We start from the raw sequence: 144,179 nt of genomic DNA, 5'->3' as shown, positions 1-144,179 counted from the left end.
TTGACTCAATTGAACTCTTCAATCCTAATCCAATTAGGAGTCTTATTGATTCATTAGATTAATAATTAATTGTGACTTAAGAAACCCTAATCCAAATTAGGACATATTTAATTTTAGTCCTAATCCAATTAGGACTCTATTTGAATCCGAAGTCCTAATCCGATTAGGACTCTAGGAGTCCTACTCCAAGTAGGAATCCAATTTTGATTCAAAACTCCTAATCTCATTAAGATTGCAGGAATCCTATTCCAAGTAGGAATTCCAGTCCTACTCCAACCAGGATTCCCAGTCCTAATCCAATTAGGACTCTAGGAATCCTACCCGAAGTAGGATTTGTATTTAAGTCCAATTAATTAATTCCCTTTGTTCCTTTTTCAACCGAATATCAATCGAATTGATTACTCGTGATTCATAATCACTATTCAACCATCGGATCGGTCAATACTTCTAGTGTGTGTGACCCCATAGGTTCTACTCTGACTGGTAGTGAGATATATTATGATCTCTATCACAATATCATTGAAAACTCCTTTCAATGGGTTGGAACGATTCCAACTCAACTCATTAGGGTTTATCGATCATCAAGATAATCCCTATGAGTCCCACCATCCACCAGTGACACCTAGCAGCATGTAGTGGCTACCCAGTAGAATAGAAAGATGAACCTCTAGGTGCAGTTAACGTGTGATACAGTCCTACTATCGTGGATCCCTACAGGACGGAGGTCATGGACAACTCGTCAAACCCCATCGTCTGTCATATGTCAAGATTTATTCGACTCGAGTTCGATAGTGGAAAAACTCTTTCTCCACTTTATATTACTGCCCTGGCCAAGGTCTTAGAACTCAGTCTAACAAATCACATAGGATCACTCCTCTTCTATCAAGGTCGATAGATTCCTTGTAGGTGCATACCCTACTCCTACAGTGAACCTACTGCAGCCAATCTACACTGCATGGACCCATATGGCTAGAGACCATGTATGTGTGCAGTCAAACTACAATAACCTCACTGTGAGTAGCCGAAGCACCGCAGGTCAAAGGACCAGTCACACTACTGCAACATCAAGCAAGTCACTGACGAGTGGATAGACATCCAAGTGACTTCTTGTCTTGGTCACACTCAGTACCCTTGTTCTCTAACAAGCACCTGCACTATCACTTCAGTGTCCCTACACTGTGGACTCAAGTCTCGTCCATCCAGAAGGAAAGTGATCTGTGCACTGATCGGATCGATCACCGTCCTCGTGATGATCCATTGATCAGGAGCATTTAGAAATTAATCACCAATGATACATAGCTCAAATTCTCAACTCTTGAGAATATGTATCATCATTTTATTAATTTCTTGGACGATTCATAGACACATAAATAATATGAATAAAAAAGATGCCTTTTATTTATTCAATAATAAACAGTCAAGTACAAAATTATGTCCCTAGAATCAACAATGTGTCAGCCAAATTGGCTTCTAGGGCATACATCTAACACTGTCCTATCTACATGAAAAACATAAAGAACAAGAAGGGTGACACGCCTTCTAAAGGTATGTGTAATATGCTCATCATTGAAACTAATCTAACGATTTCTTCTATTTCCAGTTGGGTTATAGACTCTAGTTCTAGTGTTCACTTGTGCACTACCATGCAGGATCTAAAGAAAAGTAGAAGGCTTACGGAAGGTGCGGTAACCCTACGGGTTGGCAATGGAGCAAGAGTTGTTGCAGTTGTTGTGGGCACATTCCATTTGCATTTACCGTCAGGATTTAGTTTGATACTTAGAGATTGTTATTTTGTACCTAGTGCTAGTAGAAATCTGATTTCTGTATCTTATCTAGCACAGGAATATTATGAATTCAATTTCAATAAAGACTACGTTTCCATTTATTTGCGAAATAAACTATTTGAACGTGGTTTTATGATTGACGGTCTCTATCACTTACATATGGATGTATCTGTGAACGTATCTGAGCATACAGCAAGTACCATCGGATCTAAAAGATCTAGAGATAAGATAAATCAAAAGTATTTATGGCACCTCAGACTTGGTCATATAGGAGAAGACAGAATTAACAAATTGGAGAAACATGAGCTTTTGAGTTCATTGACTTCTGAGTCATATCCGATTTGTGAATCCTGCCTTCAAGAAAAAATGGTCAAATTACCCTTTGTAGGACACGGGGAGAGGTCCACTGAAATACTTGCCCTAGTACATACTGATGTGTGTAGCTCATTCGATGTGCAGGCCAGGGGTCAATTTTTCTACTTTATTAATTTTACCGATGATTTCTCACGGTATGGTTATGTCTATCTTATGAGACATAAATCTGAAGCATTTGAAAGGTTCAAAGAATTCAGATTTGAAGTAGAAAAACAAACAGAAAAACTCATTAAGGTTCTTCGATCAGATCGAGGAGGAGAATACCTTAGTAGAGAGTTTCGCGATTATCTCAAACAAAATCGTATAGTTTCACAACGGACACCTTCTGGAACACTTCAACTCAACGGAGTGTCAGAAAGGAGGAATCGAACCCTATTGGATATGGTCAGGTCCATGATGAGCTTTACTAACTTACCCTTATTCTTATGGGGAGATGCCCTACATACAGCTATCTACATATTAAATAGAGTTCCCTCTAAGTCCGTTCCTACCACACCGTATGAGATATGGCATGGTAAGAAATCAAGTCTTGGTTATCTCAAGATTTAGGGATGTCCGGCCCAAGTCAAACGATAACAGGCAGACAAGTTAGAGGCTAGGACAATTGGTGCTCGTTTCATTGGATATCCTAAAGAATCATTAGGATATAATTTTTATATCCCAGAAGACCACAAAGTATTTGTGAACCGACATGCTATCTTCTTTGAAAAATAGTTTATCCTTGATAGAGGCAGTGGAAGAAAAATTGAGCTTGAAGAGAAAGTCTCTGAAGAGCAATAAGCAATTGAGCCTAGTGAACCTATTCACATTGAGCCAATACATGAAAAACCTCATCCACTTTGTAGATCCAGTAGGATCTCCCATCCTCCTGAAGATACTTAGATATGCTTATAGAGGAAATAGAGGAAGAGTTCCTCATGGGAGAAAGAGATCAAAGTAATGATCCCAAGACCTACAACGAAGCGATGTTAGACATCGACTCCGAAAAATGGATGGATGCGATGAAGTCAGAAATAGACTTCATGCATTCCAACCAAGTATGGACCTTAGTAGATCCGCCTGAAGGTATAGTACTTATTGGGTTGAAATGGATCTACAAAAGAAAAATGGGTTTGGATAGCAAGGTAGAGACGTATAAGGCAAGGTTGGTGGCAAAAGGTTATAGTCAGCACGAAGTCATTGACTATCAGGATACCTTTTCACCGATAGCCATGCTGAAGTCCATTCGAACGTTGCTTGTCATTGCAGCTTATCATGATTATGAGATATGACAGATGAATGTAAAAACTGCTTTTCTTAATGGATATCTTGAGAAAGATATCTATATGGAACAGGCTCAGGGTTTCACTTCCAGTGATGGTGATCACAAGGTCTGCAAGCTGCAAAGATCCATCTATGGACTAAAACAAGCATCTTGAAGTTGGAACACTCGTTTCAATGATGTCAAATCGTTTGATTTCATCAAGAACGAAGAGGAACCATGTGTGTACAAAAAGGTCAGTGGGAGGGCTATAGTATTCCTCGTATTGTACGTGGATGATATACTCCTGATTGGGAATGATATTTCCATGCTCACATCGGTCAAGTTATGGCTGTCTAAGAAATTCTCTATGAAAGATTTAGGTGAAGCATCTTATATTTTGGAAATTAAGATCTATAGAAATAGATCTAAGAGGATGCTTGGCCTATCACAGAAAATGTACATAGAGGAAGTGCTGAAGAGGTTCAGCATGGAAAACTCTAAGAGAGGATTGTTACCCCTAAGGCATGGGATAAATCTCTTCAAAAGGATGTGCCCCAAAATATCTGAAGAGATTCAACGCATGAGTAGGATCCCTTATGCTTCGGCAATAGGGAGCCTCATGTATGCCATGCTATGTACTCGACCTGATATAGCACATGCTGTGAGTGTCACGAGCAGATATCAGTCAAATCCAGGCGAGGAGCACTGGATAGCTGTGAAAAATATCTTTAAGTACTTGAGAAGGACTAAGGATATATTTTTGGTCTTTGGGGGAGGCATAGAGTTAAAGGTAGAAGGATATACTGATTCAGACTTCATGACTGACCCTTATGATAGAAAGTCTACATCAGGATATGTATTCTTATGCAATGAAGGATCGGTAAATTGGAAGAGTTCCAAGCAACCGATTATTGCAGACTCTACCATGGAAACAGAGTACATTCCTGCATCGGATGCTGCGAAGGAAGCATTCTGGTACAAGAAGTTTGTCGAAGAGCTAGGAGTCATGTCATCAGATGCCATAACCCTTTTCTACGACAACAACGGCGCCATAGCATTGGCTAAGAAGCTGAGGTTTCACCAGAAGTCCAAGCACATAGAGCGGCGATTTCATCTAATTCGCGACTACCTCGAAAAGGAATATGTAGAGGTGCAGAGAGTAGACTCCACTGATAACGTGGTGAACCCATTCACTAAGCAGCTGAGTCAGAAGAAATTAGAAGTCCATCTTGAGAAAATGGAACTTAAATACATGTCTGATTGACTTTAGTGCAAGTGGGAGATTATTAGAAATATGCTCTAGAAGCCAACGTGGCTGACGCATATTTGTAATCTAGGGCACAAATTTGTAATTTGACACTTATTAATAAATAAGATTAGATAATTTATTTTTTATTCATGTTTGTATGTGTCCATGAATCGTCCAAGAAATTAATAGATGATGACACATATTCTCAAGGAGTTGAGAATTTGAGGCATGTGTCATTAGGGATTAATTTTTAAATGCTCCTGATCGATGGATCCATCACGAGGGACGGTGATCGATCCGCTGAGATTAGTGCACAGATCACTTAGTCAGATGGACGAGTCTCGAGTCCATGGTGCAGAGACACTAGAGTGATTATGCAAGTACTTGTTAGAGAATAAAGTACTGAGCGTGACCAAAGATAGTAGTCACACGGATGTCTATCCACTCGTCAATGACCAATTATGCTGCAGTTGTATGATTGGTCCTTTGACCTGTGATGCCTCAGCTATTCACTATGAGGTTGCTGTAGTTTGACGAGCATGTGAACTTGGGCCCTAGCCATTCGGGTTCTTGTAGTGCGGATTGGCTACAGTAGGTTCATTTTGGAATAGGATTGCATCTAGATGGGATCTATCGACCTTGATAGATTAGGAGTGATCCTATATAATTTATGAGACTGAGTTTGATAAATTTCTGACCAGATATTTTGGAAAAAGAGTTTTTCATATCTCGATCGTATAAATTTGACATATGACGGACGATGGGGTTTGACGAGATATCCATAACCTCCGTCACGTCGGGATCCATGATAGAGGGACTGTATCATACGCTAACTGCACCTAAAGGTTCAGACATTTCATTCTGCTGGGTTCCACCACATACTGCTAGGTGTCACTAGTGGATTGTGAGACTCGAAGGCATTCACTTGGTGATCAGTGAACCCTGAGAGTAGAACTGAAATCATTTTAGTCCACTGAAAGGAGTTTCAGTGATATTGAGATAGAGATCTCAATATGTCTCACTACCAGTCAGAATAGAACCTACGGGGTCACACACATAGAGGATTTAATTAGTCAGACTATCATAATTGTGATTTAGAATCTCAATTGAAGTCAATTATCAATATGATTGGTGATTGAATTAACCCACTAAGTATTAGTGAGTTAATGGAAGAAGAATTAAGTGAAATTCATTGTAATTGGATTACAATTGGGCTGATTTAATGAACCAAATCAAATTGGATTCGACCCAAATTGATTTGGGTTCATGATTGGGTCAATTTGATTAAACCAAGGTTTGTGCGGATTTTAAAGACCACATGTCTGAAAGTGAATCCTAGGTTCTTCGGTGTTAAACATACTGAAATTTATTTTTTTTTAAAAAAAAACCATGGCTGAACCTGATCGGGTTGCCTACGTACCCCTTCATAAGGGGGATCAATCCATACATAGTTCTTTTTAAGTTTTAAAATGCAGCGGAAAAATCGAATCAAACAATTTAATTCATGCATGCTTACAAGATCAAATCTAGAAATCAGCACCTTAAGAACACATAGGATTATGCCGGAATCGTTTAAACAATTATGCTAAAATATTCATGCATGATTAACTATCAGATCTGAAAGGTAAACACTCTATTCTGATTAATCTCCGAATATCCATCGAATGGATTCTGAAGATAACTCCGTGAGGAGCCCCGAAGGAGGGTAAAACCTCGGGGAATCAGACATAGACCCTGACTCCAAAATAAAATATTGATGTGGGATTAATACCTTTTATGATAGAAGAAACTTGTGGATCTAATCCTTGACTTCGCAGCCACGCACACGAATGACCTCTATGAGAAGTACACACGAAGCCCTAGGTAGATCGTCTTCCGTGGGAGTGCTAGCTCGCGCAGGAACGTTGCAATGGCTAAAGCTTTCTCCTTCTAAACACTCAACCTTTGATTGTTCTTCAAGGAGATGGAGGATCGACGTGAGGAAGAAGGAGAAGAAGGGATGGAGGCCCTCAGAGAATTTTTTCAGAATTTTTTGAAACCTCTAAATATGGTATATCTTGAACCCAAGGCATGGGGTCTTTTATAGCCAAAAGACCACCCCACGCCTCACACCTAATTTAGCCAACTAATTTGGCTGATAAAATTCCCAAAAAATTTTGGTGGTTTGGAAGCTAAGAGTAGATAAATATATCCAAATTTCGTGCATTTTGGATCCCTAAAAGATAGAAATTTATGCGTCCAAAGTTCAGCCGCAGACCACCCTATTTCATGCACCATGCAATCCCTATAAATTAGAAAATTCATCTAAATCTTTTTAGAAAGATTTAAGACGGCATTTTTATAGGAAATATAGCCCCACGCCTCCTCTCTTCTCACGCCAATTTTTGGCCAAAAATAAAGAGGATAGATGTAGAAAATATTGGGAATAAATTAAGGTGTCATTCTTATCCAAGAAGATAAGGATGGGTTCCTAAAATTTAGGGATTCTTCTTCTTATCCAATTCTAATTATTTGGACTCATAATACTCATCAAATAAGGTCTTCTAATTGATTTGGATCAAGCCCAATCCAATTGGGTCAAGTTTCATCAATTGGGTCAAGCTCAATCTACTTGGGTTGAACCCAATCCAATTAGGTCAAACCCTGATGCAGCCCAAATTGAATCCTATTCAATTTGGCTCAACCTAAGCCCAATTACTCAATCAAATTGAGTTCATTAGCAATCTAATTGATAATTAATCCTCCAATAATTCAATAATTATTTTAATACAACTTTTGCTTTGGATAATTTGTCAATCGAATTGACCAAATTATCCCTGAATGATTTTTAATCATCAATCAACCATTTGATCAACCTAGAAACTTCTATGCGTGTGACCTCATAGGTTCGAACCTAAGCCGGTAGTATAGGAACGTCTTCCTATACTAATCGATATGACCATCTAGCAATAGTACCTGACATCCGGATAGGCCGAATATATGCGAAGCAAATATTCTGGAATCCTGGACTATGGTTACTGTATAATTCAATCCCTTTGACTCCTAATGCCAGGATGACTTAGAGCTCACTGTCAACCCTATAATTAGTACATCCATTATGTGATTAACTTTAGATATCCCGTGACTCCTCACTAGGATTATCCTGGCCAAGGTTTTGCTAAATTAATCACAAGACATTATCTCCTATTTTCAGGAGGGGTCAATTCCATCTCGACTCACAACTGACTACGCAAGTACTTGACTGCACCCAGTGACCTTCCATCACTGAATTAGAAATTCAGGTAGTCCGGTATCAAAGTACAGTGAGTTGCTTGCTAGTCACAGGTTGCGATCTCAGGTCAGAGGACCAAACTTATACCCATATCCACTCGGAACATCTTTTGACAGTAGAGCATTCTGGAATTGGTCACGTTCAGTGAAATGTACTCCTACACTTCACCTGTGTGGCATACCAGTGTCTCCACACTCCTTGGTTAAGAGGACAACCAACGTATATGTCACACAACGACCTAATCTCGATAATGCTGTCGTCCCAGTAACAACATATCATTTGGTCGCGAACCAATTTAAGGACTCAAAGATAAATCCTCCTTTATCATAACATAAGTCCTAAGGACTTCATCATATAAGAGTTCATTTGAAGATGAAATGATGAATAATGCCAAATAACACTTTATTAATTTATCAATTTATTTACAAAATTCAATCATCAATATGCTGACGATTGACATTTAGGATACAAATCCCAACAATATCGCCGTAGGATGAATATGACTTAAGTCATGTTCACACTATGCGGACTTTAAAGTCCACATGGCGTCGTAGGATGCATGCTCCCAAATCAATTAATTCTCCTAATGAGATTAGGAATCCTAATGTGATTAGAAAATTAATCAATTGATTAAGTGGACACATGTTATGCATCTATGAGCACAAGGATTGGATACTTGGCATTAATCCAAGGGTGGGTTATAGTCTCATACTCCTAATAAGATTAGGAAAGGCCCTAAACCCAATCTATAAATGGGTAGCAAGGGAGATATTATGAATCAATTCTCTCCTCTTCCTCTCCACGCCTCCTTTTCTCTTTTCTTCTCCCTTCCCATGGTAGCAAGAGGCTTCCCCTCTTCTTCCCACGGCAACAAGGGAGATCAAGTTTATCTTCTTCCAAGTGTTGGAAAGAAAGAAAGAAGAAGAACCTAGGAAGAGATCAATTCGCCCAAGGAAAGAAGGAGTTCTTTCCTCCACGCCCAAGTCCATTCTTCCTCCTTCTCCACGGTAGCAAGGGGGTCCTCTGCATCCTCTTCTTCCACGGCATCAAGGCAAGGAAGATCCACGCGCAAAGGTTCCTCCTTCCTCTTCCTCCATTGCGAGTAAGATCAAAGAAGAAAGGGTTCTTCTTCAAGAAGGTATGTTGCAGATTTCTTTCAATCTATTTGATAGTCATGAGAGGTCTTTCAAAGGAGCTAGCACTCCGGTAAGACCCTATCTCAGATGATTAGATCCTCGTGTGGATACCTGTAGAGGCCGGATACATATGCAGCTTAACCAGGAATCTAGAAAGATCATCAGGCTGCGGTGTTCTACACCTGCAGAATTTTTGAAGATGAGATTTTCAAATCTATAACTTCTGATTTTTGTTTCAGTTTTATGAATCTTAATCAACCTTCCTCAGTTTCTAATCTCCCCTCCCTAATAAGTTCAAAAATCTTCTGGATTTGGATCCATAAAAATTTTTGAATTCTACGATCTGAGGCATGTTCATACAATAAACGACGTTCCGTTCGAATTCCGCTGCGAACGTCGCATCGAACGGGATGTAACTCGAACCCTGTGCACAACTTATTGTCATGAATGAGAGTAAACCAAAACATGGATTCATATGCACAAGATAACATGGTGATCTCAGGTCAAAGGATCAGTTGCACAACTCCTACTAAGAGAATCATCTTTTGACATGTAAGTAAGACTTCATAAGATATTCTCTTGGCAGGTCAATTCAATGAACTCATTCCTCTAATGAGCACCCACATCTTTATATTAGTGTCTCCACACAAGTGATTGTGAGATCAATCACCCTCTGCATCGAACATACATAAGATGTGTCAGTCTTTCCGGTAGCATTGATCCCTGACTCAATGTACCAACGACTGGGAATACTTAAGATTAGGATTTTAGGTCTCACTAGTATGATCTCATCATAGCCCTAAAAATATTGTCCTAATCTAAGGGGTTCATCATAAATATAAGAAATAGCATATGATGAAATACAATGCCTTTATTTATAATCAAATGTTATATATATGATTTGAAAAATCAAAAGAAATTTCTTCGCAATACAAATTGCAGTTGGCTTTTAGGGCACTATTCTTTCAAATATATATGATATTATATGATATGATATGACAGAATATTATATCAAGTACATATTTGCTTATGGGTATTTTGGTCACCATGAAAATTTCATAAAAGCTAAAACAACTTTCTGACATATGTTAGAAAACACTTTTGGAAAGAAGCTTCAAAATGAGAATTCTCTTAAGTAGACCTTTTCAGCTTTTTAGCTAAGCCAAAATAACTTTTAGGTTTTTTGTTAAACACCATTATAGCATCCAAAAATGTTTCTAGAGGGCTAAAAATTGCTTTTTGTCTCTTCAAAGGCTTTGCCAAATAGGGCATAAAAGGCCCATCAAACCCATATGACTAACATACTATGCATATAAACCTAAAGATAGAGGCTTTGTCAATGGATCTGCAACCATAAACATAATGCTAGTATACTAGAGTCTTAACATTATTTTTCTAATAGTCGCTTTATGACTTTGATATATGTTCTAGGGTCTATCATTTGCATGACATTGGATTATATAAAAATCAAAACAACTAAATATTTAAATAATTACTTAGAAAAAACAACTTAATTTGAATAAGTCATAAAAGTTGATAAAAACAATAATAATAAGGTTCTTTTGGAGCTTCATAGGCTTGAAAAGGGAAGTAGTCAATTGGATATGATACAAAGTATCAGTTATCTATCCAAGTTCTGCCCATAGTTAATTAGAAATCTAATCAAGTCAAGTTGGTATGAGGCATAAATTTTTCTACTGAAACTCCAACCACCTAATTAGAATCTCAATCTAGTTAAGTGATACAAATTACTTCTTGCATTTTAAATTTTCTGAAGCTTGGTTGAAATCTAGCTAACTAAACCAATTCAAAGTATCCCTTAACTACTTAGAAACCTAGACAAGAGTATCCTTTAACCTTTTATTAGTCTCAACCAATAAGGAGAATCCATTTACCTTGACAGAGTATCTAGTAAGTGATATAAATTAAAGTAATATAGAGTATCGAATAACTTTTTATTAGTCTAAATGCCTAATATTATCTCTAACATGTTTCAAATATTGGATTAGAAACCTAGAAATATCATATGGATAGAAGGTCTTAGCTTTTCTTCAAGAATCCAACTACTTAATTAGAATACTAATCAAGTCATACTAGTCCAGAGCATCAATTACCTATTAGAATTTTAACACAATAAAATGATACAGATTTTTCAGGTTGAGATCTCAGCTTTCAATTACTTTAACAGAAAATCCAATGAAGCCAAATAAATCCAGAGGATAGGCAGATATTTACATACCAGAACACAATTTGAAGTCCTTGAGATTTCAAACTCTTGATAAGATATATAATCAAGTAACACAAGCCATCATCCAATCTTTTACAAAACATGCAAAAAAATTCCCCTAATAGAGATTAGGTTAGGTATGTTATCCATCTTATAAGAGATTAGCTATTCTTAGTCAAAAGAAGCATTTTATGCTTCCAACCTAGTTAAATATAGTAATTGCATGATGCATAAGTTTTAGAAAATGCTACATTATGAGAATCTGTGCGGGCATGTGTTTAGTCCCATATCGATTATTTACTGGATAGATCTTGGGTACTTATATAGAATCAAGAGACCTAAATAATACCTTCTAGTTAGCTTTTTTTGGGTAGGTCTTGGATTGTTACAAAAGGTATTAGAACGCACCCGCCCCATAACCTATTTAGACTAGGGAATACTGCAGTACAGATCTATTGAGGCCGATCGTGGTGCTTGTTATTAAATTTGAATGGATTTGAACCTTTTGTCTGACGAGGACTTCAGAGCTTAAATTGGAGGAGTATATAAGGATCCATGCGGACGCGTTTAATCCCACATCGGTTATTCGCTAGCTAGATCTTAGGTACTTACACAAAATTAAGGAACCCAAATAATACTTTTCAGCTAGCTTTTTTTGGGATGAGGTTCTAGGTTGTTATATATATTTGGACAAAGAGTGACCAATTAGTTGATGGACGGAAGTGACTAATTCAAAGTGAAATCCTAGTTGCTTTTAGTTGAGAGAATTCTATTAATGTCATTTCTTCCAAGTATATGTTAGAAAACATGCACAAAAATCTTTTCTTTAGCCAAAATTTTTTGCAATTTGGGAATCTGTGATAGGTTAGGGATGCATCTAGCTTGAGAGGGGTTGAGGGCAAAGAAATCTGATTAGCAGCAATGAACTTATAAATTGAGTGCTCACCAAGGAAGGAGCCATTAATGGCACTGTCACGGCGAGGGTGTTAGGGAGCAACTATTCTCAATTTAGCAAATATTAGCGGAAAGATGGTAAAGTAGGAGAAAGATTACATCCGCGACCCTATATAAGGATAACCACGTAAAATTTTCTACATCAAATTATCATAATCATCGATTGACTGCAGTTAATTGCTGGGACATAACTTTAATGAAAGGAGTTGAATTCAGTAAGGCGTGAGGTTATTTGGGGTGACTTTTGAATATGAGTAATGTGGAAAAGCTGTTATTATAGGGACCATTAATGACTGTTATTATAGTGATTATCTTAAATCTAGGTAGAGAAAAGCTGTTAGTTTTGCAACAATTATTCATATCTTGTTCTAGACCCAAAAGTAACTCTCCAAAGGAGGAGGTATCAAGCCTAAACTAAAGATGAATTGAATTGCCAATTGGTCTAATTGTCCTCTACGTTGCAGTCATTGTCTGGGTGAGCTTTCTAGTGCCATTAGAAAGTAAACTTCCCTTTAGAAGGAAGTAATTGCTTTAAAGCTCAACAAAATACCAAAGAAATAAACCTTATGCCACATAGTACAAATGGATCGGTACAATTCACACCATCTTGATCGAGTGGGAGAATTCGCCCATAATGTGTCACAACAGAATTTGTCTTTTTTTTTGGGCTCTTGGGTTCGACTCTAATTTATAATTTTTGAAAAAACACGGCATTGATTGCTTCTCTTTTTTTTTTTTTGCTTGAAACGGATATTTCATACAATACGTATACGAATACACCCAAGAAAGTCAAAATACAACAACTCACGGAGTGCTAGTGGTAGCTCTCCTGACGAGAGGGTGTACCTTGAGTGGTGGGCCGCCACCCAGTCGGCCGCCCCATTGGCCTCTCTGAATACATGCTTGGCCTGAAAGGCCCTTCCATCTCTCATCATCATCCCTATGTCACGGACCAAGGGGTGGTCTGTGCCGTCACCCCGTGGCCCCCCCTGAATCCATCGGATAACCATGGCCGAGTCGCCCTCCAGAATGATCGAACTAGCCTGCAGCACCACCCGCGCATGACGCAGACCCGCCCAAACAGCTCGCAGCTCTACCCCTGGTACCGACGTGTCGAAAAGCTGGCAGCCACCTGCTGCCACTACCCTGGAGTGCGGGCCCCGTATGATAAAGCTTGCACCACCCCGCGCACCGCCATCCAGTACCGACCCGTCAAAATTGACCTTAAGGAAACTCGGGGGTAGGGGCTCCCAGGTGAAAAACACCATCTGAGGAGCTGCCGTAGCAGAGAGGGAACCCCAGGTGTCCCAAGCTGTCAAAGGTCTATGTGAAAAAAGGGTAGGCCTGATCTCCGTGGCCTGTGCTCGGGCAAGCTCCGCAGCAAACCTCGGTGACACCCTGCGCTTCCGAGAGTACGAGCGTTCCTTGCCAGCCAAATCTGATGTGCTGTGCAAGTCGCTCATAAGGCCACCGGCCGAGTCCTCGGACTGGCAAGCCACTGCCGCATCACCTGGAGAAACTGTAACCTCGTGCTCCGAGCCTCCTGCGGGACCTCGGTCCACTGCCATGTCGACCTCGCCCATGTACACTGGAAAAGCATATGGTCCACCGACTCCTCAGCTCCACACGTCCCACACTCTACAGGGATCCCCCAGCCACGCCTGCTCAGCACTGCTCTCGTCGGAAGGTGGTCCCAAAACACCTTCCATAAGAAGAGGGCTACACGCGGGTGGAGTCTAGATCTCCAAATCCAAGTACAATCCGGCTCCCGCTCATACTCTAGCTGGATAACATGGGAAAGGTCTCCCAGCCTGACACTGGTCCGGCTCGAGGTACCCCAAACCCTAACATCCGGCCCTGCACATCCTGGTAATGGAAGGGATCAGATCCTCGCAGCTAGGTGCACCCCGAACAGCCGTCGAAGACTGGTCTCATCCCACTCTGCTCCATCTGCAGCTAGGAGGTCACAAACCCGCAATCCCTCTACTGCCTCTGTATCAACCATGGTCGGCCAACACCGTAGAGGAAGGGTGTCTACCCACGGATGCTGGTCACATCAATGCTCTTGCCGTCACCTATTAACCACCTGGTGTTTGCCGATGCGGTCGGCAGGTACCTCCCAATCTCGTGCCACATGAAGGAAACCCGGCGACCCCTCCGTGCCACCTCTAGGACCCCTGGACCATATCTGGCTGCCATCACCTGACTCCAGAGACTATGCGGCTCAAGCACAAACTGAACTGCGTGCCGAGCGATGAAGGCCTCGCGCCTCTCCAGAAGGGACTACACCCCCAAACCACCCTCGCTGGTAGGACGGCAAATCTGCTCCCAAGCCACCAGATGCACGCCGTGGCCCCCACTGTGGGACCCTCATAAGAAGCTCCGAAGAAGACGCTCGATCCTCAACAAAGTCGTCTTCGGCACCATAGAGTTGGCCATGAGATACATCGGCATGGATCCCAACACTGATCTGATCAAAGTCAGTCTCCCCATCATGGATAGGGAAGACGCCCTCCATCCCTCCAACCTACTCTGGACCCGCTGTACTAAGCCCGAACACTCTGCCATTCGTAGCCGCCGGCCAATGATGGGAACTCCCAGATAGGCCAACATCCCCTCCTGCTCTAGTATCTGCAGTATCTCCCGGATCTCCTGCCGGACTCTAGTCTCCGTGCTGGGGCTGAAAGTGATAGCTGACTTCATGAAGTTCACTCTCTAGCCAGACGCCGTGCAGTAGTCCGCCACCACCCTGCGAAGAACCCGTGCCTCAGCAACTCGTGCCCTGATCAGGAGAAGACAATCATCAACAAAAAATAAGTGGGTGTTAGAAAACCCGCCCATGCCGCAGAAAATTAAAAAATTTTCAGATGCAGCGGAAGAGGCATGCACGGGGTCATACGTTCATCTCATGAACGTTACTTCAAAAACCGTTCGTAGATGGATTAGGATTAAAACTTTTTAAACAATTAGGAAGATCAGATCTTCACCTTGTGCGGGTAGATGATCACCGCAAACTGAAGTTCGTGGTTTAGGATGAAAGTTCGCTTGAAGCCGTTCAAGTGCCCGGCCTCTACGGGTATCCACACGAAGCAGAGGACCAATCCAAGCTTTCTATCTCCCCGGGGTGCTAGCTCCCTTGCAGAGATAACTTTTGATGGCTGATCTCCTCTCTTTCTTTCAACTCATGAATGTACTTGAGAGGAGGAAGAAGAAGGAAGAAGAAGAGGAAGAAGCAAAGCCCCTGCAGCCTACTTTCTTTTCCCTGCGTTGGAAGGAGGAAAGGAGGAAGAGGAGGGCGCCATGGCTTCTTTTTCCCTTCTTCTTGTTGGCGGCTGAACCAAGGGAGGGAGAGGGTGGCCACGGCTGCAAAGAGGAGAGCAACATCTCATTAGGGCGTCAGCCCCTTTTCTCCTCCTTTTAAAGCATCTAGGGCTCCTACAAGTTAGGAGCCCTAGACTTTTTTCCAAGAGGGGCGCCGGCCCCTCTTGTGTTGCCGCATCAATGAAGCAAAGGAGGAGGGGCTTGAGCCCCTCCTTCTTGTGTTGCCCTAATCCTCATCTAATAAGGATTGGGAGCCCCTAATGTGGTTTAGCCCTAATCCAATTAGGCTTAGCCCAAGGGTGAACCAATTTGGATCCAATCTAGGTAAGTCCTAATCCAATTAGAACTTAAATCAATTTTGACTCAATTGAACTCTTCAATCCTAATCCAATTAGGAGTCTTATTGATTCATTTGATTAATAATTAATTGTGACTTAAGAAACCCTAATCCAAATTAGGACATATTTAATTTTAGTCCTAATCCAATTAGGACTCTAATTTGAATCCGAAGTCCTAATCTGATTAGGACTCTAGGAATCCTACTCCAAGTAGGAATCTAATTTTAATTCAAAACTCCTAATCTAATTAGGATTGTAGAAATCCTATTCCAAGTAGGAATCCTAGTCCTACTCCAACTAGGATTCCCAGTCCTAATCCAATTAGGACTCTAGAAATCCTACTCGAAGTAAGATTTGTGTTTAAGTCCAATTAATTAATTCCCTTTGTTCCTTCTTCAACTTAATATCAATCTAATTGATTACTTGTGATTCCTAATCACGATTCAACCATCGGATCGGTCAATACTTCTAGTGTGTGTGACCCCATAGGTTCTACTCTGACTGGTAGTGAGATATATTATGATCTCTATCATAATATCATTGAAAACTCCTTTCAATGGATTGGAACGATTCCAACTCTACTCATTAGGGTTTATCGATCATCGAGATAATTCCTGTGAGTCCCACCATCCACCAGTGACACCTAGCAGCATGTAGTGACTACCCAGTAGAATAGAATGATGAACCTCTAGGTGCAGTTATCGTGTGATACAGTCCTACTATCGTGGATCCCTACAGGACGGAGGTCATGGATAACTCGTCAAACCCCGTCGTCTGTCATATGTCTAGATTTATTTGACTTGAGTTCGATAGTGAAAAACTCTTTCTCCACTTTATATTTCTGCCATGGCCAAGGTCTTAGAACTCAGTCTAACAAATCATGTAGGATCACTCCTCTTCTATCAAGGTCGATAGATTCCATATAAGTGCATATCCTACTCCTACAGTGAACTTACTGCAGCCAATCTACACTACAAGGACCCATATGACTAGAGACCATGTATATGTGCAGTCAAACTACAATAACCTCACTATGAGTAGCCGAAGCACCGCAGGTCAAAGGACCAGTCACACTACTGCAACATCAAGTAAGTCACTGACGAGTGGATAGACATCCAAGTGACTTCTTGTCTTGGTCACGCTCAGTACCCTTGTTCTCTAACAAGCACCTGCACTCTCACTTCAGTGTCCCTATACTGTGGACTCGAGTCTCGTCCATCCATAAGGAAAGCGATCTGTGCACTGATCGGATCGATCACCGTCCTCGTGATGATCCATTGATCAGGAGCATTTAGAAATTAATCACCAATGATACATGGCTCAAATTCTCAACTCTTGAGAATATGTATCATCATCTTATTAATTTCTTGGACGATTCATAGACACATAAATAATATGAATGAAAAGATGCCCATTTATTATTCAATAATAATAAAGTCAAGTACAAATTTATGTCCCAGAATAAATAATATGTCTGCCAGATTGGCTTTTAGGGCATACATCTAACAATCTCCCACTTGCACTAAAGCCAATCAACCATATATCTAAGTCCCATCTTCTCAAGGTGGGCTTCAGTCTTCTGCTAACTTAGCTGTTTAGTAAGCGGGTCTGCCACGTTGTCCGCGGAGTCTACTTTCTGTACCTCGACATATTTCTTCTCGAGATAGTCGCGTATGAGGTGGAAACGCCGCTCTATATGCTTGGACTTCTGATGAGACCTTGGCTCCTTAGCGAGAGCTATGGCGCTATTATTATCGCAGTAGAGTGTGATGGCATCTGATGGCATTACATCTAGCTCTGCAATGAATTTCTTGAACCAGAAGGCTTCCTTTGCAGCTTCAGAGGCGGCGATATACTCAGCTTCTATGGTAGAATCAGCAATGATCGGTTGTTTGGAACTCTTCCAATTTATCGTACCACCATTGCACAAGAACACATATCCAGACGTAGACTTTCTATCATCAATATCAGTCATAAAGTCTGAATCTGTGTATCCTTCTACCTTTAACTCCGATGCTCCTCCAAAGACCAAGAACAAATCTTTAGTTCTTCTTAAGTACTTAAGAATGTTCTTTACAGCTGTCCAGTGCTCTTCGCCTGGATTCGACTGATATCTGCTAGTGACACTCACAGCAAGGGCTATATCAGGTCGTGTACATAGCATGGCATACATGAGGCTCCCTATTGCAGAAGCATAAGGAATCCTGCTCATGCGTTGAATCTCTTCATATGTGTTGGGGCACATCTTTTTGGAGAGATGAATCCCATGCCTAAGGGGTAAGAGACCCCTCTTGGAGTTTTCCATACTGAACCTCTTCAGTACCTCCTCTATGTACATCTTCTGTGATAGGCCAAGCAACCTCTTAGTTCTATCTCTATAGACCTTAATCCCCAAAATGTAGGATGCTTCCCCAAGGTCTTTCATGGAGAACTCTTTTGACAACCATACCTTGACCGAGGTTAGCATGGGAACATCATTCCCAATCAAGAGGATGTCATCCACGTACAGTACGAGGAACACGACAGCACTCCCACTAACCTTCTTGTAAACACACGGTTCCTCTTCGTTCTTGATGAAATCAAACGATTTGATTGCATCATTGAAACGAGTATTCCAGCTCCGAGATGCTTGCTTTAGTCCATAAATGGACCTTTGCAGCTTGCAGACCTTGTGATCTCTATCACTGGAAGTGAAACCCAAAGGCTGCTCCATATAGATATCTTCATCAAGATATCCATTCAGAAAAGCAGTTTTCACATCCATCTGCCATATTTCATAATCATGAAATGCTGCAATGGCAAGCAATGTTCGAATGGATTTCAGCATGGCTACTGGTGAAAAGGTCTCCTGATAGTCAATGCCTTCGCGCTGACTATACCCTTTCGTCACTAGTCTTGCCTTATGGGCTCGTTTGGTTCGCGGGAAGTATTTTTCCTCCTAGGAATATGATTCCTGGGAATCAGATTCCTAGGAAGAGGATACCTAGGAAAGTACTTTTGACATGTTTGGTTAACCATGGGAAAGTGACTAATTTCTAAAGTGCTTATGTTTGGTTGACCATCCACTTTCCTAGGAAAGTTATGTATAATTCCTATTATGCCCTTAATAAAAATTAGGTCTTTAATGCCTCTTTAATGCTTCTTTAATGCTGAAGGGTCTTTTTGGGAAAAAATAAAAAAGGAGTGATTCCCACCTCATGGGAAAGTAACTTTCCTATGTTTCTCATGGGAAAGACTTTTCCATGAAATGTGGGAATCATATTCCCATGGGAATACCACTTTCCCATCTCTCTCCTTTGAAAACTCCAACCAAACAAGAGGCATTTCATTATTTTCCCGTTGACCACACTTTCCCCCCTCGTTTTCCTGCGAACCAAACGAGCCCTATAGGTCTCTACCTTCCCATCCGAACCTATTTTTCTTTTGTAGATCCATTTACATCCAATAGGTACTATACCTTCTGGTGGATGTACTAAGGTCCAGACTTGGTTGGAATACAAGGAGTCTATCTCTGACTTCATGGCTTCCAGCCATTTCTCGAAATCGATATCAGATATCGCCTCGTTGTAGGTATTGGGATCCTGTATATGTTCCCTATCTCCCATGAGGAACATTTCCTCGATGTCCTCTACTAGTATACCTAAGTATCTATCGGGAGGATGGGAGACCCTACTAGATCTACGAGGTGGTTGAGGGACATCGTGTACTGGCTCTGTATGAATGGGTTCAATAGGATCCATGACTCGTTGCTTTTCAGAGACTTTCTCTTCAAGCTCAATTTTTCTTCCACTGCCTCTATCAAGGATGAACTGTTTTTCCAAGAAGATGGTATGATGGCTCACAAACACATTGTGATCCTCTGAGACGAAAAATTGTATCCTAATGACTCTTTAGGATATCATATAAAACGAGCACTTATGGTCCTAGCCTCTAGCTTGTCCGCCTGTAGTCTCTTGACGTGGGCCGGACATCCCCAAATCTTGAGATGACCAAGACTTGGTTTCTTACCATGTCATATCTCATATGGTGCGGTAGGAATGGACTTTAGAGGAAACTCTATTCAACAAGTAAATAGCTGAAAATAGGGCATCTATCTAAAGAAATAAGGGTAAATCAGTGAAGCTTATCATGGATCGGACCATATCCAATAGAGTCCGATTCCTCCCCTCCGACACTCCGTTGAACTGAGGTATACCAGGAGGAGTCCATTATAAAACTATACCATTCTCCTTGAGATAATCACGGAACTCTCCACTAAGGTATTTACCTCTTCGATCTGATCGAAGAACCTTAGTGAGTTTTTCTGTATGTTTTTCTACTTCATATTTAAACTCTTTGAACCTTTCAAAAGTTTCAGATTTGTGTATCATACACATACATATCCATATCGTGAGTAATCATCGGTAAAATGAAGTAAAAATTATAACCCCTAGCCTGCACATCGAATGGGCCATACACATCAGTGTGTACTAGGATAAGTATTTCAGTGGACCTCCCTGTGTCCTACAAAGGATAACTTGGCCATCTTTCCTTGAAGGCAGAATTCACAAATCAAATATGACTCGAAAGTCAATGAGCCCAAAAGCTCATGTTTCTCCAATTTGTTTATTCTGTTTTCTCCTATATGGCCAAGCCTGAGGTGCCACAAATACTTTAGTTTTATCTCATTTTTGGATCTATTAGATCCTATGGTATTCACTGTTTGCTCAGATATATTCACAGATACATCCATATGTATGTGATAGAGACTGTCAATCATAAAACCACATTGAACCTAATTTATTTCTCAAATAAATGGAATAGTAGTCTTAAAAAGATCTTTCTGTGCTAAGATATAGAAATCAAATTTCTGCTAGCAATAAGTAACAGTCCCTAAGTATCCTGAGCATATCTGACATACCTTCTGAAGGTCTGTCACCCTTCATGTTCTTTATGCTTTTCCATGTATATAGGACAGTTCCTCTTCCAATGGCCGTCCATGATGCAATGGAAACATTTTTTCTTGCAATTGGCCTTTTCTTGGAACTTCCTTATTTGGCATTTTCTCTGTCTTCTGTTTCTTCGCAGGCTTTTTCTTCTTCCAAATAGACTCTCTCTTGGAAGTAGAAACCAACTCAACAGTGAGAACGATGCCCCTTGAACTCTTCAACGTCCCTAAGGTAGTTACCAATTTTTTTAACAATTCTGTTTTGGTGCATACAATCTTGTTCATATGGTAATTTACTATAAATTGTTCATATGAAGCTAGAAGGGATTACGGGATCAAATCCGTTTGCAGTTCCTTGTGCATGGTCATGCCGAGCTTCTCAAGCTTCTTTAAGTCCTTTATCATGGTCAAACCATGAACATGGACAGACTGTCCATCGCGCATCTTTGCCTTGAAGAGCCTCTTGGACACTTCAAAACATGCTGCACGAGTCTGATCGCCATACAACTCTTGCAGGTGACTTAATATGTCCCTGGCAGTCTTCATGTTCTCATGCTGGCATTGTAATTCATTGGACATGAATGCCATTGTGCAGCACCTAACCTCATTGTCATTGTTCGTCCACTTTAGCATGTGTCTTATGCTGATCAGTGATCGGATAGATTGGTAACACGGGGATTCCATGGTCTAGCACATAGCCTAATTTCTCATAATTCAAAATTATTTTTGAAATTTGCTGAGCCAGTCTTTATAATTGGGTTTGGTCAAACGGTTGTTTTATAGGATATGAGTTAAAAGTCTAGAAGCTGACTTTATAATCCTCAGAGAGTAAAGATTCTAGTTAGAATTTTGTACTTGATCCTAATTTGTTCTAGGGTCTTTTAGAACAAATGTACCTCCCACTATTTTCTCGAATCCCTCATACTCTCCTGGTAGGGAAACGGAAATCCTACGCGACTAGGGTTTCTAGTGGGTACTGCGGTCCCACCGATTTACATGCCACCTCACCTAACAGTTATTGGTGACACATAAATTGATGAATGTATAACTCTTGTACAATGCTTCTCAAGCATGTTGCAGTGCTACTTGGTCTCTAAGCCATGAAGACCTCATCTAACAGTTATTGGTCCCATTTCTTAGTTAAGTCAGACCCACCGTATAACCGTAGAAATAAAGTCGTCATTGGGTCCTCACCTAACAGTTATTGGCGCCCAACCCCACCTTTACCCTACAACATCTCATGTCTATAGAGAGGTCCAGCCCTCCGATGCAACTTGCCCACTGTATCCAGCCGAGACAAATCAACATCAGAAAGATCTTAGCAGCTCTACTACAGTGGAAGACCTATTGACTTAATATCGGTTAATCAGGTCTTAGTATTTGCAACTTGAGTTCTTCATAAGAGGTAATCGAACAATTAGCCAGATAAGCAGGTGGAAGGCTCCCCTTACTCTGAGAGTAAGGTCCTAATTAAGTAACCACCTTTCATGCTTTCCCAGACACCAATTAGATCAATTAATCTAATATGACCCGCTCATGTTGGTTCACTCTCGACTTGATTGAGGAGGTTTTAGTTTAGGTCTCTTTCGATTGGCAACTCGCATCTTATGCACACTTCCATCTACCCGCTATGCATAGGCATAAACTTTAAACATCCAGGCATATGTATAAGAAAATAAATGTAACTGGTGATGATCATGGATCTAGGATGGGTCATAGTACAATCACATGCACGTTAATTGGTTTGATCGTCTTCAACTCTTGACTCGATCTTGATCCCTTAGGTTCAATTGTAATCAACTCCTTGATCCATCTTCAATCAACCTATGATCTCAATCCGCGCAAGGCTTGCTTGTAGGAGGCATACATCGATCAACCATCGACGTGCAACATACATCACAGATTACATCCCAGATAAAATTCAAAATAAAAGAATAATTACAACCCTTTTTCAATGAGACACGCAGGTCTCTAATACATGAATTTAAGATGCTCGCAGGCAACTGGAAAAATGATTTACATGTTATCACATAACATCACAGAACATTTCAGGCATTGCAGAACATTTCAGCACATTCACAAAAGGGTCATCCATGATCATCACCATTCGCATCACATGCATAATTTTAATTTACAGATCTGAAACTTAATTGATTACCTCATCTCATGAGTCGCTGATCATGCAAGGGATGATTCTTAAATAATTGTAATCATATTAATTACATAACAGAATCATTAATCAATGCATACCAAAATTCAGCATGCAGAAAAATTCTGCAACCTGAAATTCTGCATGCATAAAAATCAGCAGGCATAATCCATTAATTTTCAGATCTAATATGCCTTGATCCTTTTAATCCTAATCGTAATCTACGAAGCCTAGGCTCTGATACCACTGTTAGAAAACCCGCCCATGCTGCAGAAAATTAAAAAATTTTCAGATGCAGTGGAAGAGGCATGCACGGGGTCATATGTTCATCTCATGAACGTTACTTCAAAAACCGTTCGTAGATGGATTAGGATTAAAACTTTTTAAACAATTAGGAAGATCAGATCTTCACCTTGTGCGGGTAGATGATCACCGCAAACTGAAGTTCGTGGTTTAGGATGAAGGTTCGCTTGAAGCCGTTCAAGTGCCCGGCCTCTACGGGTATCCACACGAAGTAGAGGACTAATCCAAGCTTTCTATCTCCCCGGGGTGCTAGCTCCCTTGCAGAGATAACTTTTGATGGCTGATCTCCTCTCTTTCTTTCAACTCATGAATGTACTTAAGAGGAGGAAGAAGAAGGAAGAAGAAGAGGAAGAAGCAAAGCCCCTGCAGCCTACTTTCTTTTCCCTGCGTTGGAAGGAGGAAAGGAGGAAGAGGAGGGCGCCATGGCTTCTTTTTCCCTTCTTCTTGCTGGCGGCTGAACCAAGGGAGGGAGAGGGTGGCCACGGCTGCAAAGAGGAGAGCAACATCTCATTAGGGCGTCAGCCCCTTTTCTCCTCCTTTTAAAGCATCTAGGGCTCCTACAAGTTAGGAGCCCTAGACTTTTTTCCAAGAGGGGCGCCGGCCCCTCTTGTGTTGCCGCATCAATGAAGCAAAGGAGGAGGGGCTTGAGCCCCTCCTTCTTGTGTTGCCCTAATCCTCATCTAATAAGGATTGGGAGCCCCTAATGTGGTTTAGCCCTAATCCAATTAGGCTTAGCCCAAGGGTGAACCAATTTGGATCCAATCTAGGTAAGTCCTAATCCAATTAGAACTTAAATCAATTTTGACTCAATTGAACTCTTCAATCCTAATCCGATTAGGAGTCTTATTGATTCATTTGATTCATAATTAATTGTGACTTAAGAAACCCTAATCCAAATTAGGACATATTTAATTTTAGTCCTAATCCAATTAGGACTCTAATTTGAATCCGAAGTCCTAATCTGATTAGGACTCTAGGAATCCTACTCCAAGTAGGAATCCAATTTTAATTCAAAACTCCTAATCTAATTAGGATTGTAGGAATCCTATTCCAAGTAGGAATTCCAGTCCTACTCCAACTAGGATTTCCAGTCCTAATCCAATTAGGACTCTAGGAATCCTACTCGAAGTAGGATTTGTGTTTAAGTCCAATTAATTAATTCCCTTTGTTCCTTCTTCAACTTAATATCAATCTAATTGATTACTTGTGATTCCTAATCACGATTCAACCATCGGATCGGTCAATACTTCTAGTATGTGTGACTCCATAGGTTCTACTCTGACTGGTAGTGAGATATATTATGATCTCTATCATAATATCATTGAAAACTCCTTTCAATGGATTGGAACGATTCCAACTCTACTCATTAGGGTTTATCGATCATCGAGATAATTCCTGTGAGTCCCACCATCCACCAGTGACACCTAGCAGCATGTAGTGGCTATCCAGTAGAATAGAATGATGAACCTCTAGGTGCAGTTATCGTGTGATACAGTCCTACTATCGTGGATCCCTACAGGACGGAGGTCATGGATAACTCGTCAAACCCCGTCATCTGTCATATGTCTAGATTTATTTGACTTGAGTTCGATAGTGAAAAACTCTTTCTCCACTTTATATTTCTGCCCTGGCCAAGGTCTTAGAACTCAGTCTAACAAATCACATAGGATCACTCCTCTTCTATCAAGGTCGATAGATTCCATATAAGTGCATACCCTACTCCTACAGTGAACTTACTGCAGCCAATCTACACTACAAGGACCCATATGACTAGAGACCATGTATATGTGCAGTCAAACTACAATAACCTCACTATGAGTAGCCGAAGCACCGCAGGTCAAAGGACCAGTCACACTACTCCAACATCAAGTAAGTCACTGACGAGTGGATAGACATCCAAGTGACTTCTTGTCTTGGTCACGCTCAGTACCATTGTTCTCTAACAAGCACCTGCACTCTCACTTCAGTGTCCCTACACTGTGGACTCGAGTCTCGTCCATCCATAAGGAAAGCGATCTGTGCACTGATCGGATCGATCACCATCCTCGTGATGATCCATTGATCAGGAGCATTTAGAAATTAATCACCAATGATACATGGCTCAAATTCTCAACTCTTGAGAATATGTATCATCATCTTATTAATTTCTTGGACGATTCATAGACACATAAACAATATGAATGAAAAGATGCCCATTTATTATTCAATAATAATAAAGTCAAGTACAAATTTATGTCTCAGAATAAATAATGTGTCTGCCAGATTAGCTTCTAGGGCATACATCTAACAGTGGGAGAGCGGTCGAGCCCCCGGTGCTGGAGTAAAGGCCTCCATCTCCCGACTGACGCAGACTCGCTGCAAAGCACGTGACAAAATATCAGCACAGATAATGAACAAATATAAGGATAAGGGACATCCCCGCCGCAACCCCATGATGGACTCGAAGAAAGATGGTGGTGTGCCGTTGACCAAAATAGAGAACTTTGGCCCCCGGACACACCCCATGACCCATCCAATCCACCGCCTATGGAAGCCATACGCCTCTAGTGCCCGCTGGAGAAAGCTCCACCTGATCTTGTCGTAAGCTCTCTCCATATCCAGCTTGACTGCCATCAGGCCACGCCGCTTCGGTGCTCTTTGAAGATCCCACATCATTTCCCGGGCCAACAAAATATTGTGTGAGATATTTCTACCAGCTACAAAAGCCCCTTGCTCAGGGCTAATGATGCCAAGCAATAGGGGCTTCATCCGGCCCACCATTCTTCTTGCCACAACTTTATATAAGGTTGTGCACAAGCTAATGGGCCTGAAATGACTCGGCTCAGCAACATCCTGACGCTTAGGTATAAGCGTGATGAAAGTAGCATTCCAATCCTCAGGCATCGCTGCTTGGGTAAAGAAACACTCGATAGCCTCCACCACAGCTCGCCGAATAATACCCCAATACTGCCGAAAGAAGAAGGGAGGGAAACCGTCAGGTCCCGAGGCCTTGTCCGCTGCCAAGAACCAAACTGCCTCCTAGACCTCCTGTATCAATATTGTCGATCTCCTGTTTACCTAAAAATACGCTAAACAGATCGTTGTTAGAACCGACAAACAAAGTTTAATTTAATTATGCTCTTACCTTTTCTACTCGAAGAATAGTGGTCGTAAGAGGTCGATCCACAGAGAGGCTGTTGGAGTTGCATAAAAATCAAAACGTTCACTCGAATTCGAAATCGATTTTTGAATAATAAAAGAAAAAATATTACTTCGGGGGATTTTGACTGATTTTCTGGTTTACTAGAGAATCTTCTTTATTAAAAATAATGAAAAGACAAGTACTTCGAAATCTTCTTTTGTTGAATGAGAGATGAGGCTTGTGCAGCCATAATAGCTTGCCTAGGAATGCTGGTTTTTCTTTTGACCGTGGTGAGATCTTTCAAGAATTTTATATAGGAGGAAATTTGTCTTATGGCATCGAGAAAAGGTATATTTATTTGAATAGTTTTAAAGACTTTCATTATTTCATCATACTGAGATTTTTTCTTTGAGTCTTGTAGTCTTCTAGAAAAGAAAGCCTTGGTGTTATATATATATAAAAAGGGATAGAATAGTCCTTTAAAATTGATATAAGAGATAAAATTGGAAGGAATCAAAAGATAATGGCATAGTTGTAGATGCGTTGAAGTGGCAAGGGTAAAATGGGAAGGAATCAAAAGTTAATGGCATAACAGTAGATATTTTGAAGTGTTAGGGGCAAAATAGAAATTTAATAATATTAAACAAAGGGTGAATAGTGCTTGATGTGACTTAATTCATGGATTTGGTGCTGTGTCCGAGGAGTGAAATAGAGAAGAAACGGGGAGGAGTCTCAGGCGGTGACAGAGAGAAGGAAAAGAAGAAGAAGAAAAGAAAGGAAGAAAAGAAGAGGAAGAAGAAGAAGAAAGAAAGAAGGGAAGGGAGCCCTGGTTGCGCTGCCAACTGAAGGAAAAAGCGTAGATCTCCTTCCCCTCTACGCAAAGACCCCGATTTTCCGAAGAGAAAAAGGTAAATATCCATCCCTACCTAGTCTTTTAATGAAATTAGACTATACAAAGGGTGGATGTAGTCTAGAGGGGTCGGATAAGGGTTGTAGATGTGGTTAAAAGAGGAAGAATTGAATTTCGACAAGTTTTTCCGGCACTGCGGAAAAACTATGTCGAAGTTCTAACTTCGGTGAATTATTTTGGGGTCAATCGGCCTCCGATGGTGATGCATGTTACCTCTCTGGAAATCTCTATAAGTGTAGAATATTAAGTATAAATTTTATAAAATTTAAAGTTTGGAAAGTGGATCAAAATCGGGATGAAGTAACCCGCTGTCAGTTCGGGTTACTGTTCACCCGAGATGAAAAAAAGTAAGAAAATGGTGGGAGTCGCCTCAAAACGCGCCGGAGTCGACTCGAGGTCAACTGGAGTCGACTCGGGGCAGATTGGGGTCGACTCATGCCTCAGAGGGGTTGACTCACGAGGTTGGGGGTCGACTCTCTCTGAGAGTCCAGAAAATGAAGTTTTGCAGCTCTGTGGTCGAGGTCGACTCATGAGGTTGGGGTCGACTCACGCTTCAGTGAAATTTTTAGTGAAGGAGGATTTTGACTCTTTCTCGCACTTTGACCCTATAGTAGTGGCCTAAGGTGTGTGTGTGTGATGCTTTTACATCATAATACGTATAAGGGGAAGATTAATTGATAGGAAAAAGGAAAAAAGGAAAGGATCTAGAAAGGGGGGAGTTAAATCAATTAAAGTTTCCTATATTTATGATTGGCACGTAGATTATGGCCCTTGATACAAGATTAAATGTATTGTAAATGCATGTCACAGTTGGGCAAGAAACTAGAAAACTAGAGGAAGAAGTTTCCTACTGCCTACTGTAGATTTTTGGAGGTGTATCAAGGCTGTGCCGGATTGACAGGTGAGTGGAAGTTTGTACTTTGCACCATGAGCACATTTCTTATTCATTTTCATGAATGTTGCCAAGTGTGACTTGATTCTACCTGAGCTTATTGATTAATTGTTGTGGTAGATTCCTCTATATTTTGTTCTCCATGCTTGATTATTCTGTACATGCATTTAAGGAAACATTGAGAGGAATTACGAGGGGTAGATGAGTAATTAAATTGGTTCCGAATTATAAAATGACTTCTTTTGTAAATTGATTTCATTTCCTCTATTTCAAAGACTTGTAGAACCCTTTTTAGTAGTATATTGAATTGCATTGTACTTCCATGATTCCTCACTCCCAACCCTAATGTTAGTTATGATTGGGTCGTGGTCGAGTGAATGGTAGTCTTGATTATGCTCCTTTTTAGTAAAGTATTAGGAGGGTGCATTATGGCATTATGCATGGCTTGGCAGTATTTACAGGACACCTATAGTCGATGGGGTTGGATATCAGCCTGTGTGCACATAGTAGCCTTCTGGGTGGGCGGAGCCCAGTTCCTTCTTAGGAGGGACACGGCCCTAGGCGTAGGATCGGCCGGTCCTACGACTTATATTCTGCTTGCCGCCGGGCATAGTAAGACCTCGCGAGGTGCAGTATAGCTTTCTGCGGATGTAGAATTTCCGCGATGTGCTATTTAGTATTTAGATGTGAGATAAGTCTCACGGATTTTCTATGAATTTCTGTTATGGATACTGGCCGGCATTTACATGATCAGTGTGGTGTCTTATTCTGCATATGCATGTGACAGTAGGAAGTTGTTGTGGTTCGCCTGGGGCGTAAGACCCACCTTCCGACAGCTATCTAGTGATGACTTCGCATATTGACACCCTGATTTACATATTGGTGTGGTGTCATATTCTATGCATGCATATAGCAATAGGGAGTTGTTGTGGTTCGCCTGGGGCGTAAGACCCACCTTCCGATAGCTATTTATCGATGTTTCAGCATATTGACACCCGATTTGTATGTTCCAGCATTATGATCTGTCGAGCATATTCATGAGTAGCATATATGTTTACTTGATTATTCCATATGTGCTCTAGATGAGTTGATTGTGATTGTGGTGATATTGATGATTTACTCCATATTCTCTATGTTGAGTTCATGTTTATCTTGTTATTGATCTTGAGATTTCATCTCGAGCCATGATTATATCTTGTCTCATGTGCATAGTACTCTCTACTCCACTCACTGAGTATTTATATACTCAATCCCCAATTTGGTGTTTTTGATTGCAGGGCAGGTATTGTATAGAGAGGAGCAGGATTAGTGGTTGCCTGCTAGCTGTGCCGCTCCATAGTATAGTATAATGTAAATAGAGGTTTATATATTTTGGTGTATTATAAACCTTCTGTTGTATATAGTGTATAGTTATAGACATAGATCCTGTTGTGGATATGGGTTTGACCATGGATGGAATGGAAATCAGATTTTTATACAGATGAGTTATATGCCTGTGATAATGTATTGATATATTGTCCAGGTTTATTATGGGATAGATTATGTGATTGCTGCTCTGACAGGTAGTGTTGTATGTATTGAGATAATCCTGACATGTCAATATAGGAAAGGTGATCATTTTGTGCATGTATCATGCCAAAATTTTCAGAATTTATTGATGATTGATAGGTAGTAGGGTTCTACATGGTGGCTGCAGGCCTTATGCCTACCCGCACCCTAGGACCGTCGCGGCGGCCCGCCGGAAACGGGGCGGGGGTCGTGACACTTGGGTGTGTATGTCTCTATTGGTTTCTCCTCTATTCCTTGTGTTCCCTGTTCTTGTGCCTTTTTCTGAGTGGGGTTCGGTTCATGCTTTTCTTCTTTTTCTTCTACAGGAAGTTGGACCTTGTTGTCCCACTTGCTTGCCAGACCGTAAAGTGGTAATTGCCTGGACTTCATGGGTAGGGTTTCCATTAGAATCAATCTGAATCTGGCCTCTCGGCCCTTGATTCTGTTGCCTACTCGGATTAGGCACTAGCTGACTGGGCAATTCACCTCTCTTCCTATCTCCTAGAGGGTTAGCTATTTGGCTCAGACTAACCTCAAGTTTTGCAATCGCTTGCGCATGGAATTGGTTAGTCTAGGTTTGAGCCATGTTGGTCTGTTGTTGCTGTTGGATGAAGTCTTGTTGCTGCTTCATCATGTTAGCCATCATGGCTTCCAATGATGTCGTTTGCTGAGGGATAGGGGCATTATAAGTAGAAATAGGTGGAGCCAATGATTAGTTTATTTGTGATGGACCTATCCTGAGAAAATTCTTCTGAAAATCTGGTGGACCACCTTGATGCTGAATAGGTTCATTTTGCTTGTATGAGAAATTTGGATGGAACCTATTATCAGGATGGTAGACTAGGCTGAATGAATTGGGAGTGGACTTCTTGAAGGCACTATATGAGTTTAGAGCATTTGCCTGCTCAGCCTTAATATTGGGTAAACTAGGACAACACTCCACTAGATGCTCAGAACTGTTACACAAGATACATAAGCCCTGTGGCTCGTGTTCCACTTTCATGATGGGATTTGACTCCTTGTGTGAGTTCGAATTAGTGGAAACAATAAAAGCATCCAACTTTTTGCTCAGATTGTTCACCCCATTCACCAGATTGAACATAACATTCTTGGGTTCTGGGTCTGTTTTTATTCCGTAGGTACTTGGTTCTCTAGACCCATAATCATCTCTATCTACCTCCTGATTGTAGCTACTCCAATTTTGAGCATTTTCAGCTAAGTCCACAAGGAACTCATAAGCTTGATCAGGGGTTTGGTTCATGAACCTACCCTTATGCATGGATTCAATCATGTTCCTATGTGCTGGAGGTAATCCTTTGTAAAAAAAATGTACTAGATCGGCCTTGTCCAGCCCATGGTGCGGGCACTTGACCAAAAGATCATGAAATCTTTCCCAAAGTTGGGAAAATTCCTCCTCAAATTTTCCTCTAAAAGTTCTTATGGCATCCTTAATTTTTTCAGTTTTTACCATGGGATAGAATTTAGCCATGAACTTCCTAGATAGTTGTTCCCATGATGTGATGGAATTAGAAGCAAGAGAATACAGCCATGCAGCAGCACGATCCTCTAAAGTCATGGGAAACAACCTTAATTTAATACCATCTTCATCTAAATTTTGATTTCTAAACGTTTGACAGATTGTCAAAAATTTGTTTAGATGAATATACGGTTGTTCACTCTCAAATCCATGAAATTTGGGTAACATGTTTATTGTTGCAGTCCGAATCTCGAATTGGGCTGCATTATTAATTGATAATACTATGCAAGTAGGGGGACTAGCAGATGCGGGTGCGAACAACTCATTCAAAGTTCTAATATGTTCACCCATTGTAGAGATTGATGGTTGGCTTACAATTCGCCGATTGTGATGAAAAGTTCTGTCAATCTCAGGATCAAATGATGTTAATTTACCCCTTAATGATCTTTTATCATGCATACATTATCCACAACTAACTAGACTCGACTACTAAACGAAATCCTAAAAGAAAAGAAGGTTTAGACATAGATGACCACAACCAACACCACACAACAATTTGACCCTATTAGTCTTAGAATTAAGTGAGGTTTAGTAGCTTCTTAAATCTAGTTGCATAGAGATTTATCAGGTTAAAAAGTTCCTAAAATTCTTTCTAGATTAGACAGCTCCTAATCTCCCTTTCAGATTAAGCTTGAGCTTACCAGTTAAGCGATCCAGTAACCAGTGACCAAGAAAGTTCCGGGGTGTGTGGTGGTGCCAGAAGGGATACACCGATACCACAATACCTGTAACAGTTCTCACTGTTGTAAAACTTTCATAGGCATCACCAATTACTAAATTCTTACTGGAGTGGCTTTCAGCCGCTTCTTTCCAAGAGCCTAATTGAGCTCGAAAACCCTAGGGCCAACGTCTAATTGATTTTAATTTAATTTGGCTTAGGATATGTATGCAAGGTGGTGATTTTTGGGTTAAGGACAGGTAATGACTTTCCGACCTTATCTTTTTAATGAGTTTTGCCCTTAAATTATTTTATGCAAATGCTTAATATTAAATGCAGTAAATATTCAATGATTTTTTTAAAGTTTATGCAATGTCATTAGGTTGTACTGATTAAATGAGCAAGCAAATTTTTTTTATATTTATTTTTCTTCAATTTTTTTTTAATTTTATCTTTTTTTAAAAAATTAATATAGGAATAACTTGAATGTAAACTAAAAACTAATCCTTATGCGTCAGTCAATCTCCGAATGCCCGTGGAATAAGCTCTGGAGATTACTCCGTGAGGAGCTCCAATAGATGTATGATAACCTCGGAGGATTGCACCCTATCAATTACTAGCAAAATTTTTTTTTCTTTTTTTTTTAAATTTCAAATTTTGAATTCCAGAATTCAAATTTTGAATTTAAATTTTTAAATTTTAGAATTTTGATTTTTTTTTATTTTTTTTGAATTTTAAATAAATTTTTTTTTCAAAATTTTAAATTCCGAATTTCAAATTTCAGAATTTAATAACTACGAAATTATCAACTAAAAATAATCAAAACAAGAAAAATTAACAGAAATAAAAAAAAACTTACTACTGGAATGCGTTCACTCCGGGCATCCAAAATTCGATTTGATCTTCGTGATAGTTCTTGCTTCTCGATTTGCCTCCCCGGCAACGGCGCCAAAATTTTGTTATTGATCTCCTGTTTACCTAAAAATATGCTAAACATATCGTTATTAGAACCGACAAATAAAGTTTAATTTAATTATGCTCTTACCTTTTCTACTCAAAGAATAGTGGTCGTAAGAGGTTGATCCACAGGGAGGCGGTTGGAGTTGCATAAAAATCAAAATGTTCGCTCGGATTCGAAATCGATTTTTGAATGATAAAAGAAAAAACATTACTTCGGGGGATTTTGACTGATTTTCTGGTTTACTAGAGAATCTTCTTTATTTAAAAATAATGAAAAGACAAGTACTTAGAAATCGAAGAGCATTTACAAATTTCATGAAATATTTAACTATTCAAAGGAAAACTTTGGCATGGATGAAAACAGTGCTTAAGAAGATTGAAGCCTGGAACCTAGATTGTATGAGAGAGAATTTCATATAAAAATTACAGAATGTGAAAAACATAAATTAAGATTGCAAATCTAAACTCTTAAAATAAAACTCTCCAGTAAAATTGCAACAGAAAGAGCTACAAATAAGACTCTTAATTAAAATTAAAAATAACACTGCTCTTAATTAAACTAAAACTAAAAAAAATAAAATAAAAAGAAAAAGAAGAACAAGTAACGTGCTCTATTTGAAAACAGAGCACGAACTTGTCCTCTCTCGTCTTCTTCCCCGGACCAGCCGACCACCCTCTTCTCCCCTATTCTTTGGCCCAACCGAGCTCACCCTTCCTCCCTTGCCGATGGCTCCCTTATATAGATCCCTAGCAAGCACGTGGATGGCTGGATTACGGGAAGGAGGCTGGGATTTGGGGGAGAATCACAAATTCGGAAGAGCTTGGATCATGGGAGGAAGGAGAGGGCGGTGATGCACTGTGGACGGCTGGAGCGGCTGCTGGGATCACGGAAGAGGGGAGAACGTGGATCCGTTGGATGGGGGGGTGATTCACGGATTACGGGATGAGCTCCATCGTGAAGATGCTGGCTTGACTTGAGCTCGGACATGTGTTTGCTCGAAACGGCTGGAAGGAACGGAGACGAGATAGACATGGGGACTGCATGGCTTCGGATGGGACCTTCATCGCGTGAAGCTTGGAATGGGCTGATACGCTGAGGCATGGCACGCTGGGATGAGCTGAGCTCAAACCCAATGTTATTGGATCTCTTGGATTACTTACACTCAAACACAAATACAACGTTAATTAGTAAATTTTATCATTAATGATTAGCTAAAATACTAATTAAGATAGTATGACGATTGCACTTTTGTGCTCTCATCAGCCAACACCGGTCGGATCAGGGATGCCCTCTCAGCATCACCAATGCCCACCTCCACCCTCAGAGGGGGGTCTCCATCACTAGCCACCTCATCCTCCATCCATCTGGCACGAAAAAAGTCAAGTAAAGTCTGTCGGACAGCAAGCTCGCCCACCACCCGATGGCCGGGCCCATCTCGCATAGAGTGGATTATACTCTGCTGCCTCCGAATGACCGTCGACCGATGGAAAAAACTGGTATTACGATCGCCCTCAATCACCCATTGCACACGGAATTTCTGTCGCCAGAAAATCTCATGCTGTCGTAGCAGCGAATGGTGAGTCACTAGAAGCCCCCGAAGGTCGGCCATATCGTCCTCCGGAAGCACGCCTCCTAAGTCTTCCTTCCTTTGCAACTCGACGATCGAGGACTCTACCCCCTCCAAACGTCGAAAAATATTACCCACCACCTCGCGGTTCCAACGGCGAAGCCGCCTCTTGATCAACTCAAGACTACGCAAGACCCGCTGCATGGCATCCCCGCGTATCGGAATGCACCACGCGTCATGAACGATATCCCACGACTGGGGGTACGATAGCCAGACCTTCTCAAAGCGGAAGGGGCTATGGTGGACAGGACCTGAAGAGGTGGAAAGAAGCAAAGGACAGTGGTCTGAGGCAATCTGGGACAGATGACTGACCCGACAGGTAGGGAATCGGAGAATCCAATCTGGAGATGCAAAGGCCCTATCTAGTCGCTCCCAAACCCTAGCACTACCTAGCTGATTATTGCACCAGATGAACCATAGTCCGGAGAACCCTAAGTCTACCAGGCTGTTCCACGATGCAAAATCGCAAAACTCCCTCCTATCCACTCTGTCCGTGAAGGCAGCACCTCCCCGTTTCTCACTCGCCTCCTGAATACAATTGAAGTCACCTACCATCACCGTCGGAATACCCAGGGCGGTAAGGTTGGTGATCTCTTGCTAAAGGACTCTCCTAACCCTGTGATCGTGCTCACGTACACACCACATTGGACCCACGGAGCGGCATCAGGTTCGACACAACCATGACTACCTGTTGGGGGCAGTTGTGGAAGACATCGACTGTCGCCACTCCTCACCTCCACAGGACCACAATGCCTCCCGACAGCCCCCGGGACTCAACTGCGTAGGTCTCCCAATCCCGCTCCAAGCGTCGCCTCAGTCGTCTAAGCCCCTCTTCAGATAGTCGAGTCTCACAGAGGAAACAGATCTCCGGACAGTGGACCTGCACTAACCGCTTAAAGGAGGATATGAAGGACGGCTTGGCCGCCCCTCTACAATTCCAAGCTAGAATCATCATGGATCACAGTCCACATAGTCGGCCTCGGACTCATCCTCCCCTAGAGTTGCGGGAGCAGCCTCAGGCTCAATGCCCCGACTACCCCGCTCCTCCTCCCCACCGCATGCAGTGATAGCAGCACTCATAACTGCCGCCCTGACACGCTGCACGACAGTGGTGGGTCTGTGCCCCCTCCTGGCAATAGTGGCTCGGCCTCCAAGTACGGAGCGGGGTGATCCCCCGCCTCGTACCCGCCTAAAGACGAGGAGCCAAACCGGAAGACCCCATCCGAGCTACTCCCTGAGCCACCAGGGGCGTCCCACAGCCGCGGGCCCTGCAAGACCCCACCAAAATCCACGTGTGCCCCCTAGATGCTGGGCCTGAGGGCCCTTGGCTCACGGGCCGTCCTCAGATCCCGCGTCCAGACCTCCCTGGCCCAACGCATCCCGATCCCGCTCCCCTATCGCGGGGGAGGTCCGTAGATCGGGTGCAGACCGCGTGCGGGGCGCGTCCGCGGCGCGGGACGCAGCGCAGGCCGGCCCGCGGCCCCGGCGCCCAGTCTTCTGGGCCCGGGCGTGTTGGGCTAGCTCAGTGCCGGCCCGCTGGCCCACCGCAGCAGGCGCGCGGGCCGGCTGGGCCACACTCCTTGGGCCCCCTTGCGAGCCGGGGCCTGCGGGCGGCCTGGGCCTTTTCTATTTTGGGCCCGGGCCGAGGACACGCTACTGGGCCCCGGGTCAGCCCGTATAGGGGCGAGTCCCTGACTCGGCCTCGGGTCAGCCCGCGGAAGGGCGATCCCTCGGCTCGGCCACGCCATCTCCGAGCTCGCCGGCCGAGTCAACCTGGAGAGGGCCGAAAGGGGGCACCGCGTGCTGCCCGTCCCCCTCACCCCCCAGCGGTGATCGGCGGCGCGCGACTTTTGCTGGCTTTTGCCAGCCGTCCGTGTCCGCCGGGGACACCGGTGTGGTCGACTGAGCTGCCGGGGTGGTGGCCGAGTCGAGGACGACCCAGATCCGAGATCGGGTCCAGTCGTCTCTCTCGGCCACGGCGGCCGACCCTCCCGTGGTGGTTTCTGCCGTGTCGCCACCATCCAAGGGCCATAGACTGGCCCTTGGACCTCCTCCCCGACGCTCGGGGGCGGTGGATTAGGCTCATCCCCCATTTCCACTACCACCGGGGGCAGATCCCCATCGGTGCGAGTAGCCGTCGGAAGACGACATGCCGCTTCCAAGTGCCCCATCCGCCCACAGCGGGGGCAGAGGACAGAGATGCTTTCGAAGATGAAGGGCTGCCACCGCACCTTCGTCTTCCCCTGTATCAGGATTCCCGGCCGAAGAGGTTGGGTGGTGTCGATCTCCACTTTCACCCGAGCAAAGCCCATCGCTAGCTGCTGCTCGGTGACCCCGTCCACCGCCACTGGCTGGCCCGCCCGAGCCGCGATGTGGAGGATGGTCGACGTCGACCAGTACTCTAGCAGCAGGCGAGGCAAACGAAGCCACACCATCGCCATCTTCACCGAGTCGTCCCCCGACTCAAAATCTAGAACCCACGGGCTCATGGCGAGGAGCTGCCCCGCCACCACCCATAGGCCCTCACCGAGAGCCCGGTCCCGGTCCTCCGTCGACCGAAACCTCAGAGCGAGGTGGTCGTCCGCGAGCGGGGCGGCCACCACGTCCTTCAACTTCGCACTGGCGGCCACATCCTTGGCCACCCATTCCGCCGGTATCCGGCGGCCAAAACTGCGAGCGACCACCGCCCGCCCCTCCCTCTGCAGCCGAGCCGCCTCTATTGGTTCCTCCGGAAGTCGAAGGACATCCAGGAAGCGGCGGCTCAGGCGCTTCACTACGGCCGTGGGCTATTGGGTAACCCATGGCCCCAGCCTCGACCACGCCGCAGGGCGCTCCCCACGTCCAGATGCCTTACCTTGGCCTTTCGCCGCTCCCTCCGCCGCCTTTGCCGTCGGCTGTTTCCCTTTCCGGTCCATGGTGTCGTGGCCGCTACCCTGGGAGGAACAAGTAAGCAGAAAAACCGAAAACAGAGTATACCAGACTGCCCCTGCCGGCAGGTTCAGCCACTGGGATCTGCGCCCTCATCCGGAAGCTTTGGCCGAAGGCTGCCGCAGGCCCGATCACCCCGGGCTCGGTCAGACGACCTCCTTCGAAACTCCCTCCCCGAAGGCCGATGCCGTTGCCGTCCCAGGCTCTTCGGTCTAAAACCAGCAGAGTTGAGGACACTCAGAGGGTGAGCACCAGTACTTTCACGCAGCCTCGGCCACCGTGAGTGCCACGCCGACCAGCCGGAGCACCAATTGCCCGACCGAATGCCTCTCGGCCACCGCCTCTGAAACTAGCCGTTAGGCTTTGCTTTCTCTCACTACGCCAAAGCTTCTCTCACTATGCCAGAGCTTCTAGCTTTGCATGACGCCAAAGCTTCTCTCACTACGCTTGCTTCTCTTCCCAAATACTTTTGAGCCTTCACTTTTTCTTAAAAGGGATCATGACAGGACAAATGGACCACTCTCTAGATGTGTCTTCAAAAATAGCTTATATTATATTTATATCTTACCAATACACTGTCAGTTATCTTTCTAAAAATAATATTTAAATATTTTTGGAACTCATCTCTTACAATAATTCAGATAATTTTTTTTTAAAGCCAGGTGTATTTCTCTATTCAGTGGAACTAGACCTTACTTCCATTTCTGTAGTTCCGAGTTTGAAATGCACGGGCATCAATTAAATTGTGGAGACCTTATGCTCCCTGCTAGACACGTGGTTGGAAGGGCTTATCGGTTTTCTGGTAGTCTTAGTGGTGTCGGGTGTGAAGTACTCATACGGAATTCGAGCCGGAGCCTAAAGGGGTAACCGAGCCGGATCATGGGTGGAAAGGATATGAGTAAAACAGGACGGAATACCCAACACACGGTCATTTCTATCCGCATCGAACATTCTTGAGGCGGGATGGGGGCCAGTGAAAACTGCTACGCGGTCCCACCCCCTCTTTCCCTTCTTGCTCAAGCAAAAAAAAAAAAAAATGATTTTTTTTTAAAAAACAATTAGTTGGTTTCGGTTCTTCAATCAATCTGCTCTGTGCTTCTGGCTGTTGGAAGAACCTTCCGATGCCATCATGAACATAATTTTTTTGTTTTAAATTTAGGGCACTAAAAAGAAAACGCACCAGTCACCAACTTTTGTCTTTCTCTCAGGCGCAATCCCTTTGGGCCTGCTGTTGGGTCTTCACGAGGATCCCGCTTCCTTCCCCTTCTCTCCGCCTCTCCCCTCCACCTCGCACGCCGCCAAGCGATCTGCTCCGGTACGCATCCTCTCCTTGCCGTCTATTTCTCTCTCGGTTCGACGGGAATTTTGCTTTCTTTTTGATTCTTTGCGCCTTCTTTGATCTTTAATGCTGCTAGGATTGCTGGCTTTTTGGGTCAAAATTTGATTTTAACTGTGGAGAAGGGAGGTTTCGAGATTATCAGTAGGATTTCGATTTGATTTTTGTTCAATTTTGTTGATGGGTTCTGTTAGAAGCCAAAAGCTGTTTTTGAGGTATTTTGTAGAAGGGATGCCAAATTTATGTGCTTATTGTAGAATTGCAGGCTTCTTTTATCAATCTTTTGTTATTATCCTCGCTGGAATGAAGCTTTTAGTTCGTAAGAAGACTTGAGCAATTCATTGGGAGAAACTTCTCATTGGTACAAGATTGTAAAATATATGGGATGGAAGCACAAGAATACTTGTTCAGAGTGCTTCCATGTGTTGAGACCATATTAAAAGATAACGAACACCAGAATTTGTTGAATTGGTAGGAGAAAAAAATCACATTGCACATGATGATCTTTCTTTTCCTTTTTTTTTTTATTTTGATATAGACCATTTTGGATCCTAGAAATTCCAATACTAGACCACTTATAAAATAAGAGATCCAATGACAAAAAGCTCCGAACCGTTTCATTGGAAAAAATTGTCAAGCTTTGATTCTCAACAGTATTTATACTTTTCCTGTTTATGGTTGTTTATTAACCAGGTTTTTGTATTATCTCTTGGACATTTACAACTCATTGTGTTGCTTGTTTGGGCGAAAGGTGGATTTACATTATCTTATTCTACTTATTAAGTTTTGAAGATATTGATCTGATATATTATTCGCTTTATTAAATTTATGATTTACTCTGTCTTATCATGAAGTTGAAGTTTTTTGCTTTTTAAGAGTTTTGCATGGCAACGTCTATGTCAGGACCATTTTTAAATTTGTTACTGTTACGTAATGTGTTCTCCTACCACCAGAAATACCCCTAAGATTTGAAAACTTTGGGACATCATCTTTGTCATGCATTTCTTTGATATTTCTAATCTCAAGCTAATGTCTCTACAATTATCACATGCAGCATAGCAGATGGAAGCATCAAATTCAAAATCTTCTCGTATCTCTTTCCTCCAATTATGCCCAAAGTGATTGGGAGAAATTTCTTGTCATGTTAGATCCACAAGACAAGTTTATCAGTCCAAGAAGTATATGTATGATCAATGCAGGTGGCAAATCCTACTAATTTATTCAGTTCTGGATTCAACAAATAGTATCTGGTAGACTCTATGGTCAAATTCGGAAAAATCTGATTTTAGATGTATATGAAAGCAAATCTCAGAAGTTGATTTATAACTGATGCAATGCCATCTTCATCTCTCCTGTTATGTTCCCTAATATTGAGATCCTTTCTCCATATTCTTTCTTAATCACCACCCTCTCTCTTTCACTATTTATGTTATTCAACCCTTCTTTTTCCTTATTCCTTTGTCTGATTCCCTTGTGCTGTTTCGTTGCCAAACCCTAGCCCTCCCCATCCCTGAGCACCAAACCCACCTTCTCCCCCTTCTTAAATTAGCCGTGCATGATGGCAGCATCAGATGGTGAAGATGAGGAAGTCTTGATTGTTGATAAACAAAAGAACAGGGAGGGGACAGAAGATTGTAAACTGTACCATCACAGAACAAAGAGATGGCACCACTTTGGCTAATGATGGTTGATCAGGTGGACAGGGGAAGGGGATGGAGGTGAAGGTTGGGAAGGAGGTGATGAGGAGTGTGTGTCAATCTCTTGTCTTCTCATCTCGTTCTCTCTGTTTGTTCTTTCCTCCTCCTCCTCCTTTCTAGATACTTGAACTTGGATCGAATCCAATGGAGTTAGTTTTGAGTTCAGATCAATCAAATTTTATAAAACCTATTTGCATGTGGATTCAATTTCATGTAGGTTTTGCGTAAACTTTCGTATTGCCACCTCTAATTATTGTGGCTTGGAAATATCATTTGGCTAAACTATTTCAGTTTTTTAGGCAAATATGAGCTCAAATAGGATGCAAAAAGATGTATGCTTGATAGTAACAATGGCAGTCTAGTCTTAGCTAAAACTCATGATTCCAGGCGTGGCTATATAGAATTTATTCTAAATGTAAAATAAGAATCCACAGTTACAGGTGTCACTCACGATTGCTAATTCTGTTGTATCTCCATCCATAGATTAAAATTTTCATCTTATGGGATGCATTTGTATAAATATATGTGTTCGCATATGAGCTTATCTATCTTTTCATGTGAATATTTATCTTTTACTTTATGGTGTGAAACTTTTGAATAACTGATTGTTGGAAAGGTTTCTTTGTTATAGGCTTGTAGCCTATGACTTGCATGTTTGTTGAATGCGTTTAGTAATGCTAAAACATTATTTTATGAAATTTAATGTCCATAATCTCTACTTGCTGTCAAAAAGTAATTGATGAAAGGAGTATCATTCAATTATTGAGAACATGCATTTTGAACTCTAAATAGCACTAACATATAAAGTCCAATGGTTTGGTTTTTGATCAAATGATTGGTTAAAGCAAGGCCTGCAATCTTGGTACCAATTACCATACCAGTCTATTACCGGAGTACTGACAGTTATTTCTTGGTTCACTATTTTTCTTTTGTCTTTTTCAATTTTTTCATTGTTATTTCAAGATTAGGGATTTTAGAAAAAAAGAATTTTAAGGTTGTTTTAATGTTATTTTATTTTATATTGGTCTTGGGGATTGTATTGGAGACTGTACAATTGCCTGATGAATGCAATTGTAATAAATAAAAATAGAGAATTCATAGTTTTTATCTTGAAAGTACATATATTAAATCGATTTAAATTAGAAAATACATACCGATATCTAGTCTCTCTGGAGTCTCTATTGTCGTTCATAGACATGGAGATCTCATTCCTGGTCAGGGCTTTGGACTTGACTCCAACCTAGATGTTGTGCCCACCCTTGTATATGACAATTTGGGACTCATCGATAGCCATCTTAATATTGATCATATATCTGATATTAGGCTAGCCATCCAACCTAAGGGAAGATCGTGATAACAAAATCTGACCTGTAATCTAGCTGAGGCTGTGGAGGATAATAGCCATTTGAATATGATGCCTTAGATGAAGGTATGCATATAGATCCTATGCTAGCTATGCATAATAAGATCCGTTGTACATTGAGGATGTAGAGACAAATAGGGATCCTATTCCTCATGCTATATCATCAACTGCAATAGAGATCCTAAACCAGCTCAAGGGGCTCATCTCTTGGATGTAGGATACAAGAAGAAAGAGAGAGAAGAAGAAGAAGAAGAAGAGGGGAGAGAAGAGGAGGATGAGAAGAAGGCAGAGGGCGAAGCAACTCAATACTCCATGTATTCTAAATAATGCAAATTATCTTCTTAATAACATAGCAATAAGTTTATATAGGCATCCTAAAACCCTAATAATGTAAACTCTGGAGTTCACATAAAAATAAAATTCTAGATTCCAAATAAAATTCTAGAATCCAAATAAAAACAAAATTTTCTAATTTCTATATTTGTGCTTAACATAAGTGCGTCTAAATTCCTTATTTATGGACTGCCCTCTGTCACTCTTGTATTATCATATCCTTGCAGGCTTTATGTCGTGCAGGTGTGGTCCATATCCTAGATGGCATGAGTGAAACGAGATACCAGTAATTGGACTTAGACTATGTGGCTATGAGTCGTTTGCACCCTGCCATATCCACTACTACCTCCTTAGATATCATATGTATCATAGTATGAACTGTCATTAGCACCATTGCTTATATTGCAAAATGATCTAGGCATCTGATCATCCAAGAGCTCAATAATCTCAGAATCTGAGTGAACGAACTTCTATTAACCCTCTTTAATGGACCTACAACTTTCTTTTCCTTGCCCTTTCTTGCTATTCTGATGAACTGCTTTCTTTTCTTGACTCCCTTTGCCTGACTAGCTCTATTGGATGACTCGTTTAGGAGCGCCACCCTCATTGGCCCTACCTCTATGACCGGACTAGGTGCTACTGTGACTTCTCCACATCCCCCTATAATATCTTTGGGTGAAGTTTTTACACATAGAGCCTTGTGATCTCGGTCAGCTTTCCCTCAACCTCTATGGTTGCTCTTGCTATTTGTCACTGGCTAGTTGTGAGCATGGCATGAGTTGCTCTATATGTTCCCCTTGCCCTCCCAAAAGTCATGAAAGTGCATTCTACCCTCTTCACTCTGTATTGCACCACTTGCACCTCCAATTGTGCCAACTGAGATCATTACACCATACTTCCAACCATGGTATGCTGTACCAATCGGTACAGGTCGGTACCGGGCGTATCGTACCCGTACCGATGGATACCGGTATCGGTACGCCAGTGTCGGTACGCCTGACGTACCACGTACCGTACCGTACCGACATTCGGTACGCTTATGCTAGTGCGGCACCGGTACGGGGTTCGGTACCGGTACGGCGAACCTTGCTTCCAACCAATATCAACATCTGTATCCTTCTTCTTTCTTCTTGAATCCATTTTTACAAGTTTGATGATTACACGTCATAAATCACCTCATTCATTATCACGATGTACATAAAGTGGATATACTTTTCTAAAAATAAACAATATTATATATTTTTAAATATATTAGTGATTTATAATTTAGTTTCACAATACATGTGGTAGGTTATGAAATAATATAAAATCTATGCTTGTTGCCCTAGAAAATATGTCTCAATTACTTATACACATTTTTATTTATATTAATAATTTTTAAATTAAAAAAATTCAATAATTTATATTGCAATGCTAAAAAGGTAAAAATACTTAAAAAATAATTTCAAATGATTTATACAAAATACTAATTTTAATATTTCTATTTTTAAATACTTAGTCAATTTTCAATTAAAGATTAATATTTAATTATCAAATATTTGAAAATTTATTTTAGATCGGATTAATGTAGAATCCTACTAGGATTGCTACATATATTTTCAGCCTATGTGGTATGCCTTTAACACTGCTTATTTTTGAATGTTTTTGAATTTGAGCTTACATTCAGATACCTATAATAATGCCTAAATTTAACAAACTGTTTCCAGAAAAAAGCAAGTAGCACGTAGCCCTCAAAGCATATTACGAGTTTTTCTAAATGAAATCTGACCATTATTTTTTATTATTATTTTAACCCAAAAATATTTTTATTAGAAAAATTATATTAACTACGAAAATTCATGATTTTGGGATCAATGCATGGATGCTCTTAGATATACAGCATATAACGAAATCATGCCAAAAGAAAAAATTTTGGCTTGACCTCCCTTTGTTTTAGCAATTTTTGGCATATGTTAGGCTTAAAAGAAAAAAAAAAGGAGAGGACAAGAGAGAGAAGAATTTACCTGTCCTTTATTTGATCCGAACTACTGGCCTGCAAAACCCCTCTTTCCCCTTCTTTTCCAGACTCCCTGCACTCCCAAGCCTTCTGAAGTTCAAAAGAAGAGGAGAAGTGGTTGGAAAGGCCCTTTCTCGGATACTATATGGACTCGGTTCCATTCCTATGCGATACTATATGCCTCGATCTGTGTGATTGGGTTGGTTTGAGAATCTCGGATTAAAGTAATATGTATTGCCTATAATGCATATTTTACTATATTGTGCCCGTACTTATACATATTGGAAGAGAAAGAAGCTCCGGTCTATGGAAACATTTGCAACTAGCTCCCTAGGTTAGCTACTTCATTCATTTTTTTAACAAATTGATTTTAGTTTCTCTATACTAATGTTGGGGTATCATTTAAGGAAATAGGGTTAGCTTCTTATTAATGATATTTGTGGTGGTTATAGTTTAATTTGTCTATTACATATCTTAAGTAATATGTCACACAACATAACTTTATGTGACTATTTTACATTTTAAATATACAAATAATGTTCAAAATACATGAGAACAAAATGGGGGTGGGTGGAGGGGGGCATGTAACTATGTCTACACATCCAAAGAATATTTTAAGTGTTTAACACATATAAGGCCTATTTGGATGCACTGGATTTCCATGGTGTTCCATGGGATTAAGATTTTCCAAGGTGATTCTGAATGTCCAAGGAATCTAATTCTCAAGCATGTCTAATAAGATTTTAAAATTTGAAATGCTTCGTGGAAAAAATAAGGCTCTATTTGGTCTTGTTTTTTCCTTTTTTAAAATAGAAATAAGGAATTCAATGTAGAAAACATGTTTGGTTACCCTATTTCTATTTTTTTAAACAACTTTCATATTTGTGGAAAAAGTGAAAGTGAAAAGTTTTCACTTCCACTTTTTTCAAAAGTGGGTTTTCACCCCTTCCCTCTTGACCCCTCTTCTTCCACCCGATCTTGCCCAGCCGCGGTGGCCCCGACAATCACGCCGATTCTCCAGGTCTTGTCGGCCACCTCTCCGCTCAAAGCTGAGCTATCCCTATCTCTGGCCACATCGTTGGCCTCATCCTCCCTCCCTCTCCCTCGGCTTCTCCCTCGACTGCCTCTCTGCTTGACATTGAGCTTTCCCTCATCCCCGGCCATGTTGCCGACCCCATCCCCCTTCCTTCTCCCTCTACCACTCCCTCGGCCGCCTCTCTGCCATTGCTGAGTTCTCCCTCTCTAAGGAATCTCGTTGTTCAAAAAAAAGGGAGTGAAACAAACATGTTTTCTGTTGTCGAAAATCTGGATAAAAATGCAAAAAGAATTCCTGTTGTTTTTTTTTGAAAAAAAGAAAAGTGACAATGGTGCCAAATGCGGCCTAATCTACTTGTTTTGGTTTTTATTTTTCCCTTGTTTTGTGAGTGAAACAGCACATTCTTGGAAAGAAATTAATGCCCTTCTTTCTAACACCTTCTTGTAGCTCATCCTTATCTAACATGTCTTACATGCATAGTCAAATGACCCCCCTCCAGCCTCAAGTCCATCAAGTCATGGCATCTGCCGCTATTATAGTTGTATCTGCCACTATTATAGTTACAACTGCTATGGTTAAAACTACCTGTCCTTTGCTCTAAGTTCTCTCTTTGCTTCGGTTAGGATGCACATTGGAATAGGATGGAGAAGTAAGATTTTTGAGATGAAATAATGGTTCGAAATAGTACTGAAAAATGAAGGCAGCAGGCTATCCTTCTTAAGTTTTCCAGACATGAAGCAAAGCTGACCTTTCCTTCCCTGTCAAACACTGTTGAGGAACCTATGGATAGCTGCTTATCTATTGTGGGTTGCCCCTGGTGCGATCTTGGTCTGTGAACTTTTTGGATTTTGTGAACGTTTGATGGATCAATGCATCTTGTTGTTGTTTAGTAGTTTTGAGGTCTTTTGACACCTTATTTATTTTGTAATCCTCCATCTTGTCCTGCCTGACAGAAAATATATTATTTCCCCTTGAATAGGATTATGCAACTACCACAAAGTGTTGGTATTTGTGGAGAGAAGAGAAACCTAATGTTCATTGATAAGCATTCTCATGCTTCTACTATCCTTAGTTCCATCACTATACATCCTTATGGTCAGATCTGCAAAGGACCAAGAAGATAGCTCAACAAAGAAGATATTTATAATGGATAATCTACTCTAGATGGAAAATTTTCTAAATAATACAAGGGTACAATAATTTTTTTTTTGATATCCAACTGCAATTTAAAAGTATGGTTTCTTGTTTGGAGGTAGACCTTTATCTAATCCACTAATATATTGTTAGTCACCTCAAGATAGATGAAATATTATCTCAAGCATGGTATGCTGAACCGGCCCGTACCGGCCGGTTCAGCACGTATCGGACTGGTCTGGTCCCTGATTAGTCTGGTTCAAGCGTGGAAAACTGGGGCCGGAACCGATCGGTATGGTAGTGTACCAGTGCGAATCGGACTGGTTTGCACCGGTACGAACCCGGTACCATATTGTACTGGTGCGAATCGGACTGGTTCGCATGTTCGGACCGGTAATCGTGCCCGCGCGCCCGCATGCGTTGCTCAGCGCCGCGTGTGGTTCCCCGCGCTGGGCAGTGCGGGGTGCATGTTGAGAATCGTGCTCGCACACGGTTCTCCGTGCTGGGAACCGCGCGGGCGCGCGCTCCTGCGTCAGACCGGTTCGGAACCGGTATAAACCGATCTGAACTGGTACTGTACCGGTCTGGTAGGTGACCGATATGCCTATCGGTACCGGTATGACATTCCTTGATCTCAAGATTGGTTAACCGGTATGCCTACCGGCACCGGTATGGCATACTTTGATCTCAAGATTTGTTTGTTGTTCATGTTATATAGACAGAATTAAACAATTGCAAGTATGGCTTGCACTAAAATGACTCTTATGATTTTTGAAGAGGATTTATTTATAATATTATAGTACATAATGCCACCATGTCATGAAACTTTATTTTCAATCTATTGCTTGTTTGCATTTTTGAAATCCATGTGAAACGACAGATTTGCTATCAATAACTTATATGCTAACTATAGTGAAAATTTTTTACATTAAATTCTCACTCTCTTTTTTTTTGGGGGCAGGGAGGGGTGTGTGTGGTGCGGATAGAACACTCTGTTAAACTTGTGCAAAACTTAGAAAAATAGTCATTTTTGAATGGTTACAGAGATGAGTATATGTATTCCAAGATGGTTACAGAGACTGCAAGTGAATTGGATCAAAATCTTAAGACTCAAAGACTAGTGATGTGGGCAGGCCTAAGTCAAAACTAGCTTGTAATCCTATAATCAGCTTGTTCAGATGATATTTAGTTTTTTCTGTATTTTTCCAGTAATTAGCTGAACACCTAATACCAAAATATACCATGATTAATGTTTCTTGGTTTCCTGTTTGAACTTTTACAATTCTTTGGTAATTTCAGCCCACACACCCAACAGGCCCTAGCTCCCTAAATTATGCTACTTTATTCATTTTTTTCATTAATTTAGGCTAATTTTAATTTCTGTATTGCTAAATGTTAGGTATGCTTTAAGGAAATGTAAATTGCTTCTTACTACTGATAGCATATTTTAAGTAATATGTTATATAGCACTACATAACTATTTTACATATTAACTATACCAATTATGTTCAAAATACAAGAAAAAAAGACTTAATTTTCTTTGTTTTTGGTGGGGGGCATGTAACTATAATCTGTACACTTTTCGAAGCTAACATGCTAATAATGCTGTTAGAAGTTTATATACTATGATTTTAACCTTGACAGTGCTCCTAAAAGTTATAAGTTGTCTGGCAAACACCCAACAAGATGTAGTGCCATCAAAAAGGAAACTATAACCCAAGGTTTGCAATCTCAGTAATAGATCTGGTACTGGTATCATGCTGGTACAATATCAGTATACCCCATACGGAGGTCGGTTTGGTGTATGAAGACTTAGTATGCCCCCCATACCATGTTTTGGTTTAGTATTGGTATGGTAAGGTACCCACCGGTATGGGTAACCTTGCTATAACCTATTATAGGTTTGGTATCTTGAGAACCACCAATTGAAATGAAAAGTATACTATGTTGCATCATGAGAAAAAAAAAATACCATTGTGTTAATTTGCGACTTTTGGACTTTTATAGGATTATGATTTCTTGTTGTTATGTTTTATCTATAATGGATCTGCATTTCTTTTGACTTTTTGGCTTATATGCCTTGGAGATGAAACCAAGATATACCATACCGTACGAAACTAGGCGGTACATGGTTTACTGTATCGTACCGGTTTAGTATTGGTATACAATATAGGGATGTACCGACACAGTGACAGGGTGGCATCAATACGGGGTGCAGTACCGAGATGGGATACCTTGGATGAAACTATTCCCATATCCAATGTTATCAATGTATTCCTTCATCCATATCCTCTATAAATTCAAGGGAATTTTTCAGAGGGTTGCTCCTTGATTATATGAGCGTATCCAATTTATAGATCAGATCATCAGACTGTTAAATCCTTATGTCAAAGGCATTTAAAAAACAAATTTAATGGTGGATAGCATGGTTGGAGTGTGACACCAGTACAGGATCCGTTACCGAGATGGCGAACCTTGGTGGAAAGTTTTGGATGAAGTAGAATAGAAACAAAGCTTGTTAGGATGGTAATGAGGGCCAGTTCAAAATAGCCAAACACAGTATAAGCTCATACCGCCACTTATTTACTTTTGACATTTATATGGAGATAGCATTGTCTCAATACTACACATCATTGCAAGTTGTCACATGATAGAGAGGGATATGTATGTTTAGTGTGGCTATACTTGCTAGCATAATTAGGGGTGCAAATGAGTTGGATCGGGTTGGATCATGAGTGACCCTGATCCAACCCAACTTCTTGTTCGGGTCCGAATTTTGGATCTAGACCCAACCCAATAGAAGATTGGGTCGGGTCGGGTCTAGCGCTACAATTTTTGCCCCAACGGATTATTCGGGTCGAGTCGGGCCCATGTATAATTCGGATCCAACCCAAAAATTTGGGTTTGATTTGGGTCAACCCATACATGGTTTCAGAACTTGTTGCACCCTCGCAGGTTTCAGTCCGCGGGCCCGAATAATTTTACAGATTCGGGTCGTAGGATTGAAAACAGAAAATTACCCAAATTTTAAATAGGTCGGGTCGAGTGGGGTCTTCAGTAAACCCAGACCTGACCTGAAAAATGGAACGGATCTAATTTTAGGACCCGACCTGGCCCCATGGGTCCTCCAAAACGGGTCAGGTTGGGTCGGGTCACGGGTCAACCCGACCCATTTGCAGCCTTAGGCATAATGTGTATCACTTTAATAGAGGGCAGCTTAGTGCATGAGGCTCCCACCATCGAAGGATCTAGGGAGGGTTAGATGGGTGCAAGCTTACTTCCATGTGCAGAGAGGTGCTTCTGTATTTCAAATTAGTGACCTCCAAGTCATGATGGAGTTTCTTTACGATTGCACCAAGGTTCACCCTCGTGATACATATCGCTTCAATCCTTGGTTTATTAGGAATCCAAATTTGAACTTGAGTTTTGCTCCTTACGTAACTAAAATTTATCAATGCAAGCGAGTGTATAACTTTGCTGTTTTTTTTTCTGCTCAAATTTTTATATAAAAATTTAGTTTGAATTCATCATTTTCTTTGCATACAACAAATATGCATTCACTATATTATATATTTTGACCATATTCATATGCATTTTATTGAAACATACCCCACGTTGTGACATCTGAACTCAAATCTCATTTGTTCATACTTCATAGCTCATTTTATGTTTATAATGTCTTGCCGAATAGACATGATAAAAATAATTTAAAAGACTTACTTTCAGGTTTCTGTAGAACTCCATAATCCCATATCCAAGGTACATGGTTCGGGAGGCGTATCGACACTCGATACGCTGAATCGGTATGCGGTATGGGAGGCGTACTGACACTATAATAGGATGGTACCAGTACCGTGTTCGGTATTGAGATGGCGAACCTCGGCCATTTCATTTTTTTTAGAGGAAATATTCCCATATCTTACCATTTTATCTGTTCTTTGAACTTTTGGTATAAAATAATCCAGGTGAGCACATTTTGTTAAAACTCGGAAATTTCCGGAATTAAAAAGAGCATCTGAAAAATGTAAGCCTAGCTGTTTCGAAATGCAATCTTTGAGTTGCGTTTTTGACCTTGCATCTGATCTGCATCAAATTGGCAATGATTCTTAATGTTATCTCCAACTATGTGTACATGTAGAAAACTACTTAGATGTATGTTGTTTGAGTTAGATTTGGATAATAGTTGTTTTTGTGGATTTTATCAATGGAAGTGTATTAATAAAAGAATTTCATTCTGGAAGGGGATGATCCAATACAAGGATGCAAAAAATTTGGGGATTGGGGTGGAAGGTTATAAAGCAGGACAGTGGCTTAAAAACAGCAGTGATCACTAGATAATGCACTGACATATAGAGGCTTATTGTCTATCATTTGTTGGAGTCAGTGATCGCTAGATAATGCAAATGCTTTGCCAGGATTACTAGCAATGGAATGCCACTTTTTTCATATTACAAGTTTTTACCTAGGAAAGCAGTCAAGAAGGAGAAATATTTCCAGGAGATCTGTTAACTACTTTTTAACAGAAAATCCTTCATTCTATATAAGGTCTCTAAACAATTGCTAACAGGAAATCATTCCTCACTGCTTTCTTTACTAATGCTGGTATTTTTAGAATTTAAATTTGCAGATATTTTGGCATGCTTTATCGAAAATATTATATCTATGAATGATAAGACCATTCTGATATTTTATGATATTCTTGTGTTGTTCAACTTTGTTATGGTTGTGTTTAGTCTTTACTGAATGGACATACTGGTAAAATGTATGTTTAGATGCAGGTTTGAAGACTTCAGTAATGTCACTCCAATCCTACCGATACCAGGCAGAGGCCATAGTTAAGGACTACTTATTGTCAGATCCAGCCGTCCCATATACTTCTGTGCTTGGTGGCATTTTCATGTGCAAGTTGGTGCGTATGATACTTTTTGGCATAATTTTGTTACAGAGTACTACTATCCATACATGTGGAAAAAGAAGATGGAAATGAGTGGTTTCTATTTCAGATGAACATATGGGGGCATGGGGCTATTTCTAAAGATAGTGGTTTCATCTCAAGGTTGCTTCCTGAAACCTATCATTATGACCATAAATCACTGTGATGCTCCATGTTTTACAAGTCTCTAGATAGCATATGGCTAGCCTGGGAATCCCTTGGTAGCAGGGCACCAGGCAGGTGGACAGTCAGGTGCCCAAAATATCAAGGTGGACAAAAAATTCAGAAATTAAGAACAGTAGATAATAAAAGTAATTGTAATCCAAAACATGAAGCATATCATATCAGCTAATTTGTGGAAGTCAAGGAGAACTAACAGCATCTAATACCGATTCGTAGATCAATCTCATCATGCTCGAATATGATACAAAACAATAAGGCAGGTCCATAGGCAGCCATTTGTTCTGTCCTTCAAACACCGGGGAAGTTAATTGCCAGATAACTATTTAAAGCTTTGTTTTATTTGAAGCAGTCTTGAATAAAGTTGTAGTTCAAGCATTTCATATTCATTTGTTTCCTGTACATACATACATGCATGCCTAACTATACGTATATGAATAGGCAAACAAAAAGAAATTTATCTTACAACTTCTCTATGATCTTCCCTGGACAAAGGACACAAAGAGGGACCATATCTCATTATCCATGCCCTTGGTTGCTCATTAACTCCTTTTCCATTTCCATAATTCTATCTGCAACTACTTGTTTATAAAAGGATTATGTTCTGTTGTTGCATGGGTTCAGTGAAGTAGGATGGGCAACTTAGCAATAATAGGGAGCTTACCATGTTTTTTCTTCTATTTTTTTTTCAAAAAATCACTTTATTATGTTGGGCATGGCACTTTTGCTGGAGGGACTGATGCAACAACATAGATAAATAGGAAAATGTCTGGAAATTCTAGGATTTTGGGTTTCCATGTTTGTAAATTTAACCATGTATATTTGAAAAATTGATATAGTAAAAATGATCTGTTTATATTGTTGATTGATGTGATAATTGAGTCTCCTGCATTTTCCATGCTGATTAGATTTTTTGAAAACTATCTTATCCATTTGATCCTGATAACCGTTAGATGCTCTTAATTATATTAACTTTTCAGTTTGTTATGTTGCAAAATATTAATCAGTTCATTTTTTTCAAAAAAAAAAGACATGGAATATTTGTGGTGGTTTTTTGTAACTTGTTCATAAGTCTACAATATGGAATCATATACTTATGTTATTTTTCATTGTTAAATTATGTCCGAGCAAATTGAAGATAAACTTCCATCAATTAGGTTGAACTATATTGATCCCTAGGTATGAAATATATGAAATCCTGGTTCTCTGTTCTTGCTCAGACTGGAAAATGTTGGCAGCTTGACTAGTTCCAGCTTTGGTGATTTATATTTTGGAACTAAAGAAAAGTTATAAAATAGAAATAGAAAAACATGACATTTTAAAAGGAACTTTACAATTTATTGTTTGACTGTATAGTTTCAGTTCTTTTTCTCCTTAATTATTTAAGAAATTTTAGAGATTATATAAGAACAAGAAAAATAAAAGAAACAAATACAAATTAGAAAATAATATGAAGTTGAAACATAACACAAGTTAACAAGATATCAAATGCCATTGTAGAGTATATTATAGTGCCTGGAAACAATCTTATACATGTTGACATTTATGCATTATGAAAACATTGAAAAAAGAAGAGAAGAAAACAAGCTTTTTTTTAACCTTCTGTTTTTCCAAAAGCTAAGGATTTCATTGATGGTAAGATCTTGCTTGTGTACGTAATGAAAATGAAGACAAGATTTTGTGCAATGATTCAAAAATAATGAATGAGGTTTTCTGTTCTAGGCTTTCAATATTTTAATATTTGATTTTGGAGTATTTCATGAATCATGCCCAAGATTTTGCATGATCTTATTAGATGGTTATGAGATCCCCACTAAAGTAGAGAAATATTTTAATATCAAAGCCTCTTCATTCCCCTACATTTCTTAGAACATAATTTTAATTTTTGCAAGCCAAGTCTAGAATCGCTAGATATATACGTACTACATATTTATGTTTGTATGTGTATATATGTATTGGTGGGGGTGGGAGGAGTGGGTAGGGGAAGGGGGATGGGGAGGTGGAGAAAATGCTTGCCCACTGTTGTATTTGTGACAAATTGATGTGATCTCCTCTTGTTCAATCTAGAAGGAAATTACAAAGATGACCTAAAAGTCGACCAAAAAGCAACAAATGTGTTAATTTATATGCTATTTCTATTTGCAGCTTTGAAGTACCAAAACCAATTGAAATTGAGTGGACACTGGTTGGTTTTTCTGAAATAAACCAAAGAAACGGAGCAAAAGGGTTGATTTTAGTTGAAACAGATTGAAACTCCAAAATCAGGATTTTGGTTCACATTGTTGCATAAACCAATATGTTTTGGTAAAAACTATTCAGCTTTAATTTAAACTTAAAACAATGATGAATCCTATTTCACGATATACTTTTATCCTATTTGCTTCTTCTAGTTATCACTAGCTACTTCCATTCAAATATTTTTTTTGGTCTTGCAGCTATTGTTTCTTGTGCTTTTTGACTATGTTAAATTACTCCTCCCTCAGTTTTCAAACTCTTGGTCCTAAGCTCAAGGTTTCCTAACAAATTCTGCTGCTATGCATACTGATACACCTTGGAATTGACCTTTATTGACAAGGCAAACGGACCAATGAAAGCTCGCCACCTACCTGTGGGCTGACCATTCAAAGCTTGCCATATAGCCAACCCAAGAAGATGCATGTAGAGTCCTCTATATTTTAAACTCTTTTGAGCCAGTAATAATTCGGTTGTGATCGCTAACTGTATCTTAACAAATGCGATACCTCAATAAATCCCTGTGATCGAGAAGTGCGAGCATGATGTACGAGCGATATACATGGTTTGTTACTTTATCAACCAGCATATAACCTTGAACTACTTGGTGATGGGCTCCAGCCCTCGCCTATATATTGCATTCTTGGGAGCCTTCTAGGTAGGTTCTTTTTCGACTCTCTTATGCTTTCTCTCTACCCCTCTCAAGCCTTCTCCTATTTTTTGAGAGTCGTGTCTAACTTGGGCATCGAAGAGTCTCTTTCCAGACATGCTTTGGTGGGTGGATTTCTTTGAATTTGCTGTTTCAAGTCGGAGCCAGTATCAGAGCGCTTGCCAAAGCCATTCCTCTGTCGTTCAATGCGAACTCGAGGGTGCTCGGCATTGGGTTCATTGCCGATCAAGCGCAGCGGCCACTAGACCATCGCTCCAGAGGCATGTAGTGACTCCATTCGATCTCTTCGATTCGGACGGTAGACGATCTGAGATATCCAATTATCCCACCAACTCGACATTTGGGTCGGGCTAGTTCCTAGCGGCAACAGATTGGCGCTAGAGGAAGGATCCTAACTTCATCTTTTGATGTTTGATCGATCAAGCAGGCGACATGCAGCCATGAAGTCGAGAACACAGGCGATGACCGTAGCCATCCAACAAGATGCAAGCTTGGAGTCCGACGGCTCTTTACAGAGCTCTCAGAGGGCTCCTCCGTAGGAGCTACAACCTAACCTGCAGCAGTTTTGTCTGCTTATGCAACAGGTTTAGACATTGACCACTGCCATCCAGAACTTGCAACGGTCATCCATTAACCACAACCACCAGTAGCAACAACAATCGCAGTTACAACAACTGCCGCAGTAGACTTGTGCCTTCGGAGATCAAGAGGATTCGGTGTAGCTGAGTTACCATTCCCATCCCCAGAGTCCAGAATGGGCCCGACATAGTCACTATTCTTGCCTATAGAGCATATGGCAAGGGAGGTGACGTTGATCCCCGAGATCGTAGTCTTGGAAGGGATCGATGCTAGGGCATTCATCCCACCTTGTAGTCTTAGAAGGGATCGATGCTAGGGCATTCATCCCACCACTGATTGGAGGGGATCTCCAAGAGGGAGGTCGACCTCGACTATGGGTTCAAGGAAATAGATTGGTGCCTCGGGGCTTTAAGAGGCCGCAACGTTGAGCTCGAGGATGACGTCGACTTCACAACCGACCCTCCATTCTTGATGAAGATCATGTAGGAACTCCTTCCTCGATTTTAAAAGCTCCAATTGGAGACCTATAACGGGACTACCGACCTCTTGGACCACTTGAAAAGTTTTAGGACCCTCATGATGCTCCAGAGGGCCACCTATGCAGTACTTTGTCTAGCCTTTCCAGCCACTCGAGAAGGCAGCTTGGTTGTGGTACACTTAGCTGTAGCTGAACTTGATCCATTCCTTTGAGCAGTTTGGCTAACTATTTGAGGCACACTTCATCAGCAGTTGTCGACGGAGGAAAGGTTCAGAATACCTATTTGCTATCAAGCAACCGGATAGAGAGTCCCTCCTGGATTATGTCAACCGTTTTAGTGTGGTGACCTTGGAGGTGTTCGACCTGAGTCATTCGGTCGCGGTGCCGCATTGCAATGTGGGTTGAGGACCTTTCAATTCCTTTTCTCCCTCGAGAAGAGGTAGAAGCTATTTGAAGCTCCTCGCCCGAGTTGAGAAGTACATAAATGCAGAAGCCATGACAGCTCGGTAAGAGTCGGACGAGAATAAGTCTAGCAAGAAAAAGAATAAACAGGCTCGGAAGGACAAAAGCAAACCTAAGAAGAAACAAAGGATGGGTAATCAAAGTTCCCATCGACCAAGGAGTCCAATCTAACAATTGGAGAGGTAAACACCTTTTCATACCTTGGAACGCAAATCCTAACAAAGATTGAGAACTGAGGCTACATGAAATGGCCTCGGAATGAAGCTGCGAAAAAGGATAAAAACAAATTTTGCAAATTCCACCAGGACTTCGACCATGACACCGAAGACTGCTAGCAGTTCAAGAATGAGATTGAGGCCCTCATCTACCTAAGATACCTTAGATGCTTTATCGACCACCCGCAAGATCGGAACAATATTAGGAGAGAGCTACTTTCTTCTAGGTAGCAAATTGACAACCATCCTACTGTGGGCATCATCAACAATATATGGAATGACCTCGCCTGCGCGAAGGAACTACACGCGCTCTGGCCAAGCAAGAAGCTCAGATTCGAAGAGGCAGAGGATGGGCAAGGTGATTTTCTTCTCATATGCTAATATTGAGGGTGTACAAACTCTGCATGATGATACTATTGTAGTTTCCTTAACCGTCGGTAATTATGATGTAAAGAATATATTAGTGGATAATGGAAGCTTGGCGGATGTATTATTTTATGAGGCTTTTTGTAAGATGAAGCTGCCTACTGACCAATTAAAGAGGATAAACTTTTCTTTGGTCGGATTTTCAGGAGATCCTATCTCCGTAGAATGGGGGTTTATCTCCCTCCCGGTCACATTTGGCCGAGCCTCAAAGTAAATTTGGAGAAAGGAAAAATCTTTCACAGATGACATGGAAGCAGGTGTGAATGATCCACCTATTTGCTTTACTTCTATGTCATGCTGCTGCCTGCCTGAGTGTGTGGACAGTAGTGACTGTCATGTGCATGGGGGGTGGATGGTTGTTGGTGAATCCCTGCTTTCACAACCTTCAATAAAATAGAATATTTCTTTCTGATGTGACTATTTTGCTCTTTACAAATGGCCCTCATAAGTTAAGATATTATAATGGACATTGTAATGGTTCTTGAGGGCCCATGCTTCAACAATGTCACTATTTTACATTACAATGTGTATGTACATGATGGATGTTTCAACAACTATTGTTTTATTTCCAGAAAATCTAATCTAGGGGTGAACTAGGAACTATAACAACTGTTGTTATCATTATAAAGACAAATAACAGCTTCAAGGAGCTTCATTGTTAGTGAATATTGCTGTTATCAAAACCTTCCTATTGTATTATAAAGTTCTTCAGTTTTTAAATCTAAAAGCAACTCATAGTGCATGGGGAATGCTATATTTTTCATGGTTACTAAATTTCAAGACAGATATAAGTTATAACTCCCATTTGGCAGTTATTGCCTACCACGAGCCTATCATAAAAATGGATGAGTATTTGATGTAACATAGTCATGATGATGCCTGATCCTACTCTGTGGCCTTCCTAATAAGGAGGACCCTATTTGGATTTTGACCCAAAGTGCATCTAGTGTTTGGTGGATGGTCATGATTAGTATCTTTTTGGCAATAAAAACATAAATAATTCATGCTTAATTAAGGTGCATGTACATTTCGGTGCAATAAAATCACATAACTGATATGATCAACCAATAAAATTACATGACTGATATAGTCAACCACTATCATCACTTTCTTATATCATTTGCATGCCTTCTATTTAAGTTGGTGTTTATTTATTTATGCTTTTATTTATTGATTACTGTTATGTATTTATGTTCTTTAGTTTACTTATTTTTGGGAATAGGATGCCTTTTTCATTCATTATTTTTTGCAAGATTGTCTCATACCATGCCATTAGTTTCTTGCTGATAAAGTTGATGAGGAACCGATTCTAAATGTTGGAGCTGAAGTTTCTGTTTACCACATCAGTCTAACCATGGAATGCTTTTTTCTTTGGACGGGTTTAGGCATATGATCTTACCCAGTTAATCAGTTCCTTTTACTTCAAGGGATACAGTTCCCTTACAAAGATTCAACGGATCGAATGGAACAATAGGTGAGTAATAAACGGCTGTTACCACCCATAATTCTTCTTATAAGTTGTTTTTTCCTTAAATTCTATTTGAACTTTGTTTCCTTTTTTCAGGGGTATGTCTAGTGTTCATGCCGTTTTTATCACAATTCTGTCATTACACCTAGTGTTTTTCTCAGATTTATTCTCTGATTATCACCTTGAGGGTTTTGTCACATTTCGAAGTTCACATCTTTCTACTTTTGGATTGGGGGTAACAAGTCTATTTTCCCATTGTATCATACATTCTTGTGCTTGGTCTTACTTTTGAAGCACAATCTTGGTTGTTCGTGTATATTATAGCTGGAATCTTGCATGCAGCAGGTTTCCGTTGGATATTTTATCACAGATCTTGCAATGATATTTTGTTTATATCCTTCCCTTGGTGGAATGGAGTATGTAAGTTGCCTATCTTGAAGCTTCATTCATTATTTTGCTTGAATAGGACCCATTCAGCTTGATATCAGATTGGCTGGAAATTGTGTTTTTACTCCTATTATATGATCTCTCTATTCTAGAAAAATATCTTTATTTGAGTTTTAGAAGTACTCTGCTTCTATGAGGACGGATTTCTTTGCAGGTTCTTCATCATCTACTTTCAGTAAGTGCTGTAGCATATGCCATGATATATGGGGAAGGGCAATTATATACATACATGGTCCTCATTTCTGAGACAACCACACCAGCAATTAATTTACGATGGTAACTTTGAAAATTGTGGATGTATTTCTTTGTAGATGCAATAATTTTTCGAAGTATCTAATTGCTGACCTCTTCATCTTTTCTTTTGCCAAGGTTTCTTGACACTGCAGGATTGAAGAGATCCAATGCATATCTAGTTAATGGGATTGTGATGTTCCTTGCATGGCTGGTAAGTGGAAGCTTGAGTCTTTTATATAACTGCTGTATCAGCTTAGGAATCTCTCTCCTGATTGTACACAACTTTTAAAAATCTTTAATTCTTTAATTCTTATTATGTTGCAGGCTTCTAGCCATATTTTATTTTATACTTGTTTAAGTGGTGATACAAACTTTTGCATCCTTTCTCCCTCATATTTCTATATTTCCATTATATATTGGGTTACTAACAATCTTACTACAACCTGGAAAAGAAAAATTTCTGTACATTCCCTACTGAAGTGAATTATAATTTCTGAAGTTTTTTAGACTAAATTATGCTAAAGAAACTGCATTTTTTTTACCTTTAACCATTCTATTTTGATAAACAACAGGAAAACATAAAAGAGAAATAATTGAAGAAGGAAAAGGAGGCAAAAGATAGCTTTCTAATTTCTTAAGAAGATAATGACGAAACTAGAAGATTCTAAAAGGAAGGGAAAATACCAAGAAATGTGAAACCGTCCTGAACCACCCGGTTCGGAGTGTACCGAGCCATGCTGGCGGCGGACCAAGACGGTTCTGGTATTTAAAATGAGAAATTGGTAGAAGGGAGAGAGGGAGAAGGAAAGAAAGGAAAAGAGAGAAGGGAGGAAGGGAGAGGGAGGGAGGGCCGCTGGAAGGCTGCAGAGGGTCGAAGCAGGGCTCCGCCCTCTGGACCTCTGTTTGCCAACTTTTCTTAAAATTTTCAAAATAAAAAAAGGGGCCCCGATGGACCCCTCGGGAGCTTGTACTCTCTCCCTCCCTTCTTCCCTCTCCCTTTGTCTTGTCTCTCTTTTCCTTGTTCTCCCTCTTTCTCTCCCTTGCCTTGTCTGCTGTGTCGGTACGAGCCCAACATGGAACGGCATGGGGGCATACTGAACCGTGCCACCGGCCGACAGGTACGGGCTTTGGTACTAGCACGGTGAACCTTAGAAAATATAATAGTTTTCTTATAGTAACCAATTTCAAAAGGGTATATCATGGACGACAGAATCGTCCATACCAGTGGTCGATCGAGATGGTTCTAGTAAACAAAACAAAAAACCAGCGATAGAGGAGGAGAGGGAGAAGGAAGAGAGAAAAAGAGAGGGGGGGAGGGAGAGGGGGAAGGAAGAGAAAGGGAGGGTGGCGGCTGGCCGGCGGAGGGACGGAGAGCCACACGAAGGGGCGGAGGAGCAGCTCCGCCTCTGATTCCCCTATTTCATTCGAAACAGGGATCCTAAAGGGAGCTCATTTTTCTTTTTGAAGTTTTTAAATAAAAAAGGGCCCCTTCGCCCCTCCACACGCTCCTTGGCCCTCTGCCGGCCTTCATTGGCCACCCTCCTCTGTCCCTCCCTCTCCCTCGCTCCCCACTCTCTTTTTCTTTCCCATTCTCCCTCTCTAGCATGTCGGGATGTGCTTCGCTGACCTCCGCCGATCTTCTCCTCTCTCCCTTCCTCTCCCCCTTCTCTCTTTTTCTCTCTTCTGTTCTCCCTCTCGCCAACCTCCTCTACTATATCGGTACGGGCCCGGCATGGAACGGCACGAGGATGTACCGAACCTTGCAGCCAGGCAACCGGTTCGGGCCCTAGTACCAGCACAGCAATCCTTGGGGAATATGCCTCCTTGATTAACTAGAAAATGAATTTGGTGTTTCTTAGTTTGTTGTTGCAAAATATATGTGATATTTGAAAAATTTCATCTCATGATCCGATCGGAACAAAGAAAGATTTTTCTCAGCTTGCTCAGCTCGAATCTCTCCAAAAAAAATTAGAATAAGATAAGAATTGCGAAAGTAGGGTCTAAGACTCTAAGTCCTCTTTTCTTTTGTTGATGATCTAAAACCAAGATACATAGCCTTTATTAATAATGCTGAGGTCTGTCTTGCGCAGTTCGGATAGGATTTCTTTTCCTAGTTCTAATAGGAATCTCTTTTCTAAAAGACATGACTAGTAGAAATAAACTTGAAAAAACTAAAATTCTTCAGGAAGTAGATCTTGACTTTTACATGAATTTTTTTTAATATCACTCCACCTAATTCTTCTTGGATTGGGAGATACATCCGGTCAAAGTCTTATCCGAAAAGAAAACTTTCGGTTTGACCGGCTTGTTTTAGGCCCCAAATGATGAAATTTTGACTCCATCACTATGGGCATTCTCCTATTAAGGATGTGGCGTCATGTCGTAGATCTCGAATAGTTAGCCATTTTTTTTTAAAAAAAGATTATCTCAATTGGTCATCGTACGACCAAGTTATGACCTCCGGAAGTTTTACTTGCGACTCGGCTTTCCGATGTGCTGGATCTTGCTCTTGGACTCTATGCAGCTTATCTGTAGTGGTCAAAGTGGTCCACATTGCATCTGGGGATCCTCTTGGATCACCTCGACTGCCATAGTATTGCATGAGATATTAACTTCCACATGTTTACGAGTCTTGTTACCTTTTTGGAGCTTAGCCGTAGTATCTTTCTTTGTAAGACTATATTGAAACTCCAGTACCTTTACATCTAGGTCTCTAATATGGGAGAACTCAATGTGCAGAAAATCTTGTCAACTCATATTCCACCTAGTAGGCATACTTTCCAGTAAGCCTATCTTTTATCATAACTGTCTGTCATAATCTCTATCTCAGTTGTCTATCAAAAAGCAAAGGTGATACTTCACATACACACTAAGAAAAAGCTTAGGTGATATAGGACCACCAGCTAGTTCCAATGTATATCTACCGATAGATATACAGGTCTTACAAAGAAAATGAAAAAGAGCTAAATGAAAAAAAGAAAATGTGCCTATGGCTATCTATCTTCATTCTTTGAAGTCATCTGTGTCTCTATTAGTATTTTCATACAGGTCTTGATATCAATAGTATGGGGCTTTTCACTTATTTTACTTACTAGTATAGGGCATGACTTATCACTTAAGGCCTGTTTGGATATTTCTACAGTATTGGGCTGAAAATTATATAGGAATCGGATCTGTTGGCCCTTCTAGCTTGCATTTTCTAAGAACCTGCCCAAACCGAGCCCTGATCCTAGCTTTTGGGCTGCAAGAAAAAAGAAAGACCCATGGAGGTATTTTTTTTTCTCCTTCCCTCAAGATTTGGGCTGAGTGGTATTTTGTTGATATAGGGCCGTACTTAAATAGATGGCCCAATCCATGAATCCTACAGGATTTTCAGCCCAATCATGTAGGAATATCTAAATAGGTCCTTACAATTATAATGAACCTCTACTCTAATATCGGAAGCAAACCTTAAGAGCTTCAGGAAACATAGGAAGCAAAAGCCAGCACACCGCCTAAATTGGATTTTGATACCTTTTCCTAACCCATATCTGACCCCTATAAAGAAACTATTTGTTTTTTGTAATAATGGTCCTTCCAATCAGACACTCCACTTCCAAAATCTATCCTGTAGTTCCTAGCTTTTATAACTCCCACTGTCTGTACCTGATTATCTATGCAGAATTTTGAAGCCTCTTATCATTTTTCTAGTATTAGGGTTTTATTATTTCTTATAAGCTTTAGCGTGTATTTTGATTGTATGGTGAAGATTAAATTTTTATATAAGCATGTTTAGGCTTGACTCTTAGGTCTATGTGATGATGATTTACTTGCCACATAAGCAACAAATTAAGTAGTCAAGGCCCACATTGATGGTTGGAAATATTGGAAGCTCCTTCTCACAGGGCTTCATGGGTCTTTAAGTCCCTCCATTTGTGTCTCCTTGCCTTTTCTCCATAAGTTGGCCCTTTCTAAGCGTACTTTGCTTTTTTTTTTTTCATGGTGTTGTATTAGAGGGAATCTGCATGCTATTAGTTGAGAGTTATAAAGATAAAATATTGGAGAAAAGGAAAAGCTTATTTTCTTCTTTTTGGAATCTCCAGTGATCTTTTTTAGTTTTCTTTCTCTGAATCCCCTTCTCCTTTTTCATCTCTCTTTTCATACCTTATTCTTTCCATGGTCAGCAGAACATCCCAAACTGCCTGATTCGGGGCGTACCAAGCTATATTGGCGGCGGACCGGGATGGTTCCGGCAACCAAAATGAAAAACCGGGACAGAGGGAGAGAAGTAGAAGGAAAAAGAGGTAGAGAGAGAGAGAGCAGGGGAGGGAGGGAGAGGAAGAAAAAGAGAGGGAGGGTGGCGGTTGGCTGGCGGAGGGCCGCAGAGGGGCGGAGGGTCTCCGCCTCCGAGACGGAGCCTGTCCTTCGCCCCTTCACATGGCTCCTTGGCCCTCCACCGGCCTCCGCCGAATGTCTGCTACCCTTCTATCTCCCTCCCACTCTCCCCCTTCTCTCTCTCTTTTCTTCTCTTCGGTTCTCCCTCTCTCCTGCCTCTACTGTGTCGGTATGGGCCTGGTAGGAACAGCAGGGGGGCATACCGACCTATGCTACCGCGTGACCGGTCTAGGTTCCGATTCTGGTATAGCAATCCTTGATTCTTTTTTTACTCTTCTTCTTTTGCCAAATACTTGCTAAACTTTTTTCTGAAATTTAACCTCATATAACAATTCAGCCAAACACATAAATCGGGCCTAAATCTACAAGTCGCTACATCACCTATCCTCTTAGCCATTATGAAACAGAGATTCGTTCAGCCTTCAAACTTGTTTCTTCTTATTCACCTTGAGTCTTTATTCTAGACACAAAATCTTGTTCAACCAGGTGGTACCTCCTAAAAAAGATTGCTCATACGGTCATACCACTTTTCCTGAAAGAAACATTCTATGACTACCGCTACCAATTAACATTGGGAAGCAAGTGTGGGAATGCATAATGAACAATCTTATCAGTTCTGTACCCCCTATTTCTATATGAATAAACTATTGTCACCTGTATGGTGAGAATAGCAATGTGAATATGCTGCCAAGTAGAGAGAGTATGAAGATGAAGCAATAAGATATGTATACACAATAACACAATCCTCTCTGATTCCCTATCTGGTAAGAAGAATGGGGTGGTTGCACCTACCAGATGCTCGACATCTATCTCTCTTATAGTATGCATCAATATTGCTGGGTAGGTTGGTTATTGGTTAATGTCACTCTAGAGTCTAGATGATATTTAACTTTGGTCAAATTAAAATAACAAGCTGGAAAATTAGACATTCATATGTCAATAAGCTGTTAGGGGCTACTTGGCTGCCAGAATATATAATCCAAGAATAATTCGGAGTGAAGGGCAAGTGGCTTTTTTGAGTGAGAAGTTAGAGGGGCCGATTATATTTTCTAGTGGAAATTTAGAGGGGTGCAGCAAGGACCCATGATCATTTGCTGATCCCTACTTTTGGGGGAAGGCATAAATCACCTCCCTGGTGGATTCTGTTATCCCTTACCATTATCCTGACCCACATATGAAGTTTTCTCTCATCACCTATTTTCCATTTTTCCAACTTTTAGCGAGCCATAATCAAGGATAATGGATGCAAAGCACCCAAACAGGCCCTTAATCACATCCTTGAGAAGTAATCATACTCCCTAAGACAAAGGCAAGCAACCTCCTACCAATCCGAAAATCTATATGTTCTAATTGTAGCATGAAATGGTCTTCTTCAAGTCTTTCTAGTTCCAGCAATTTACCCTGATGAAGATTCTATCCTTTTTTGGACTGGTTGCTAAGTTTTTTGTCGAAGTTTACCACAAAACTTGCAACTACGGACCACTTGAAACAAATTGAAAGGAAACTAGAGATTACCAAGTGATCCAAATTATTATGGATGAGTCATATTGCAAATGAAAAAGAAAATGTGCATCATTACGATCAGTCCTTTTATAAGCCCTTAGTATAAAGGCATCCTATTGAGATTATCGGTTAATGAGATAAATGGAAGAGGAAAGGGGGCTGTTTGGATAGATAAGTTAGGTCATCAAGAATTACTAACGAGCTAGCCTATCATGAGAGAATTTTTTATGTCCCCAACTGCTTTGATGATGGTTGATAGGAACCAGGGACATCTCCATTTAGCATCATGGTGTGCCTTTTCTCCTACGTGTTAATTTAGCATTTTCTGCTCTTACTATAGGCTTTTTCTATGTGTGTGTGAGAAAGCTGTTGACATTGCACCTGAGATGTGTGCTCTTTGGTACCTCAATTAATTAATAAAGTTTCTAGCTCTTTTCATCCGGATCCTAATTCATCTAGCAAAAAGAGGAGGGTGGTGGGAAAGAAGTCATATAAGAACCTTCAAAACATGGTCCTCAACTTGCTCAACAGAATAGTTTAGAGCAAATATCTTCCTCTACAGAGTAAATGTATTGACCAAGGTCTGCCGAACCGCTCGGTTCAAGCAGTACCGAGCCGACCCGGTGCGAAATTAGGTCGGTTCGCCATTTCAATTCGGTTCCGACCTCTACAGGCCAGAACCGGTCCATTTGGGACCGGAACCGGCCAGAACCGTCCAGTTCGATGCCGACTCGGTGCATAGAAACACCAAAAAAATCAAAAAATATCAAGAAAACACAAAAAAAAAATCAAAATACACTTAAAATTATTGAAAAACTTCAAAAAGATTGATTACTAATTAAATATTCTTGAAAAGTAAAAAAAATGGGCGTGCCGGTATGGAACTGGAACTCCCTAGCCGTACTAGTTCCGGTTCGGTACCGAACCGGTACGGAACCCTACCGACTGCCAACCAGTACGGGTCCCGGTAGCGGTTCGGCGGTCCTTACTATTGACTATTAAACATGATTCCTTCATGGATGAAGTTACTACTTCATGTGAAAATCCCTTCTACCCTTTCAGTTTATCAACTTGTCTTAACAAGCCAATCAAAAGATTTTTCCTGCTTTATTGCTAGTCCACAGTCCAAACCATATTAGCAATTTTATTATCATTGGTTTTGAATTAATTTGAGTTTATTACACAGGCCTAGCAGAAAATGCTTCGCTGAAGTCATCTGATTTATGCAAAAGGTTTCATCATATTTGACTTCAGATGGACAAATTGACATTAGTTACAAAATAGCATGTTTTGTCAAAAGTAGCTTTCCTTTCGTGGTCCCTTCCCAGACTTATTTTTGTTCATCCTCTGCTAAGACCCCTCAATATGGCTTTTGTTTGTCTTGTCCCTCATCTGTGCCCACAATCTCCTCAATTTTCTCCCTTTTCTCAATTCTCATATTCCCCCCAAACCTCTTCAAAAATTCCAAATACAAGTTTTGAGACGTGCTAGAAGCTGGATTACGCAAAGGGTATTTGAGAGCACTTTAGGATATTCTAGGTGATTTACCTCTAAAGGTGTTCAATTGGGCTCAGGCTGCCCAACTCATGGAAGCACAGATTTAACGATGAATATAGTCAAATGGAAATAATATATGAAGCGCAATCAAGTTGTTGTTATGTATCATTGGAGGCGTGCCAGCAAATTTTGGATTCTTGATAATTTCACTGGACATTAATTCTTTAGTTGAAAATGTTTTGGAAAGTTCTGTAGATGAAAAATCATAAGTAGAAATAGGTTGAACAATATTGGAAGAATCTTAATTTATAAGCAAAGATTCAAGGATTATTCATAAGTAATACATGAATCACAGAAACTTACAGAAACTAGTTATCATGCACGTGTAGCTGCACATGGCTGCAAAGAATTTTTAGATTATAAATAATTTAATTAAAATCTAGATTCAAAAATATCTGCAAATAATTAATTCATAATTTTTTAAAATCTAATGCATTTGAATCTCACTGTAGGTTCTTAGAGTCAATATATACTAGTATATCCTTTTCAGGAGTTTTTGGTGTCTCTTCTTTTACGTAAAACATGTTTAAACATTTTAAAAGAGAGATCTAATGAGGGTCATCTCTGGAGTAGAAAATGTTGGGAATTAAGCCACTTTTATATAGTTTAAGGATGTACTTCTTTTAAAGTCAGAAGAATAACAGGCAAATGAAACATTGAGAATAATTCGAATATTATTTTTTCACAAGGAAAACTTTCATTTTCAAAAAAAATGTTAAGATGCTATGGAGAGGCAAAAGAAACAGAATGTAATTGATAAATGATGTTAGGCATGATAGGGATCTGATCTACAACTTAATATATTCCCGACAAAAGTGCTTGTTTATCATAAAAGATGAAAACAATTTTCATGTTACTTGTTCTAGGTCTTTTATGAGAAGGAATACATAGTCTGATTTTTTTTTCCAACTAAAAAAGGATTCCACAATAAACAAAAGAAAATAGGAAGGAACGAAAAAGCCAAGAGAGACTTGACGCCGGGGAGGTGTTGAACTTGGTCTGAAAACTCAAAAGAGGAAGGGTATGTCGGTGCAACCGATTGTGGTAAAGTAGAAACCCCACTACTGACCCAACAGCCTGATCTTGTTTTTCAGCAAGATGTAGGTAGTATTCATCGTCTAATATGCCCAACACTACTGACCCAAGATCTACACCATGATCAGCAAGCGATAACCTAATGCTACAAGTAAACATGCTTAAGGTACCTAGGACGTCAAAGTTTGATGGACTCCTCTATCTTGCCATGTGAAGTGGATTTAGTGTGGAAGATGTTATGGCATAACCAGTCTTCTTCAGCAGCTACCATGGTTGTATTCAGGTTGCGGCGGACCACCAAAGCTTCACCTTGATCGGCATGCACTAGCTCTTCCTCGTTCGGGCCTTTGTTGTCAACTTAACTGGCTGATATTTTTCCTCTTCTACACATGATTCTTCTTCCGGCAAAGAGACGAGCTTTCTACTTGGGTAGTTGCCTGTAATATGCCCAAGCCCTTGGTATGTGAAACACTTGCGAGGGTTGGAGGCGACAGTTTTGGAATGGTCGTGGTTGTTGAGGATGCCCTTGTTCTTCTTTTAAGGTGATTGGGAGGTGCTGGCTTTGGAAGATGCTGACATCTTTGACACAAAACTCCTCTGGTTAGTCTATCCATTTCTACACCTCAAAAAGCATGCATTATCTTCTTTTAGTTGTTGCTTCTTGATTTTTTTTGCCAATCGTATCACATCAATCAGTGTCCAAAAGGATTGAAGTTACATGACTTCATTTTAGGCTTCAATCCTCCAAGATATGGTGCTATAGTTTGCTCTTTGGGGTCCTTTATGTCACACATTACGAGGACTTATTCGAATTTCATTGTATACTCTTCTACGGTCATATCACGCTGCCTAAGATTGTGAAAGCTTAAGATATTTATTCTGATGATAATCTTCATGTAGGAACTTAGTTTGAGTTCGCAACTCTTGTCCTACGTTTGGATCTTGCCGCACCCTTCATGCTCAAGTCGCTTCAAATTTCCACCAAATTGATGCATACTTTTTGAGCTTGATGGTGACTAGCTTGACATAAGAAACTTCGTTAAGCTCGAAAACTTGCTCAACAATGTGGACTCAATCAACGAACTCATCAGGTTGCAAGCGTCCTTCAAAGTTAGGGTTGTCTATTTTAATACTGAAGTCACGATTTTGCGATGTGGTCTTCGTTCATGTTGGTTCTAGGTATCCTCTCTACTTGATGAAGGTGCTTTTCTATTATAGAACGGATTGAAATCTTCCGTTCCTCATTGGAACGCTCGCTTTCACCATCAAAGGGATCTTTATCAGTGTAGTGATTAAAACTTTGGTAATATCGGCGGTCGTGTTGCTTTTGTTGTTGACAATGTTGCCCAAGGTGACAATCCAAGAAGGGGGGTGAATTGGGTTTTCTAAATTTTCAATTCTTTAATTAAATTGATAGATAAATAAGTAGTTTAGTTAAGGTTAATTAAGTGCGTGTAGTGAAGTTAAAAGAACACACAATGCAAACACACAAGAAGTATAATAGTTCGGTGCTCTCTTAAGCACCTACGTCCACTTCCCAAGCGTCCCCTTGGAAATTCACTATAATCCCGCGGATTACAGTTGGATTGTTTTTCGGGCTCACAATCCAAAAACCTTTACATCTTGGTTTTTCGGAATCACCAATAACCTATGTTGGTTTTGCGGGCTCACCAACAACCTACAACGTTGGTTTTACGGGCTCACCAACAAACCTTACAAGAAAATTGAAAAAGGAAGAATTTGAAACTCCTAAATGAGCAAATATAACAATTATACATTAAGAGAAGAGATGAGAAATAGTTATCGCTTTGAGGATGCTCTTCTCTTCTTTGCTGAGGTTACTTCACTTCACAATGGGTTGGTGGAGCTGTTGAATGCACTCTCAGATTGCTCAACCATCTCCTTTTTGGGATTTCAATGAAGAACTTTGTTGAAGAGCACTAGAGCTTGCTTTCTCTTGAATATGCTATTGATTTTTGCAAAAGATTCTTTCCTCTGATGAATAGCGTCTCTTAAATACTTCCCAACCTCTATTGGTCACTCCCTATTCGTTAGATTTGAAAAACTAGCCGTTACTAGCCGTTGGAAGCTCAAAAAGTGCTTCTGCAGAACTAGCTGTTATGCCCTTACCCATGCTGGGGTCGACCCAAGCTTTTCTGGGGTCGACTCAAGTTACTATTCCTTAGCCTTGGGGTTGACTCAAAGTTCTCTGGGGTCGACTCAAACTTCTCTGGGGTCGACCCCTGCTACAGTGGGGTCGGCCTTCTCAGGAACCACAGAAACTTGTTTTTCGGCTGTTTTTACTGGGGTCGACTCATGCTTTCTTGGGGTCGACCCGTGCTACAGTGGGGTCGACTCGAGCTTCATTGGGGTCAGCCTTCTCAGGGATTCCAGAGACATGGTTTTTGACTACTTATCCTGGAGTCGGCTCATGTTCTCTTGGGGTCGGCTCCACTAGGGTCGGCTCAAGTCTTCCTGGGGTCGGCTCCATCTGGGGTCGGCTCAAGGAATCTTGGGGTCGGCCTTCTCAGTAAATTTCAGAAAGTTGTTTTCTTGAGGCTTTGAGTTGGGGTCGGCTCATGGTTCTTTAGGGTCGGCTCCTCTCCTGGGGTCGGCTCAAGGATACTTGGGGTCGACTCCACTTACTGTTCATCTGTGTCATTTTTCAAAGGATGTGCCTGGAGGTTCCAAAATGTGCCAGGGTCGACTCCACTTCTTCTGGGGTCGACTCATACACTGTCCCAAGTATGTTGCTCCGTGCCAGTGCGTGCTATCTGTATCAGGGTCGACTCCAAACTTCTTTGGGGTCGACTCAACTCACAATTTTCTGTATCTTAAGGTTAGACTAATTTATATAATCAATAGAACATATTTCAAGTAATTTTGAGTGTATGCCCCGATAGAATTTCATACCCTTAACAATGAAAATTACTGTTTTGCCCTTAAGAGTAGATTTTACTTGAAACTTTGCTGAATTAGATTTGAAGGCTCTCTATCATTTTTCTACTACAAATTTTATATCGTCGTTAATCATTGGAAGTCGTCTTGATCTCATTCTCTTAATATATTATGAATGTATCGAGGATGTCGTATACATAGTGATGTATCACGTCAAACTGTATTATTAAATTGATATTCGCTCAATTGTTGTGTTAATCATCGAAATATCACTATCATCCTCAATCTTTCCCTTTTTGATGATTACAAAACATTGAGTATGGGCAAATTGACGCTTGTATAAAACTAAGGGTTTTGTTTTAGAAAATGCTTAAGTTGCTGAATTTCAGCTTTTCTAAATTTGAAAGTGAAAGCTCCCTCTCTTTCATTCAGATATTGCTAATTTGAACTTTTGATTTTCTTCCCCTTACTCTTGTATTTTTTTAAGGATGAAACATCAAAAATTTGAGATAAAGCAAGAGTTTCAGGTTATGTATCGAGGCATGAGGAGTATGTGTCAAATTCAGAAATTTTAATTGATAATTCAGATTTTCTTGTTTGAAATTTGGAAGTTTAAAGTGTAGAAGATTTTCATTGTTGCACATTGCTCCCCCTTAAGTAAATATTTTTTTCCTATTTATTTTTCAACTTCTCTTGCTTCTTTCCTATATTGCAACTTCTCTCTTTTCTTACTTCTCCCTCTTTTTGTCATCATCAAAAGAATATATAATGCATGAGTTTTCAATGACAAAGATCATAAAACATAATTAAACATTGCATTTCATAAGAGTCAAAATTACAATGTTCTAATAAGCCAGAAAATATAACATCGTTTTCAAATAATAGAAAGCAAGATACATAGATAGCTAGAGTATCTCTAGGCACTAATCTAGATGAGTCCCTGCAGTGCTATCAGTAGGCCTAGCGGCATCCAAGGGCTGGGATCTGGCTCTAGATCTCCTAGTATAGGTAGCGAGAGGAGGTCTGGGCTGATATGACTGTGAAGGTCTGTGAGCCCTATGAGCTGGCTGGCTCTGTGCCGAGACCTCTGACTCAGCTGCTCGAGCTCCCAGAGGACCATGAAACTCTCTCTCTAAAGCTGTCATCCGGTCCGTGAGGCCTGTCAGCTGAGCAGATAATCCTCTAATCTCTGCTGTCATACTGTCCATCCTGCTCATCATGCTATCAGAGAGGCCCCTCACCTGAATTGATACTAGTTCAGTCATCCTACTCCAATATTCCTCTGTATATCCCGTAGGTGTGGAGGATGAAGGTCCTGCCTCTACATGTGCCGTAGGGTGATCAGCAGGTATCTCAGGCTCAGGGATAGTCTCCAGGCTCTAGTGCATCAGCCTCTGGTGCATGTGCCTCTGCACCTCCATGCACCCACTGACCGTCCACTTTCTCATAACCCATGCGCACTAGGGATCGTGCAGTGTAGGTGTCGGTAAATAACAAGTCCCTGGATATCTCTTCCTCAACACATGTCATGATGACTGAATATCAAGGTGAGTACCATACCGTAAGGCAAGGATGCTCTCGATCTGGATACGACCTCACGCATCTGCCTGATCATCATGGCTGGAAGATTCAGGAGAATACTCTGAATAACATGCTCCATAATGGCCAAATCGCGCTCAGATACATGATCAAATCTTCCGCTCTTCGGAAACAGTATCCGACCTATGAAGTTATGCAATAACCTCATCTCAGCTGATAAAGAGCTAGCTATTAAATTTTCCGAATAATCAAAGTCATCTCTCTAAAACCAGCTGTAGAGCTCTAATCCTGTGCTCTGGTTTGTCTGGTGTGGCACCTTCGCAGAAGCAACTCACTCACTCTCCTCAGAGATACGAACTCGTACTTCTCGGACTTCAGACACAAGCCCTCCCAGACCGACCCGTAGAAAAGCATAGAACTCACGAACTAAATCCGGGTAGGTCTTTAAATCTAGGGAGTAAAGATACTCCCATCCTTGCCGTCGAATCCAACCACCCAACCGGAACCCTTCTTGATCCAAAAATTCGAAATGAATCCTTCTACCCATGGTAACCGGTCTCCCCACATACTTAGCAAGTTAGACTGAAGGGAAAGGAGGTGGAGGAGGCTCTGCACGTGTCTCACCTTGTGGAGGCACTGTAGAAGATTCTCTAGGACGTCCCTCTACAATGGTTGGGCGTGATACTCTCCCGGCTCTCTTGGCCACGGCTCGCTTGAGTCCCATTTTTCACCAAATTCTTTTTTAGATCTTGATCTAACGGCTTGGGGAAGTAATCTACCACTATTTCGAAGTGATTGAAGGGGATTGGAGAGCAAGAAATTTGGTTTGAGAGAGGAAACAAAGAGTGGAGATGCCCTAATTTCGCTCACGGGTCCCCTTTAAAAACGGGGGTCCCGCTGTTAGGTCGACCCCAGCTTTTGCTTGGGTTGACTCAAGGAGGGGTCGACCCCATTCTGGGCTCGGGTCGGCCCCGTTTCAGACTTCCAAAAAAAAAATTTTTTTTTTTTAAATTCTTCTTTCATATCCTTACCAAATCTTTTGAAACATTGATATATGTGTAAGGAAACCATAAATGAACAACTTTACCAATGTTTCATGGGATTTACAAAATGGGAGGAGCGTATCATGAAACTTTTTCCCCTTTTTTTATTCAAAAGGATCACATATGCCTAATTCTCTCCTAAGCATGCAAAATCTATCTTCACTTAAAGGTTTTGTAAATATATCAGCTAATTGTTTCTCGGTACACACATGCTCAATACATATATTTCCGTTTTGCACATGATCTCTAATGAAATGATACTTAATTTTAATGTGTTTTGCCTTAGAATGCTGAACCAGATTTTTAGTGAGATTGATGGCACTGGTATTATCACATTTTATAGGAATTTTGTCAAGTTTGATTCCATAGTCCTCTAGTTGTTGCTTGAGCCATAGTACTTGGGCACAACTCCCGGCAGCGATGTATTCGGCCTCAGCCGTTGATAACGCTACTGAATTCTGCTTTTTACTAAATCATGATATTAAGTTGTTTCCTAGGAATTGGCATGTCCCACTAGTACTCTTCCTATCTAATTTATATCCAGCAAAATCCGCATCAAAATATGCAACTAAATCAAAATAGGAGTCTCTAGAGTACCATAACCTTATATTTGTAGTTTCTCTTAGATATCTAAGGATTCTTTTGACAGCACTTAGATGTAATTCCTTAGGGTCTGACTGGTATCTAGCACATATTTCTATACTAAACACTATGTCAGGCCTACTAGCAGTAAGGTAAAGCAAAGATCCAATTAATCCTCTATATAGTTTCATATCTACATTTTTTCCTTTTTCATCTTTGTCTAGCACTGGTGGGATTCATTGGAGTGTCGATTCCCATGTGATTTTTATTTCCAAACTTCTTTAGTATTTTCTTTGTATACTTAGTTTGATGAATAAAAATTTCTTTCTTAGTTTGCTTGATTTGTAATCCGAGAAAGAAATTTAATTCTCCCATCATGCTCATCTCGAATTCTCCTTGCATTAATTTAGCAAATTCTTTACAAAGACTATCATTTGTGGCACCGAATATTATGTCATCTATATATATTTGTACTACTAGCAGATTTTTGTCTTTTCTCTTAAGGAAAAGTGTTTTATCTACATTTTTTCTACTAAAATCATTATTTAACAGAAATTTGCTTAATCGATCATACCATGCCCTAAGTGCTTGTTTCAATCCGTATAGTGCATTATGTAATCTAAACACATGATCAGGAAATTCATGACTCTCAAAAAATAGGGGTTGCCTATATATACTTCCTCTTCTATATAACCTTTTTTTTTTTTTTTTGGTAATGCGGATGAATCATACTCGGCGGGTACGGATACACCCAATACAGTCAAAAAATAGGATACCTCGGAGTGCCAAAGGCAGCTCCCCATCTCCAGACCACAAAGTGCCTCCGGAATGACTAGCTACATACGCAGCCACCCAATCTGCCGCACCATTGGCTTCACGGTAAATATGCTTGGCCTGAACGGCCCCTCCATCTCTCACCATAGCCCAAATGTCTCGGAGCAAGGGATGGTCGCTACTGCCACCCCGAGGTCCCCCCTGGATCCAACTTATAACGGTGGCAGAATCACCCTCCAGGATGATAGACCTGGCCTGTAACACGCACCGGGCGTGGCAAAGGCCCGCCCAGGCAGCTATCAGCTCCGCACTCGGTACCGAGGTATCAAATAACTATCCCCGGCAGCCACGACCCTCGCAGACGGGTCCCGAATAACGAAACCCGCGCCTCTCCTAGTGCCACCGTCCAAGACTGACCCATCAAAGTTGACCTTGAGGAAACTCGGGGGTGGGGGCTCCCAGGTGAAAAACACCGTGCGGGAAGCTGCCGAAGCAGAGTGGGAGCTCCAGATGTCCCGAGCTATCAAGGTCCCTCCAACGGGGGTGATGTGACACAACTCTGCCGCCTGACAGCGGGCACTCTCGACCACAAATCTCGGCGACATATGTCGCTCGCCGAATGTACGAGCGTTCCTGGCCAACCAGATCTGGTAGGCAGTACAGCTCGCTCGAACCACCACCTGACTAAGCGTCGGGGACTCCGAGCCCTGATGCATGGACTGTAAGAACTGGTCCCTGCAGCTCCAAACCAACTGTGGGACCCCTGCCAGGCGCCAAGTATCCCTCGCCCATGTGCACCGAAACAGGGCATGGTCTACCGTCTCGACCGCACCGCACACCCCACACTCCAATGGGATCCTCAATCCTCGTCCACCAAGTACAGCTCTCGTAGGGAGCCGGTCCCAAACCACCTTCCAGAGAAACAGCGCGACCCTCGGGAGGAGGCCCAATCGCCAAATCCAGGCGCAATCAAGACCAGGCTCATACTCCTGCCTAAGAAAGCGAGAAAGATCACTCATCCGGACTCTAGGACTGGTCGAGGAACCCCACACTCGCACATCTGGTCCACCACTCCGAGGTAAGGAGAGAGAACGGACCCTCTCCGCCAGATGCTCCCGAAAGAGGCGGGCCAATCGAATCTCATCCCAACCGGCCACCCCGGGGGACATGAGATCACAGACATGTAGACCCTCCTCAGCATCGACACTAACTGTAGTTGGCCAAAGGCGCAGGGAAAGGCCGTCAACCCATGGGTCACCGGTCACATCGATACTGCGCCCGTCGCCTATCAACCATCGGGTATGATCCGACACCATGGGTACATACCTCGCTATCTCACGCCATAGAAAGGAGCAACTCCGCCCTCCTCGGGCCCAGCCCTCCGGGCCTGCCCTCCCATAACGGGCAATCATGATCCGGCTCCAAAACCCATGCGGCTCCAGGACGAAACGGGAGGCATGCCGGGCGAGGAGCAGCTCACGACTCTCCAGGAGAGACAACACCCCTAGACCACCCTCCCTAAGAGGGCGGCAGATACTCTCCCATGCCACTAGATGCACCCCACGACCCCCGCCAAGCGAGCCCCATAGGAAGCCCCGAAGAAGACGCTCGATCTTCAAAAGAACTGATCTTGGCACCACCGTGTTCGCCATGAGATAGATGGGCATAGAGCCCAGAACAGACCTAATCAGCGTTACTCTACCCATCATAGATAGGGACACTGCCCTCCAACCCTCTAGCCTACTCTGGACCCGTTGCACCATCCCGGTGCACTCGGATACACGCAGTCTCCTACCTGTGATCGGAACACCCAGATAGGTCCAGGTCCCATCCTGCTCGGGCATCTCCAGAATCCTCCGAACCCCCCGTCGAATCCCGGGTGGCGTACTCGGGCTGAAGGAGATGGTGGATTTCTGGGCGTTCACTCTTTGACCCGATGCATGGCAATAGGTGGCCAAAATCTGCCTGATAGCCTGAGCATCCGCTATGCAAGCCCGCGTCAGGAGGAGGCAGTCATCGGCAAAGAGTAAATGTGATATCGGCTGGGCCCCTGGAGCTGGGACGTAAGCCCCCAGCTCTCTGGCAGTGCACGCAGCCTGCAGTGACCGAAACAGGACATCAGAACAGATGATGAACAGGTACGGGGATAACGGGCATCCCTGCCGAAGCCCCATAGTAGATCTAAAGAAAGGGGATGGTGAGCCGTTGACCAAGATAGCAAACCTCGGACCCCGGACACACCCCATAACCCAACCAATCCAGGTGTCATGGAAGCCCAGACTCGCCAAGGCTAGCCTGAGAAAACTCCACCTGATTCTATCATACGCTCGCTCCATATCCAGTTTGATAGCCATCAGGCTCCGTCGCTTCGAAGCCCGTCGGAGATCCCACATCATCTCTTGGGCCACCATAACATTATCAGAAATACTCCTGCCTCCCACAAAAGCACCTTGCTCATGACAGATAATGCCCGGGAGCAAAGGCTTCATGCGATCCATCAGGATTCTTGCCACAACTTTGTATAAAGTAGTGCACAAACTAATCGGTCTAAAGTGACTCGGCTCGGACGCGTCCTGGCGCTTTGGTATCAGCGTGACAAATGTGGCCTTCCAGTCGTCAGGCATCCCCGCTCGACTGAAGAAACACAAAGCTGCTTCCACCACAGCAGTCCGGACAATATCCCAGTATCTCCGAAAAAAGAAAGGAGGGAATCCATCTGGACCCGGGGCCCTATTCTCGCCCAGAGCCCAGATCGCCGCTCGCACCTCCCCCTCCGTCACTGGTCGGACCAACAGGGCATTCTCGGCCGGCCCGATTTGGGAATCAGCTCGCGGGAGCTGGCCAACTGCGGCGGGCCCACCATCCTCCGTCCAACGAGAGCGAAAGAAGTCGAATAGGATATGGCTGATCGCCGAATCATCCTCAGTCCTGTGGCCTAGCTCATCCCGTAAGGAACGAATCATGTTCCTCTGTCTTCTGATAACCATGGATCGGTGAAAGAAACTAGTGTTCCGATCACCCTCTCTGATCCACTGAATTCTAGATTTCTGGTCTCCAGAATATCTCATGTTGCCGCAGGATCGAGTGGTGGGTGGCGAGAAGACCCCGGAGGCACACCATATCGGCCTCAGGAAGTGCGCCCACCTGATCTTCTCTTCTTTGGAGGTCAACAATCGCGACCTCCACTTCCTCCAGCTTCTGGAAGATGTTGCCCACTACCTCATGGTTCCAACGGCGTAGCCGTCGCTTAGTCAACTCCAATTTACGTGAAACCCTTTGCATGGCGTCACCGCGAACCGGCATACCCCAAGCTCCTCGGACAATGTCCCAGGATTGAGGGAAAGACAGCCATACCTTCTCGAAACGGAATGGGCTTTGGTGACTCGAGCCCGATACCGCCGAAATCAGCAAAGGACAATGATCCGAAGCAATCCGGGGAAGATGACTGACCCTATAGGAGGGAAATCTGATAAGCCAGTCGGTGGAAGCAACAGCCCTATCCAGTCGCTCCCACACCCTAGCTTGGCCGGACTGGTTGTTACATCAAGTGAACTGCGGACCGGAAAAGCCCAGATCGACTAGGCCATTACGCAAGAGGAAATCGCGGAACTCCCTTTTATCTGCAGTGTCTGTGAAGGCCCTACCCCCTCGTTTCTCACTACCCGCCAAAATACAATTGAAATCCCCCACCATTGCAGTTGGAAGACCCTGAGCAATTAAGTGGGTGAGCTCATCCCACAGAACTCTCCTAGTCCGATAGTCGGTACTAGCGTACACACCGCTCAAAACCCACGGAGCAGCATTAGGTTCCGAAATGATCATGAGGACCTGTTGGGAGCAGTTATGGAATACGTCGACTGTAGCCACACCCCGCTTCCACAGAGCCACGATGCCCCCGGACAACCCCTGGGAATCCACAGCATATGACTCCCAGTCAACCTCAAACCGTCGTATAGCACGACCAAGACCTCGACCAGAAAGGCGAGTTTCATAGAGTAGGCAGATCTCTGGACTATGGATCTGGACCAACCTCCTAAATGATGACATGAATGCCGGCTTAGCCGCCCCCCTGCAATTCCACGCAAGAATCCTCATGGGGAAAAGTCCGAGAGGTCGGCCACAGGAACATCAACCCTCTGGGCCATAGGGTCCAACACCACCTCATGGATGGGGTCAATCCACTGACCCTCATCCGCACTCACCCCAGAGACAACTCGCAGCACTGCCGCCTTCACCCATTGTACGACCGTCGAGTGATCCGCGGACCTGCAAGCAGCCCCCTCGGGGCCACTCGAGTCACCTACCCCTAGCTCCATAGGTGCAGGCATATCCCGCTCTGCCAAGAAATCACTCATAGGGCAGACAGCGCAGGCAGAAACCCCACTAGTCCTAGGTACATCGACCGGATCAGGCCTGCCCGAGACACCATCCCCCTGCCCCACATCCCCCTCTAGAGGGCCTAGAGTGGAGAGCATCGCAGCTGGCGGATCCACTCCCAGGGTCTGGGCCCCAAACTGGAAGTCGTTGGGCCCCGTGAACTGGGCCAGTGGATCAGGCCTGGTCTCAGGCCCCATATGGCCCAGTTGGGCCGTGAACAGTGGAAGGCCCCCGCCCACAGGGGCCTTCCCAGGGAATCCCGTGCGTGGCCCAGCCGATTTGGGCCACGCACCAAGCTCCGCGCGACGGGCCTGGGGGACCGTCGCGCGGTTCACCGTACGAAACACGCGGGGCACGCGTGCCCCGCGTGCCACTGTCCCGGCCGAGCCACCCCTGTGGCCCGCCCGCCCCCGGCCCAGGGAGCGGCCCAGATCCGTTAGCAGCCCAGTATTTCTGGGCCGCTTCTTAGGCTTGACAGTGGCCTGGCCCGCCGCTCCAGTCGGCCCGCCCTGATCCGACGAGTCAGCCCGGGACTCAGACGGCCCGGACTCGTCAGCCACAGGCACCGGGTCGACGCGTCCCACGGGCGGGGCCGTGTCGACTCGGGAACCCTCCACGCGCCCGTCGGAGGCCAGGACCGCCACCCCCGGCGGGGAGTGGTGACGGGCCACCTTGACGGGCTTTTGCCAGCCCTCGAGATCCGGTGGGGACACCGGAGGGCTAGGCGAAGCAATCGGCGGATCCGGCTGAGAAAGGGGCAACCCAGCGGAGGGCTCGGTCGTCTTCCCCAGCTCCGGCGGCCCTTTTCCCCGCGGCCGTCTGGCACGGGAGGTCACCAACCACGGGCCATAGATCGGGCCAGGGACCTCCTCTTCAGGTGAACTAACGCCGGTCGGAGCCGGAGCCCCAAACCGGCACACGGGCCCGAGATGCCCGATTCTTCCACACCGAACGCAGAGGTCCGGGATGCTCTCGAAGACGAAAGGCTGCCAAATAGCCTTCGTCCTCCCGAGTATCCGTATCCCTGGGAGAAGAGGCGCGGATGCGTCGATGGCCACCTTGACACGAGCGAAGCCCATAGCTCGTCGGCCCTCGGTGACACCGTCCACCGCCATTGGCCTTCCTACCTTGGCCGCAATCTCTAGAATGGTCGAAGTCGACCAATATTCCGGGAGGAGCCCAGGTAGCCGGAGCCAGACCACTACGGTCTTGACCGGAGTCTCCCTAGGTAGGAAGTCCGGCGCCCACGGCTCCAAGGCAACCAGTTGCCCTGCCACCACCCAGGGCCTCTCCGCTAGGGCGCGATCCCGGACCTCCGGCGACCGGAATCGCAGAGCGAAGTGGTCTTCGGCAAGGGTCATCGCCACCACCTCCCCTGTTTTCTTCAGCCGGGCAGCCACGTCCTTGGCCACCCACTCGACCGGCACCCGCCGGCCGAGGCTCCGGTCGACAAGTGCTAGCCCCTCCCACTCCCGGCGGGCAGCCTCAATGGGCTCCTCCGGGAGCTCGAAGACCGATGGGAAGTGAAGGCTCAAGCGAGCCACCTCCTCCTCCGTCAGTCGATGGGTGACCCAGGGCCCGGGCCGCGTCCAACCACCCGGTCGGTCCCCTTTTCCCCCCTTACCCTTAGACGTACCTGGTCCTTGAGCTACCACCTCCGCCCAAGACCTCGTCGACGACGATGCCGCAGTCTGCTTCGTCGAGGCAGCTTCCGCCGTCGCCCCCGACCCCGGCTCCCCGACTGAGCCCGCCGACCCCTCCATCGGCATCTTCCCCTTCATTGGATCCCGTTGGCACCCTGCAGAACAAAGGAACTGGGTTCACGGGATGGCCCGGACACAGCAGAGCTCCCCCACCACCGCTCAACGCCGGCGAAGGAGACCGTTAGCACAGCAATCCTTTCTCTCTCCTCAGAGTTTCTCACTCTAAAGAGCCGTTGATGCTTTTTCTCTCTCTTTCTCTTCTTCGCCGAGTTCTACGCCGTAGCATGAGCGCGATACAATCTCCGCGGGTGGGCTTAGAAGGCACTTTTTACATCCATTTGATATAGTTTAAAGTCCATAAAGCATGCAAATGCTAGAAGTAGTCTAATAGCCTCTAATCTAGCTACGGGAGCAAATGTTTCTTCAAAATCTATCCCTTCTTCTTGATTGTATCCCTTAGCTACAAGCCTAGCTTTATTTCTTATAACTACTCCATTTTCATCTAACTTATTTCTGAAGATCCATTTTGTTCCAATTACAGAATTATGCTTTGGTCTTTCAGTTAATGTCCATACATTGCTCCTTTTAAATTGATTTAATTCTTCTTGCATAGCATTAATCCAATTTATGTCATGCTCAGCTTCTTCATAAGTTTTAGGTTCTACTTGTGAAACAAAAGCAAGATAATCATTTAAATTTCTTAGAGAGGATCGAGTTCTTACCCCTTGTGATGGATCACCAATAATCAAGTCTTTGGGATGTCCATGTGCGTACCTTCATTCCTTTGGCAAGTCTTGAGATTGTGGTGGAACATGATCATCTTTCTTTTCCTTTTCATCTTCCTTTTCTTGATTTGGCACGTTATTAAGATTCAGCTTTTCAAACTCAATAATTCCTGCATCATCATCAAGAATACTTTCTCTCCTAAGGGACTCACTATCAGACTCATCAAAGATAACATTTATTGACTCTTCAACTACAAGAGTTCTCTTGTTGAACACTCTGTATGCCCTGCTAGAAGTAGAGTATCCTAGAAAGATACCCTCATCTGACTTGGCATCAAATTTGCTTAGATCCTCCTTGCCATTGTTTAAAATAAAACATCGACATCCAAATACTCTAAAATATTTAGCAGTTGGTTTCTTATTTTTTCAAAGTTCATAAGGAGTTTTTTTTGTTATCGGACGTATTAAAACACGATTTAAAATATAGCAAGCAGTGTTTATAGCTTCAGCCTAGAAGTACTTTGGGAGATTTGACCACATAACATAGTGCGAGCCATTTCTGCTAAAGTCCTATTTTTTCTTTCAATAACCCCATTTTGTTGGGGCGTTCTACGTACTGAAAATTGATGTGAAATACCGTTTTCATTGCAAAATTCTTCAAAGTGTTGATTTTCAAATTCAGTTCCATGATCACTTCGAATTGCAATTAAGGTAAAATTGTTTTCAGTGTAATGTTTTTATAATATTTCAGAAATGCTGAAAATGCTTTATTCTTATGTGCAAGAAATGAAATCCATGTATATCTTGAGAAATCATCCACTATTACTAGTCCATACTTTTTTCCTCCTAAACTTGTGGTTCTAGTAGGTCCAAATAGATCCATGTGAATGATTTCAAAAGGCCTAGTGGTTGACACTACATTTTTCGATTTAAAAGATGATTTTGTTTGCTTTCCTAATGTACATGGTCCACAGATTTTGTCTTTTTCAAAAATCAATTTTGGCACATCTTTTATCAAATCCTTTTTGACTAGTTTTGATATTAAGTCCATACTAGCATGTCCTAGTCCACGATGCCATAGCCAACTTGTTTCATTTTTCTTTTATTCATTAGTGATTAAGCATAACCCATTTTGCTTGGCTAAGTCATGAAAATCTACCATATAAATGTTTCCATGCCTATGTCCCATCAGTACAATGCTATTATCTTTAGGATTTGTGATTATGCATACTGAAGCTTCAAATGAAACTTTAAGACCTTTATCACAAAATTGACTTATGCTAAGTAAATTATGTTTCAAACCATTAACCAATAAAATATTTTCTATAAAAGTGGATGGAGTGATACGAATTTTACCCTTTCCAATGATGAGTCCTTTTCTATTGTCTCCATAGGTTACCGCTTTACCCTCCTTAGATTCCAAGGTGACAAATTATTCAATATCACCTGTCATGTGTCTTGAACACCCGCTATCTAGATACCATCGTCTATCCTTCTTATTGGCTATAAGACACACCTGCAATCAAGATCAAGGATGTACTTTAGGTATCCAAACTATGTTGGATCCTTTAGGGTTAGTGTTTGATGTTCCTTTTGGAACCCAAATTTTCTTGTATTTTAGCTTACTCTTTTCATTCAATTTGTTATTGCTGAACTTTCTAAAATTACATTCGTATGCTTTGTGTCCTATTTTATTGCAGCAATGACAAGTTGTATTTTCATTTTTGGCTTTAACAAATATGTTCTTTAAGTATTTTTTCTTCTATTTGTTTTATATCATAATCCTGCTTTATGATATACAGCTTTTTGACTATCAAGAATCATATTTAATTTAGTTGAGCTAAGTGTAAACTTGTCCACTAAGGATTTATATTTTTCTGCATCTTCTTTTAGTTTGAAATTTTAAGTAATTAGACTTTTAGTTTAATTAGTGAACTTCCTACTTAATGTTTCATAGTCATTAGATAGTTTCAGCTTTCTTTCAAAAGACATTGATTTTCATATTTTAGAACTTTATTTTTATTGATTAGTTTCTTGTGCTCTTCCATAAGATCTAAAAATGCATCATGTAATTTTTCTACTGTAAAATCACACTCAAGTTTAGAATCTACCTCATCGTCATTGGCCATGTAGCAGATTTGGGCCGTCTCTTGTTGATCTTCCTCTTTCGAACTTGATTCCTCACTTTTACTCCATTCAGCCATGAGGATCTTCTTTTTAAGTTTTCTTGCCATCCATTTCAGTTTCGGGCAATCTATCTTGAAATGCCCGGGCTTGTTACACTCATAGCAAATCGGCACTTCTTTTTCTTTCTCTTTTTCCTTTCCCTTTTCCTTGCTTGAGCTGCCTTTGAGGAAGGGCTTCCTTTTATGAAATTTCTTCTTCCCTCTCATGAATTTTTTGAATTTCCTCGCGAGCAAAGCCATTCCTTCCTCATCATATTCCTCCTCATCATCAGACTCCTCTGATTCAATGTCTTGTTTCGGAGTCGTGGACTTCAAGGCAATGTTCTTCCTTTTCTTAACCTCTTCTTCTGAATTTTGCTTCATGGTCAACTCATGGGTCATGAGTGATCCTAGAAGCTCTTACAATTGTAGTGTATTGAGGTCCTTTGCCTCTTGAACAACGGTAACATTGGCCTCCCAAACTCTTGGTAGAGATCTGAGAATTTTTCGCACCAATTCCGAGTTAGTATAAGATTTGCCTAAACTTTTTAGTCCATTTATGATTTTCGTGAATCTAGTGAATATTTCAATTATGGACTCTGTGGACTCCATTTTAAATAATTCATACCTATGTACTAACATATTTATTTTTGACTCTTTAATCTGATTAGTTCCTTCATGTGTGACTTCTAGTTTATCCCAAATTTCTTTGGCGGAGGTGCATGTAGATATTCTATTGAATTCATTTACATCTAGTGAGCAGTAAAGTACATTAATTGCTTTAGCGTTTAGTTGCGTTAGTCTTTTATCACTATCATTCCAATCTATTTCAGGTTTAGGAATGATTGTGCCCTCTGATACTACTTGTTGCCCAAGGTGACAATCCAAGAGGGGGGTGAATTGGATTTTCTAAATTTTCAATCCCTTAATTAAATTGATAGATAAATAAGTAGTTTAGTTAATGTTAATTAAGTGCATGTAGTGAAGTTAAAAGAACACACAATGCAAACACACAAAAAGTATAGTAGTTCGGTGCTCTCCTAAGCACCTACGTCCACTCCCCAAGCGTCCCTTGGGAATTTACTATAATCCCACGGATTACAGTTGGATTGTTTTCCGGGCTCACAATCCAAAACCTTTACACCTTGGTTTTTCCGGGATCACCAATAACTTATATTGGTTTTGCGGGCTCACTAACAACCTACAATGTTGGTTTTACGGGCTCACTTACAAACCTTACAAGAAAATTGAAAAAGGAAGAATTTGAAACTCCTAAATGAGCAAATATAACAATTATACACTAAGAGAAGAGATGAGAAATAGTTATCGCTTTGAGGATGCTCTTCTCTTCTTTGCTGAGGTTACTTCACTTCACAATGGGTAGGTGGAGCTGTTGAATGCACTCTCAGATTGCTCAACCACCTCCTTTTTGGGATTTCAATGAAGAACCTTGTTGAAGAGCATTAGAGCTTGCTTTCTCTTGAATATGCTATTGATTTTTGCAAAAGATTCTTTCCTCTAATGAATAGTGTCTCTTAAATACTTTCCAACCTCTATTGGTCACTCCCCATTCGTTAGATTTGAAAAACTAGCCGTTACTGGCCGTTGAGAGCTCAAAAAGTGCTTCTGCAGAGCTAGCTGTTATGCCCTTGCCCGTGCTGGGGTCGACCCAAGCTTTCCTGGGGTCGACTCAAGTTACTGTTCCTTAGCCTTGGGGTCGACTCAAGGTTCTCTGGGGTCGACTCAAACTTTTCTGGGGTCTACCCCTGCTACAGTGGGGTTAGCCTTCTCAGGAACCACAAAGACTTGTTTTTCGGCTGTTTTCACTGGGGTCGACTCATGCTTTCTTGGGGTTGACCCGTGCTACAGTGGGGTCGACTCAAGCTCCATTGGGGTCGGCCTTCTCAAGTATTCCAGAGACATGGTTTTTGACTACTTATCCTGGAGCTGGCTCATGTTCTCTTCCGGTCGGCTCCACTGGGGTCGGCTTAAGGAATCTTGGGGTCGGCCCTCTCAGTAAATTCCAGAGAGTTGTTTTCTTGAGGCTTTGAGTTGGGGTCGGCTTATGGTTCTTTGGGGTCGGCTCCTCTCCAGGGGTCGGCTCAAGGATACTTGGGGTCGACTCCACTTACTGTTCATCTGTGTCATTTTTCAAAGGATGTGCCAGGAGGTTCCAAAATATGCCAGGGTCGACTCCACTTCTTCTGGGGTCGACTCATACACTATCCCAAGTATGTTGCTCCGTGTCAGTGCGTGCCATCTGTATCAGGGTCGACTTCAAACTTCTTTAGGGTCGACTCAACTCACAATTTCCTGCATCTTAAGGTTAGACTAATTCATATAATCAATTGAACATATTTCAAATAATTTTGAGTGTATACTCCAATAGAACTTCATACCCTGAACAATGAAAATTACTGTTTTGCCCTTAAGAGTAGATTTCACTTGAAATTTTGCTGAATTAGATTTGAAGGCTCTCTATCATTTTTCTACTACAAATTTTATCTCGTTGTTAATCATTGGAAGTCGTCTTGATCTCATTCTCTCAATATATTATGAATGTATCGAGGGTGTCGTATATATTAGTGATGTATCACGTAAAACTGTGTTATTAAATTGATATTCACTCAATTGTTGTGTTAATCATCGAAATATTACTATCATCCTTAGACGAAACTGCTGATTTTTTTCTAAGTTATTCAGCACAACATGTTCAACATGTTCTTATGTCTCACATGATGGTTGCCATTGACAAAGTTAGCTTTTCTATCTCACAGATCTCGTACACGTTCAACATGCTCTTTAATATTACAGTGGCGAGGTGGCATCTTGAAACCATGCTCTGATACTGATGCCAAGGAGGTGTTGAATTTGGGCTGAAAACTCAAAGGAGTAAGGGTATGTATGTCAATGTAATCAATTGTGACGAGGTAGAAATCTCACGAAGGCACAACGCGGGGATGGATGGTAGTTGAAAGAAGAGAAGGTATGAATCACTTTCTTCCAAGGCCGAAACCACCATCTTGGCTAGCCACTCCAAGGATACAACTCTTACAACGCTCACTCGCAAATCTTAGGAATTCACCAAAAGGGAGGGGAGAGAGAATAGAGAGAAGGCAAATGAGGAATAATTCCCACAATAAAATTTTCACTATTCAAGAATTTCAAGTATCTCAAGGATGACTACAAGAGGAGCCCTAGTGAGAGTATTCATAATAATACAAGGAGACTCTTTTCTTCAATTTCTAACTCGAAGAATCTTAACTAGTGGCTTTCTTAGCAATATCCAAAGTTCTCAAGAAAAAGTTCACAAAAGTTCTCAAAAGGAAAGTCCATAAAAGTCAAAACTTGCTATAATTAACTAACATCAAACTTTTCTATCCGAGATAGGAAAATAGCTAATCATCAAAAACTAATCGTATCCCGAGCCGGGGCTTGCGACTCAGGCAGCCAAGACTCGCATCCAATTCAACCCATGCCCACTCGGTCAATCATAGATGCTCCGGCATCAAGACTATTTCCCATGATATCAAAGTTGCTCAGATCCTCATCAACTACCCAATTTGGGACTGAATTTATGAGGTATGTCATCACAAGGAACACAATTGGGGTCCAATATGTTCAGAGACATTTTTAGGTTAAGGAACCAACAGAGCTAGCAAAGGACTCTAAGCATAGTGTAATAAATTTATTATATTTAGGGCCTAGCGTCAACTTTTTTCTTAATGATTTCTGACATCAATTTGATTTTTCATGTCTTCTAATAGGTTTCGAAGTTTTAATCTGACCACTAAAGGAAGAATTATTCCTAGGCCATGTACTTGTATGCTTACTGCACACCTTAAGAGCTCTCGTCACGAGGCAGATGCATGAACTTTTAGACTAGCAGTAAAATTTGTTGGTTCCTTGGTGAGCATAATTTATCCCTGGTGTTGAGTAAACTATATTCTTATAAAGAATTTCTTCAGACTATATTTAGATTCAGAGATTGATGTTTATGAAGGAAACTAAAAGAGCGAAATCTGAAGCTTTTTGTAGTCCCATTTCAATTGGTTCTTATGTTTCTTGTGAAATATTTTTGGTATTATTCTTTTGAGGAAAGCTGGCTGTTAACAAGTAGGGTTTTCAATAATTGAAAATCAGGATACAGTGAATGGGCTGTAAGAAACATTTTTTTAACCAAACCTTAAAGAACACTCACAAAGTCAGAGTACCGGGTGCATAGAAGATATTTCTATTTAGGAATTTTATTTTGTTGAAACTTCAAGTACAAATTGCATTGTATCAAGTTTATAGTCATAGAAGAAGCTGACATATAACATTATTATAATTTTTCAATCAGCTCAATTTTGTTTGATGTTTTTTTTCCAACCTTGTTGAGCTCATCTGTCTCCTAATGAATTAGTTACATTGTGCAGGCTGCAAGAATCTTTTTGTTCATTTACTCATTTTACCACATTTATCTGCACCATGATCAGGTATTAAGTTTTCTTCTCTTGAATCATTCATGTATATTGGAATTTGTACTTGGCTTTATTTTCTTTGTGGTACAACCATGACAGATAAAACAGGTGCATACATTTGGTTATCTCCTAGTGTTTGTGGTGCCATCAGCTCTAGCAGTTATGAACACAATGTGGTTTGGAAAAATTTTGAGAGGACTCAGGAAGACATTGGCTAAGAGGCAGTGATATGTGAAGGTCTTCATATACTGTTCTCATATCTTGTATTGTGGTACATGTTCTGTATTTTTTTTTGTATAAAATCATGTACTTGTTATCTTCAAATGAAAAGAGAAAAAAAGAGAAGGCCTAAGAAAAGGCTAACTAGCTCAGAAGTCTAGGGTTAGAATGGCTTCATTTTTTTTTCTTTCAATTCTATTCTTGTATATTTATACAATGCATATAAATATGCAATATTTTGTTCCCTCTTAAGTGCAGGAATAGACAGATGTTTATCTTTCACATCACTTGTAATGTTCTGAAGATGAAGGTTGGCTTGTCAAACACTTGTAATCACTTTAGGATTGTTAACATACTATTTTACATTAATAGTGGTGGACATCGAATATTAGGTCTTAGTTTTAAGCCATTGGCATTATTGTGGAGTAGGAAGAGCTTAAATGGTTTTTGGTTTGAGGATGATAATGGTATTTTGATGATTAATACAATGATTAAGAGTATGTTACAAGTTAATTCGATACATCATTAATAAGTCCGTCACTCTCGATACATTAGTATAATGAGATTAAGATGTATTTCAATGATTATTAATGAGATAAAATTTGCGATAGGAAAGGGATAGTGAATTCTAAATTCTAATTCGGCAAAATTTCAAGTGAAACATACTCTTAAGTGGACAATAGTAATTTTCATTGTTTGGAGTATGTAGCACTACCATGACATATATTCAAAATTGTTTAAAGTTTATTTCATTGATTATATGGATGAATCTAATCTTAAGTTGCAGCAAAGTGTGGATTGAGTCGACCCCAAGATTGATTGAGTCGATCCCAAGATTGATTGAGTCGATCCCAAGATTGATTGAGTCGACCCCGGCACATCAAGAAACCATCTGGCACACTTCTGCAAAAATGGCACGGATGAACAGTATTTAGGTCGACCCAAGCAAAGGATGAGTCGACCCAATCCTCAAGCCTCAAGAAAACAGTTCTCTGGAAACTCTAAGAGGGTCGACCCAAATGAAACTTGAGTCGACCCCAAACTTGAGTCGACCCCGAGTTAACATGAGTCGACCCAAAGGCAATGACATTCAAAAATAGGTTCTCTGGAAATCCTGAGAGGGTCGACCCAAGTGGAAGTTGAGTCGACCCAACTGAACCTTGAGTCGACCCAAAAAGTGTTGAGTCGACCCAAGTGAAGGAAGGCTGAAATACAAGGTTCTGTGGTTTCTGAGAGGGTCGACCCCAATGGTGCTTGAGTCGACCCAAGTGAAAGTTGGGTCGACCCCAGTAAAAGTTGAGTCGACCCAAGCACGGGCAGAAGCATAACGGTTAGTTCTGCAGAAGTACTTTCAGACCTCCCAATAGTGAGTAACGGCTAGTTTTTGAATTCTAACCATGGGCTTGTCCAATGGATGAAGGAAACTATTTAAAGTGACACTATTCATCAGAGGAAACATCCTTTTTGCAAAATATCAAAGCTTACACAAGAAAGACAAGTGCCCTAATCTTCTTCATCCAAGTGCTTCATTCAAGAGTCAAAAGGAAGTGGTTGAGCAGATTCCAAGAGATATTAAGTGCTCCATCCATCCTTGAAGAGTGAAGCATTCCTGACAAAGAAGAGAGAAGTTTCATCAAGCGATAACTATTCTCTAAACTCTTCTTTGTAGCTTATAAATGTTATATTTGCTCATCTAGGAGTTTCAACATTCTTCTTTCTTTTTAATCACCTTGTAAAGGTTGTTGGTGAGACCGTAAAAACCAACGGTGTAGGTTTATTAGTGAACCCGTAAAACCAATTGTGAAGGTTCGTTGGTGAGCCCGTAAAACCAACATAGGTTCTTGGTGATCCCGGAAAACCAAAGTGTAAAGGTTTTTTGGATTATGAGCCCGGAAAACAATCCAACTGTAATCCGCGGGATTATAGTGAATTCCCAAGGGGTCGCTTGGGGAGTGGACGTAGGTGCTTAGGAGAGCACCGAACCACTATACTTCTTGTGTGTTTGTATTGTGCATTGTTCTAATTTCACTCACTCATCAATTGACTAAAGTAAGATAGTAAAAATTAAGAGAAACCAATTCAACCCCCCCTCTTAACTTGTCACCTTGGGCAACAAGCGGTATCAGAGCTAGGTGCTCATATAGTATTTGTTGATCTCACAATCAAGAGACAAAGATCATGACAACTCAAGTGGGATGTTCTATGAGTGGGGCAATCCACAAATAGACCTCCTCTATTTAATGGCACTAATTACACATACTGGAAAGCTAGGATGAGGATATTTATTCAAGCTCTAGACTATGAATTGTGATATATTATAACTAGAGGACCTCACACACCCATAATTAGTATAGAGGGCACTATCATTCCCAAACCAGAAATGGATTGGAATGATAATGATAGAAGACTAGCACAATTAAATGCTAAAGCAATAAATGTACTTTACTGTTCACTAGATGTAAGTAAATTCAATAGAATATCTACATGCATCTCCGCAAAAGAAATTTGGATAAACTTGAGGTCACACATGAAGGAACTAATCAAGTAAGGAGTCAAAAATAAACATATTAATACATAAGTATGAGTTGTTTTAAAATGGAATCCACTGAGTCCATAACTGAAATGTTTACTCGTTTTACGAAATCATAAATGGGCTAAAGAGTCTAGGAAAAGTCTTATACTAACTCTGAATTGGTGTGAAAAATTCTCAGGTCTCTACCAAGAGTTTGGGAGGCCAAGGTAACCGCAATTCAGGAAGCAAAGGACCTCAATACACTGCAATTGGAGGAACTTCTAGGATCACTCATGACCCATGAGTTGACCATAAGGCAAAATTCAGAAGATGAGGTCAAGAGAAGAAAGACCATTGCCCTAAAGTCTACCACTCCAAAACAAGAAACTGAATCGGAAGAATCTGATGATGATGATGAATTTGATGAAGAAGGAATGGCTATGCTTGAAGAAAATTCAGAAAATTTATGAGAGGTAAGAAGAGATTTCATAAAAAGAAACCCTTCTTCAAAGGTAGCTCAAGCAAAGAAAAGGGTAAGGACAAAAAGAAAGAAAAGGAAACACCAATTTATTATGAGTGTAACAAGCCGGGCATTTCAAGATAGATTGTCCGGAATTAAAGTGGATGGCAAGAAAACTTAAGAAGAAGAACTTTATGGCTGAATGGAGTGAAAGTGAGAGTCAAGTTCGGAAGAGGAAGATCATCAAGAGACGGCCCAAATCTGCCATATAGCCAATGACGATGAGGTAGATTCTGAACTTGAATGTGATTTTACTGTTGATGAATTACATGATGCATTTTTAGGAACTAATGGAAGAACACAAAAAACTGATCAATAAAATAAAGTTCTAAAAGAAGAAAATCAATCTCTTATCAAAGATAAGCTGAAACTATCTAATAACTATGAAACATTAAGTAGGAGACTCACAATGAAACTAAGAATCTAATTGCTGAAAAATGTCAAGTTTAAAAAAGATGCTGAAAATATAAATCCTTAGTAGACAAGTTTACACTTAGTTCAACCAATTAAATATGATTCTTAATAGTCAAAAAGCTGTGATATGATAAAGCTGGATTAGGATATAAAACAAATAGGAAACAAAAATACTTAAAGAATATATTTGTAAAAGCTAAAAATGAAAATATAACTTGTCATTGTTGCAATAAATTAGGACATAAAGCATATGAATGTAACTATAAGAAAGTCTAGCTACAACAAATTGAGTAATAATTATAAGCTCAAATCCAAGAAAGTTTGGGTTCCAAAAGGAACATCAAGTACTAACCCTAAAGGACCCAACATAGTTTGGGTACCTAAAGCTCATTCTTGATGTTGATGCAGGGGTGTCTTGCAAGCTAATAAGGTGGATAAACGATGGTATCTAGATAGCGCTGTTCAAGACACATGACCGGTGACGTAGACCAATTTGTCACCTTGGAGTCTAAGAAGGGTGGAGTAGTAAACCTATGGAGACAATGGAAAAGGGTATATCATTGGAAAGGTAAAATTTTCATTACTCCATCTACCTTCATAGAAAATGTCTTATTAGTTAATGGTTGAAACATAACCTACTTAGCATAAGTCAATTTTGTGATAAAGGGTTTAAAGTCACATTTGAAGCATCAGTATGCATAATCACAAATCCTAAAGATAATAGCATTGTACTTATAGGACAAAGGCAAAGAAATATTACATGGTAGATCTTCATGAATTAGGCAAGAAAAATGGATTATGTTTAATTACTAATGAAGAAAAGAAAAATGAAACAAGTTGGCTTTGGCATCGTAGACTAGGACATGCTAGTATGGATTTAATATCAAAACTAGTCGAGAAGGAATTAATAAAAGATGTGCCAAAATTGATCTTTGAAAAGGACAAAATTTGTGGACCATGCTCATTAGGAAAACAAACAAAATCATCCTTCAAATCAAAGAATATAGTATCAACAACTAGGGCCTTTTGAACTCATACATATGGATCTATTTGGACCCACTAGAACTGCGAGTCTAGAAGGAAAGAAGTATGGACTAGTATAGTAGATGATTTTTCAAGATATACATGGGTTTCATTTTTGGCACATAAGAATGAAGCATTTTCAGCATTCTTGAAATATTATAATAATATCATAAATGAAAAGAAGCTCACCTTAATAGCAATTCGAAGTGATCATGGAACTGAATTTGAAAATCAACACTTTGAAGAATTTTGTAATGAAAATGGTATCTCACATCAATTTTCAGCAACCTAGAACGCCTCAACAAAATGGGTTGTTGAAAGAAAAATAGGACCTTGGCAGAAATGGCACGCACGATGTTGTGCGAGTCAAATCTTCCAAAGTACTTTTGGGCTGAAGCTATAAGCACTGCTTGCCATATTCTAAATCGGGTTTTAATACGACCTATAACCAAGAAAACTCCTTATGAACTTTGGAAGAATAAGAAACCAACCGCTAAATATCTTAGAGTATTTGGATGTAGATGTTTCATTTTAAACAATGCAAGGAGGATCTAAGTAAATTTGATGCCAAGGTCAGATGAAGGTATCTTCTTAGGATACTCCACATCTAGCAGGGCATACAGAGTGTTTAATAAAAGAACTCTTGTAGTCGAAGAGTCAGTTAATATCATATTGATGAGTCTGATAGTGAGTCTGCTAGGAAAGAAAATATCCTTGATGATGATGCAGGAATTATTAACTTTGAAAAATTGAATCTTGATGTCGTGCCAAATCAAGATAAGGAAAATGATCGCGTGCCACCACAATCTCAAGACTTACCAAAGGAATGGAGTATGTATATGGACACCCTAAAGACTTAATCATTGGTGATCCATCTCAAGGGGTAAGAACTCGATCCTCTCTTAGAAATTTAAATGATTATCTTGCTTTTGTTTCACAGTTAGAACCTAAGACTTATGAAGAAGCTGAAAAAGATACCAATTGGATAAATGCTATGCAAGAAGAATTAAATCAATTCAAAAGAAGTTAATGTATGGATATTAACTGAGAGACCAAAGCATAACTCTGTAATTGGAACAAAATGGATCTTTAGAAATAAATTAGATGAAAATGGGGTAGTTATAAGAAATAAAGCTAGACTTGTAGCTAAGGGATACAATCAAGAAGAAGGGATAGATTTTGAGGAAACATTTGCTCCCGTAGCTAGATTAGAGGCTATTAGATTACTTCTAGCTTTTGCATGTTTCATGGATTTCAAATTGTATCAAATGGATGTAAAAAGTGCCTTCTTAAACGGTTTTATAGAGGAAGAAGTATATGTAGAGCAACCTCCTGGTTTTGAGAATCATGAATTGCCAAATCATGTGTTTAGACTACATAAGGCATTATATGGATTGAAGCAAGCACCTAGGGCTTGGTATGATCGACTAAGCAAATTCTACTAAATAATGACTTCAGTAGAGGAAATGTAGATAAAACACTTTTTCTCAAAAGAAAAGACAAAAATCTTCTAGTGGTACAAATATATGTAGATGACATAATCTTTGGTGCCACAAATGATAATCTTTGCAAAGAGTTTGCTAATTTAATGCACGGAGAATTCGAGATGAGTTTGATGGCAGAACTAAGTTTCTTTCTCGGATTACAAATCAAGCAAACCAAAGAAGGTATTTTCATTCATCAAACTAAGTATGCAAAGGAAATATTAAAGAAGTTTGGAATGAAAATCACAAGAAAATAAGCACCCCAATGAATCCCACTAGTAAGCTAGACAAAGATGAGAAAGGAAAAAGTATAGATTATGAAGCTTGTATAGAGGCTTTAATTGGATCTTTGCTCTACCTTACTGCTAGTAGACCAGACATAGTGTTTAGTGTGGGAATATGTGCTAGATACCAATCAGATCCTAAGGAGTCACATTTAAGTGCTGTTAAAAGAATCCTTAGATATTTAAGAGGAACTACAAACATAGGATTATGGTACTCAAGAGACTCCTGTCTAGATTTGCTTGCCTACTCAGATGCAGATTTTGCTGGATGCAAATTAGATAGGAAGAGCACTAGTGGAACATGTCAATTTTTAGGAAATAACTTAGTATCATGGTTTTAGCAAAAAGCAGAATTCAGTAGCACTGTCAACGGGCTGAAGCTGAATATATAGCTGCGGCAGTTGTTGTGCTCAAGTACTATGGCTTAAGGCAACAACTAGAGGGACTATGGAGTTAAACTAGATAACATTCCTATAAAGTGTGATAATACTAGTGCCATCAACCTTTACTAAAATCCGGTTCAGCACTCTAAAGCCAAACACATTGAAATAAGATATCATTTTATTAGAGATCATGTGCAAAATGGAAACATATGTATTGAGCATCTATGTACTGAGAAACAATTAGCTGACATATTCACAAAACCTTTGAGTGAAGATAGATTTGCATGCTTAGGAGGGAATTAGGCATATGTGATCCTTTTGATGAAGGGAGATATAAAAGAAGCAAGCTGTCTCATGATACTCTCCTCCCATGTTCTAAAAACCCATGAAACATTAGTCAAACTAGTCATCTATAATTCCTTACTCATGTATCATTGTCCCAGTAAGAATTTGTAAGGATTGGAAGAAAGAAAAATTTTAAAAGGGAAAAGGAACAGAAGAAAATTTCTGAACTAGGGTTGACCCAACCCAGAATGGGGTCGACCCAACGTTGAGTCGACCCAAGAAAAATCTTAGGCGTCGACCCAACGACGGGACCCCACTGTTAAAAGGGGACCCGTGAGCAATCTAGGGCACTGTTTTCACTTTGTCCTCTTCCAAAAAACCCTATTCCCCACTCTCAAATCTCTTCCAATCATCTCCAAACAGTAGAAGGAAGCTTTCCCAAGCCGTTAGATCAAGATCTTGAAGAAATGGGAACCAAGAAAGCCGTAGCCAAGCGATCCGGGAGGGTTTCACGACCACCCGTGTTGAAAGAGATGCTACAGAGCCTTCTACAGTGTCTCCACAAGGTGAGACACGTGTAGGAGCCTCCTCCTCCTCCCCTCCCCTTCAGTCCAACTGCGAAATTTGCGGGGGAGACCGGTTACCACGGGAAGAAGGATCCACTCCGAGTTTTTGGATCAAGAAGGGTTTCGTTGGGTGATTGGATCCGAAGGCAAGGATGGAGTATCTTTGCTCCCTAGATGTGGTGATCTACCCAGGATTGGTTCTGTGAGTTCTATGCCTTCCTGAAAAACTGGAATGGGAGGGCTTATATCTGAAGTCCGAGGAGTAAGGGTTAGGGTTTCTGAAGAAAGTTTAAGTGAGTTGCTTCATCTCCCCTGCGAAGGTGCAACTCCAGAAAAGCCCGAAAATAAGTTGAGAGCCTTGCAGTTGATTCTTGAGAATGAAGACTTTGATTATTCAGAAAATGTAATAGCAAGCTCTCTTTCAGCTGAAATGCGGTTGTTGCACAACTTCATAGGTCGGATTTTGTTCCCGAAGAGCGGAAGATTTGATCTCATTTCTGAGCGAGACCTGGTCGTCATGGAGCACATTATTCAGGGCATTTCCCTGAACCTCCCAGCTATGATACTTAGGCAGATGAGAAAGGTCATATGCAATTCGAGAGTCTCCCTGCCTTATGGTATGATACTCACCCTGATCTTCCGACAGCATGACATATCAGTAGAGGGAGAGATCTCCAGGCATCTACTATTCACTGACACATACACTGCACGATTCCTTATTCACATGGGTTATGAGAAGGTGAACGGGCAGTGGGTACGTGCAGGAGCTGGGATTCAGGGTGATGCACCAGAGGGTGATGCACCAGAGATTGGAGACCCCATCCCTGAGGATGAGGAGCCTACGGATCATCCTACAGCACCTTCAGAGGCTGGACCTTCGTCATCTGTTCCTGCGGGATACACAGATGAGTTTTGGAGTAGGATGACTGAGCTTATGTCAGCTCAGGCGAGGACTATCACTGATGGACTGACGAGCAGATTGGATATTATGACTGCTGAGATTAGCGATCTTAGAGAGTAGGTAGGAGCTCTACGGAGAGAGAGAGAGGTTCATGGACCATCTGTGCCCCAGGCAGCTGAGTCAGAGATTTCGGCACAGAGTCATCCAGCTCACCGAGCTCCACGCCCGACTCAGTCCCATCAGGCTCGACCTCCCCTCGCCACTTATGCTAGGAGGATGAGGACTAGATCACAGCCATTAGATACCCCCTAGGCTGATGTTAGCACCTTTGGTATTAGTGCCTAGGATTTATCTAGTTCTCATATGTATTTTGTGTTGATCATGTACTTTGTACTTTGATTAAGGAACATTGTTTTGTTTTGGCATTAATGTATTACAATGTTCCATTTTGATCAATGAAATTGAACTGTTTATTATTTATTGTGTCTACTTATTGTGTCTATTTGATGATAACAAAAAGGGGGAGAAGGAAGGAAAGAGAAATAAGTTGACAAACAAGGTTGAACATTATATTAGGAAAGACTGTACATTTAAGGGGGAGTAATCTGTAACAATGAAAATGTTAAAATCTAAGATTTAAATCGAATTTCAGAATTTGGCACATACCTTTCACACCTCGATACATAATCTGAAACTCATGCTTTATCTCAAATTTTTGAAGTTTCATCTTTAATGAAATATAAAAGAAAGGGGGAGTAATTCAAAAGGTCAAATTGGAAACATTTGGATGAAATAGGGGGAGACTTCACTCTCAAATTTCAAAAGCTGAAATTCAGCAACTTGAGCCCTTCTAAAACTAATTTTAAGATAAGTATCAATAGGCTCATACGCAATTATTTTGTAATCATCAAAAAGGGGGAGATTGAGGATGATAGTGGTATTTTGATTGATTAATACAATGATTAAGAGTATGTTACAAGTTAATTCGATACATCATAATAAGTCCGTCACTCTCGATACATTAGTATAATGATTTAAGATGTATTTCAATGATTATTAATGAGATAAAATTTGCGATAGGAAAAGGATAGTGAATTCTAAATTCTAATTCGGCAAAGTTTCAAGTGAAACATTCTCTTAAGTGGACAATAGTAATTTTCATTTGTTTGGAGTATGTAGCACTACCATGACATATATTCAAAATTGTTTAAAGGTTATATTTCATTGAATTATTGATGGATGATTTCTAACCTTAAGTTGCAGCAGCAAAGTGTCGGATTGGAGTCGGACACCCAAGAATTGATTGAGTCGAACCCCGGCACATCAAAAACCATTCTGGCACACTATCTAGCAAAAATGGCACAGGATGAACAGTACTTGGGATCGACCCAAGCAAAGGATGATCGAACCCAAATCCTTAAGCCTCTAGAAAATGAGTTCTCTGGAAACCCTGAGAGGGTCGACACAAATGAAACTTGAGTCGACCCAAACTTGAGTCTGACCCCGAGTTAACATGCAATCGACCCAAAGGAGAATGACATTCAAAAATAGGTTCTCTGGAAATTGCTCGAGAGAGTCGACACCAAGTGGGAAGTTGTGAGTCGAGCCCAACGTGACCTTGAGTCGAGCCCAAAAAGTGTTGAGTCCGACCCAAGTGAAGGAAGGCTGAAATAACAAGGTTTCTGGGGTTTTTGAGAGGGGTCGGACCCCAATGTTGCTTGAGTCGGACCCCAACGTGAAAGTTGGGTCGACCCCAGTAAAAGTTGAGTCGACCCAAGCACGGGCAGAAGCATAACGGCTAGTTCTGGCCAAGAAGTACTTTCAGACCTCCCAACAGTGAGTAACGGCTAGTTTTTGAATTCTAAGCATTGGGGCTTGTCCACATGGATGAAGGAAAACTAATTTAAAGTGACACTATTCATCAGAGGAAAACATCCTTTTTGCAAAATATCAAAGCTTACACAAGAAAAGACAAGTGCCCTAATCTTCTTCATCCAAGTGCTTCATTCAAGAGTCAAAAGGAAGTGGTTGAGCAGATTCCCAAAAGATATTAAGTGCTCCCATCCACCCTTGAAGAGTGAGCATTCCTGACAAAGAAGAGAGAAGTTTCATCAAGCGATAACTATTCTCTAAACTCTTCTTTGTAGCTTATAAATGTTATATTTGCTCATCTAGGGTTTCACATTCTTCTTTCTTTTTAATCATCTTGTAAAGGTTTGGTTAGAGGCCCGGTAAAACCAACGGTGTAGGTTTATTGGTAAACCCGTAAAACCAATTGTGAAGGTTCGTTGGTGAGCCCGTAAAACCAACATAGGTTCTTGGTAATCCCGGAAAACCAAAGTGTAAAGGTTTTTGGATTGTGAGCCCGGAAAACAATCCAACTGTAATCCACGGGATTATAGTGAATTTCCAAGGAGTCGCTTGGGGAGTGGACGTAGGTGCTTAGGAGAGCACGAACCACTATACTTCTTGTGTGTTTATATTGTGCATTGTTCTAATTTCACTCACTCATCAATTGACTAAAGTAAGATAGTAAAATTAAGAGAAACCAATTCACCCCCCTCCCCTCCTGGCTTGTCACCTTGGGCAACATGGTTGTTTAACTATTGCAATGATGTTTTATTCTTTCCTATTTTTAATGCATCAATTGAATACTATTTACCTTTTTTACTCTTAGTAGTTGAACTTTTTACTCAAATATTTGGTATCATCAAAATCAAATCTTTTAGATCAACAAATAATTAAGACATGTTTAGTAGACATGAAAGGTTGGCATGCATCAAAACTCTCAAGATGCTTATAAACAGTAAACTCTCAAGATCCTAGTGAGGAGAGTCAGAGATGTACTGGCTGAGTTGGTGAGCTTCGAGTAGGGGGCATTTATTGGGGACGAAGCATCTCTGATAATGTACTGATTGTCCAGAAGTTTATGTGTGATCTTAGGAAGGCTTTACGCAGGAGAAGATTAATAGGCATCAAGTTGGATATGGAGAGAGCATATAACAGGATGGATTGGTACTTTCTGGAGCACTCGTTGGAGACCTTCGGATTTCATCATCAGTGGATCAGATGGGTTATGAGCTGTATTCAAGTACCCTCCTATGCCATTCTGATAAACAGCTCGCCTACGCGGTTCTTCAAGTCCTCGATCGGGCTGAAACAAGGATGCCCGTTGTCCCCCTGTTATTCATCTTATGTTCGGATGTCTTATCCAGAGCCTTCGTAGTGCTACTGAGACCCAGAAATTAGAGCCTTACAGGCTAAGGGCAGGTGCATTCCAGATCTTCCACTTGTTATATGCTGATGACTTCCTTTTGATGGTTAGGGCGAGTCGGAGATTGGCACGGGCACTCTGGACGATTATAGTGGAGTATTGTAGTGCATTCAGACAGCGGGTTAACCTGGCCAAATCAGCTATATGCTATAGTCCTAAGATTGAAGCTCAGGTGAAAGGTGCCATCTCGGAGATTCTGAGGATTAGTGAGCAGGATGGCAGCATACGGTACCTGGGGATCCCATCACCGGCCGTCGACTGTGTAGGATTGATTGCTCCGGGGTGGAGATGACATTTCGACAGCGGCTGGAGGGGTGGCAGGCGAGCACCCTCTCCATGATAGGCAGGGTCATCTTGGCTAGGTCAATGTTGAGCTCTATTCCTTTATACTTGCTCTCAAACACTATTGATCCAGTTGCTTTGCTGAGGTCACTAGAGCAACTGATTCGGAGCTTTATTTGGGGCAGGCATGCATGGGGAGGTGGCACCCATTTGCTTGCTTGGGAGGTCCTCTGTCAGCCGACGAGGAGTGGGGGTGTGGTATCTACTCCCTCCTCACCAGGTGGGAGGTGTTGGCATCTAGGCATGTGGCTAGATTCATTCTGGAGCCAGAGGGTTATGGAGCAGGTTGATGAGAGCTAAGTACGGAGAGCAAATTTCTACTGACCTTTTCAGACCAGGGCGCCAATGCTCTTACATCTGGCGCGAGATGTGTATGCGAGCCCCGCAGGTGCTTCCCCATATCTCGTGGGCAGTGGGAGACGGCCGCAGCATTGATATTGTCGAGGATAGATGGTTGACCGGACTACCGTTATCTAGATGGCCTATCATGTTTGACCTAGTTGCGACGGCCGGTGGCAGAGTGTGTGATCTCCTAGTTTCGGAAGAGAGCAGATGGAATACTGATCAAATCCACCTTCTTTTCAGCGACGCCTTAGCAGAGAGAATATTGGCCACTCTCCTACCTGTAGAGGGGACGACGGATAGGAGGATATGGAGTCCGACAGGGAGGGCGGCAGTGATAATTGGTGATCTAGAGGCGGTAGTGGACTCGGGGCCCACCCGTCAGCTAGACGGCTGGTAGCAAAGTGTGTGATCTCCTAGTTTCCGAAGAGAGCAGATGGGATACTGATCAAATCCACCTTCTTTTCAGCGACGCTTTAGCAGAGAGGATATTGGCCACTCTCCTACATGTAGAGGGGACGACAGATAGGAGGATATGGAGTCCGACAGGGAGGGTGGCAGTGATAGTTGGTGATCTAGAGGCGGTAGTGGACTCGGGGCCCGCTCGTCAGCTGGGAGGACCATTGGATCTGGCAGTTACATATCCATCCACGGGTGGCCCTCTTCCTGTGGAGGATGACATGGAGTATCCTACCCACTAGAGGAGTCTTGGCTCGGAGGGGGATCCGCATACCGGCCGATTGTAAGGGATGCCTAGGGAAGAGGAGACCATCAGCCATGTTTTGTTTACTTGCCCGCGTGCGACTTAGGTTTGGGGGCTTTGCTTTGGCCCACCAGCAGAGTTTTACTTCTTCGGAGGTTTTTCTGAGCCAGTTGAGAGACTCAACTCGGAGGCTGGATATGGCAGAGAGGGGAGTGGTATGGGCATACATGGCATACTGCATATGGCTAGACAGGAATGCGAGGACTTTCGAGGGTAGAGGGTTCTACCCGAGATCAGTGGCGACCAGAGCATCCACCCACACAGCTGATTTTATCAGCTCGGCAGCTTAGAGCTCACCTAGAGGTGACAGGGACATCTGGGGCTTCTTTTTGGCTCCTATAGCGCCCATGTATGCGATTATACTGTTGGTATCCTGGAGCGTCCACCCTCTAGTTTCTTCAAGATGAACTTCGATGGTAACATCTCGGAGGGCGGCAGCAGATGTGGCGTGGGTTTTGTGATTAGAAACCAGGATTCTAGACTGGTTGCAGCCAGAGGTCGGCGTACCTTTGATGAGTCAGTCCCTGTGGCGGAGCTGCGTGCAGCATGGAAGGATCTCGTTCATGCCAGAGTGCACCTAGGTGTGCGATATCGCTTATAGTGATCGACTGGATCCGGAGCGAGGGTGCTAGGACAAACCTGCACCCTCTAGTCAGAGATATTTGCCATCTTCTGGAGAAGTCTGATTCCTTTACTGTCATATATGTATTTCAAAATGCGAACGGTGCAGCGGACTGGGTCACTTCCTTCGCCGCGCATCATTCTGGAGCCGTCACATGAGGGGCTTTGGAGTTTGTGCCATTGGCACTAAAGTGTATTTTGTACGGTGACTATTCTGGGCATCCTCACGGCAGTTTGTAGTAAGACACCGATACACCAAAAAAAAAAAAAAAAAACAAGTCTATCATTGGGCATGTGGTCAAGATGATTGGCTACATCCATGAGTTGCTATTGCTTGGCTTAGAGATGTAGATATGATACTACAAACATTGCTAGTATCTTACAACAGTTTTATATTGAATTATAGTCCAAATGGCAAGTCTTTGACACTCACCAAGCTTCTTCAACAACTCTGGGTGACTGAGGAACTCATTAAACATGTCAAATATCCAAAAATGCCTTATGCATAAGCACTATGTCCTAAAAGGAAATTTAGGTCGAGGAATATTAACAAGAGTAAGGAAGAAGATTCTTAAGAGTCTGAAGGATGCTACGGTAGTAACAAATGCAGTAACACCAAAGCAGGACTAGGTCATGCAGGATACGAAAAAAGAGGACCGGAAATGGTTGAAGGATGCTTCCATTATGGTAAGTGAGGCTACTAGAAGAGAAACCATCATGCATATCTTGATGCTAAAGCACATGGGAAAGTAGAAGGTACTCTCCTGCACATGTATATTAAGGTTGGATCTTATTATCTTGGGCCATGGACAAACTCTAGTGAATCCTTTCCCCTTCTGTAGGAAACGCTCAAAAGCCAAGGTAGGGCTGAAGAAGATGGCATCTTCTGGTTGGAGTAGAGGCAACATAGATAGGCAATAGATATCATTACATCGGGGTAGACATATGTTTATTCCACTGTTATTGTTCTTACTACATTGTTTAGAAGTTTTATATTTCAGAAATGTGTTCTCTGAATGATGAATAGTAGTTTCATCAATTTTCTTTAAATTATAATGTGGTTCTATAGATGACATGGCATATTCGACCTCGACTCGATATGAGTTAGCTCTAAATACATAACTTCTGGTTAATATAATTTCTTTAATATGTTTAGTGAGAAGTTTCCTACTTTACATATTCATAGAAAGTAATAGAGATAACCGGCTACTCTTTGGTATTTCCAAATTGATTCTCTCATCTTTTAGCAAAAATAGTCATATGGTGGTAGACACCTAAATTAGACCATCTCCATAAATAAGGATTTATAGCTATCAATTGACATTTCTAGCTATAGATTTATCTTGTGGAACCTTATGGGGTGTCTTGTTTACAAGAGATCCAGGGGGAAAGTTGGACTTTTTTTGTGTAAAGATAATCCACATATTAAGTGGAAGTTATTGTCCTACATGATTTTGTGCTATATTCTTCATAAAATAGTTAATACATGTATAAATCAAAACATGGAGGACTTGAGATCACTGTTAGAGAGCTTGGATTATTGTTTCTGTATACTTGTGAATAAATTACTAGTTTATTATATGACTATAGCTATAAGATATTCTCGCTACTTCCATATCCCACAAATATTTACCACTTAAATTAAGCAATAAAATTTGCTAAGGTAGCTTATGTTGCAAAGGCTTATCATGGCCTGGGAGGTCATAAGAATATGAGCATGCCACTAATGTTAATCTAAAAAATATCTGAATGGCTTTGAGTGCGAGTAGGAGATTGTTGGAAGTTGGGTAAGGTTTAAAAAAATAGGGTTTTTGTATGGATATCTTTCTAAATATAGAATTTTGCATGAATACCTTTCCAAAATTGATATTTGCATGTATACCCTCATAAATATTTATTTGCTATTCTACCCTTTTTTATTCTTATTTTTGCATATGGTACCCATCCATCTAAGCCGTTAAAAAGAATTAACTTTTAATTAAAATGACTAAAATATCCTTAATGGGTAGCGGCAAAAGATTTTTATAAGGGTATACAAGTAAATAGAAACTTTACCACGCTTTTGATAAGAATTTAGGCAAATCTAATTAGTCATATCATAATTATGAGGTGCGGCGACCCATGACTTGAAAGACTTGCAATTGACCTCCAGCCAGAATAGGTGACCCATGACCTACTAACTGAGTCCATCTACAAGCAGACCTTCTTCCAAAAATCCATTCCATTACAGAAAACTGGCACATGCCCATATTTAGTTGAACGTCCCTCACTTTCTCCCTTCAAAAGTTAAAAGAAACAAAACCAAAAAACAGAAGGAAAAAAAAAAAAAAGCCAGCTACAAGACACAGAGTTCAACAGTGTAAAGATCGAGAAGAATGCTGACGGCCGAGTTCCTTTGATTCTGTGAACCTATGCTTGTTGCATCCCACACTTGAACCCTACTCCCCCTAGGCGTTTCCTCCTCATTGCTGGCATTCCCAACCTTTAGAGAATAATAAGGCCATGGAGCAAGCTAACAGCTCCTAAGAAACCCATATCTCCTTCCTGTCTGCCTTGAAAACCTGCCATAAATTCACTTAAAAACGACCCAAAGTACCGCCACCCATACACAAAAAAAAGAGACTCTCTTGCTGTTATCACAAGCAAACTCATTTCTCTGAGCTTTTGCTGGATTTTAGTGGCTTTGTGCAGCCTTTATCTTGATTTTGTTTCTCTTTTTCTGTTTCCATTACCACCAACTCATGCTGTTAAAGCCACCTACTTAGCTCATTCTGGTCTTAGACAAGCCACCTTCTTTCCAACTCAAACAGCAGTCCTCTCTCTCTCTTCCTTCTGGGCCCAAGAGATTCTGAAGCAGAGCACAGCTGTGTGGAGCTTCCGTCTTCTTCTCTTCTTCTGGCACAAGAACTGGAACGCTCGCGATCGGGATCCCAATACACGGGGGGAAGCCGGGCACCGGGGATGGGGGTGGTTGGGGGAAGGGGAGGGGAGGGAAGAGTAAGGCACGGCGCGGGGGGGGGGGGGGGTAAGTTGAGATCGAGCACGAATATATAGAATAGATCAAAAAAAGAAATATTTGAGCTATGATTCATACCTACTATTTACTATTCAGATTGGAGGCACTGCGGTTAATTCGCAATGGAAGAGTAAGGATAATAACGTTATTTCAAATTTTTATTTTATTTTTAATTAGAACAACCATTATGTTAAGGTATTTGTACAATAATAGAGTTTTACAAGGTATACATGCAAATATCAATTTTGAAAGGGTATTCATGCAAAATTCGATATTTAGAAGGTATCCATGCAAAAACCCAAAAAAAATTAGCAAATTTGATACTAAGAATAGTTGAAAAATCCTGACTATCTCTTATCCACATGGTAATATACTGTATAGGATATGTATCATACATCAAACATAAAGCCAAAAAAGAGTTTACAAGTATTCCAAAGATTTATCCAAGTGGACGACGCTATCCATGAGAGAATTAGATATACCTACATATTTGAAACTTGTTCACAACTACGGATAAGATTGAGCATCGCATATATAAGACTGTCAAAGTGGATTGACTGCATAGAGTTTCTCATTCACCAAAGTCATACCTCGTATAGATATCTGGTGTGAATGATCAACACTGACAATCCATCTCATTGAGTATTTTTAAAGGTAGAGGTGCGAACTAGATGCACAAGCTTGCACTTGGTCCCCGAAAAAATTATATGACAATGAATTCTTTATTTATAGGAAGAACGAACTATTTTTCTTTTCAATGGGAATTTACATTACATAACATGAGAAAAACCTATCTCTATATTTTCTAATTGAGAAAATATTCTATCAAAATATTGAAGTGATACTTTGGAGTCCCAAAAAAATTATTTCTTTCAATACTCACTTATTACACTATTGTTATCTTATTAATTAACAAACCCAGTGATTGGTTTCATATGCTTAATTCTTGATAGGAAACCAAATAGTAAAAATGATAATTCATGGAACGACTATTCATCTATTGTTTTATAATCAAATAAGGGCAAGAAGACTCTATGAAAAAATAGTGGTTCAATTCGATGTAGTGATCGGTTCTTTCAATTTCAAAAGTAAACCACGCAATAGCACATATCCTGTAGGATAATGATTATGGGTGTCGGTCCACAGGGATTGTGATGACCCAAAGATTGAGTTAAAGATTGATTTTGATGATCACAAAATCTTGAAGTAATAATTACTAATGTTTGTGTTACAAGAAGAAAGATAATTTGTTTTGCAAGAACATAGCAAGTTGGAAAAATACAAGAAGGCCTCAAAAGCTCTCAAAAAGTTGAAAGAAAGTTATACTTCATTGCCCAAGTTTTTAAGTTCAAAGGGTTCAAGTTGGAGGAGCAAATTCAAAAAAAGATTCAAAAGAATATTCCTCGAAGTCGACTCCTGGAAGTTCAGAGTCGACTCTGGGCACTCTGGAGTTTCAAGGAACAGTGCTCGAGTCGACTCTGAGACTCTGCGAGTCGACTCTGACTGAGAACAGACAAAAAGATACAGAGTTGATTTTCAGCGCTATAGTGCTCGAGTCGACTCCAACTTCAGCGCTACAGTACTCGAGTCGACTCCAGCTACAGTGCCGGCAGACTCTTATTCACGAGTCGACTCCTACTTCAGGCGAGTCGACTCGAGCACGCTGGGAGGCATAACGGCTAGTTTTTTCTCAACTCCAACGACTCTATTTTTTGTCTCTAACGGCTAGATCTTTGTTTCCACGCCATCCAAAGCTATAAAATCAAGGGAAGAGCTATGGGAGAAGTTAAGGAAGTGGAAGAGAACACATAGGGAAGAGATTTCAAGAAAAACCTTTCAAAAGCACAAAAGGGTCATTCAAAGCAAAAGAGAGAGAAGAAGAGCATCCGAGTGAATCCCAAAGCTTTCTCTCCAACTGTGTGCTGCCTCAGTGATCCTCTACCTCGTGCAAATCAGAAGAGTGTCAAGTAAAGAAGAATCCGAGTTCCTTCATCTATAAAACTTGTTTGAGGGCTTCTTCTCTTTACTCTATTTGTTTATATTGTTATATCTGCTTGTTTAAGAAGCTTGTATTTGTTTTAAACTCTTGTTCTAATATCTTGTAACTTGATTTAATCAAGGGGATTGAATCAAGGGGTTAAGGTTTGTTGGTGAGCCAAAGAAAAAACCAATGGTGTAAGGTTGTAGTTGGTGAACCGAGAAAAACCAACTGGGTTTGATTGTGAACCTGGAAAAACAATCGGTTGGTTCTAGTTGGTGAGCCTGTGAAAACCGACCGAGTTGCGTTGTATCTCGTGAAAACAACAAGTTAGATTGTGAGCTTGTAAAATAACCGACTGTAATCTGGGGGATTATAGTAAAATTTCCAAGAGGTCTTGGGGAGTGGATGTAGGTGCTAGGGTGCACCGAACCACTATACATCTTTATATTTGTGGTGCTTTATCTCTTGTATTTCATGCCTTACATTCATACTTGATTGTGTAATATCTCTAGCTTTGTTTTCTATAGAGTTATGAGTAATTGTTTAGAATTTGCTTAGCTTCCACTCCATTCTTACCATACACATAGATTAAAATTGATCATACAACTATAAGTTAATTTTAGATCAATTGCACCCTAAAGCCATAGTATAATTGCTCTAGCTTAATTTTTCACTGCTTTACTTGTAATTGCCTGGAGCTTAAGTAAATAACATCTTATCATTCCGCTGCATTCAATTCAAAGTAAAAATTAAGGAACATAATTTTTAGAAAACTCAATTCATCCCCCTCTTGGGTTGTCACCTTGGGCAACAAGTGGTATCAGAGCAGGTGCTCTAAAGTTAATTGTTGATCTCACGATCAAGAGTCAAAGATCATGACAACTCAAACCGATAGTTTTCTAGAAGAGAAACAATTAATTGATAGACCTCCACTATTTAATGGCATAAACTACACTATGAAAAGCACGTATGGCGCAATTTTTATTCAATCACAAAACTATGATTTTATGGAATATCATAATAAATGACCTTCACACACTTTCTCAAATTGTTAATGAAAAAGACTTAGCACAATTGAATGCTAATGCTATGAACATACTATATTGTGCTATCCATGAAACTATATTTAATAAGATTTCTGCATGCCTATCTGCTAAAAAAATTTGGGATACTTTAAAAAATATTTATGATAAATCTTAGATTAGCTCACATGTGCTTCAATTACATACTAACAGTGAGACTGCAGAATCTCCCACATCAGCCGAGTCGACTCCCAGCTTGTTCGAGTCGACTCCTAGAGAAAAACAGTCTGAAAGGCAGAGACTCAGTTTTGGAGATCCTGTGAACGAGTCGACTCCAAGTAATTTCAGAGTCGACCCCCAAGTTAGCCGAGTCGACTCCAACAAAGCCCGAGTCGACTCCGAGGCAAATCAGTTCAAAAGACAGAGAATCATTTTTTAGGCCTCTGAGAACGAGACGTCTTCCGAAGATCTCGAGTCGCCTCTCAAGTCAGTCGAGTCGACTCCAAGTAAACCCGAGTCGACTCGAGGAAGAAAGAACAACAAATAAAGAATTCGGTGATGAAAATAAGGATCCATTCCCAAACACCGAAAGATTCAAAAGCTTCCTAAAGACAAAGAAGAAGAGGAAGCAAGAAGAAAGGAAGAAAGAGATAAAAAGCAAGAAAGTCTTGACCAAGGAAGAGTCAAACAAGAAAATGAAAGTTAGGAGCAAAAATGATGATATTAGCTCCAAAGAACTACAAGAGGTAACTAACTTGTGCTTTATGGCACAAGAAGATAAGGTAAAATCTGAATCTACTTTTACATCAAATGATTTTCAAGAAGAATTCTCTTATGATGAATTATTAAATATTTTCATGATTTGTATGGTGAATGTAGAAAATTAGCTATGAAGAATAAAAATCTTAAAAAACTAATCTGAAAATTTCAAAAGAAAGAAATTCATTGCTGAAATACAAAACAAACTAAATTCTAAAAATAAAGCTTAAGATTAAATTCAGAATAATTGATTCAGAAAATCAAAATTAATTAAAAAAAATCGAACTTAAGTGAAGTAATTAACCAATTAAATCTTTTATTACAAATTCACTGTAAAGTTCAGAAAGATTAAAATGATGTTTTGAAAGCCAACATGCTGTTTTGATAAATCAAAATTTGGCTTGACTCCTTCACTTAGCAATGAATCCCTAAAGAAAAGGTTATAAATTCGTCAAACAAATCATCAAAAAGGATAACGTATTTCAAACATCAAAAGAATGGGCATAACAACTTTACCTATAGTTCTAGTACAATTAAATCAAATGGTAAAGTTATTACTATTAAACAGATTTGAGTTTCAAAAAGGAACCATATGTCCTAACTCTCAAGGATCCAGCAAGCTTGGGTACCCAAAATAAAAATATGAGGATGTAGATGTAGGTGTGCCAAGATACCCATGGAACAAATAGAACTTTCAATACAAATGGGTGTTCTAGACACACGTTAAAGAATGGAAACTTAAAATATAATCAAGAAAAGCAATTAAAATAGAAGAAATAAATTCAAATTTCCTCCATCTTTCTATGTTATACTTTACTTACTGATGGATACTTTGTTAATGATTAATCAATTTTCTTAAAATATCTTTTTGAGTCCTCTATATGCTTGATTGAGAGTTTTTATCCATGGCATTATCTTTTATTGATCTTAGGCATAAGAATGTGTACTTGGTATATTTTTATGCATTATGAATATCAAGAGTAAAGAAACCACTTTTGGCATACTAAAATCAACTCATGCTAGTATGTACTTAATCTCAAAAGACTTGTCATTAGGCTTACTTAGATTATCTTCTGAAAGTCAAAGTTTGCTATGCAATGTTAACTAAAAAAACAAACAAGAATCAATTTCTAAATCTAAAGATATTGTTTCCATCACTAAGTTTTTTCAAAGCTTACATTGGATTTGTTCTTGGCAAATAAAATTGAAGCATTTTCTATATTTGCTAAATCTTGTAAAGTTTTCAAATGAAAAAGGTTTCCAACTGTGAAGATAAAGAGTATCATGGCACAATGTTGAAAACCAAAATTCTGATAAGGTTTATACAGAAAATAATATTGAATACAATTATTTAGCACCAAGGACACCATAAGTAAATAGTTAATAGAATTCTTGAAGAAATGAAAAAGACAATGGTGTATGATAGTCATCTACTTAAATGATTTTTGTTAAAGCTATCATCACTGCTTGTCATAATATAGTTTCTATTAGATCTATTTTTGATGAAACTCCTTTTGATCTTCTGAAAAATAGAAAATGAACTATTGCATATTTTCATATTTTTCAGTCGTACATTTATGCTTGATATGTTCTTATGAAATAATGCCCAAATCTGATAAAGATATTCCTATCTTTGGGTATCATTCATCAAGCAATGCATATAGAATATTCAATGAAAAAATCCTAGTTGCAGAAATATCAATTCATTTTATTCTTTATGAGACTAATGATCTTTCATTAAGTCACTAAAATCAGATTATATATGTATATGTTAATCTTTTTGCTTACATATAACAATCTAAAACTAAAACACCTTAAGAAAATGAACAAGATTATAATTGGTCAAGTTAAACTAAATCATTTTTAAAAGAGATAGAATTTGAAATCTGCCGATAAAATCTGAAAACTTGTTAATAATTAGAACCGAATTGAGTTTTTCAGAAATGCACTTAATGAAGAAAAATTGGTGACTACTAAAAGATCAATCAAGAAAAGATAAAATAGATCTTGATGAAATTCTTGCATGATAGAAGTAAAGATCACCATTATCATTTGCTTGCTTTATGAGCTTTATATTCTGTCAAATGAATGTGTAGAATGCACTCCTATGTGGTTATTTCATTAAAAAAGATCTATGTAAAGTAACCACCTTATTTGAAAACACTCATTACAAATATGATAAAGCAATATGTGATTGGAACAAGCACCAAAAGCATGATATAAAAGTTTTGAGTAACCTTTTTGATAGAAAGTAATAATGATAATCTATGCATCAAAAAGAAGAATTTGTGATATCTTATTTGCTCAAAGTATACATTGATGACATCATTTTTGGTTCTACTAATGAAGATTTATATGGAGATTTTACTAAGCTCATGCAAGGTGAGTTTGAAATATGTATGATGAATGAATAACATTTTCTCTCGAACTCCAAATTAAGACAAACAAGAAAGGAGATGTTCATTGACCAAAGTTAGTCCACAAGAAAACTCTTATAGAAGATTGGCATGAAGAAGGTATGTCTATGACCCCATCTTGTAGAATTGAAAAGGATGAGCAAAGTAGATCTATTGTTTTAAAGCTGTATTGAGCATGATAGAATAATTATTTTATCATACAGCTAGTAGACCAGATTGTATGCTCATTATGTGCCCTTGTGCAGACTTCAATCTAACTCTAATGAATCATATTTTATTGATAACAAATGAATCATAATCTGAATTTTGATAGAAACAATTGTTTAAGATAATTTTGATTAAAACTTAGCTAGCATGTTTATTGATAAATTATCTTAAGCAAATAGAATCTAAAGGCTAAATTGATTCTGAAAACTAAAAAATTGATTTGACCTTGCATGAATCTTCCTACTATCTCACATGCTTGTCCTTGAACCATCTTGGTTAATGAAACTATCTCTTTAATTCAAGTGACATGTGCTTGCTTATATTTAGACAATCTCTTGAGTAAAGTGACTCAATATTCAATTATTGTCATATCTTATGTTGAGTCATCTAGTTAAGAAATATGTTGTATGATATGTTTGTATCTTGAAGAAAACTAATGACTTTCCTTCAAGGAAAAATTTTTTTTTGTTAATAATGCATGATCCTTAAGCAAGAAAATGAGAGATTTCAACTTGAAGGACACCTCCACATAAGATACAATAAACATTCACATGCAAATAAGAAAGGAGACCTTCTTCAGCCAAAAGTTTACACATAAGAAATCTAGTAGGTATTTGACTTGAAAGAATACGAGAATGAATCGGTAGTTTTAGATACCTCTCTCATAAATTAGCTGAGCAAAGTCAATAACTTAAATCTTATTATGGCATGATTAATAGTCTTTAATTATCAATTTCTTGATATCATGGTCTATATATGTATTGATATGACTTATGCTTTTAGAAATGTTTCATGTTGTCCAACTAAAATATATCTTGCCTATGGTCATAACTATGAAATACATAAGTTTATGCTTAAAATTTGATTTAAAATAAACTTGTGGAAAGCTATGAATCCTTGGATAATGAAAATGTTGTTTGCTGATATACATCTATATGATACATAAGATTATTTCTTTATTCTGCTTTCATGTAAGATTACTTAGAGAATAACAAAAAGAGAGAGAGAGATAAAGAAAAGAAAATGAACATTATTCAAGAGAAGTAAAATCTAAGTAAAGGCAATACTCCAATCTTAAGGAAAAGCAAAACAAGCCATAATATATTCGGCACATTCATGAGACTTGTGTGAGCATTCTTTTGGAAGGTGTAAAATTCGTAATTAATTACACTTAAACAGGAGAGTTTGAAGTGAACATTTTAACCTTTCTATATTGCTCATCATAGGGATGGTGCCAATGAGAGGCTAGTGGTAGTACCCGGCACTATTTGATCCAACTATTCGGTGTAGGGTATATTAGGGACGGCACAAAGGGAGGCTAGTGGTAGTACCTCGTGCCCTTCCAACTCCACCGGATAGGAAGCAAATAGAGTATAGAGCATAAGAAAGTAAAAATGAAAAACAATATCAAAATGTTCGTTAATTGGTTAAGAAAAGAAATTCAAAAAAAATGAGAAAATGAATGACAAAGTAAATGAAAGTATATAAGAAGAATCAAGTCAAGTTTTAATCACTTGGAAACACACCTTAAGGATGAAATCAGTGGAAGATTATATTTAAATAGGGAGAGTTTATTTGAAAAGAATTGATTTTGATTCTTGACATGCTTATTCTTAATAATTTTAATGCAATGATCTTAACACATATATATTTGCATATGGCAATGAATTTTTTGAATTATGGGGTTCTCAAATATTTCTGGAATGCTCCCATGCATCTTGGATAACTTGGATTGAATGGTTTGAAATACTTAACATAAAATTAGGTTTATGATATTATTTGAAAAAGAAATTTTACGATTGTCGGTTCACAATCATCTTGGAAAATCTGTAAAAGTTGAATAAATTCTGTAAAAAGGAGGAAGAGAAGGATATCTCTATTTAGGCAAAATGAAAGTCGATTTTTGTTTAATTCTTCAACTTGCCTTAACTTTGGTACAATGAATGTTCCAAATTCGCTCACCAAAACTCAACATTATTAAATTACAACTTTCCTGAAATATGCCTCTTATAATGTTTGAAATATGTTTGTTGTTCCAATCGTAAAGTGATTTAAAGGATGAGGCTACAATGTGGACGATGACATATCTTCAAATTATAACTTTGAAAGCCTTCTTGAAAATCTTTATGAAGTTCAAATCCGATTTTGTATAAAAGTTTCATCTTAATTTAAAAAATGCTTATATCGTTACATCTTTGCAACCTTAGTTATATGCTTCAATGATCGCATCATTCAGGAGAACAACTCAATATGATTCCTAAATGAAAATTTTAACTTAGGAAAAATAGAATTAATTTTGATGCCTTGGTTGATTGCTCCGATACGCATCTGAAATATATCATTTCTTATCTTTAAGTGTACTAAAATTGGTCTAAATGATGTAGTTTCAATGATCTTGATTGCGAACAAATGTTTCTAAATATAGGATTTTATTTTGATATTAAAAAATTTATTATGTTTCATGTATAGATTGCTGTGAATCTATGAGTAAGAAATTAAATCCTATAACATTCACTTGAATGATCTTCTATATCCCTTTCTGCATGATTGTTGCTTCCATCACTAAAGAAAAAAGCTATTTTTAAAAGAAAGTGAATGCTCCTAAAGCTAGAAATATTTTAACTCACTCAAATGACTCTTAAAAGAAAGAAAATGTAATTGCTTTTGAAAGAAATTGAGCTTCAAATGAATTATTTTTTGATTAATATTTAGTACATTTTCTCAAAGATTAAGAGAAAGCATAACTTGTTCTGAAAGATCAAAAAGAGTGATTGCTATAAATTTTGAAAAACTCTAGATCACATTACATCTTAATATCATAGAATTTCAGTTTTATTCACGCTTATCATTAACATCTGAAATTCAACAAAAGAAAAGAATGATCAAAGAATGCATCTTTTGAGGAAGAGCTTTAGACATATCAATCTCTCTAGATTTTGCATCTTATTCAAAAGTCACCATCATATGATGCATACCTTGAATATTTTATGAATTGATTTTGATGAACCTCCTTGTGTTGCCATTACTTGTCTTAATTATATATAGCCTATACTTTGAGTTTAATTCTATAGAGCGTTTATTATCTCAAATGAATATGATTTGATACTTGCAAATATGCTCTCAATGGGTTAAGTTGAAAATATGCTGAATTTGTAGAAAATATATTTTCAAGATTAACAATTTGAATGTTTTAATTGAAAATTATCTTCAAATTCTAAACTCTTAAATGGAAGATCATTAAGGGGAGAAAGAAAATTTCAGAGGAAGGGATCATATGGAACTTAATTGCATAAATCCATAACTAAAGGCGAGAGAAAGAATACTAAATGAGAAGTGATCCTAATACTCTCCAATATGTATTATAAATATCTAAAATTTAAATCTGAAAATCTCTTTTATACACCTTGAGGCTTGCTATTTGGTTAATATATCTTATGCATCAATCATGAACCAAATTGCAATTCAAACAGTTGATTTTAAGAGCCTCTAGTTTAATGAAAAAGGGAAAGAATAATGTGTTGAATTTTCTTGAGTATCTTTTGTGAACACAAATTTAAAAGTAGCTGCTACATATGATAGTTTTATAGATTTTAAAATCAGAAAATCAGCTGTCTTGAAATTATTTGAAAACGAATTCCATCTGTCTCTATTAGAAAATCTATTTTGAAATTCATTAAAGAGTTCTTATTGGCTTGCTCTTTAGAGCTTCAATTTTGTGCCAATTATTTTTATATGTATCAAAATGTGTTTCTCTTTAACGGAGTAAAAGAAAGTCTTTAAAAGGGGGTTAGATTTCCATTCGTGCCTTCTTTGAATATCAGTCTTGATACTCCTTGAATTAACTTGAAAAAGGTTCCATCTACACTTGATTTGAAAACTATCTTGGAATCACATTCGATTGTGCTCTCATTATAATTTGCTCTGAAATCATCTTAATTGGCTCTGATCTATGCTAATTAATCTTATTCTGACATTATTGCCTTGAGTTATATGATTCATATTCTTGCAATAATTTGACATGCATTAACTAAAAATCAGAGTACAATAAGGAAAAGAAATATTTGAGTATCATTATCTTTGCGCTTAATGTTTCATTATCTTGCAACCTTTTTGATGTTGTCAAAAAGGGGAGAAATATCTGAGTATATGCTCATAATGCTTATGTGTTGATTATGTTAAGTTGATTAAATCTAAAGAATTATCGTAAAGTATATTTTAAAGATATATATTTTCTACTTCATGCAACTTAGCTATGCATTAGTTCTAGAACACAATATATTTTATATTGCACATACTCCAAGTTTTGTCATCATCAAAAAGGGGGAGACTGATGACCCAAAGATTGAGTTAAAGATTGATTTTGATGATCACAAAACCATGAAGTATAATTACTAATGTTGTGTTGCAAGAGAAAGATAATTTGTTTTGCAAGGACATAGCAAGTTGGAAAAATACAAAAAGGCCCTCAAAAGCTCTCAAAAAGTTGAAAGAAAGTTATACTTCATTGGCGCAAGTTTTAAGTTCAAAGGGTTCAAGTTGGAGGAGCAAATTCAAAGAAAGATTCAAAAGAATAGTCCTCGAGTCGACTTCTGGAAGTTCAGAATCGACTCTGGCACTCTAGAGTTCAAGGAACAGTGCTCGATCGACTCCGACTGAGAACAGACAAAAAGACAGAGAGTTGATTTTCAGCACTACAGTGCTCGAGTCGACTCCAACTTCACGCTACAGTGCTCGAGTCAACTCCCAGCTACAGTGCCGACAGACTCTTATTCACGAGTCGACTCCTACTTCAGCCGAGTCGACTCGAGCACGCTGGGAGGCATAACGGCTAGTTTTTTCTCAACTCCAACGGCTCCTATTTTTGTCTCTAACGCTAGATTTTTGTCCCCATTCACTCTAAAGCTATAAAAATCAAGGGGAGAGCAAGGAAGAAGATAAGGAAGTGGGAGAGAACACATAGGAAAGAGATTCAAAGAGATTCAAGAGAAACTCCCAAAAGCACAAAAGGGCATTCAAAGCAAAAGAGAGAGAAGAAGAGCATCCGAGTGAATCCCAAAGCTTCCTCTCCAACTGTGTGCTGCCTCAGTGATCCTCTACCTCGTGCGAAATCAGAAGAGGGTCAAGTAAAGAAGAAGCCGAGTTCCTTCATCTACAAAACTTGTTTGAGGGCTTCTTCTCTTTACTCTATTATTTATTGTTATATCTGCTTGTTTAAGAAGCTTGTATTTGTTTTAAACTCTTGTTCTAATATCTTGTAACTTGATTCAATCAAGGGATTGAATCAAGGGGTTAAGGTTTGTTGGTGAGCCAAAGGAAAAACCAACGATGTAAGGTTGTGGTTGGTGAACCGGGAAAAACAACTGGAGTTTGATTGTGAACCCGGAAAAACAATCGGTTGGTTCTAGTCGGTGAGCCTGTGAAAACCGACCGAGTTCGTTGTGATCTCGTGAAAACAACAAGTTAGGTTGTGAGCTTGTAAAACAACCGGCTGTAATCTGGGGGATTATAGTAAAATTGCCAAGAGATCTTGGGAGTGGATGTAGGTGCTGGGGTGTACCGAACCACTATACATCTTTGTGTTTGTGATGCTTTATCTCTTGTATTTCATGCCTTACATTCATACTTGATTGTGTAATATCTCTAGCTTTGTTTTCTATAAAGCTATAAGTAATTGTTTAGAATTTGCTTAGCTTCCACTCCATTCTTACCATACACAGATTAAAATTGATCATACAACTATAAGTTAATTTTAGATCAATTGCACCCTAAAGCCATAGTATAATTGCTTTAGCTTAATTTTCCACTGCTTTACTTGTAATTGCCTAGAGCTTAAATAAATAACATCTTATCATTCCGCTGCATTCAATTCAAAGTACAAATTAGGGAACATAATTTTAAGAAAACCCAATTCACCCCCCCTCTTGGGTTGTCACCTTGGGCAACAGATTGGAGACAGGTTATTTTTCTTAATTAAATAATTAATTCAAAGGGCATAAGCTAGAGTAAAAGGAATTTTAAGTTATCGATTAATGAGAACTAAAAAGTAAGATGAATGCAACAGTAAGAATATTTTATGGGAAGAGATGTTTAGGGGTAGAATCCACCGATGGATTCGTATGTGTGATGCTTTTAATGACTTAGATGCGTGTATGATCTGATTGCTCTTAACTACAAGTTAGGGCAATCATACAAAAAGTTGAAATCTAACCCACAGTATGAGTCATCTAAGCCTGGTACAAACCATCTTCTCTAAGGATAGGCATGGTCTGTCCTATTTAGCATGATTCATCTGATGATTAATTTCTCAAAGATAAATCTGGTAGTTGCATAACAGTCTCCTCAAAACCACAGGTATTGGATTCGATTTCGATAAACTAGATTAATTCATGCAGAGGCTTTCTACAAGATAAACATCTTACACAAATTAAACAAGACATTTCAAGATCATAATTTCATTAAATATGCAACTATCTTACAACGCTAAAAATCAAAAAAATGCAACATAAAATCCTTGGCTTCATCAAACCCCTAAACCAGGGTTTAGCCACTCATGATGCTCGGCAACTTTGATCGGTTTGTTGAGATGTTCCACTCCAGGATGATTGATCTTCGTGCCCCAGGATTGCCTTTGAAAGTACCTTCCGCTCCCCCCCCCCCCCCCCCCCCCCCCCCCCCCCCCTATTTTTTTATTCTTCTTTTTCTTCAAAATAGAGCATGCTCTGTTTTTATTTTTCTTTCTTTCTTCCCTTCCAAAACAGAGCTCTCCCCTCCCTCATTTCATTCAGCTGATGGCCACCCTCCTCCTTATATAGATCATTCGGGAAGGGAGAATGGATCACGGGCTGCTGATTCCGGGGCGTGATGCTGGAGGGCAGATCGCGGACGGATGGGGCGAAGGGCGTCAATGGCTGGATCTTGTGCTCCTTGATGGCTAGAAATGGAAGGGGATGGCTCCGGATGATGGGCGCCGTGGGATTGCTGGAAGGCTGATGCGGAATGCCTGGATCATGGAGAAGGTGGGGAAGGAGCTAGAGACCGACGCTGATCCGGAAGAAGCTGGGACGAGGGCGTGGATCCGGATGAAGAGGACTCGGAACGACATTTCTGGGATTCGGAAGCTGGACGTGGCTGGGCGGAAGAAGAGTATGCCGCAGATGCTTGGATGCGGAAATGGAAGGAGCCCCATTTCTTTGAAACGGGCGGCTGGCACGCAGAGGATGCTTGGATGCTTGGATGCCGCAGATGCTTTGAAACGGGCGGCTGGCACGCAGAGGATGCTGGAACGCGATCCATGGAGTGGGGGAGAGGATGGATTCTAGAATCGGCTGGAAGGAAATCTTGGAAGATGATGCTTGACTCGCGAACGCTGGGAAGATTGCATCGCGGGAGGAGATCAAATCTGGAGCAAGAATTAGGGAGGATGATCTTTGCAATAGTTCGGATGTTGAAGACTTATCCGTTGGTGGTTGAAGGCCATCGCGAATGGGAGGAATTCGGAAGCAGTCAAGGATTGGATATGGCTGGGAAGGAGATGAACTCTGTTTTGAAGCTATAAACAGGGGGTTTGAATACGTGGAAAGGAAGTCTTGATGGGTGAGTGCTCGAAGAAAAAGAAGGCTGGGATGGGATGCAGTGAGTCTTAGAGGAGAGCTATAAAAACTAACTCACTTTCGCAGGAATCGCGATTGCATTTACCGTATGCAATAAGGCTTTAAACCCCTAGGTGGCTCTAGTAGACGAGTTTTGTCTCGTGAGGGTTTCCAGCTCAGATACCCACAAACTGCTGTCTCTACCCAAAGATTTTTTAATATATATTTTATAAAATCTAATTTCAAATGCATAAGTGCCAAGAATTTCAAAAGCACACAAAGTTTTAATTACTAAGTCAGCCCAAATCCTAGGTCAAAATGCAATTCAAGTTGAGGTCATTAAGTTTCCGTTAGAAAGTTATAAGACTTATTTATACTGGAGTGCTCGGTGAAATCTGGACCATACACAAGCTAAGGGTTCGGATCTCCAAAATATTGCTAAGACTAGTAGTTTCCAAAGATTGGTCGAAAGGGACCTACTCACTGATTCAAAATCATCTTATTTGCAGGATTTCGAGAGTTGTGGATATTTACTTTAGTACCTCACGGGCTTTATCTGTAATATTCCAGTTTACTCGAATTTTTGCAACGACGGCTTTCACACTCTTATCTTTTTAAAGGTCAATACAGAAAAAAAAATTTACTTTTTTTTTAATAAAAGATGTATAAATTGTGCACTTTTACTCTTGTGGTGATTTCTCCGTGTAACGAGCAATCAGTCGACAACTCTCACACCAGTTGGCATAAGGTGTCGGACATCAAGACTCCCTTACGGACTTATGCTCGGTGTCCTCATCATAAACCCACTTGACTTTTGACAATAGGTAGCCCTTTTCGATGTTCTTGACTAAATCCATTTTATTGATGAATTTTTTTTTTTTGAATTAGATAAGTATGATTCATCAGGGTCTAAGGTTGCTACTATACTATCAACATAATGTCGAACCTAGACCTTAGAAAGGGTCGGCCAGTATATAGTGAAATTCCAAAAGTATAATTAGCTATACAACTCACTAAGAGAGATTTAATAAAAAGAACTTAAATTTGTATTACTTCCGACTAGTCATTGGGCTTTTTACATTTTATATACCTTGTGTGTCCATCATTCTCAATTTTTTTTATATATATCATAAAGATCAAGATGAAAACCCCCAAACCTAAACGTGAGAACGAATGCAAAATGCTTAAAAATACCTCCAAACCTAAACATAACATTGTCCTCAATGTTAAAGAAATTTAAGAGAATTGGGTTGCCTCCCAACAAGCGCTAAGTTTATTGTCTTCAGCCAGACAGAGTGCATCCTTAATTATTTTGGTAAACATGGTTCGTCAAATTAAGGGATTCGATCAATTGTCCGTCAGCAACACAGTCCACATAAGGTTTTAACCTTTGGCCATTGACTTTGAAAACATGTCCACCATTGAGGTGTTGGATCTCTACTGCACCATAAGGAGAAACCTTTTTCACTACGAATGGTCCATCCCACCTTGAGCGAAGTTTATCCGGAAAGAGTCGCAACTTGGAATTGAATAGCCAAACTTTTGACCAGGCTCGAAGGACTTACGGTTAATGGTTTTATCATGAAAAGCCTTAGTCTTTGCTTTATAAATTTAGCATTTTCATAGGCCTCATTGCACAACTCTTCAAGTTCACTTAGTTGGAGTTTTCGGTTAGGACCAACTGCTGCCATGTCTAAGTTAAACTTTTTGATAGCCCAGAAAGCTCTATATTCAAGTTCTACCGGTAAGTGACAATCTTTTCCAAAAACTAATCGGTAGGGAGACATGCCAATAGAAGTTTTGTAGGCAGTACGGTTGGCCCAGAGAGCATCATTTATCCTTTAAGACCAATCTTTCCTATCGGACGTACCGTTTTCTCTAAGATGTGTTTTAACTCCCTATTGGACACCTCGACTTGTCCACTCGTTTGGGGATGGTATGGGGTAGTAACTTTGTGGATGATGTATATTTGTGAGCCAAAGCTTCGAAAGACCGGTTGCAAAAATGAGATCCCCCATCACTAATGATGGCTCGGGGTGTGCCAAAATGACAAAAGATGTTTTCATGTAAAAATTTAACCACAATTTTGTGGTTATTAGTTTTAGTGGCGACAGCTTCTACCCATTTTGAGACATAATCAACCCCTACCAGAATGTATTCGAAACCAAAAGATGGTGGAAAAGGGCCCATAAAGTCAATACCCCAGACATTAAAGATTTCTACAATTAAAATAGGATTGAGAGGCATTATATCTCTACGGAAGATGGTACCTACTGTTGGCACCGTTCACAAGTTTGGCAAAAGTTATGGGCATCTTTGGAAAGTGTGGGTCAATAAAATCCACTCTATAAAACTTTTGCTGCAGTTTTTCTACCCCAAAATGTCCCCCACAAGCTTGTGAATGGCAGAATGAAAGAATACTTTGAAATTGCATTCGGGGACACATCGACGGATTACTTGATCGGGACAATACTTGAATAGATCAGGATCATCCCAATAATAGAACTTCACTTGTAAAAGAATCAGTTCTTGTCTTGAGTTGACCAATCATCAAAAATTCATCCTATGGCAAGATAATTCACTATATGTTTGCAAACCATGGCGCGAAACTTGTCTAGCGCGAATACTACAGCTAGTAACTCTTTCTCAGTGGTGGTGTAGTTCAATTATGCATCTGAGAGTGCTTTACTAGCATAGTAGATGACATGAGGTACCTTATCTAGCCGTTGCCCTAAACTGCCCCAATGGTATAGTCGGATGCGTCACACATCAGTTCAAATAGAAGGGTCCAATTAGGAGGTCGTATGACAGGTGCAGTGGTCAATTTCGAGCGAAGATTTTCAAATGCCTCCTCGCATGCTTCATTAAAGACAAAGGGAGTGTCTTTGGTAGGAAGATTGCACAAGGATTTGAAAATCTTACTGAAATCCTGAATGAAGCGACGGTAGAAACCAGCATGGCAAGGAATGAACGGATTTGTTTTCACAGTTTTGAATGGAGGGAGATTGGAAATAAGATCGACTTTGGCTTTATCTACTTCAATACCCTCTTGGACACGACGTGTCCCAAGACTATGCCTTCTTGAACCATGAAATGGCTTTTTTTCCAACATAACACTAGGTTGGTCTCCTTACATCTTTTCAGAACTAAGTTAAATTATCCAGACAATCGTCAAAAGATAAGCCAAAAACTCAGAAATCATCAATGAACACTTTTAGAATGTTTTCCACCATATTTGAAAAAATGGCCATCATACATCGTTGGAAAGTTGCGGGTGCATTGTATAGTCCAAAAGGCATCCTCCTATATGCAAATGTCCCAAATGGACAGGTAAAGGTGGTTTCTCTTGATCGTCCGGGTAGACAGGTACTTGATCTATACCAGAATAACCATCTAAGAAGCCAGTAGAAACCGGTGGACCCAAGCCAACGCGTTCCCAAAATTTGATCTATGAAAGGTAGAGGAAATGGTCCTTCCGTAATTCATTGAGTTGAGTTTTATGTAGTCCAATGCCAGCACGCGCCAACCCGTGGTTGTGCGCGTGTTTGGTATATCAATTCTCCCTTCCGGATTTTCAACCAGTAAGTGATATCTGATTTTTTTGGCACCACTTGTGTCGGACTTACCCACTTACTATCAGAAATTGGATAAATGATTCCGGCATCTAGTAACTTCACCACTTCTTTCTTGACTACCTCCTTCATGTTAGGATTGAGTCTTCTTTGCATTTCTGGGTGGGCTTTGCATCATCTTCGAGGTGAATTCGATGCAGGCAAATGGAGGGGTCAACCCCTTTCAAATCGGCTACAGACCATCCTATGGCATGTTTATTCTCTTCTGGCACCCTTAAAAGTTTACCCTCCTGTTCAGTAGATAAGTTGGCCGTGATGATTACAGGAAGGATATCTTCTGGTCCTAGAAAGACATACTTAAGAGTTGTCGGAAGTGGCTTTAACTCAAGTTTAGGTGGAGAATCAATGGAAGGACAAAGTGTGCGCTAGCAATGGGGGGAAGAGGTTCAGGTCAGATCTTCCAAGGAAGGGAACTCATGGGAGATTGATTGTCGAGTAAGATGTTGACTTCTTCTATGGCCTGTCTATATCAAAGTTGTCAAATGTCAAAATGGGCCAAGCATGCCTCTAGGGATCATCCGCTAAGATATAGGGAAAAGCTTCCTCTACAAGATCATCCATTTTGCTCAATCAGGCAACATTCGTCTTTCTCACATGTTGGTCAGCGGCATGAAACACATTCAACTAATTTCATGTTTCAAAATGATATGTCCATTGCCCCAGTTCTACCAATGATACCATGCATTGGCTGTTGCTGAAAGAGGACGACCAAGAAATCACAGGGATATTTTTTTAGTTGGGCAGCATGTTCCATATCAAGGACGAATAAATCTACTGAAAAATAGAATTGTCTACCTTTGACAAGAACATCGTTCAATCATCCCTCCGTGGGTACTTCACGGATCGATCAGCCAATTGTAAGGATACCGAGGTGGATTTTATTACCTAACCCAAATTTCTTATAGACTGAATAAGGTAAGAAGATTCACACTTGCCCCTAGATCTAAGAGTGCTCAGTCAATGGAGTTATCTCTAGACACAGGAAATAGTGGGGAGCGCCAGGATTTTGAATTTGGAGGGGTGTTGGTTGGAGAATGGAACTTACCTACTCAGTAGGAAGACTTTTTAGGCACATGTGTCTAGATTTTCGCTTTGGGTGCAAGATCCTTTGAGAAATTTGGCATAGGAGGGAACTTGTTTGATGGCATCAAGGAGCGGAAATTGATTTTAACTTGTTTGAAAAACTCTATCATCTCTTCTAGTGAAGTTCCCTTCTTGCCAAAGGAAGAGGGTGCATAAGTGCTTTAGAAAATGGGCCTTTGGAATGTGAGTTTGGCAGACGGTGGACTAGCTGAAGAAGAGAAAGAAGCGTTTTGGATTTCATGTGATACATTCCTCTCCTCTTCTTCACTTCTTTATTGTTTACCCTCCCCAACCTTATTATCTATTACACGTCCACTCCTAAGTGTAGTCAAAGCATTGGCTTGCTCATGATTTAGTCGAGTTTCTTGAGCCACGTATTGGTCCGCCTTGGATTACTCATTGGTTGACTTGGAAGCTTTGCCCTTCCTCTCGCTTGTTTATATGCCATTAGCTAGTTGACCTATTTGGGATTCTAGCTAGCAATTGATTGTGTGTGAGAGTGCAATAGTTGTGTGTTTGCCTCCAAACCTTAAAGGGCAGTCAAACTCCTCAAAGGCTGTATTTCTTTAGGTTGGAGGTGTTAGCATCCCTCATATGCCATGAAAATTTCGAAATAATTTTCAGATTGCAGCGGAAAAACATATGCGGATCCGTCATCGCATGAACATATTTTAAAATCTTTCGTTTGTAGATAGATTAGAATTAAATTATTTTAAACCATTTTAAATTATTAAGAAGATCAGATTTCACCTTGTGCGGGTAGATGGTCTCCGCAAATCTGATTTACGTGGTATTTGAATCAAGGCACCGTGGAAGCCGCACACGCATCCGGCCTCTACAGGTATCCACACGAAGTAATGAGGCGATCGAAGCCTTTGGATCTCCCTGGGGTGCTAGCTCCTTGCCAGAGAAGGCTATTGATAGCTGAACTCCTCTTCTTTGAATCAACCTTTTGATTAGCTTGAGAGGAGGAAGAAGAAGGAGGGATCTAGAAGAAGAAAACAAGGCCCTTCGCAGCCTTCTCTTTTGCCTTGCGCTAGAACCAAAAAAGAGGAGGAAGAAGGCCACGCGAAGGCTTCCTATTCCCCTTGTTTGCTTGCTGATCAATGGAGGATGGGAGAGAGGTGTTTCACGGCTGAAAGGAGGTGATTTTTCATCTTATTTTCGCAGCCCTTGAAGCCCCTTTCTTATAAGGTGTTTAGATAGAGATGAGCTCCTAAATTTTAGGAGCTCATCTATATCCCATTTCCAATTCAAATGAGTGAGGGGCGTAGCCCTCCTTTTTCCCTCACGTATGCAGCAAGGGAGGGGTGTAGGCCCCTCCCTCTTCTCCCCATTTGGTTAGCCCCACTTAATCAAATTAAGTGGGGATTGGGTTAGGACTAGTTCTAGGTCCAATCCTATTCAAATAGGATTAAGTGCACCCAATTTAATTCTCCAATCCTAATCCAATTAGAATTTAATGAACCATGACTCAATTGAACTCTTCAATCCTAATCCAATTAGAAGTCATGAAATTAATTAGATTAAAATTAAAATTAATTAGGACTTAAGAAAATCCTATCTAATCAGGACCTTGTTCAAATTTCAGCCCTAAGACAATTAGGACTTTAGAATCCTATTCAAATACGATTCTAATTTAATTTGAAATCCTAATCCATTAGGACTCCATGAATCCTACTCCAAGTAAGACTCGTTGATCAAGTCCAATTAATTAAATCTGATTAATTAAATTAATTGCAATCCGATTGCAATTATTCCTTCTTCTAACCACTAACTCTTAGCGGGTTATCCATTTTCATCTAATTGATTATTTGTGATTCCTAATCACATTCAAACCATCGGATCGGTCAATACCTCTAACGTGTGTGACCCCATAGGTTCTATTCTGACTGTAGTGAGATATATTGTGATCTCTATCATAATATCATTGAAAACTCCTTTCAATAGGTTGAAACAATTTCAACTTAACTCACCAGGAATTATCGACCATTCAAGATGATCCCTGTGAGTCTCACCATCCACCAGTGACACCTAGCATTATGTAGTGGCCACCCAACAGAATAGAATGATGAACCTCTAGTGCAGTTATCGTATGATACAGTCCTTCTATCGTGGATCCCTACAGACCGGAGGTCATGGATAACTCGTCAAACTCCGTCGTCTGTCATATGTCTAGATTTATTCGACTTGAGTTCGAGAGTAGAAAACTCTTTTCCACTATATATTCTGCCCTGGCCCAAGGTCTTAGAACTCAATCTAATAAATCACATAGGATCACTCCTCATCTATCAAGGTCGATAGATTCCATGTAAGTGCATACCCTATCCTATAGTGAACCTTCTGCAGCCAATCTACACAACAAGGACCCATTATGACTAGAGAACATGTATATGTGCAGTCCAAACTACAATAGCCTCACTGTGAATAGCCGAAGCACCGCAGGTCAAAGGGACCAGTCATACTACTGCAACATCAAGCAAGTCACTGACGAGTGGATAGACATCCAAATGACTTCTTGTCTTGGTTACGCTCAGTACCCTTGTTCTCTAACAAGCACCTGCACTATCACTTCAGTGTTCCTACACTGTAAACTCGAGTCTCGTCCATCCATAAGAAAAGCGATCTGTGCACTGATCAGATCGATCACCGTCCTTCGTGATGATCCATTGATCAGGAGCATTTTAGAAATTAATCACCAATGATATATGGCTCAAATTCTCAACTCTTGAGAATATGTATCATTCATCTTATAATTCCTTGGACGATTCATAGACACATAAAACAATATGAATGAAAAGAATGCCCATTTATTATTCAATAATAATAAAGTCAAGTACAAATTTATGTTCCAGAATTAATAATGTGTCCGCCAGATTGGCTTCTAGGGCATACATCTAACAATCTTCCACTTGCACTAAAGCCAATCGACATATATCTAGTACCATCTTCTCAAGGTGGGCTTCAGTCTTCTGCTGATTTAACTGCTTAGTGAGTGGATCCGCCATGTTGTCCGTGGAGTCTACTCTCTGCACCTCGACATATTTCTTTTCGAGGTATTCGCGTATGAGAGCGCCGCTCTATGTGCTTGGGACTTCTGATGAGACCTAGGCTCCTTAGCAAGAGCTATGGCGCTATTATTATCGCAGTAGAGTGTGATGGCATTACATCTAACTCTGCAATAAATTTTTTGAACTAAAAGGCTTCCTTTGCAGCTTCAGAGGCGGCGATATACTCAGCTTCCATGGTAGAATCAGCAATAATTGGTTGTTTGGAACTCTTTCAATTTACCGTACCACCATTGCACAAGAACACATATCCAGATGTAGACTTTCTATCATCAATATCAGTCATGAAATCTGAATCTGTTGTATCCTTCTATCTTTAACTCTGATGATCCTTTCAAAAATCAAGAACAAATTTTTAGTTCTTCTCAAGTACTTAAGAATGTTCTTCACAGCTGTCCAGTGCTCTTCACCTGGATTCGACTGATATCTGCTAGTGACACTCACAGCAAGGGCTATATCAGGTCGTGTACACAGCATGGCATACATGAGACTCCCCTTATTGCTGAAGCCATAAGGAATCTTGCTCATGCGTTGTATCTCTTCAGATGTGTTGGGGCACATCTTCTTGGAGAGATGAAATCCCATGCCTAAGGGATAATAGACCCCTTTTGGAGTTTTTCCATACTGAACCTCTTCAGTACCTCCTCTATGTACATCTTCTGTGATAGGCCAAGCATCCTTTTAGATCGTATCTCTATAGACCTTAATCCCCAAAATGTAGGATGCTTCCCCAAGGTCTTTCATGGAGAACTCTTTTGACAACCAGACCTTGACCGAGGTTAGCATGGGAAAATCATTCCCAATCAAGAGGATGTCATCCACGTACAGTACGAGGAACACGACAGCACTCCCACTAACCTTTTTGTAAACACACGGTTCCTCTTCATTTTTGGTGAATCAAACGATTTGATCGCATCATTGAAACGAGTGTTCCAACTCCGAGATGCTTGCTTTAGTCCATAGATGGACCTTTGCAGCTTGCCAGACCTGTTGATCACCATCACTGGAAGTGAAACCCAAAGGCTGCTCCATATAGATATCTTCATCAAGGATTCCATTCAGGAAAGCAGTTTTTCACATCCATCTGCCATATTTCATAATCATGAAATGCTGCAATGGCAAGCAATGTTTCGAATGGATTTCAGCATGGCTACAGGTGAAAAGGTCTCCTGATAGTCAATGCCTTCGCGCTGACTATACCCTTTCGCCACTAGCCTTGCCTTATAGGTTTCTACCTTTCCATCCCAACCTATCTTCCTTTTGTAGATCCATTTGCATCCAATAGGTACTATACCTTCTGGTGGATCTACTAAGGTCCAGACTTGGTTGGAATACATGGAGTCTATCTCTGACTTCATGGCTTCCAGCCATTTCTCGGAATCGATATCAGATTATTGCCTTGTTGTAGGGTATTGGGATCCTGTATATGTTCCCTATCTCCTATGAGGAACATTTCCTCGGTGTCCTCTACTAGTATACCTAAGTATCTATCGAAAGGATGGGAGACCCTACAAGATCTACGAGGTGGAGGAGGTACTATGTGTACTGGCTCTGTATGAATAGGTTCTATAGGATCCATTACTCGTTGCTTTTCAGAGACTTTCTCTTCAAGCTCAATTTTCCTCCCACTGCCTCTATCAAGGATAAACTGTTTTTCCAGAAAGACGGCATGGTCGGCTCACAAACATATTGTGATCCTCTGAGACGTAAAAATTGTATCCGAATGACTCTTTAGGATATCCATGAAACGAGTACTTATGGTCCTAGGCTCTAACTTGTCCGCCTGCAGTCGCTTGACGTGGGCCGAACATTCTCAAATCTTGAGATGACCAAGACTCGGCTTCTTACCATGCCATATCTTCATACGGTGTGGTAGGAACGGATTTAGAGGGAACTCTATTCAATAAATAAATCGTGGATAGTAAGGCATCTCCCCAAAGATACATAGGTAAATCAGTGAAGCTCATCATGGATCGGACCATATCCAATAGAGTCTGATTCCTCCCTTCTGACACCCCGTTGAGTTGAGGTGTACCTGGAGGCGTCCATTGTGAGACTATGCCATTCTTCTTGAGATAGTCCCGGAATTTTCCACTAAGGTATTCTCCTCCTCGATCTGATCGAAGAACCTTAAGGATTTTTTCAGTCTGTTTTTCTACTTCATTTCTGAATTCTTTGAACTTTTTCAAAAGACTCAGATTTGTATCTCATAAAGATACACATACCCATATCGTGAATAGTCATCGGTAAAGGTAATGAAGTACGAATAACGACTCCTGGCTGACACATCAAAATGGGCCACACACATCAGTATGTACCAGGGTAAGTATTTCAGTGGTCCTCTTCCATGTCCTACAAAGGACAATCTAGCCATTTTTCCTTGAAGACAAGACTCACAAATTGGATATGACTCAGAAATCAATGGGCCCGAGAAGCCCATCTTTCTCCATTTTGTTCATTCTGTCCTCTCCAATATGGCCAGCCTGAGATGCCACAAATACTTCTGATTAATCTCATCTCTTGATCTTTTAGATCCTATGGCACTCACAACTTGCTCAGACCATTCACAGACACATCAATCTGCAAGTGATAGAGACTGTCAATTATGAAACCACGTGCAACTAATTTATTTCTGAAATAAATAGAACAGCAATCTTTTTCAAAGGTCAAAACATGACCATCCTGTGCTAAACATGAAACAGAAATCAAATTCCTGCTAGCAGCAGGGACATAATAACAGTCTCTAAGTAATAAACTAAATCCAGATGGTAATCGCAGAGGATAGGTGCCCACAGCTACAGCAGCAACTCTTGCCCCGTTGCCAACCTGAAGGGTTACTGCACCTTCCGCCAGCCTCTTACTTTTCTTTAGACCCTGCATAGTAGTGCACAAATGAGCACTAGAACCAGAATCTATAACCCAACTAGAAGTAGAAAAACCGTAAGGTTAGTTTCAATTACGAGCAAGTCTAACATACCTTTAGAAAGTGTGTCTGCCTTTTTGTTCTTCAGGCTCTCGAGGTATGAAGGGCAGTTCCTTTCCAGTGGCCGTTGACGTTACAGTGGAAACATTTTCCTTTGTCATCAGCCTTTTTCTTATGAACTTCCTTCTTAGGCTTCTTGTCTTTCTTCTACTTCGTTGCAGGCATCTTTTTCTTCCAAGTAGACTTTCTCTTGGAACCAGAAGTCAGCTCAGCAGCTAGAACAGAGCCCCTTGAACTTTTCAAGGCTCCCTCAGCAGTTACCAATATGTTCAACAATTCGGTCTTAGTGCATTCAATCTTATTCATATGGTAGTTTACTATAAACTACCCAAATGAATCAGGAAGGGATTGCAGGATCAGATCTATCTGCAGTTCCTTATGCATGGTCATACTGAGCTTCTCAAGCTCCTCGAGGTCCTTGATCATAGTCAAACAATGATCATGGATAGACTGCCCCTCGTGCATCTTTGCCTTGAAGAGCCTCTTGGACACTTCAAAGCGTGCAGTGCAGCTCTGCTCACCATACAACTCCTGCAAGTGAGCCAGTATTTCCCTAGCAGTCTTTCATGTTCTGATGCTGGCATTGAAGTTCATTAGTCATGGATGCCATGATGTAGCACTTGACCCTAATGTCGTCATCTGTCCACTTTTGATGCGTCTCACGCTGATCATCAGTAGGACGTGCTGGTAACCTGGGGATATCGTTCTCGAGCACATACCCTAGTTTCTCACAATTCAGAATAATTTCAGGTTTCTAAGCCAGTCTTTGTAATTAGTTCCAGTCAATCGGTTGGTCTCAAGGATACGGGTCAAAGGGTTCGAAGCTGACATTATGATCTGTAGAGAGTAAAGATTCTAGTTAGACTTTATACTTGAACTTTATTTGTTTTAGGGTCTTTTAAAACAAATGGACTCCCACTATTTTCTCGAATCCCTCATACTCCCCTGATGAAGAAACGAAAACCCTATGCGACTAGAATTTCTAGTGGATACTGCGGTCTCACCGATTTACATGCCGCCTCACCTAACAATATATGGATGAGTGTACAACTCTTGTATAATGCTTCTCAAGCATATTGCAGTGGTACTTGGTCTCTAAGTGATGAAGACCTCACCTAACAGTTATTGGTCCCATTACTTAGTTAAGTCAGACCCACCGTATAACCGCAGAAATAAAGTCGTCATTGGGTCCTCACCTAATAGTTATTGGTGCCCAACCCCACCTTTACCCCACAACATCTCATGTCTAATAGAGAGGTCCAGTCCCCCAATGCAACGTGCCCATTGGTGTCCAGCCGAGACAAATCAACACCGAAAAGACCTTAGCAGCTCTACTAGGTGGAAGACCTATGGACTTAATATTGCACAATCAAGTCTTAGTGTTTGCAACTTGAGTTCTTCATAAGAGGTAATCGAACAATTGGCTAGGTAAGCAGGTGAAAGGCTCCCCTTACTCAGAGAGTAAGGTCCTAATTAAGTAACCACCTTTTAGGCTTGCCTAGACACCAATTAGATCAATTAATCCAATATGACTAACTCATGTTGGTTCACTCTCGACTGATTAGGGAGGTTTCGATTTAGGTCTCACTCGATCGCGTATTCACATCTCATGCAAATATAAATCTACCCGCATAAACATAAGCATTAAACATCCAGGCATTTATCAAAAATAAAATTAAATGGTGATGATCATGGATCCAGGATGGGATTATTTTACAAGCACATGCACGTCAATTGGTTTGATCGTCTTCAACTCTTGACTCGATCTTGATCCCTTAGGATCAATTATGATCAACTCCTTGATCCATCTTCAATCAACCCTTGATCTCGATCCGCACATGTTGAGCTTGTTGATGTACATATCGATCAACCATCGACGTGCAACATACATCACAGATTACATCCCAGATTGCTTTAAAAATTAAATAAAAATAAAACAATAAATTACAATCCTTTTTTATGAGATACGCAGGTCTCTAATACATGAATTTAAGATGCACGCAGGCATCTGAAAAATTAAAATTACATGCATCACAGAACATCGCAGAACATTTCAGCACATTCAAAGGGTCCATCCATGATCATCACCATACGCATCACATGCATAAAAATTATTTTCAGATCTGTAATTTAATTGATTATTCCATCTCAAGACTTGCTGATCATGCTAGATTTGACTCTAAACATTTGTAATCACATTATCAAAGTATTAGAATCATTAATCTAAGCATCTAAAAATTAGTATGCAGAAAAATCAGCAAGCTGAAAATTCTGATACATAAATTTCAGCAAGCATAATCCCTTAATTTCAGATCTAAAATGCCTTTAAAAATTTAATTCCAATCTTAATCTACATAACCATGGCTCTGATACCACTGTTAGCATACCTCATATGCCATGAAAATTTCGAAATAATTTTCAGATTGCAGCAGAAAAACATATGCGGGATCCGTTCATCGCATGAACGTGTTTTAAAACCTTTCGTTCATAGATAGATTAGAATTAAATTATTTTAAATCATTTTAAAATCATTAAGAAGATCAGATCTTCACCTTGTGCGGATAGATGGTCTCTGCAAATCTGATTTATGTGGTATTTGATCAAGGCTCAGCGGAAGCCGCACACGCGTCCGGCCTCTACAGGTATCCACACGAAGTAATGAGGCGATCGAAGCCTTTGGATCTTCCCGGGGTGCTAGCTCTCTTGTAGAGAAGGCTATTGATGGCTGAAGTCCTCTCCTTTGAATCAACCTTTGATTGGCTTGAGAGGAGGAAGAAGAAGGAGGGATCTAGGAAGAAGAAAACAAGGCCCTTCGCAGCCTTTTCTTTTCCTTGCGCTAGAACCAAAAAGAGGAGAAAGAAGGCCACGCGAAGGCTTCCTATTCCCCTTGTTTGCTTGCTGATCAATGGAGGAATGGGAGAGAGGTGTTCACGGCTGAAAGGAGGTGATTTTTCATCTTATTTTCGCAGCCCCTTGAAGCCCCTTTCTTATAAGGTGTTTAGATAGAGATGAGCTCCTAAATTTTAGGAGCTCATCTACGCCCCTCCTTTTTCCCTCACGTATGCAGCCAAGGGAGGGGTGTAGGCCCCTCCCTCTTCTTCCATTTGGTTAGCCCCACTTAATCAAATTAAGTGGGGATTGGGTTAGGACTAGTTCTACGTCCAATCCTATTCAAAATAGGATTAAGTGCACCCAATTTAATTCCTCCAAATCCTAATCCAATTAGAATTTAATTGAACCATGACTCAATTGAACTCTTCAATCCAAATCCAATTAGGAGTCATGAAATTAATTAGATTAAAATTAAAATTAATTAGGACTTAAGAAAATCCTAATCTAATCAGGACTTGTTCAAATTTCAGCCCTAAGACAATTAGGACTTTAGAAATCCTATTCCAAATAGGTTTCTAATTTAATTTGAAATCCTAATCCAATTAGGACTCCATGAATCCTACTCCAAGTAGGACTCGTGATCAAGTCCAATTAATTAAATTCAATTAATTAAATTAAATTGCAATCCGATTGCAATTATTTCTTCTTCTAACCACTAACTCTTAGCGGGTTATCCATTTATCAATCTAATTGATTATTTGTGATTCCTAATCACATTCAACCATCGGATCGGTCAATACCTCTAATGTGTGTGACCTCATAGGTTCTATTCTGACTGGTAGTGAGATATATTGCGATCTCTATCACAATATCATTGAAAACTCCTTTCAATGGGTTGAAACAATTTTAACTCAACTCACCAGGGATTATCGACCATCAAGATGATCCCTGTGAGTCTCACCATCCACCAGTGACACCTAGCAGTATGTGGTGGCCACCCAACAGAATAGAATGATGAACCTCTAGGTGCAGTTATCGTATGATACAATCCTTCTATCGTGGATTCCTACAGAACGGAGGTAATGGATAACTCGTCAAACCCCGTCGTCTGTCATATGTCTAGATTTATTCGACTTGAGTTCGAGAGTAGAAAACTCTTTTCCACTATATATTCTGCCCTGGCCAAGGTCTTAGAACTCAGTCTAATAAATCACATAGGATCACTCCTCATCTATCAAAGTCGATAGATTCCATGTAAGTACATACCCTACTCCTACAGTGAACCTACTGCAGCCAATCTACACAACAAGGATCCATATGACTAGAGACCATGTATATGTGCAGTCAAACTACAATAGCCTAACTGTGAATAGCCGAAGCACCGCAGGTCAAAGGACCAGTCATACTACTGCCACATCAAGTAAGTCATTAACGAGTGGATAGACATCCAAGTGACTTCTTGTCTTAGTCACGCTCAGTATCCTTGTTCTCTAACAAGCACCTGCACTATCACTTCAGTGTCCCTACACTGTGAACTCGAGTCTCGTCCATCCATAAGAAAAGCGATCTGTGCACTGATCGGATCGATCATCATCCTCATGATGATCCATTGATCAGGAGCATTTAGAAATTAATCACCAATGATACATGGCTCAAATTCTCAACTCTTGAGAATATGTATCATCATCTTATTAATTTTTTGGACGATTCATAGACACATAAATAATATGAATGAAAAGAATGCCCATTTATTATTCAATAATAATAAAGTCAAGTACAAATTTATGTCCTAGAATTAATAATGGGTCCGCCAGATCGGCTTCTAGGGCATACATCTAACAGGAGGAGGAGGATGTTGAAATTGAGTTGAGGAACGGTAGAGATGAAAATTCTGAGGGTTTTGAAAATTTTGGAAGTAGGGTTAGGTAGTATTCGAAGCTTGCTGCTTTCAAAAAAAATTTAGATGATTCCGCCATCCTGGGTTATAGGTATTGAAAAATGGGTCATTATCCGGTCTTGGCTGTGTTTGAGCAGCATTGATGTGTTCTTGCACGAGTTCGAGGAATTGGGGTGCTGAGGGGCACTCATGAATAGGATGCGATGGGCTAGAACAGATAGCACACACTTGTGCTTGGAAAGAGCTAACGACATGTCCTCCTATCATCAGTTAGTCAATCTTATGGGACAATGCATCTACCTTGCTAGACAGGTCCATAGAATGACTTATTTCACAAATGGTCCCTTTTCTTTGAGAACTCGAGGGTGCTTGACGAGAACAAGAAGCATGGTGGAGGGAGTTTTCATTAAGATTTTCAAATAATTGCCATGCTTCATGCTCATTTTGAAGCATGAAAGTCCTTCTGCATGAGGCATCGATCATCTGACAGTTTCGTTCGGTCAATCCGTCATAGAAACATTGCACTAGCTGCCATTTAGGTATTTGATGATGTGGGCATTTACGGATTAGGTCTCAAAATCTCTCCCAGATTTTATGAAATTCTTCTCCCTCAGTTTGGGAGAAGCTCATGATGGCACGTCTAAACTGGTTCGTTCTCCCTATGGAAAAGTATTTTTTAAGAAATTCTTGTTGCATTTGATCCCAAGAACGAATCGAATTGGCTTCTAAAGAATTTAGCCATTGCTTGGCTCTATCTTTAAGGGAGAAGGGGAATAATCTAAGTTTTAGAGCATCATCAGTGAAGTTCTGAATCTTGACAGTGGTGCAAATTTCAAGAAATTCATCTAGATGTTTATATGGATCTTCGTTGGTGAGCCCATAAAAAGATGGAAGCATTTGGATCACACTAGACTTTATTTCATATTGTACAGCTGCTACCTCAGGTAATCGAATGCAAGATGGGGAAGTGTAAATGGTGGGAGTAAAGTACTTCCTCAGAAGTTTGGGTTGTTCTTCAGCCATTTCAGGAGGTGGGGATGATTCTAATGTTTTGGTCCCAGCTCGAATATTTCTAAGGGTCCGTTCTATTTCAAGGTCAAAGGGTAATAGGTCACGTACTCTAGAACGACTCCCTTGCATAAACTAGTACTTGATCAGTCAAGCATGCAATAAAAGAAAAACACATCAAATCCTTGTATTTGCCCTAAAATCACTAGACAGCTCCTAACTGGTTTGAAGAGGGCACCTAAGCCTCCAATCCAGTCTAATGAACTGAGTTGACCAGGTAAGCTCCCAGGTAAGTGGGGGGGTCACGATGCGTTCGCAAAGGTCCCACTTAAAAACTACTTGCCTCGAATAGATGAACTGTCTCCCTTATAGGGACAAAGCTTGCCTAGACATCATCAACTGAGCCACAGAGAAAAATTGGTACAACTTTCGGTGATCTTTGTCCTATTGAGCTCGAATGTCCCTAGGGGCCAACGTCTAATTGATTTTAATTAAAGTGATAACTATATGCGAATTGGTTCACCTAATTTGGGCAAGAATCTGGTGATAAAATCCAGTTCTTATCTTGTCGGGATAATTGCCCTTACTATGTGCGGATTAATTGGTGTATGTGTATCAAACATTCATTCACACTTTTGCTGAAATTAAAATCAAACAATCACCACAAAAGTTCAAGCTAATTGGGAATCAATTTAAACAAGAAAGGTTTAGAGGTTACCAAAGGAAATTTCCTCAGCAAATTTTTTTTTTTTTAGGCAAACCTCTACAGCATTCCTTTTTCAGCAGTTCCCTTTTTGATCGTCCCAGATTTTCTCTTCGATTCCTGATCAAATAATACCAAAAGAAAAATCAAAAATTAGTAAGAGGGAAAAAGGAGATAAGGAAAGTAACAAAAATAGAAAAATATTTTTATTTTATTTTGGATATATATACTCTCTTTTTTGAAAGTTTAATTTATGAAAAGAAAAACAACGATGCTAGCAATCCCCGGCAACGGCGCCAAAAATTGATCGGTTCTTTCAATTTCAAAAGTAAACCACGCAATAGCACGTATCCTGTAGGATAGTGATTATGGGTGTCAGTCCACAGGGATTGGAGACATGTTATTTTTCTTAATTAAATAATTAATTCAAAGAGCATAAGCTAGAGTAAAAGGAATTTTAAGTTATCGATTAATGAGAACTAAAAAGTAAGATAAATGCAACAGTAAGAATATTTTATGGGAAGAGATGTTTAGGGGGTAGAATCCACCGATGGATTCGTAAGTGTGATGCTTTCAATGACTTAGATGCGTGTATGATCTGATTGCTCTTAACTACAAGTTAGGGCAATCATACAAAGAGTTGAAATCTAACCCACAGTATGAGTCATCTAAGTCTGGTACAAAGCATCTTCTCTAAGGATAGGCATGGTCTGTCCTATTTAGCATGATTCATCTGATGATTAAGTTCTCAAAGATAAATCTGGTAGTTGCATAACAATTTCCTCCAAACCACAAGTATTGGATTTGATTTCGATAAACTAGATTAATTCATGCAGAGGCTTTCTACAAGATAAACATCTTACACAAATTAAACAAGACATTTCAAGATCATAATTTCATTAAATATGCAACTGTCTTACAACACTAAAAATTAAAAAAAAATGCAACATAAATACTCATCCACGGCTTCATCAAACCCCTAAACCAGGGTTTAGCCACTCATGATGCTCGGCAACTTTGATCGGTTTGCTGAGATGTTCCACTCCAGGATGATTGATCTTCGTGCCCCTAGGATTGCCTTTGAAAGTACCTTCCGCTCCCCCCCCCCCCCCCCCCCCCCCCTTATTTTTTTGTTCTTCTTTTTCTTCAAAACAGAGCATGCTCTGTTTTTATTTTTCTTTCTTTCTTCCCTTCCAAAACAGAGCTCTCCCCTCCCTCATTTCATTCAGCCGATGGCCACCCTCCTCCTTATATAGATCATTCGAGAAGGGAGAATGGATCACGGGCTGCTGATTCCGGGGCGTGATGCTGGAGAGCAGATCGCGGACGGATGGGGCGAAGGGCGTCAATGGCTGGATCTCGTGCTCCTTGATGGCTAGTAACGGAAGGGGATGGCTCCGGATGATGGGCGCCGCGGGATTGCTGGGAGGCTGATGCGGAATGCCTGGATCATGGAGAAGGTGGGGAAGGAGCTAGAGACGGACGCCGATCCGAAAGGAGCTGGGACGAGGGCATGGATCCAGATGAAGAGGACTCGGAACGACATTTCTGGGATTCGGAAGCAGGATGTGGTTGGGCGGAAGAAGAGGATGCCGCAGATGCTTGGATGCGGAAATGGAAGGAGCTGGGATCTTTGAAATGGGCGGCTGGCACGCAGAGGATGCTGGAACACGATCCATGGAGTGGGGAGAGGATGGATTCTAGAATCGGCTGGGAGGAAATCTTGGAAGATGATGCTTGACTTGCGGACACTAGGAAGATTGCATCGTGGGTGGAGATCAAATCTGGAGCAAGAAATCTGGGAGGATGATCTTTGCAATAGTTCGGATGTTGAAGACTTATCCGTTGGTGGTTGAAGGCCATCGCGAATGGGAGGAATCCGGAAGCAGTCAAGGATTGGATACGGCTGGGAAGGAGATGAGCTCTGTTTTGAAGCTATAAACAGGGGGGTTTGAATACGTGGAAAGGAAGTCTTGATGGGTGAGTGCTTGAAGAAAAAGAAGGCTGGGATGGGATGCAGTGAGTCTTAGAGGAGAGCTTTTGGAGTTTACTCCGGAAGATGTGGAGTCGACTTTGATTGGCTGTGGACTTGTGAAATGGTGTAGTGTGATTTTAGGCATTATCCAATTAAGTTTGACTCGACCTGCATACATTAGGCTCAATCAATAAATAATTAAACCAAACTTGAATTACCTCTAATAATTTATTAAAATGCAATAATGAGGGGAAACACATTTTCTTATGTTTAAATTTAAAATATGTGCATAATAATAATAATAAGTGCTATGTAAAATAGATAAATTTATGCATTATTTAGCACTTATCATGTTGTATAACAATAAGTTAGAACATAAGTGTGCACTAAATAAATCAATGGATAGTCTTAATGCTATTGGACATACTAGTGGAAGTGAAGGACTAATTCTAAATGTTATGGAAAAAAATATTCCTGGTTAGAGTGATAGTGGCAGTTATAATTCTAAAAATGCTGATTATTCATTTAATATCAAGGATATTTGAAGTTTGATCTTTGATGACACTTTTTAAGTAAGGGATAGTAATGGTGATAGTTTTTCTGTATGTTCTGATATTGAAAATTAGATTTTTAAGATTAATAATGATAGTTCTTTTTTGAGCAAACTAGAAAGTTTTGTTTTTTCTAGTTATTTAAATATTCTGTCTAAGGGAAACAATATCTATTATTATCGATACATATATACTCAATCTAGTTGGAATAATCACATTAATAGTTGCATTGATTCATTTTGAAATGAGTATTAATAGGCCCATTGTGCGTGGTATTGACAATTATAATAATAGTTTTTACTGAAAATGTAATTCTGGTAGTGAAAGTGGAAATTTTGTTATAAGAACTAGTAAAAATGGCAATGATTTCAATATAAGAGGACACCCAATGATTTTGATGGAAATAAAAAATGCAGACATTTATGGGTTCAACGCGAAAATTGTTATAGATTAAATTATAGAAAATTTTGAGTAAATTACAAAAAACTCCCAAGATTAGGTATAAATTAGACTTACACCCAATAGTTTGAAAAACCTACACTTGCACTCTTGAGATTTATTTCTAGTTTACAATTTTTGGCTAGAATATTAATTCTTAAAGGTTTTATAGTTTCACAACCTTAATATCTCCTGGCAGGTACACTTCTCTTATATTATGCATGTATCTATACTATCATGGTGTTTTTATCAAAAAAAAAAAAGCTGTCATATCCCATGTTTGGAATTTGGTTTTATTCTACTACATAATTTTTGGTGCTCTTTCCATCTTGTTCGGACATGTCGCAAAGCCCAGTGGTGAAGTTTCACCAAGAGCGGCAGAAAAGAGTGATGACAAGTCAAATGGCGCAAGTTGGTGCACATGGGCATGCCACTAGTGTTGGATCAATCAAACAATGATCGAAAGGAGGAAAGAGAGTAGCATTAGTCAAGGTGTCTTGATCTTCAAGGACTTTCATCACTATCATACTACTGTTCAAAGGATAAGGGGTGTGGCATTAGGCTATTGTAAAGATGTGCTATGATAGAAGTTAAATTATGCCTACTTCTAGGATAAAAAGTAGAGTAAAACTAAGATAAGATAAGATATATGCATTGAATTGATTGTTGAAGGTTTATTTACAAAGTATAACTTTTACTTATTTATAATAATAGATAATAACTACATCCTATAATAATTGCCACCACGTCTAACAGTTGCAGCAACTAGCGTCAATTATCCTCCACTATGTATTATAGTTGATCATGGCCAAGCTTTAAGCTTTTGGCCTACCTTTGACTGAACTCTCCTTTTTCAATCTACGCATCCCTTTGGTAATATTTATCATGGCTGAATTCTATTCAATTCAACAAAAGTCACATGGCCCTCATCTCCTTGATCTATGTGGTGCTTGCTCTCAGTCTCCAACTAGATTATTCAGATAGGGTGTAAAGAATGCCCCCCAAATATTGTTGGCTAATGATCAAGAGGCTAATGAGATATATGTCATCACCTCTTCGATATTTATGAAATAAAACTCCTGCAATTATGGTTTCGATTTGCTAACCACTTCCTTTTACCAAAGCATCCTTTCACCTTCGGTAATTTGCTCATATCTCTTCCAATTTCTTAAAACTTTCTGCTTTTGCCACATTCCTCCATGGAATACTTTTGTGTATTGAAACAACCTGCACATTGTTCAAAGGATCTTCCATATATGTGGGGATCCAGCATGACTTTCTACATTAATTGAGATTTTAATTTATCTTCTGAGGAGGCAAGAACTCCTCTATAAATAGGCACTGCATCTCTCTTTTTGGTACTCATCCTTCTTATTCCTCTTAACTAGTCTTATACCACACCCTAATCTTCTTTTACTTCTAATGGAGAGCAAAGCTGAGTATTGGCCAGAACAACCTATTTGTTTGATCTAGCAACTTTTGATTGGTTTGCCAAATTGGAATGATATAACAAATCATGGCATTATTACAAATAACTTGCTTTGCCAAATTGGAATGTTGCCACCAAATGTTGATTGTTTGGTTCAAGGCTTCCAAATCGGCAAGCCAATATCTTGTCATTTGGCCTTTGGCTAATCCTATATCTTACATTTCTTTGGTTAGTTCAAATGGATCCTTTCACCCTTCCACTTGTTGGGAACCCGCCCATGCCGCTGATATTTCAAAAATTTTTCAGATGGCAGCGGAATCGGCATGCGCGAGTTCGACGTTCATCACATGAACGTTGTTTCGAGACCTTTCGTAATTAGGTAAGAATTAAAACTTTTAAAACTATTAGGAAGATCAAATCTTCACCTTGCGCGGGTAGATGATCACCGCAAATCTGAATTCGTGGTTTTGGAAGAGGGTTCGCTTGAAGCCGTTCAAACGTCCGGCCTCTACGGGTATCCACACGAAGCAGGATCCGATCCAAGCTCTCTATCTCACCGGGGTGCTAGCTCCCTTGCAAAGATAGCTTTGATGGCTGATGTCCTTCCTCTCAATCAACTCTTGATTGTGCTTAGAAGGAGGAAGAAGAAGGATGAAGAATAGGAAGAAGATGATCCTCTACGCAGCCTTCTCTTGTTCCTTGCGTTGGATGAAGGAAGGGAAGGGAAGGAGGCCGCCAACACTTGGAGATCTTTTCCCTTGCTTGCGGCTGCAACTAAAGAGGAGGAGAGGGGGCTTCCACGGCTTGAAGAGGAGGAGAAGACTCATCTAGGGCGCCGGCCCTAGTGCCTCTCTTATAGCCATCAAGGGCTCCTCCAAAGTAGGAGCCCTAGATGATTTTCCAAAGAGGGAAGGGGGGCGCCGGCCCCTCTCTTCATGCCGCACACAAGGAGAGGAGGAGGGGCGTGATCCCTCCTTCTTGTGTTGCCCTAATCCTCTTCCAAAGAGGATTGGGTGCCTCTCTTATGGTTAAGTCCTAATCTAATTAGGATTGACCATATTGGGTTCAATCTACGCTAGTCCTAATCCAATTAGGACTTGAATGAACCATGACTCAATTGAACTCTTCAATCCTAATCCAATTAGGAGTCATGTTGATTCATTAGATTATTAATTAATTTAGACTTAAGGAATCCTAATCCAATTAGGATTTGTTTAATTTTAGTCCTAATCCAATTAGGACTCCATTTGAATCCGAAGTCCTAATCCAATTAGGATTTCTAGGAATCCTACTCCAAGTAGGAATCCAATTCAAAATTCCTAATCTCATTAGGATTGTAGGAATCCTATTCCAAATAGGAATCCCAGTCCTACTCCAACTAGGATTCCCAGTCCTAATCCAATTAGGACTCTAGGAATCCTACCCGAAGTAGGATTTGTGTTTAAGTCCAATTAATTAATTCCCTTTGTTCCTCTTCAACTTCTTATCAATCAAATTGATTTCTTGTGATTCCTAATCACGATTTCAACCATCGGATCGGTCAATACTTCTAGTGTGTGTGACCCCATAGGTTCTATTCTGACTGGTAGTGAGATATATTGTGATCCCTATCACTATATCATTGAAAACTCCTTTCAATGGGTTGGAACGATTCCAACTCAACTCATTAGGGTTTATCGATCATCAAGATAATCCCTATGAGTCCCACCATCCACCAGTGACACCTAGCAGCATGTAGTGGCTACCCAGCAGAATGGAATGATGAACCTCTAGGTGCAGTTAACGTGTGATACAGTCCTACTATCGTGGATCCCTACAGGACGGAGGTCATGGACAACTCGTCAAACCCCATCGTCTGTCATATGTCAAGATTTATTCGACTTGAGTTCGATAGTGGAAAACTCTTTCTCCACTTTACTGCCCTGGCCAAGGTCTTAGAACTCAGTCTAACAAATCACATAGGATCACTCCTCTTCTATCAAGGTCGATAGATTCCTTGTAGGTGCATACCCTACTCCTACAGTGAACCTACTGCAGCCAATCTACACTGCATGGACCCATATGGCTAGAGACCATGTATGTGTGCAGTCAAACTACAATAACCTCACTGTGAGTAGCCGAAGCACCGCAGGTCAAAGGACCAGTCACACTACTGCAACATCAAGTAAGTCACTGACGAGTGGATAGACATCCAAGTGACTTCTTGTCTTGGTCACGCTCAGTACCCTTGTTCTCTAACAAGCACCTGCACTATCACTTCAGTGTCCCTACACTGTGGACTCAAGTCTCGTCCATCCAGAAGGAAAGTGATCTGTGCACTGATCGGATCGATCACCGTCCTCGTGATGATCCATTGATCAGGAGCATTTAGAAATTAATCACCAATGATACATGGCTCAAATTCTCAACTCTTGAGAATATGTATCATCATCTTATTAATTTCTTGGACGATTCATAGACACATAAATAATATGAATGAAAAGATGCCTTTTATTTATTCAATAATAAATAGTCAAGTACAAAATTATGTCCCTAGAATCAACAATGTGTCAGCCAAATTGGCTTCTAGGGCATACATCTAACAATCTCCCACTTGCACTAAAGCTAATTGGTCATATATCTTAGGCCCATCTTCTCAAGGTGGGCTTCAGTCTTTTGCTGACTCAGCTGCTTAGTGAAAGGGTCTGCCACGTTATCCGCGGAGTCTACTCTCTGCACCTCTACATCATAGTCGCGTATGAAATGGAAGCGCCGCTCTATGTGCTTGGACTTCTGATGAGACCATGGCTCCATAGCTAGTGCTATGGTGCCAATGTTATCGCAGTAAAGTGTTATGGCATCTAATGACATTACACCCAACTCTGCAATTAACTTTTAATCAGAAGGTTTCCACTGCATCCTTAGATACGGCTTAAGATTCAGCTTCTAAGGTAGAATCTATAATGATCGGTTGTTTGGAACTCTTCCAATTTACTGAACCACAATTGCACATATTCTGATGTAGACTTTCTATCATCAATATGTGTGCATCCTTCTACCTTCAACTCTGATCTTTTCCCAAAGACCAAGAACATGTCCCTAGTTCTTCTCAAGTACTTAAGACTGTTCTTCACAGCTATCCAGTGCTTCTTGTCTGGATCCGACTGATATCTGCTTGTGACACTCACAGCAAGAGCTATATCAGGTCGTGTACATAGCATGGCATACATGAGGCTTCCTATTGCCGATGCATAAGGAATCTTGCTCATGCGTTGAATCTCCTCAGATGTGTTGGGGCACATCTTCTTGGAGAGATGAATTCCATGCCTTAGGGGTAAGAGACCCCTCTTGGAGTTTTCCATGCTGAACCTCTTCAGCACCTCCTCTATGTACATCTTCTGTGAAAGGCCAAGCATCCTTTTAGATCTATCTCTATAGACCTTTATTCCCAAAATATAGGATGCTTCCCCAAGGTCTTTCATGGAGAATTCTTTTGACAACCAGACCTTGACCGAGGTTAACATGGGAATATCATTCCCAATCAGGAGAATGTCATCTACGTACAGTACGAGAAAAACGACAGCACTCCCACTAACCTTTTTGTAAACACACGGTTCCTCTTCGTTTTTGATGAAATCAAACGTTTTGATTGCTTCATCGAAACGAGTGTTCCAACTCCGAGATGCTTGCTTTAGTCCATAGATGGACCTTTGCAGCTTGCAGACCTTGTGATCTCCATCACTGGAAGTGAAACCCAAAGGCTGTTCCATATAGATATCTTCATCAAGATATCCATTCAGGAAAGCAGTTTTCACATCCATCTGCCAGATTTCATAGTCATGAAATGCTGCAATGGCAAGCAATGTCCGGATGGATTTTAGCATGGCTACAGGTGAAAAGGTCTCCTGATAGTCAATACCTTCGCGCTGACTATACCCTTTCGCCACAAGCCTTGCCTTATAGGTCTCTACCTCTCCATCCGAACCTATTTTCCTTTTGTAGATCCATTTGCATCCAATAGGTACAATACCTTCTGGTGGATCTACTAAGGTCCAGACTTGGTTGGAATGCATGGAGTCTATCTCTGACTTCATAGCTTTCAGCCATTTCTCGGAATCGATATCAGATATCGCCTCGTTGTAGATTTTGGGATCCTGTATGTGATCCCTATCTCCCACTAGGAACATTTCCTCGGTATCCTCTTCTAGTATACCTAAGTATCTATCGGGAGGATGGGAGACCCTACTAGATCTACGAGGTG

General features: G+C 40.6%; 1 protein-coding gene across 6 annotated transcripts; it reads left to right on the top strand.

Moving 5' to 3' along the window:
* Nucleotides 1-38,545: 38,545 nt before the first annotated feature.
* LOC103713185 (TLC domain-containing protein 4-like) lies at nt 38,546-87,915 on the top strand. 6 transcript variants are annotated; one of them, XR_005508072.1, is made up of 11 exons: nt 38,546-38,774; nt 39,850-39,994; nt 51,127-51,263; nt 57,915-58,003; nt 58,094-58,232; nt 58,340-58,417; nt 58,599-58,720; nt 58,814-58,889; nt 85,731-85,939; nt 87,372-87,431; nt 87,516-87,915. XR_005508072.1 is itself a non-coding variant. In XM_039118492.1 (10 exons), the coding sequence occupies exons 2-10, from the start codon at nt 39,937-39,939 to the stop codon at nt 87,642-87,644; spliced, it is 888 nt and encodes a 295-aa protein (XP_038974420.1). In that variant the 5' UTR covers nt 38,548-38,774; nt 39,850-39,936; the 3' UTR covers nt 87,645-87,915. The 6 variants fall into 6 exon arrangements, 4 of the variants coding, with proteins under 4 accessions (XP_038974420.1, XP_038974423.1, XP_038974422.1 ...); XR_005508073.1 differs by having other exon boundaries at nt 38,547-38,774; nt 58,343-58,417; XM_039118492.1 differs by lacking the exon at nt 85,731-85,939 and having other exon boundaries at nt 38,548-38,774.
* The last annotated feature ends 56,264 nt before the right edge of the window (nt 87,916-144,179 follow it).

The sequence above is a fragment of the Phoenix dactylifera genome, unplaced genomic scaffold (assembly GCF_009389715.1).
Source record: "Phoenix dactylifera cultivar Barhee BC4 unplaced genomic scaffold, palm_55x_up_171113_PBpolish2nd_filt_p 000360F, whole genome shotgun sequence".
Lineage (NCBI taxonomy): Eukaryota > Viridiplantae > Streptophyta > Magnoliopsida > Arecales > Arecaceae > Phoenix > Phoenix dactylifera.
Note: the sequence above shows the minus strand (reverse complement) of the source record. Positions and strands in the feature narration are given on the sequence as shown.

Coding starts and splice junctions, on each gene's coding strand:
- LOC103713185 (XM_039118492.1), top strand. CDS start 39,937: ATGTTAGATCCACAAGACAAGTTTATCAGTCCAAGAAGTATATGTATG. Junction 58,004..58,093: donor CGGATCGAATGGAACAATAG/GTGAGTAATAAA, acceptor TCCTTTTTTCAG/GGGTATGTCTAGTGTTCATG. Junction 58,890..87,371: donor TGATGTTCCTTGCATGGCTG/GTAAGTGGAAGC, acceptor TACATTGTGCAG/GCTGCAAGAATCTTTTTGTT.